Consider the following 125,715-nt stretch of genomic DNA (forward strand, 5'->3'; position numbering starts at 1 on the left):
CTGTATGTTTCAGGTTAAAGGCGGCAGGTCGGCTGCTGTTTGGTCATGTGACTCTCAATATGGTCGTATTACTTTGTTTCACATTCCACTGCTGCTTTTGAAGTACATCTCCATAACAGCCGTGGCATACGTTTTCTTGGAGCCGCGTCGGCATGTTGCCCCCCCCCCCCCCCCCCCCCCCCCCCTTCATGTAATGAAAGTCAACCCACCTTCATCAGTCAGTAACGACCGAAGCACAAGGCCAGGCTCACGTTGGGAGTCGGACCGACAGCAGAGGACGTCTACTTATTTACAACCGGCAGCCGTCTGCTTGAAACTCACAACAACAACAGGAAGTGTTTGGTAAAACTAGACCAATAGAAGAAATCCTATCCTAAAGTTTACTGGATAGGAATAAAAATAATAAAAATAATGAACCACAAGCTGTGTGTGTGTGTGTGTGTGTGTGTGTTTTACAAGCGAGTTCAAGTGTGTGATCAGGCTCAGTGAAAGGTCCAAATGAAGACGTATGGTGACCCGAGGGTGGGCCGTATGCAGAGGTGCATAATGGATTAGTGAAGAGCAGTCGGGCTGTTTCCTGTGAGGAAAAACAGAGCAGATTTATCTCCCGTCTTCGGCCCCTCGGCCACCCAGGGACCACTTAAAAGGGAAAGAGATGGAAGTGTAAATATCTTCAGAGGGGATTTTCTTTTTTTCTGAGAGGAAAAAAAAAATGGATGAACCATCACCAGTGGACCAGGACCGAACAAAGAGAAGAAGAGAGATCTGTTACTGGAGTTTCTGGAGTTTCAGGAGAAGAATTAAAAAATAAATTCTCATTTTTTGTTCTCCTTCTTACTCCTGTTACACTTTGGCTCTAATTTGGAAACGTAATTCCTCTCAAAATAAATCTTCAGGTAAAGAGAGGGGTCCGGGAACCAGTTGGCTCGGAGACACTGGAGCTTTGTGTCGATGCTCCTTCGTCTCCAGCTGGATGCTCAGCTGCAGCAACAGCAGATCGGCAGATTTTTGACTATATACTAATGAAGTGCTGAACCAAGGAGTGCATGCAGGTCTACATCCCGAAACCTGTTGGCCAGAAAAGTACATTCTGAACATATACGTTCTCATATCTGCAGTAGGTTTATTTAAGTATGACGATGCATCTCATAGTCAAATGAGATTAAACGGTGATGCTCGACGCAAAATCATCTGAGTATAAAACGCTCATCATTAAACCTAATTTATACTTCTGCAGAAATAACATGAATATATGAATGACGCGATGAGTGATGTTGCATCCGAGCGTCTATTCTCATCTTTGACTTTGTAAATAGCAGCTATTCACACATCATCAGGCTGGTGTGAACTTCAATATGCAATTAGTTGAACAACCTTCCCTAAATGATGAGGAATTATGACGGAATAAAGTTTTGCATTCGCTGACACGTTTACAAATTAATGTAATTATTGTTGTAATTGTTTGTCAAGACAAGCAGGTCGGCTCGTCTCACGTTGCAGGTTTTCTAATATTCCAGTCAAAAGTCTTTTATGGTTTTATTATTGGTTTTCACTTTGAATGCGTGTCTGCTCATACATAAACACTTCACTGTCAATGCAGTGTTGCATTCATGTTAATGCTTCAACCAGCAAAAGAATGGCATTTCAAGGATCTCAAAACGTTCTCCGGCACGAATGTAGAAGCACACAAACACACAACGCGCTCCATTCCTCCGTGTTGGATGAGCTCCAGGTTTAGGAGAGTGATCAGCTGCTCTCAGCTGCTCCCAGCGGGAGATGAAGACCTCCAATAAAGCCTCCACGGGGGACATTTCATCACCTGAAATCCAACCAGCGCACTCCTGGAATTAGACCCGAGCCCTGCAGGAACCAGAACCCGGTCCAGGACGGTTATCGCCGGCGTGTTCACGCATGCATTTTTAATTCTTCTACTTTTGGTACGACTTATTCTTGTTAATATCCAAAAATATAATGATTCGGGAAACAGAGACGTTGAAAATCAGCAATGTTTGTAATGCAATGAGATACATTGCATTAGTGTTTTCTCCTGATAGCAGCAACAATAAAGTCCTTTTCTCCTGGATGCTCACACTCTCCTCATTGCCTGTTTGTTTCACTTGTAGAAAGTTTTCTTTCTATTTTCCTTCTTCGTCTTTGTTCCCGTAAAACCACAGCTCCTCTCCAAAATAAACCGTAATCGGTCGTCGGTCCATTATCTCCTGCACACACAGCGACGCTCATTAACAGTGGATCAACACACACACACACACTCCCTCCCCTCCATGCTGACAGGTGGCCAGTCTGTAACAAGCAAACAGGTGTTGCTTTTTGGCTCCGCTAAGAGACAACAAGCTGAAAACAAACAACAACAAACGAGCAACAGCGTCCTCGTCGAGAGCTTTTCCGTTTCCCCCGTGACTTTCCTTCCCTCCAAACATCGGCCTTCTCATGTCTCAGAGCTGTCTTTCAGAGCGGCCCTTGAACTCTGACAGGAGGGCGCTTCGGGGAAACGCTTGTGAGGTCGTCGGGGCGTGGCGGGACCAACATGGCTGCCGGCAAGTGCTGGACGAAGCGGACGCCGCGGCGGTGGGAAGCGCTGACGGGGACGTAAGTGTTTGTGGATTTAGTGACACTCCTGTCCTAACGCTCCTTAGAGTCAACACTGGCAGGAGTTTGTTTGTGTGTGTGGATGAAAGCGGCCTCTCCACGCCGCCGGCCACGTCGCCATTCTTGTGCACAGCGTGAGCGTAAACACTGTAAATCACATATGACCACGGCTGATGAACATGACGGGAACTTGGCTGACCTCTGGAGCCGCGGAGGGAGACTCCGCCAAGCCGCCGCAGAAAAATCCCAACGAGCCATCTTAAAATATTGGGTGGCCGAGGAATATGTACACACAAACGGAGCAGAGTTGAGCAATCCGACTCCCGGGACAAAATAATATACAAGGATCCGAGGCACAGCTCATTAATTCTGACCCGCACAGGACAAGCAAATGCTAATTCATTTGTCCGCATCGCTGCAAGTACGAGGCCGAAAAGCTGCTCGTTGTCGAGCTTTGGGGGATTCTACTTTTCCTCGAGACGTTTCCATTTATGACCATGTGACCGTCTGGAGATCACGGGAAGGAGGAACAGCACAATGGCTGTGTGCAGAGTTACGCTCTTGATATTCTCTTTAAAGTAGCAAAGACACCCTGTTTTGCCTTTTTAACTTATCATTATGAAGTTAATGTTAACTGCTCAATGTAATGTCAGATCAAAGTGACAAATGACAGCATCCATTCACAGCCCAAATGAAGTGCGTCAACTGTTGCACAACCAAAAACAGGAGGATTAGCTTCTGTTCCCCTGCTAGCTGTCGGTATCTGCAGTTACCAAAGAGTATCGATGTAAGTTCTTTACAGGTGCTGTTGGAGTAATTTGTGTTGTAACACAAGGGGGAGAAAATGAAGAAACTCCACTGACGGAGGAAGCGAAGGCGGATTGGTGTTACAACAACTTCGGTTACCCATCGGATTCTGTTTTAAACAAACAAGTATGTTGTCGAAATCAACATGAAGAAGAGCTCTTGACCATTTATTTGGACCTTTTTGGATTATCTTTCTTCGGAATAGAGTTTTTTTGGATAATCTGGGTTATAAAGGTGTTCCACATTAGATTTTTATTGCTGTAAAAGAGATTTTTTTTTTGTAAACAGCGGAATATGTGGTCACAGAATTGGAAGGACGCAGAATTTGGTGTAACACTGGTACTTTGGGAATCCCTAAACCGACATTCAGTATCCCAACTTATTAAAACTAGGTTGTCTTTTCCTCCGCCGTTATCAAAGCAGTGTAGCTACGGCTCTGAGCGCTAAGCGATCCGGTTGTCTTTGCAACAGCTGCACCAACAATTAGCAGGCGAGGGGGGGGTTTCAGTTGCCTCTTTAATTTGATGATTTTTAGTCAAAAATGCTTTCAAGTCAACTATGTTGCTGGTGTTTCAATTACCAACCTTTTCTTTGGAGGGAAGGTATAGGAAGCTTTATTTTACATGAGATAAGAATGGATTCCATGGTAACGGCTCTTTAGAAGGAAACATCATTTATCTGTGTTTTTATGGTCTCATGCTGTGGTGAAACAGTAATCCTCCTTCATTAGGCCTCTGCAACAAAACTAACGTTACCTTTAAGAAATAATCCTACTTCATTACATTTAGGCAACAAAATGACTTTGTCAAGTTTAGGAAATAAAACTAGAGTTAGGTTTAGACAATAAAACTAATTTGTTAAATATAGGCAACAAAACTGACGGTTTCAGAAATGGAACGACACGACACAGACACCAGTCTCCTGAGTGAAAGTCTTGTGTTGGAGCCATCCTCCTCCCTACATGAAGTTTTGTAAAAAGTATTTCTGTTGTACCTTAATCACCTTCCATTGTTTCCATGGTAACGCCATGTGACGCACCACCGGTCATTTCATGTATTTCTGTGAGATCCTAAACTGAAATGAGATGTGAACTCTTACTAAACATTCAGCACTATTACTGGACATCAGAGGTCATAATGATGATGATTGAGGCCTCGGATGGTCAGATGCCCCCGAACGGCGCCCTCGACCCTCAGATTGATCACCGTCTTTGGGCTCAGACGTTCAGGGCCGCAGCAGAACCTGCTGTCTGCCGTTTGCTTAGACTAAAAAGCTGCTAAAAGCCGAGATCAATGGGGCGGGGGAATCAATCAGGATCATCCGTGTTTATACGACTCAGGAGGATTACCTCACTGTTACTGGAATGGCCTCACAGGAATGACTGGCCATTAGAACAGTGGGACTAAACACTGGCCCGCTGTTTACTTAAAAGGTAACGCGGGCCGGCCCCCCGGCTCCGTGTGCCAGAGACAATTAGGCCCCCGATGCGGGCTGCGATCCACCGCCGGGCGCGAGGTAATCACATTCAAACATAGCTGCGCCCCCGAAAACAATGAGGGACGGGATTACGACAAATGCATGTGATGATTGGAAACGAACGAGCTTAACGCTGAACATGTGTTCCAGTGACCGACACTCCAAGCACACAGCATCAGATGGATGTTTGGGTTGAGAGGGGCCTGCGTTTCGGCATCTTGGGTCGGTCAAGAAGTAAACTGAATGGAAACACTGCAGGGTGGGGTATGGGTGTTCATTATTTTATTTATGAAATCTTAGTAACTCTGATTTAAGCACCTGCTCTATCTGGAGGCAAATGTAGCTCACAGTAAAAATAAGTCATTATGTGTGAAATTAGATTTTTTTCTAACAGAGGAGTAACCAAAATGATTATATATTCAAGTTGACATTTTCCAGGACTTTCTGCAAACAATAAGTCCTCCTGCCCACACAGACCCAGTCGTCATGGGAAAATGTTGGCATTCTCACTAAATGTTTTTGCACAAACCAGTGTTATAGTATACAGTGGGGTTGTCAAACAAACACAGGACTTTCACTCAGGAGAATGCTGTTCTTGTCCCGCGTGAAACCAAAATTGAACGATTTACGAGACCGGGTCGGTTAAACTAAACACTTCACTGGTCATGTGACTGTTGCTGCGACCCTGGACCACCATCCTAAATAGTTAGTCAGATGAGAGGTTTGAGAGGATGTAAATCATCATCTGGTAGCAGGAGACAAAATGTTATGGGAGAAAGAAAATAAAATTACATACTAAAATGTGAATAATTGTGGTTTGATTTTTGCAATATTAATATCTGATCATGTCAGTGTCTCCTCTGCTGCTCAGAATACATCAGGCAGCTTGACAGCATGTGGACATATGATCACATATCAGATGATAAGGTGGACTAAAGCCTATAAATACGGCTGCCTGAGTGAGCCAGTGTTTAAACTCTGCTGCACCACCTGATGATCTCTGCGGTCTGAACCCCGCCGTCCTCCCTCCCGCGTCCACCGTCTCATCATGTCGCTCCAACTCGTCCTATATAGGAAGAAGCGTCGTCAGAAGACTCGTTAGTTTTTTCACGCTTTCTTCCCCCCACGTGCGAATGAATGATCGCGCCCCCAGATCGATTCAGAGCGATGTCTCCCCCGTGCGTAAAATGCCGCGGTCAGTGCGTCCTGGCGCGGACGAGTCCTCGGAACATGTGCGGTGTCAGTCGCTCTTCCTTCACGCCCCGCCGCTGTGGATCCGCGCTGAGCAGGAGTGGCATCTCGGCGACAAAATCCGGATGAAAGAGCGTCCTTTAGAGCTCAGGCATGCATCGAGTCGTGAGATCATTGGCGTTATAAATATCCCGGTGCCAGCAGAACAACTCCAGCTACTGCAGCCGGGGTAATGCCCAGGAGCGCTGCACGCGTGTGTGCGCGCACGGTTCGCGGTGCCCAGACCTCGGCGGCGACACCAACAATGCTGGAAGTGGCCTAGCAAGTGGCTCCTCTGTGGAACAATGAATGTTCCTCTCTGCCTTCTGACCGTCGCTCACTTGATCTGCGCCGCCGCCGGAGCACAGCGCGTCTCCTTGGAGCGCCAACTTCTGGAGGAGGGGATCCGCTCGGGACGCAGGACCTGCAGGCTCTACTGCAGGGTTGGCATCGGCTTCCACCTCCAGATCCATCCCGACGGCAGAGTCAACGGCAGCCATGAGCCCAACCAGAAAAGTAAGTCGCTCGCTCCGGTTCCGCGCCGCGCGGAGCGGCACACAACTACTAAATGATACGCGTCTGACGCGCACGCGATGCCCTGCGCGTCTCGCCGGGAATGCGCACTTGGATCCGCGTTCCTGCATTCGCTGTTAATTGCTCGTTTTTAGACGTCGTCCCTTCACGTTGTGCTGATTTACGCAGAGGGAGAGCGGAAGGAACGCGCTCCTAAACTTAGACCCGGACCCGGTGACAGGTCCGCTCGACGAGCCTCGTTTGTGTCGGCAGGTAGACTATTTGTGGAAGTAACAGGTGCAACACGACAACAGGAAGCGTTGCATTGGTGATCAGCGCGATTGTCAACACAACAACGCCACTCCGTACACTGCAAAAAATATCCACTTAAAAAAAGAAAAAAAACCTAACAAAAATATGTTATATGTAGCCTATATGTTTTTACATGCAAATGATTGATTTGGTGACTTTCAACACACAACAAGTGTGTTATTGTGCTCTGTGGGAACATCTTCTCAGCTAATTTAAGAGAAATTCAATTTGTATAACTATAAATCACTAATGTTGAGCAGCACGTGTTTCCAGGGTCCAATCATTTAAGCATCTGAGCCTTAAGGATACTGATGATACATGTTATCACGATTTGTTTTTGTGTTAACACAACATTTATTTAGGTATAATACACATAATAACAGTGTTTGTTGTTATTATAAGTGTTTATGTAGTTATTGTGTATTTTTGTGGTATGTTTTTCAGTTTCAGGAAACTGAAAAATAGGTCATAAATGCACACAAATTGTGGTTTCAGTTTTTAAGTTCTGCTAAAATAAAATAAAAAGTATTTTTAGCCCTTCGAGATCATATTGTACCTATAAATATTTCCCACAAATATCACAAAAAAATCTTTCAAAAGTTTGAATAACCTTTTCTTCCTGGAAAACAACATATGATGCATGCTAACATCAGCTAACCGATTTCAACCAATGATATCATGATCTCCATCACTCTATCTGCAACTTTTAGTGGCTAGAGAAGTTTGTGAGCTAATTTTTTCAACCATCAATTCAAATTCCTTTATTATAATTATAATAATAATAACAACAATAATTGGCCATCTCAGTGCTGCATGCTAATTTTGAGCATGTGCACTAGAGACCCGCTTACGTTGGGTTGACTTGATGCTAATTTGAATACGGATTAAAAAAAACAACTGTTTGGTTCCAAATTTTATCCGACCGGATTGATTGAATGCTGATTGTGAAATCAGTCTTTTTGCAGCGTTTCACCAGTTTACTGTAGCAACAGAGTACTGCACGTTAGGCTAGCATGGAGGCTTCCTATTGGCTGTTTGTCTAGTGGTTTTGCAGGAGAGGAACACTGATTAAAAAAAAACTTTATTGAAAATATATATATTTTTTAAAGATGATTTTTTAGGCTAGAGCGCCGTTCAAGCCTTTTATTATTTTATAGAGACAGTGTGGAAACAGGGAGAGACAGGGAGAAGACATGCGGGAAACTGATCAAATTCCTTTATCATTTCCCCTTGTATCAGATCCAAATAGTTTCTTACAAGTGACAATGTGTTTAAAAAAGTAAGACTGCTAGAAGATGATTTTACAAGCTGTTTGAATAGAAAATGATTTCCCTCCATTTAAGCACATTATTTATGAAGTCAAATATCGACATACAAAACCTCTCCACCTCAGATGAAGTGATTATTATTCAAGCATTCAGCTGCATGGAGAACAAGACATATGACATATCTTTGGGCCAGAAGACTGAAGTCGTGAATCCCATTTTCAGTTTTTTACTGCGCCATCAGATCCCTCGTCGCTCCTCCGCCTGACGAAATAGCCGAAGCGCACCGTGAAAGTGCACTTGTGCCTCCATTTCATGGTCCCCTTTAGAAGAGTTGTCAGGTTACATGGATTTCAACGCGACAGCCATGTGGTTTCGGATCCTGCATGACAGCGCTGGAGACGAGCAGGAGACTGCCGGGCGTCTCACATTTGTAATATGAAGATTCTTTTACCGTCACGTAGCATCTCATATCACTGAACGCTGACGCTGGTTAATGCACGTACATCGACTGCAGGGACAATATTCTTCTGAAGGGTTCTTTTATTTTGACGGGGTAGTTAGCTGACCAGGGTGCTGTGCAGTAACCAGACAGAGACACCAGTTTGTTGGCATCTGAACAATTGTATGTGATGGAGCCACCTGCTGCATTGTGGGTAGACTAACAGATGTAGTATAAAGAGGGAGATAGAATCCGCAGGGAGGTGGAGGGGTCAAACAGACATGGGACTTTAGTCCAGGAGACTGCTGCTGTGTCCCGTGTGGAACTTAAAAGTTAGTGTTAACATTTGTCATGTGACCCGTGAGTCAAGTTACCATCAACCACGCTCTTTTCCTAAACCTAACTAAGTGGTTTTGTTGCCTAAACCTTCAAAATAAACTTCCTGTGAAGACGGAAGTTTATTTTGAAAAGACACTATGCATGTAACAAGCATATATTTACATAACGGAAATATTAATGTGAAGCAAATTGTGAACGACAGTGGTTTGGTTAAAAGTTTGGAAAAAGAAGACGCATTTGTGTCCGTGGATATAAATCAATAGATTTCAATTCCAGTTCTCTGTCATGAACCACTGTGATTTTGTTGCACAGTCACATGAGCACGAGTAAACACAACAAGGCTTCGAAGGCGGACAAGTTGCCGTGACGATGTCCAGCGGTCTCATTTAGCGACTTATTAGCAACCGCTTTGTTTTAAGGATATGTAAACGCTTCAAAATTCACGAGAGGTGTATTTACTGACAACTTACCCACTGAGCTTGTGTCAACCCCAGACCTGATTTGAGGCATCACCAAAAGCCCATTAAAAAAAAAAAATGAAACATCAACTTTGAGACGGGGGGGAACCAAAAGTGAAAAATGCTGACATGTTAAGGTCTTGGTGTCCCAGGATCGTCTCAGAGACTACAATTAACCAATTTCTGCTGTTGAATCTCATCAGAACGTGTTGTTTGTACATTTAGGTGTCCTGGAGCTGTTCGCGGTTTCTCAGGGGGTCATCGGCATAAAAGGGGTCTACGGCAACAGATTCCTGGCCATGAATAAAAGAGGACGGCTCTACGCCGCTGTAAGTATCCCGGACGCTTCACAAACTGCTTCTGTTCATAACCTCGAACCCGTTAAACTCACACACGTCGACCCCGTCTCACGGCCGTCCGTGAATAAGTCACGAAACACGGCAACAACGCAGAGTTTCAACCACGAGACCGGTGTTGGACGCGCATTTATGACAGTATTCCAAAACCAAGTGGCTTTGGTGTCTGAACTTTTGTAGCATAATGTCGTTCTGACAGAAAAAACAATATGATGCAGCAAAATTTCAGCTTTAAGCCTATTAAGGCAACAAAACCTCTGAGTGAGGTTTAAGAAAACACCACAAATGCTTGTCGAATAATCAGACACATCCCTCCGATTATCCGACAAGCATACTTTAGTTTGAAGCATACTGATGCATCGATAAGCTTTTCTGAGCTTTCAGCTGCATCTCGTGGTCAGATTAGATACCAACCGGACCAGAATTTAATTTGGTGAATCTGCATCTCATTTGCTGCTCATATGATGCCCCCTCTCAGCCGCCCGACTCCTTTTTGGACTCAGTTTGATTTCTCCATCGAAACGTCACACAGTGCATCTATATTTGTCTTATTTATTAGTATAACAAAAAAAATCCTCAAATCTGACATCAGCGTGTCACGGCATACCGCTGTAATCTTCAGCCACAGTTTTGAAAACTTCCAAATCCCCCCAAACACACAGTAAGCCCAAATCCGCCCACAGCAGCTTGGCCTTTCGCTGCCGAGAAGCAGGCCGGCCGCGCTGCCGAGTCATCTGCGGGCGCCTTGGCAGGCGTGGAGACAGAAGCAACTCCCTATTAGCATGTGTTAATGGGAAGACCAGATTAAATCCTGTCTGGGACGGCTGATAATATACAGAGCAGAGAGCCATGAAGTGAGATCAATATGTTGAGTAAACAATCAGAAAGGGAGCGACAATCGTCTGTAAGCTCGCCATGCGAGAGACGGCGACTTGTGACCCCTCAGCTCCTGGTGTTGGTTCATGAAACCACGTCAACGGCACTAATGCCACTGTGAGCTTCTCACCAGCCCGTAGATATTCACTCATCATTCCAGCTTATAGAAGGAGAAGATTGCAAACTCTCTCGGCGGCGGAGCCCAAACAAGATTTGAATAGAAATCGAAACCGGGCAGAATTGGATAATCAGAGCAAATAATTGTGAAAAAAGCAAAACAGCAGGGGGGGATGACCGCCTCCAACTTCATCATCATTTTTTGTTCTGCTGGAAGTTTATGATGCATAAAGCCACAGTCTGACTCAGTGGGGTTTTTATTTCTCGTGGTCTGAAACGTCTGTGATCTGGTCTTATTTACGCCTTCGTTGTTCCAGACTGTTCCACATCTACTCTCCTTTTTAGCAGAAAGGTCGGCCGTCGTGCCTCTTTTTGCTGCATCAGCATATTCAGGCTGAAGTTGGTGCAGAGCTACTTCCAAGTTACAGCACTAAAGGCAGGACACAGCATTATAAATATTAAAATGAGCATCTCGGTCAAGAACAGAGAATAGGGAGGCTAAGTCAGGCACTTTCCCGTCGTCCTCCGTGGGTCCTGATTTCATAAAAAGCATGGCAATATGTTTTTATCCTGTTTGAATTGTACCATGGATTACACGTGTTAAATTTAGTCAATTTAAAAGATGATTCTGCATGTCGAGAACGTCTTGGGGAACTACGTCTCTCGTCTCACATCAAGTACGTCACCAACACGCTCGTTAGCTTGGCTTACTCAGTGCAATGCATAAATGTAACGCTATCTTACCTGATGAGCCGGTAAGCAAAAGAATGAGTCAGACCCGATGATGTTTGTACGGTGAGTCTGTGTACGAAGTTACCGTCTTTGACACAGAGAGGAGGAGTCGGCTTTTTTTATTTATTTTTTTTATGTCGGCAAATTCCCGACTCCGTCTCTTCTTGCCCTTGGTTTCCAACTCCGACATAATTGTTTCTGAGGTGATTTTTTCTTCCACAAATGGATTACAGCAACAAAAAACAATGCAATGTGTCCGTGAAGATTGCGACACCAATTTCATGCGACATACATATCAATGCTACCTTCGAACAGACGTAGCATATGAGTATAGGAGGAATGTTTTTTTTTTACATTTTATATTTATTGATTTTTTATTTATTGTCGTTATTTTAATCAGCTTGACTACTCACTGTCGCTACCTTGCACTCAGAGAGACCGACCGTTGCAGTCAGAGCTTATTTTTGCCTCCGGAGCAGCTCTGCCTCGGAGAAAATATTTGTACAACTAAAACTCCAATCTGTGTCTACAGCTGCACTGTGCTATTTAACCGCCTTGATGATTCGGGGTGGATGTAAACCACGGGGGCCACAGACGGGCTCGGGCCTCATGTCGGGGTGTCGGATGACACCCTGCCCCTTATCTCGTTGCATCGTCTGTCATATCTAATGTGTAGATGTTATCCCAGCGCCGATTTATTGGCTGAATTATGGACGAGGAGACAGATGCACATTGCTCGACATGACCTGCTCAGCAAGCCATCACAAACATAATCTTTGGCAAAGTGAAAGGGTCACCTGCATTTGTTGGAACAGGAACAGAGAGAGAGAGAAATGCAGACTTGATTGAACTTTTGTTTTTCTTCATTTTTTTATGTCTTAGCTTCAGATTGTTGTTGTTGTTGCATCTGTTATGTTTTTATACCTAAGACATAATTTATGTCTGATTATTAAGTCTTTGCATTTTCCAACCAATTCATTACAAACGCAGCTCTCTAACTGAGTTTGTATAAGAGAATAGTTGCTTTTGAGTGGCCATGAAATCTGGTCTGGTGAATCCATGGTCCCCAGAGGATGAACCCTAGTGACCTGTGCTCTATTGCCACCAGCAGGTCTAAGTTTCCTTTTAATTAGTAAAATATCATTGAGTACCACATGATTGGTAATGTACCCAAACATTACATCCTATGACAATTTAACCCTCCTGTGACTTTTACAACAGGTTGACGTTTTTGGTTTTGAGTGAAATGTCTCCAAATTTGTGGCTTTATGGTCTCCGAGAATATTGTAATAATAATAATATGTATAATCGTAAATTTGTGAGTATTTTCTTGCATTTTTCTTGAGCTTTTATACTTACGGTGGACTTAATATGCCATTGTAGCATTGAGTGTTTAGAAAGCAAAGCTGTTTTGTTCAGTTATGTTACAGTTAAAAAAGTATTAGACCGTTAAGTAGTGGGTAGTTGTAAGAAAGGACACATTTTTTAAGAAATGTTATTCTGGTAGAGGGAATCTGTAACTTTCCACCTCTGCCCTCAGTACGCTAACCCCGAGGATCATGGGAAAGGTCCCTTTAAGAGAGTGTGACCAATCCAGCAGGGCATGAGCCAGGTTAAACAGCTGTACAAGCATTATGATTTTAACAATAAGATCTCTGGAATCCCGCCGCAGCCATTAAATCCTATGAAACACAGCAGGAGCCAAAGCTTTTCCTGGTATGTGTGTGCGTGTGTGTGTGCGTGCGTTTATACATGCTCCAATGGATTTGTTTCCAGATGTGTAATTCCCTGACTGGTACCAGAGCCGGTTTGTTGCTGAAATGTAGCGTTCTATTAAATCATTGCAATCCTCCCATAGCAGTGACATCGGAGTTCTGTTCAACTTTCTAATCATCTTTAAAAAAAAAAAAAAACAACAGCCGAGAGGAACAGTCGGTCACTTTGAATAACTTAAAGCTTTCTGCGATTCCGCCGCAGCCACGCTCTCTTGTGACTGGCATGTTTACCGAACGCTGTAATGGCATCATTTTCTGCTATGCTGCACTCTTCAGCAAAGCAGAACAGTTTGTTTTATTTCAGAATGGCAGGAGGTTATACAAGGAAGTCGTACTGCAGCAGGAAAGCAGGCATCCCTGGGTACATGTCAGAGTTTCCCACCCGAGATATTTTTAGGCACAAAAACGGGAACATTCAATGAATTTTTGCATCTCTTTTCACTAAGAACGTTAAAGCAGGAACATTTTGGTAGAAAATGTATTTCTTTTTGCTGTTTTGTTCAACTTCATTATAGTTTAGACCACCAGAAGTAGTGTGGGGAGTATTTGGGGCCTTCAGATTATTAGTTTAGTCTACCCCTAGTGTTAAAATATAGCTAGCATCATCGGCATTGTCCACGTAAATAAGAATTTGTTTTTCCTGGCGACTGTAAATTGCCTCCGATATCGACATTAGAAAAAACAGAGCAGTGGGTCGGATGAAAACTGTTGTGTCAACATTGCTTAACCCAAACCATAACAATATGTCTCCAAAATATATTTATTCCATCTTATAACATCACCTACTTTTATCAATAAATGTCTTGAATGTCACATTTATCCAATCAATTGATACAGTTCTGTGCAATATATTTATCCTGTTGATCAGTCCACTGCCATTGTGATCAACAACATGATCGGGTTGTCTTCATTTAAAAGTTGATACACAGGCTGTGATGACTTTTGGACGCGTACAAAGGAGGTTCTGCATCTCTGTGATAAGCAAAGTCATTTAGACGCCTTAGACCTTCAGCCCAAGATGAAAGAGAAATATTACCCCATCAGATCACAATCAGCGACGAGCAATTACAGGTTGAGATAACAGAGTGTTTGAAGTTAATCCACTCTGAATTTGGTTGCATTTATGGTATTACTAAATATTATCCAGCTCTGTCTTGAGAAATTCAAGTACTTTGGTTTTTCCTTCGGTTTCGGTCGTTACATACAGGTCAGACATTCGCCTCGTTTCTGTTCTCATTTTGTTGCTCTCCCGGATCAGATAAACCACATAATTTGGCTTCATGTTTCAATTGAATTGAACTGTAAACACGTTCCATTGTCAAACAAAGGTGTTCCTTATGCAGATGCTTCACGGCTCGCTGCATATTTGACATGAGATTTTGGCACATGGTCTCTGATTTGTACAGTCGTACGCTTTATTATCCAATCACCTGCATCAATTCAACCCCGTCTCCTCCAAAAGTACATTCCCATACAACTTAACTGCACTCTCAATTATGATTCCATGGAAAGGATATATTTTCTGGACCGCACGTTTTCAAAGTTTTAAACAGTTTGAAACACATGGTTAAAGAACGCTACACAGTGCAAATTAAGCAGATGTTAAGATTCATTCACAGATATAATGTATATATATATATATATATATATATATATATATATATATTAATCATTGACTGATATAAATAATGAAAGGAAATAGGTGATTGATTAACACCTTATATTCCCTCTCTTTTGCAGGAAGGGTTCACAGACGACTGTAAGTTCAGGGAGCGTTTCCAGGAGAACAGCTACAACACGTACGCCTCAGTGATCCACAGGAACCACAGGACTGGCCGCGACTGGTTTGTGGCCCTCAACAAGAGAGGGAAAGCCAAAATGGGCTCCAGCCCGCGGGTCAAATCCCAGCACGTCTCCACTCACTTCCTGCCGAGGGTCAGCCTGCACGAGCAGAGCGAGCGAGGCTTCACCATCACAGACAGGAGCAAAGAGAGGAGGAAAAGCCCGCCGCCGCCGCCACCACCCAAACCTCCTGTGGCGAACGCCGTCCATGCAGGAACGGGGCCGAGACGGATGCAAGTCAAGTACTGGCCCAAGTACCGGTTTGGATAGGTGTCATTAGGTCTGGCTCTAGCCGGGTGATGCAAAGTTCATAGACAGTGGACTGATCAGGGACGGATGAACCCAAAAACACTGACGATGGTCGTTTATGACATTCAAAGCATTCCGGGTATTTAAGTGTGGGAAACCTCAAAGGGCTGCCAGGTACGACTGTTGAGCTTTTCTCTGCTGATGATCAGAGTTGGGAGTTTCTGTCCTGTTTCATGTCATCATTTTGTGTACATGGTGAACTTCGGCACCAAACCAGCTTGAGAAAATGTCCTTTAAAATCAGATGCTGTTCAAGCTGTGGCAAGCATGTTTTTGGTGTTGAAATTATGCACCAAAGTAGAATCTGACAATAGCAATGCCCTTTCCTACTGTGTGATTAAATTGTTAACTTTACTCATTTAGTCCGTCTCGCTATGCTTCCTAACATTACTACTCCACCGATAGTCGTTGCACATAAATATGGACGCCACTCTGACCATCCTGTTACGCTGATTTGAGTGTCCGTTTTATTCTTAATTTATTTCTATGGTAACAAGTCACGAGTCAAATAACACTCCATCACATAGATGCCAAAAATATGATAGTTAGGTTATGGATTTCAGCTTTAAACACACAAATAATTACTTTCAGGCAGGAAAAGCTCTCAACCTGGCTGGGAAAGTGCTTCCAACATGTCTACTGCCTGAACATACACAGCGACCAACTGTCCCTTAGCTGACGCCAGATCTGTGATAATCAACATGAAAATGAGGACCCCCCTCCCCCCCTCCTTCGTGGACAGCTGTGAGGGATCAAGGAGAAAACTGTCCGTCAAAACTATCATTTTAGCGACCGGCTGTCCCCACAAAAGATCCAGAGTCATGACCTCACGGCATTCCCCCCAGGAGGAGCGCACCGCCGTCACCACGGGGATAAAGATGCCGAGAAAGAGCGGTCACTTGTTTTGGGGAAGGTTCAAGTTGTAGGTGTATCGGATGGCAAACAGCCGTGGAATGGTGATGAAGGAACATATACGGACATCTCTGGGGCGGGAGGCAGGGTTCAGCCTCCCGAAAAGCCGGAACTATAAATTCTTGATTCACATCTGCCAAAAAACGTGCAAAACACAGACAATCTTGAGTCACCAGTACCATCCATTAAAGAGTGAAAAGTAAAAAAAAAAAAAAAAAACATCTACCTAAAAGACAGACTAAACAAAAGATTTTTCTTACACCAACAATGAAAACAATATATATATATATATATATATATATATATAGCTCCATGCGCTCTCTCTTATAACGTCTTTGTTTTAGTCTTTGATCATATGTGGTGTCATCATGTTGTGTGGTCCTCATTCACATCACAAAGAAATATTTTTTCTATGAGAATTTTTTTGATAAAAACTTATGTATGATGAAGAGTTTTATGTAATATGACTATTAAACATGAAATATATCTGTGGATTACATGTATTATGTTGCATGCTGGCAGTTTGATGATGCCAAATCGGTTGACTTTAGTATTCAGAGAGTTTTCGGTTGTAATTTATATCTTGGATGAGTTTCACGAGACTACCTTGTTTGAATTTAAAATAGACATTTTTTCTGAAAATGTGAGTATTGTTTTGTCACTGAAATGCCAAAGAACAAGAGAAGAAGAATAGTTGAGGATCACAGTGGCTGAGACAGACAGGTGTGTGTGTGCGTGTGTGTGCACGCATGCATGTTTATCACCGGTTATGTGGGGGCATGCTGTATATCTGACAACACACTCACATTGTGGGGACCCCCTTCACTTTTTCTGAGACCAAATGGGGACAACTGCATGTCCCCATGATGTACATCAATCCATTTTAGGGTGAACACTTGCTTTAAGGTTCAGAGATTTTGTTCTTTTTTCTGCTCTCGTGCATAACGAGGTCAGAGGTCAGGACTTGAATCCTCGACACTTAAATCAGAATATCTCAGCTCTGCTGCATGAATTTTGATTCCCTGTTAACCTTTATTAGATCACATCCCCGGTCATATTGTGCACCTATTTTTATATCAAAATCCAATATCTATTTCTTCCCGTAAAACTAAATATGACACATAGTTAGATCAGCTATACTAACCCATTTCAACTAATATTATCATCAATCAATCTGCAACTAAGCAAACACAGAGATAGCAACAGTTGTGAGCTAATCTTTTCAACCATCAAATCAAATTTCCTGTACAAAGTGATGTCGTCACGCCTGCGAATCCTGTTTCACTCAGAAAAAAGGAAATGACGTTTTAGGTGGACTTTAAAAATGGATCTATATCACTAATAGTTTCCCAGTCAGCCACCATGACCGACAGTGAACCTGCATGCTCGATACCAGCACCCTGAAACTAAAGCAGCTTAATGGAATCCAGCCATGTTATCACATACACATGTTGTATCTGGTGTTTATAGTAATACCCAGGCTGGCTGTCCAAAGTAGATTAAAAAAAAATAAGTATGCATTCTTCTGTTTACTACTCTCAAAGTGGGCTATTAATATATCTGTCTCGCTGGGATTGAGACAAAGAAACTGTGGAGGAGAATAAGCAGAAGTTCCTTATAAACAAGACCATAAACATGACCAAGGTCCTTTGATGAACGTTCATTAGAAAATCAGGTGACATGAGTCACAGACAAGAAGGGAAAGAGTAATCACCGTGAAAAAGATTGTTCCACAAGACTAACAACAACAGCAGTTTTGCGTTTATTATTCATACTGCTGTTAAATAATGAAGCGGGTCTTTATTTCTAGGTAGGAAAACAGGGGGTGACCTCAGAAACGCCAGGAAAGCGTGCGTGACAGTCTTTGTTTTAAGTTGGATCTTGAAGGAGCAGATTCCCTCGTTAACCCGCCTGCCATCTGCCTCCGCTTCCTTTTGACTTATTTGTACATCCGCGTGTACTCATATTGGCCACAAATTAAATGGTGTGAAAAGCAAAATTTCAAATTATTACCTCACTTTCAGAGGATGTCACTCTGTTAAAAGGCATGCTGAATGAGAAAATTAAACAAAATTGACAGTAAAAAGATGATTATGACAGCCAAGAGTCACAGTATGTCTGTAAATGGAGTTGGGAACGTTCCCAATGAACATTTTGTTCTGTGTTTTACAGTCAGTCAAGGGGCCAAATATAGGATGGACTGGCCAGGATTTAGGGAATGACATGGTGAGACCGGGTGTCATGTCCATTAGTCCAGGTTAGCCTCAATATGAAGTCTGTATTGAGTTCAGTGAAGTTTATCGGATATGAGAGGCAGACAGTAGGCCTACTCGAGAAGACATGATACTATTTACGTCTTCTCAGGCCCGAAGCCAACAGAAGCACCAGAAGGGAGCGTGACTTATATGTATGACACTCATGCAGAGGCAAATCATTTTCCAAATCATAAAAATCGTATTTTGTGGTCATAATATATATATATAAAACATTGGCTGGCTAGCTAGCTACGTAGCTTAGCTACGTTCCATCACAAATGTAATGTTATCTTACCTGATGTGTTTTATCCAGCGACTCCAGACACGTAGTTAGCGTGAGTACAGTGTGAAACACATGAGCATCGTAGCTTCAAAGAGACGTCACATATACGGTAGCTTTGGGTGTGTCCTATTGTCGTATTTCCGCAGACTTTTACTTAAGCAGTTATATGAGAAAATGTTGTTGGAATGACTGAAATAAGTAGAACGACTCGCTGGATAAACACATCAGGTAAGATAAAGGCCGTGTTGGTGACGCATGTTGTGTGAGACGAGAGATTTAATTCACTGATTGGTTGGTTTTCTTTCTCGACTTGACAAATTGTATTTTACATTGACAAATATCCTCTGTGTAATCCATGACACAATTCATCCAAAATATTTTTCTTTCGCCGGTGACTACCGTACATATTTACAAAATGACGAACACTAGGGGCAATAAAGTTACTGGGCAAAAAAACGACCACGTTCCCACGCAGTGAACCGTCCCTGAATGCCCCTCCACGCGGCCGTTAAATATGCTAATGTTGACAGGTAGCACGGTTGCTATAGCGTCCGTTCACAACACGGCTAGCGCGAAGATGGAGTCCAGCACGGCCGCTCGTTTCCTCGATTCTCTAACACCGTATAAAACCTACGAAGACTACCTCGACTCCAAAGTCACGCCAGTCGATGTATTTCACTTAAAAGTGAGTTGCTCTGGTACAAACTGTTGTCTTTAGCCATCTCTGTAACGTTAGCGTTCCTTCACACCGGTCTGTTTTATACAACACGTCAGAACTGCGTTCACAAAACTCTCAGTTTATGGTAATCTCCGCGATAACGCTCCGGGACACGTTACGGAAAACACAACTTTCGACTTTTTAAAGTCACCAACTCCATGTCTTCAAATCGGCATGATTCTTATCCCGCAAAGCGTTTTTTTTATATTAATTAACTACATCACTTGTTTCAGATGTGTTGCTGTCAAAACTGCTGCCGCAGCTTGCTGGCGTTGTTTAGATAATGGCGCAAGAAACCCGGATGTGTAGTCATGTTTAAGTACATACGAACGCGTTTATGAAATTATTCTACTTGTTTGTTTTGACAGTTATTGGTACGTATTTATTAACACGGTGTATCCGGGCTCAAGTAAATGCTGGCTTTGCCATGGAGACGATTGTATTTGGTGTAATGCATGTGCTCGCACGCTAGGTGGCGTTCATACACAGGTTTGGGGATGAAGGTTTAAACGTATTTCTTTACCAAGCAGCCACCACCAATCCTCATTCAAAGTTCACTTAGCTCAGTCATAAAAGTTAAAGCAGTAGAGACAACAAAAATGTTATAAAATGTGATGTTTTGTCTGTTGTTAAGCAAATTAAAAAGTCCCAGTTTAACAATATGGTCTCCACTCCAAACCATATCTAGTATGACCATTAGAATTATAATCCCCCAAATTATTAATCAAAAATTAACATGGGAGACCTGAAAATGCTTATAATAATTGAAATGTTGTATTTTCAGGGATTCTAAATTGCCACTCTTGTAAATGGGGTTCCTCCCTAAAATGTATCTACGAAATGTAAATAATGTTTTGCATTTTTAACAGGAGAAAGTTACATCTTGACATCAACAGAGGAGCTCTGAAGCTTCTGGGTTTTTTTGGGGGGGGGGGGTCTTGAACGTATAGTAAGCAAATAGTTCTTGGAATGGTCTTGAATTGAACATCCTCATCAGAGATGGGCAATCCTGCTTTTTCCCAGCAGATGGCACACTTGCTAATGACATGCACATGGACTGCTGCTGTAGTTGGGCCGCTTTGTTTGAACACCTGTGTCCACACAGAGAAGAGAACAACTCATATCTGACCTGATAATCAGCTGCAGTCAATCACTATGAAACTCCATCGGCCCCGTGTTGTGACACACCGCGCTCAGCCCAGGTCATCTAACCCGCGCTGTCATGCCGATAAGGAGCGTGTTCTGATAAATCAGCTAATTATAAACACGATGTTATTTGTCCCACTGTGACTAGGAACTAAAGAGATTTTTACTACAAAGGTCTGTGAGTAAGTCTGGGTCCTGTAAGAAGTAGCTCATTCAAACAGACTTATTCAATGAGCCTTGAAAATGAAGACAATGATTTTCAGGCCAATTTTAGGACCAGCAAATGCCTGAGACTCATTTTCTGGTGAGCCACATCAAAGTTGAGGGAAAATATAACTTTTCCTCTCGGGTGCGGACGCAGGCCGGGCCGCTGGGATTTCGGGGTAGGAGGACATGTGGCCGGAGCTTTGATCTGACAAGCCACAGGATTTGACAGCAAGATTTGGTTTTTATATGATGACTTTATGGCTTGGCTTTAATGACTGCGGGGTCTGCGATTGGAATAATGTAGCTAACAATCCCTGCAGAGGCACTGACACATGGACGCTCGCTCGCATGCACGGACACACAGACACACACTTAGGAAATAAATGGAGCTGTGCGTATGCATGAAATCACACTAAACTCGTAAAACTAAACTATATTACTTCCATATTTGGGGGGGAGAGAAGTGAAATAACATTTTCAAAGTGGTGAGTAAATCTGAAATCTTACTAGCTGACAACATTTTCAATTTCATTTATCAGTTCTCTTTGATTGCAGAACTGGACTAACTCGCTCCAACACAACGACAGTGCATTGGAAATTACATGTCGAGGGAAATGTTTATAACTGCTATTGCTTGTTAAAAAATTAAAAAAACACAGGGCTTTCAGCAGGAAACTGCTCTTCCATGTGAACCAAGTACGTTTGTAGGTTTTTTTGGTTTGATTCAATCTACAACCACGTTTAAAACTGCGACCATAATCTGTCAGAAAGTATGTTTTTCCTCCGGACCCTGTTGGGATTTGTATGGGATACAGTTAGATCCAGGATGTTGCAAAAACTGTATACATATGCGTCATTTTAAAAAGCCACTGATTCACCTGTTAGTGGATCTACAGAACATAAATTGTTTAAACCATTCGTCAAGCAATGCACCAAATATTCTCCAGTTCCAGCTTCTTCAATGTAAAGGTGTGCTGCCATTCTCTGTTTTATATCATTACAAATTGAATATCTGTAGGTTTCAGGCTTTTTGGCAGATGGAACCGGCAAAAGGACATCACCGTGAGCCCAGGGAAATCGTGATAGGCATTTTCACTACTTTTTGACATTTAATAGTAATAAAAAATAGCTCTGGCGTGCCAAAATCCAAGATCTGACAATCTCCAGCTCTGAGCACAGCTCTCCTCGACTGACTCCTCTCCTCTCCTTTCCCCTCGCAGAGACAGGAGTTGGCCCGTAAGCTGGTGGAGCACGGCCACAAGGGCTCAGTCCTGAGCAGGAAGGAATTTGAGGAGAAGAAAGCAGCTGCAGAGGCCGCAAAGAGCAACCTTTTCTACAGCAGGAGCCGGCCAATGTGAGTAAAGTTCTCACCCAAACCCCACCGTGCTGCACGACTAACACGGCCGGAGAATTCACACCAACCGCCCGGCTAATGCCAGAATATCAGGAGGCACCGTTATACTCTGGAAATTAAATGCGGCTGCTTTAATGTCTGAATGTGGTCAGGCGGATTTGGGAGTCAATCAGTCACTGCGGCGAGGAGATGAAAAGTTATGTTAGTGCTCTGTGGTTCCCTGTATCGACTCCTCATTCGGTGTGAAAGGATAATATTTTTAGATGAGTGATGCGCTGTCTTCTCCCCCAGATCTGGTTTGTTGTGGTGGAAGCTGGCATCGCTTTCAGTTCTGGTGCTGTGATGCCACTTTCTGTTCCAAACCAGATCTCATAACTCTAAGCTCTATTCGTAGCAAAGGATGGGACAGAAAATGTGGCACGCACATAAATTATTCGTTTTTTTTGCAGCTTCCAGAGTTGCTCTTGTGGCTCATCTGGACCTCTGGCTCGACCCTGTGGGGTCCGATTAAGTACGGGGTTATTGTTGTTATGTCGGGGTGTGTACAGTTAGTAGTCACGTCAGTAGACTGAAAATAACGTCATTGTTTTGATGATTGTGGGGCAAACGGTGGAATAATGTTCCTCTTGATCTACCAGGGGTTTTACATGTCTTTGATTGCCCTCTGACCTTTTTTTATCCTTCTTGATTGTACCATGAATTACACATACAACTTTTCTCAGTTTGAAAACATTTTTTTAAAGTAAAGAGACCCTCAGTTTTGTTGTATTATCCCTTATTTCTTGTGTGAAACTGCCAAGTGAACTACCTTAGCTAGCTAGCTAACTTTGTTCATATTATCGTCCCTGATGTGTTTGAGTCACGTGTCATCCTGGTACCACACACACAGGCTTTGTTATACGAGAAAATGCAACATTTTTCCTCGACGTTCAAAGAACCCTTTTAAATTGACAAATATCATATGTTTAATTCATATAACAATTCAAACTGGACCAAACAACCATCGTCTGAGGCTGTCTGAGGCTAACCTTCTGGTTTTCAGCATGGGGCCTTATTTCAGCATCCTCATGACCCGAAGCAACACAACGAACCAGCTCACTGAGTGTTGCTTCATGTTTAATAAATAGAATAGAGTTCGCAGCATGCTTTTCATCCTTCCTGTATCTGGAAAATGTAAAAGGCTGAAGTTCTGCTCTGCTAATCAAGGCACGACGGCTCATAAAATCTGAATCTTTTATAGCCGTGTCCGGTGCGGTAGCGGTTTGAACAGCTTGTATAATCCCTTTATGATTGCATTTTTACAAAAGACGGGATAGATGGGAATAATTCATCAGGTCCATGTACCCACACGATGAACAAGACCAAGCCCGTCTGTCCCAAATTCACATCAAAATGTTTGACATTTACAAGCTGAGTGACAAGACGACAAACCGGAGTCCCCTATAAACGTATAAACGGCCCCCTCCTGAGCAAAATGATCACACAGATAATATTCGCATTCTTGATAAAGCCATGTGGTTGTTGTTTCTCCTTTGATGACGAGCCAGAACAGACTGAGACCATTCATCACACACACACACACGCACACGCACGCACACACACACACACACACGCACACACACACACACACGCGCGCGCGCACACACACACACACACACACACACACACACACACACACACACACACACACACACACACACACACACACACGCACAGTGTTTCAGAGGTATCCAAACATTAACTTGCGAGGTGTTGAATTTGATTGAACCCTCAGATGCTTATCCAAACGTGCAGATGTCCCCCCTCCCCCCCCTCTGTGAACATCAGTGACACTGGTGAAATGGGAGCCTCCACACCTGCAGTTAGAGTCATATTAGGCCACAAAGCCTTTTATCTTGTCCCAACAGGATCTGGGGAAACGTTGGGATGTTATGCGCACAGTAGTCTATTCCGTCTCCAACATCCCCGTCCATGTAGAGGCCTTTTTAAGGGCGGTCTGTGAGGGTCCTAACTGTGTTTGGAGGATGGGATCAGAGACTCCACATTGAGATAGATTTTTAAAGGAATAGTCCTGCTATATTCTGAGTATCAAACACTAATCCCCACATCTGGCTCTGAACAGTTTGTAGCTCGCTCTGTTTCGCAGCCGTCTTTTAAGCAGACAAAAAATGTGTTATTAAAATAAAAACATATAATAAAATAAAAGGACCTTTAAAACACAAATCATTAAAACTGGATGGATATAGCCCTCGAAAAAAATGTGGTATAACATATATATATATATATATATATATACACCAGTATGTTGACTTTTGAACCAATTAACAGATTCCATGACATCATTTTCATGATATGTTGCATCCTGCAAAAGACCTTGACAAGACAGCTTAAAAAAAAGAAATAAATCTGAACCGCATCTGCAGATTTTTTCCATCAAAAGTGGCATATTTGAGCTGTATGTCCCCCCCTATCTGAATGCAGATCACTCTTTCCTCTGTGGTTTTTCTGATTGGACTTCCACCAAACTGACCCCCTGACCTCCTGTTATGGTCACATTGTGAAAACAGCGAGCCCCAGGATGCAACGTACCACCTGCAAAGTGGCCGAGCACAATCAGGACAGTGTTCTGTGGCCCGCTGAAACCGGCAGCTGTGCGGTAAACAAACTCCATGCAGTTGTTGTTTGGGCTAGCAAAGAAAAAAAAGTCATGTTAGGAATCATTTGGATTTGCATTTTATTTTGTGCCTCTTGTTAACAAATCAGAAAAAAAAGAAGTCTACTTCCCTAAAGACCTTTTGGCCCTGCATACTTCTCCTCTCATGGCACTGGGCAGCCATGCTGTTTTGGGAATGCATTTTGCCTTAACCTATGTCTCCCAAGGCATGTCTTTTTTCACTGTTCTGTCACTGCTCTGTGTTTTCCCCCCTTCCTTTCTCTTCTTTTCAACCTCCCCGTGCTCTCTTGGAGACCTTTAGTGCCTGCAGGTGTATAAATAGAGCTGTTTTCAATTAAGGACTAACCTCGCCTGTAGCGTGCATCTGATCAATGAATGCCCCTGCACCTGTGGTAATAAAATACCGGGGGGAGTGGAGATAGTGCTGTGAATGGTAATCAGATGTTGCCCCGTTGTTGCCCTGTCTCATTCTTAAGGACAACACGCTCCTCCTGACAGCTTGGCCGTGAAAGGGACAAAAACAGGCCAAACAAAAGGCCCGTTGCTCTCATCAGACATAAGTGAAATACAATACTTGAATGAATGGGATGATTAGTCAGTTGTGCGACTGTTTGGTTAGGGGGAAGCTGAACGGGGAGTCAGAATCAACACGTAGGAGGAGAGCAGGGTCGGGTTCTGATGACCGGCTTCAGTTTTGGATCCGATTTCAAGTTGGTGAAATACCGGGACTTGTTAAGCTGAGTCTTATCCAATCGTCTTCTCCGTGTGAAACATTTGGTGAGGATAAAAGGATAAAGGATAAAAAATGTGTATCTGCCAAAACTCAGCTTTTAGTTCTTTGATTACCAAACTTGTTTATTGGTAAAGCTTTATATTAAGTTCCTTATAATACATGCTATTTAATAGATATATAAATTAATGAATAATATAATAAATATATTAAGGCCTTATAAGATTCGTATTAACATTGGTATGTGTTAGACTATATAAGTGTTAATATTAGCATTATAAACACATTTATTTTATATTATAAGACAATAAGCACTTTCATACAAATCATAGTTTCTAATAGCATTACGAACACATTCACTGAAAGTATCAATCTTGCTTTAGATCCACCTGTAACATGCACATTAACAGTTAATACATGCATAGTTAACTGCTAATAAATGCATAATAAAGTGTGTTTTTAGCTTAATAAAGCAATACAAATGGTTAAATGTTGAACCATGAAAAAATGGGTAAAAAACTAGTGTCAAACTTGTTTGTAATGTTATTATTAAACCATACGTTTATAACACATAATGGCTAATATCGATTAACAAATATTTACTAGGACCTTTTAATATAAAGTGTTTTGAATTATTTGGTAATTTATGTTTGAAATTGAACCGAAGGGCCTAAAATAATCTGACAAGTGGATTTTATGGGAGAAGTTCAGGATTACGGGACTTTGTTTTTAGCAGAATTGAAATGTCCCGTTCTTCTTTCTTTCAACCTGCCAGATGTTGGAAATGTCATTCTGTTCCATGTAGACAAAAGACGTTCCCATTTTGGGAATCTTGATAGCGCCGTGTTTTATCTCAGGTGTGAGTAACATTTGATGTAAAGTCTGAGACAAAGAAGAGGAGCCCTGCTGGACCGACGCGAGGCCTCCGTTTCCTCTCAGCACCGGCTCTGGCTCGGACCCAGAAGTCCGTGTCAGCATATGTCCTGACCTCGCGTGCTCACGGTGGCCCGGCGAGGTTTCCATCAGGCTCCCCGCGATCTCCCCACAGTCCAAACCACAGCCATGCTCATTGTCCATTGTGCTGCCGCGTTTTTACAGTCCACCTCAAGAATTCTGCGCTCCCTAACTCTCTGCTCTATATTAAAAGTGAGCTATCACTCGCTGTGCCAAGTAAAACCAGTGCCACGAACACGCACAGTGAATACATTTCACTGCGGATCCAACCTCCAGATGCTCAGCGAAAATAAGATTGTGGATGTGACTGACATGAGAAGCCTCACAAAACCGATCCCAGGCTCATTTTTAGCGAGCCAAACCCCCGCCACTCTCCGCGACTGCTACTCTGGCGAGGGCCCTTGGGCGACGAGGTTTTGCAGTCTCTATTACATGTGCTGTCAAGCCAATTGCCTCCCTTGCTCTTTGTGATTTTGGACGGTTGTGTAACTTTTGCGAGCTCTGTCCAGAGACACACATCCTGCCAGGCTTAACTCGCCACCACATCCCACCAGGCAGCACATAGATCAACACACACACACACCAGTTTAGGACCAGCTGGTGCAGCAGATAATAAATAACAAGCTGTCGTTTGACCTGGATGTTTCCACATTTTGGAAGTCATTCCATATTTCATATTAATGACTTGATTCATGAGACTTCTCCTCACACTCACTGGCGAGATGTAATGCACCCACAAAAAAGTTATCCACATGTATCGCATGGTAACACCAGGTGAAAATGGGATCAACGCCCAACTTTATTTTTTAATCCTTTAATCTGCGAACCCAAGCGCTTTGTCCAAACTGATTGTTCAAGGAAAACACAGATTTTTTTTAAGCCAGCTAGTATTGGATACCATGAACTGGTTACAAATTGGGAACACTTACAAAAGAGAACATAACATATAATTGGAGAGAATGATTTCCAAGTACTGTGAGTTTAAATTCCATAGACAGCAGCAGAATTCAAACTTTTCTTTTCCTTAGCATCAGCTCAGGTCATCGCTATATTCACTATCTATTGAGTGACAGCTTTACAGTGAATGTTGAGGCCTAAAATTAAGTTTCCTTATATAGCATAGTATATGGTTTCATATATATAAAATTGAACTGAGAATGTTTTCACTTTCCCCTCTCACATCATCGCACTCTGCGGTCTTTTATCATATATGATAGAAACCGCCTTTGACCCACTATAGCTTAGCACCCCAATGAAAGGGAGGAAGTGGTTTCTACATCACATAGCTCTTCCCATCAGGCTACTGTCATCTTCTCCTTTGGGTTATGAATGGAGGATGTGTATGATCAAGTGGTCTGTAAGGTTCTCTATAATGCCAGATCTGGAAGACGAGGTCTCTTATCCGATCTGAAAACTGAATATTAAAAGTGACTATCAGGCTGGCAACCAGGCATCAGCCTTTTTTTCATTAAAAATGACTTTATTCTGTGTTGCACGTTTTGCTTCTGTTTCCCTCGTTTTAAATTTGGTTGCTAATGGCAACCTGGCAACCCTGACTTTCGAGCACTGCTTTATAGTTGAATTATTGTCACCTTGTTTTAATTGCATCCATAGATTAGGACAACAAAGTTGAGTTTCAACTCCCAGCAGTATATAATCAGAAATTCCTTTCTAATCAGCAGTTGAAATGAGTTGAGAAATACTTTTTAAATGTTTTCATATGTGTTGATTTGCATTACGATCCGAGCTAATAAACTGATGGGGAAGAAACAACACAAGCAACATGTGCAGGACAGACAGTCGTTCAGAGATGAGAGCCGGGTCTCTTCTTTTAGAACTCGGAGTAGAAGTTCTTTTCCTTTAGCGCTCTCCAAATCTTCACATCATGTTTCACTTCAAACAATCTTTCCCTCTCCGTTTGGACCACAGTGTCCATCACTGCATGTTCCCCAAACGATATGCGTCTAATTTTGCCTCAATAAGAGCTGGGTATGAAAAAAGATGACAAGGATCCCTTTGATCCATTCAAAAACATGCACTGCTCCGGCAGGCGACGTGCAACCTTCCAACCCCAGAAAGCCAAGGTGGCCACAATACACAAAGAAAGCTCAGGTAGAATATCATGCGTAGCACATGTGTAACTGATACATTTGGCTCATTGTAATCAGAGGTGACAGAGGATTTTAGAAAAAGCCCAAAATAAAGTAAATTGTCATGCTGTGTGGAATTTCCCTTGACGTCCACCAGCCCAAAATAATATTTTCCATAAGATTCTTTTTCCCAAGCACTCTGAGGAAAAATATTCTGGTACAGTATGTGTTGTTTCTCAAGAAATCACCGTATTATTGAAAGTTCCCATCTGCCATGCCGTTGAAAGGCTGCAGGCTAATGAAAGCTTCAATCTGTCTCCAGAATAAAAGAAGAAATTATTTCAAAGCACAACATCTGTTACGCGTCACAAAATGAAAATCTCTCAGAAAACACCATTTGTCCACTTGCTGAGTATTTATTTGCAAAACGACGGCTATGAATTAAGAAGGAATGCTCCGCTCCTCAAAGGACGGTTTGATGATACATTAATTATGCTGGAACCTATTTGCTGTTGCAAATTTTTGCGCGTGTGAAAGAGGATACAACTCGATACGTATCAAATTTGTTTGGCAAGAGTTATGTAATTGCTCAAAACGCGGGGCTTGGGGCAACGTGCTACAGTATATTGAATTTCCTTTCAATTCCCTGTAATAAGTGTAGTTCCTCCAGCAAAAAGATTAATCATGTTTGTAGGTCAATGACACTTAAATTAGTTAACACAAATTCAAAAGGTGACAGATGTGAATATATGCAGGAGGAAACGTGAACAGCAATCACTTATAAAAGCATCAGAGTGCGAGCAGAACAACGGTCACACGGGCCAACTTTGTCAAATTAGCACAGACCCAGAGTTTACGTTGGGGAAACAAGCTACGGCAAATGTAAATGTTACGTCCATTCACCACAAAAAGCATCATGTGATGATGCCATAAATTAGGAGGAATCAAAACCATGACGTGAACATACCACTTCTACATGAAATACCAACAACCTTGGTCAGATTAGTTATCAAAACTAGGGATGCTCCAGCATTTTTGGGAGCCGATCCGATCACTGATCACAGAATGGATGGGAGAATAATCATAATAATAATTCTCAATGTCCTGTATACAATCTAGCCTTGTGCACCACTTAAAGTGGTAAAACCATTTGTACTAAAATAAATAATAAATACAATCAAGATCTTTATGTACCACAATCAAATTTTTATTTGTGTAAACATTACATTCCCTGTTAAGAGCAATAGCGAGCTGAGCTGAGTGACGGGTGTCTTTGGGATATGTTTTACCCGGGCTTGTTTCTCGTACTCGGCGTATTCTGTTGTGTGGCGCGTTCTCAAATTTCGTTGCATGTCTTGCAAACAGCGAGTTTTACATCTTTTTCGGAAACTGTGAAAAAGTTCCAGACCGGAGAACTCATGCTGCCATCCTCATAAAACAGAGCGGCAAAACAGTCGCAGGTAATCTACGTCACATGCAGAAAACAAAATGGTCTCATATAATTTACATCAGGCGCAGAAAAACAGGTAAAAAAAAAATATATATATATATATAAATATGTGATCGGCTTTTCTGATCTGCACTTTGAGGGCCCACCGATCAACCTGTTCAGGGTCCATATCGGCCGACAATGATCTGCGGCCGATCGATCGGAGCATCCCTAATCAAAACCCAACTTCAAAGCTCATATGAGCCGAGCTGAAATGGGAAAATGCTGTTTAACCATTCAAGATCACATCCCTGATCATGTTTGCATATTTATATGTAACAATATATATATATATATACATAAAAAAATCCAAAAATGCATTTAAAAGTTGAGCACAACTCAAATGCAAAGTTATTTGTGGTGAAACAATGTTCTGTTCACTAAAGAAGCACTAACTAGACTCTAACCTTAATATCAGAGAAGATTCTCTTTTTTAACAGGTGGCTTATTGAATTGACAGGTTCTGATTCTTTAAGGTCTCATTTCACAATTTCAAGAAAAAGAGTGGCTCCCAGAATAAATGACACTTTTCAGTGGCTGCAATTAGACTGACTCATGTTTACACCTAAATCTGCACAATAGAAATTGAGGCTTAAAGATATTAGAAATAAGAAGTGAGCTCCAGCTCGTGTCTGATAGGGTTGGATAGATATTTCTGAGGATAAATAGTTTAAAACATCAGCTTGTGATCCAGGAAGATGGCCTCTGGGTTATTATGGCCGAGTACATTTCCCGTGAATCTGTTTATACGTGTGTAAACACGCTTGCAGGATAGTGTAGATAGTAACAGCTGTTCACCCCCAACAGAGGTGGACAAAGCATTACATAAACTCTGACTCATAACACAGCAAACAGGTGTTTCCTGACATCCGAGATGCACATTGATTGACTTTGAATCGTGTGACATTTTCATTGCATATTACGTGTGAAATAATTTTATTCAGCTGGTCGCAGCCTGCAGCCACGACGATAGATGCCACGACGATAGATGCCACCAAATCCAACACGCTGTCCCTTTAAGTAATAGAAGACATGCTGACACTCACAGAGCTTCTAAATTTAGGTCCCTGTTGTCTTGTGTGTGTTTCCCCCCCACACATATACGTTGTTAATGTAATCTCATATCTGTAAAGCAGGTTTTCTTAGAAGGAAGTGCTTTTCTCAGTAACCCAGATGTCGACTGTTCACATCGCTTCCTCCCTCTAATTCCAGGGCCCACCTGCCTCGACCACAATCCCAAAACAAGACACTCAAAACACACGGCGGGATAGCATAGCTAGCTTAATGCCTAGTCATTAGCCGCTAATAACCATCATTTAATAGCGAGATCCTTGTTATCCCTCCTAAATGAGGCTTGATAAGAAATTTGTTAATTGACGGGGGAAACTCAAAACTTGGAGCGGTCCGTGTGTTTTGCCGAAGTATTATTCACTCTCCGTGACTGCGTGTGTTGCTTTAGCTACTGGATGGGGTAACCCCAGTCATTTGCCTCCTCAACACCTGTGTTTACTTTGGGGCCTCGGCCCCCATGACCCAGCAGCAATCCTTCACTCACTCAGAAGATGGAGTGAGGTTCCAGCCTCCAAATATGTGCTGTCCGTGCACTTTTACCACTGTGTGATTCCTCTAAGACTTTCATTATGGGGCACGGGCCAAACGACTAGTATAAATTACAATCCGTTTCCAAATTCTAGTCAATTTAAACATTCAGATCCAGTTCTCTTTTACTGTAATGTTGAGCACGGCTAAGAGCAGACATTGGCTTTGGCGTTTTTGCCGTGCTTGTTGTGGCTCCTGAGGCTTTTTTAAAGTGCTTTGGGTATGGAAAGTGGATTTGAGGAGCCATTAATGTAGAGTGAACTTTCTTTGGATGGTGAACTGGATTCAGTAGTTTTTGAATATTCAGCATGAAAGATGCAGATTTACGGCTGGTTCAAATCAACAGGTGTTTTTCAGAGAAGTGGGATTATTGCTTCCTGTCACAACTTCTGTGAAGGGCTCAGTCTTCAACTTCAACACGTTTTTAGTGTACAAATGTGTGTAGCAGAAAGTATCGAAATTTGACTTAAAAAAAAAAGAAGAAAATCCTGATTCAGATCTCAACTTAGCAAATTTTAGACTTTTAGGTTCTTGTGCAGCTGTGCAAATTTCCTGTAAATTGTATTTGTTAAGTAAAATAGATATTTTTTGTTTTATTTGAATGAGTGTACGGTTGTGACGGCCTCAGAGGCCTGCTGCATTGGTCCTGCTGCCTCGGGACTCTGTTTGTGTGTGTTTGTGGTTTCTGTAGGTCCTCAGCTGGGTGAGGGGTCATCGACCTTACTGGGAACACCTGGCCAGTGTTTCCAGTTTATCTAATGCCACCTGCTCAAACACCAGTGTGTCATCAGCCCCTCTGCACCAAGCTGTCAGTTGTTTTTCGTTAAGTTGGCTTGCACCCTCCTACACGATTACGATTCTGACTTTCATACCTCATTGCACTTTTCGTTTTTGTAAACTTGCTTTTATAAATTGAAGTTTGTTATTGTGGAGTTTCCAATGAAACTAACTGAATAGAAAGATGAATCGTGGTGATTTTAAATGAGCTGAAAATGACGTCATTGTTCACAAAGGTCAGCTCTGATTCGTGGTTGAATTGCTTGAAAGCTTGAAGCATAAATTCACAGCACACACATGGAAAAAAAATGAATGTTAAAATAAAAAAATATGCAATGCAGATTATGGTTTCAGATAGCTGAAGTAAGTAGAAACAATTTCCTTTCATCCCCCCCCCCGTTGTGCTATAGCTTTGATTTAACGAATGGTCTTCCTCAACTGAACCACAACTGAGCGGCTCCCAATGACCTGTTTACTGCCTCTCAGATGTTAACAGTGTGGATCTGATGAATGTTTTGCAGTCAATTCTGGATGCAAGCCAGCTTTCTGTTGCTCGCACTGCAGCGTTAACTGTTCAAATATTAGTGCCAATGTTGTTTCAGGTGTGCATGCATTAGCGTGCGCCAAGACCACGTTTCCATGGAGACAGGCCAGCCTTAGTGTAAAAAGCTGCCACAGTATCGTATAAAGTCATTAAACTCAGATATCATCAATATTGCTCTGCGTACTGAAATAAGGGGAGGCAGATGTGACACTGGGACATTCTCCATGATCTTTGGACTTGCCAGATTTCTTTCCCAGTGAAAACATTGACTTTACAGCAATATTTATCATAATTTGTGTTCAGAAATGGTATTTGGAGTATTTGTGAGCGTCCTGGGGGCTTGGCAGCTTTGGTTGCATGTCACTTTCTGCCACTTCTTGCATAGTAGCACATTGCTTGACATTTTCTAAATGTGATATTAATCGTACATTTAAATTAAGTTCCAGTATGTCGTGTATTTTGCCTGCAAATAATCAAGTCATGTGAAGGAAATCTCTCTCATCTACAAAATGTGACTGGAACCCTGAAGCTACAACATGTTAAAGGGTGGAAAGCTTCCATAAAGAACCTTTAGGGCTGCATGTGACTTTTTCAGGTTAAGAGAAACATTTCAAACCGTTTGAGTGTTGTCTTTTCCAGGACACTGGCAAGTGCAGGAAAAGAACTCAAAGATAACTTCCCGAAAGCCCTGGCAGAGCGAGAGGAGGCCAACCGCAGTGGGAAAATGACTGTGAGTACATTATTACAGCACTCCAATTGCTACGTAATGGGATTCCCCTCAAATATTTCTGCAATTCCATTAGGATGGGAACAAAATCCATACTGTGTCAAGTTGAGTGGAAATGCCCCCATCCCCCAGCCCTGCCCCCCTCCTGTCCCTCTCCAAATACCCTGAGAGCCAGCTGCCCGCCCCTCTCCCATCCATAAAACCTCATCCACCAAACTCCAGCTACCTTGTTGTAGGTGAGCCTCCAGACACAGCCACCAAAATCTTTCCTTTCTAAATCGGGTCTCAAAACAAATTAGTATGAAGGCTTTGAAATGTCATTGTTTGTGGTTGTGGTTGTGATTCTTAGACTGGCTGATTAACTTGTATGAACACATATTCTCTTTTCATTCTGGGTTAGTATAAACCATGTAGCTAATCTATTTTATGGCCTAAAGTGTGATATAAATGTCATCATCCGTCCATATCTGTGAAGGTCCATGCAGACTGTATCCACGGCTTTCAAAGGGCAGCAGACATGCAAACACATCTGCGTTCACACTTTGGATGATATCTAAGCATTTATATTTGTAACTAGTGATGCACCTATACCATTTTTTTTCAGACCAAGTTAATAGTTCAACAGTCACATTTTAACATTCAATTGTGTTTTCCTGATGCAAACAGAGTAGAATTTGCATCAGGGAGGTTAATAATGAACCATTTAACTGTGCTGTCAGTTACACAGTTAAAATAAAAAAGATTAGTAAGTGTCCGAGGAGAGGCTGGAGAACAGCTGACCTGAAGAGGTCAGCCCACCTTAAGTGCACCTGAGCCGTAGCAGCCAGGTGTCGCTAACTTTAGTGCTAACCCACTTTAATTATCAGCTGGCTGACAAGCAAGACACAGGAACTTAGCATTCCCATTCACGGCTATAAAGTTACTGCTGACTTCATGCTCACTGTCACACACATGCTCTCTGGCTGTCTCGACCGGACGCTCGCTGATGTTACGCTGGGCTTGCAGTACATTGGTGGAAAAACCCTGACCGATTACAGCAGGCAGACAACAGCTGACAACTTCACAGCTAAATGAATTACTCGCCGTCTGTTTCGCACACCTACTGCAGCTGGCTTGTGCATCTGGTTATTGTTGCAGTTGGGCGGCTCGTTAGGTTCAATCGATGAGAGGTTAACATGGTCGCCTTCATGGTATCGGTGTGGTTTTCAGAGTAGGAGCGTACATGAGCACAGTATTGGACCCGGTACTGGTATCAAGAGCAAGAGGTGTAAGGGTCCAGCACAATCTCATGGCAGGTAGTAAAACAGTCTCGAAATGCAATTTATTGGTATGAGTTGTTCAGCACTTACTAGTCATGTGAGTTCTTTGTATGTTTAGTCACCCAATCACTAGTCAGGTGAGTTGTTAGGCACTTGCTAGTCTCATGAGTTCTCTCGTGAGTTGTTAGTCAGTCAAGTAAACATCATCCATGCTCTTTTACTAACCTTTTTAACTACGTTTTTTTTGCCTTCTTCTTCTAACTTCCTGTGGAGACCGAAGTTTATTTTGTAAAGACACTATGCATGTAAAGAGTGTTGACACGTCTGCATCATTTGAGGTCTAGAGCCACCGTCCGAGCCTCGGGATTAGACGAGTTGGGAGTGAGAATGTGTTGGAAGCAAGTCCTAAGTTGGTGCTGCTGGTAGAGCAGCACCAACTAGAAATAGTTGGGCTCACGTCCAACAACTGTGTGCTGCCAAACGTGAGCGGTGCTAAGTGCAATGCCCGCCGGAGTGCTGAGAGGCGAGGATCCCCTTGCCCCTCTCTCTGCCAGAGATCAGAGAGGTAACGCTGTCTGGTCCTCGTTTACCTGCAGTGGGGGCCGTGGCCACATTCTCCACAACTGAGCAATCGCAGCTCTGCAGAGGCCTCGTCACAGATCCTGCTCGTGATCTCCGTGGACAGGATCTCCAGGTGCAGCTGACGAGCAGAGCGAGTGTGGTCGGCTCCATCAGACCGTGACCTCCAGCACACTCTGGGGCAGCTTGCAACAGAGCGCAAAGTGGTCGGGATGAAAGTCCACGCTGCCAGAAAACAGTCAGAAAATGCCTCCGTTTGCTCGGGGAGTAAGTTGCTGCTATTTTTGTTCGAAAAAATGGCGCAGAATCGGCAGCAATACTTCAGAAGGAATTATGCAATGTTCACTGCATCCGGGAAGCGCAATCCAGGGACGGATTTTAACCCACTGCTTTGACTACAAACTAGTACTTCTAACACTCTGCTAACAGCATGTGATGAATGGGACGTGCATCATTCGGGGCGACTGTCTTCAGCATCGTTCTGCATGGAGTGTTCGCGATGATAGACTCCAAATGATTCACTTCACATGCTGGAGTTTTGTTTGACCTCCGTGTACCTGCCCCTGTGGGCTTTGCAATTACGAGCTCACGTGGAGCGCACGGAGCAGAGTTGAGGCAGTAACACCAGAAGTCTTCCCGCTGGATGTGCACTGTGTAAACAGTACCATGCGAAAGCCTCCCTCTCTTCCTTTCAGCCCTCCATAACTCAAACCCTTCCAGAGATGCGGCTTCTTTCCTTTTTTTTTTTGTCCTCTCGAAGAAACCTCCGCTGAGAAATTAAGTGATTTAAAGTATCTCTTACTGTATGTAGAAAAGAGAACCAGACTAAAAACAAGGATAATATCGTGTCGTGCGTTCCCGACATTGTTTCGCTGACATGATGTTTTCCCACCTTATTTTTCATCTCTTAAGAGCTTCCTTTGCTGAAAAATTGGATCAGGAAAGTGTTTATTTTCCTCCGAGCCCCACTGTTTAAAATTGAACCCACATTTGTGTGCTTAATGCCCCTCCTCTTTGAAACTGTTCAAGCAACAGGTAATCTTGACTTCACCGGTGTATTTACATTACACAGATGTAATCCAGACATACAGTAAACCACGTGTTGTATCTACATACTTTACATTCATTTTCTACCATACGTGCGTATTAATATTGTGATGTGCCGGTATCCGTGTGGTTTCCATACATATGTTACACCTGCTGTATTTTCATATTAACATCTGCCAAACAATCGAAGGAGTCGGACGCGGTTTAGATGTTTTCCCTCTGCTCTCTGTTGCACCTCATTATGAAAGTGTCAAATTACCCACCTTAATCTTCCGCGGGGTTCAATAATAAGACCACCCAGCGTCGCAAGGTATCTTTCACGCCGTTCATTGTGGGCTTTCTCATCAAACACACGACTAGCGGCTATCAGCCAGGCCCTCAGACCTGAGGATCAGTCCCGCTAACACATTCCAGGTCCTCATATCCACGGCTTTTTACTGCACTCTAATGCAAAGCAGTCCTTGTCCTACACATGTTTTTCACTTTTTTTCCCCCCATTATTTTTTATGTTTGCACATTATTGTTATTTTAAGGGGAGAAACCCCAGGTGAATAGGTTTTTAAAAATAAATAAATAAGATAACTTGTATATATTGCTCTGAAATTTTCCCAGTTGATTACTTACAATTATATGACAATTATATAATAGTATAGTAACACAATTTTGTTTTGGGATATGCAGAATATGCATTATTTTCTAAAATTTGAACATTGGATAAAGCCAGCTTCAAAAGTAAAAACTCATTTAGAGAAAATGGCTTTTAAAGATATGTTTTAAATATTCAAATGAGGCATGATCTAATGGTAACTTTTGGTGAATTTAAGAGAAATCTACCGACACAAATGGACAAAGTAGTGAAATAAACACCAGAATGTGTATTTTGTAGGGGTGGGAGTCACCAGAGACCCCACGATATCATATTATCACAAGACTTTTTGATTTCCTTTTTTTTATTCTCCTGCGTGAGTGTCAAAATGTTTTATCTAAAAAGTAGTGCTGCAGCAGTATTGTACTTTTTGATTAATTAACCTGATTCACCATAATAAATACATGCATTCTAAAATTAACCCCCAAAAAAATAATTTATTTATGTTTCATATTATAATGATTTTGCTTATCTAACATGTTTAACATGTTATTTTTTCAATTTTGCACATATTCTTGTTCTTGAGACGAAGCAAATTTGTCCACAAGTGTTTGCTTAATATATTTTGGAACAAGTGAAGAGAGCATGTTTCTACTTTTTATTTATTTTTTGCTTATTATATTTACATCCTGCAGGGACCTGTTACATTTCATATTCTATTTCTTGTTATCTCACACAGTGGAGATCCTTCCTTTTGTCTATCCTGGATAATCAGTTTTTATCAGTTAGAAGCTACATTTACGTGAATTTTAATACTTGCCAAGTATCATGGTTCCACCTAGTGGTCAAAAAGCACTCTTTTCTTTGCAGAATTGAAGCTTGATTTACTTTGTTTGAATAAGTAAAGCAGCCTACTCCCTATATATTTTTTCTTAATAACTAAATAATTTCATATTACCTTGTTCTTTCTATTAACAAATGAACCTGCAGGACCTTTACTGTAGAACTTCAGCCGGTTTCACGTTGAGTTGTGTGATAAGTGTTTCTTGTTTAAACTTGTTCAAAATCTAAATCAAAGACAAATTGCCTAATTTGTTTTATTTGACTTTAAATTTTTACTGCCTCTCGTAAACTCGACCAGTGTTTGCTGACGCCGCCCACTTCATTCATCACAAAGAGTTCCATCACTGTGCTGAAGGACTGTTGGGACTCTGAAAAGCATCCGTTTCAGGCGCATCAACGACGAGGAAAAGAAAATACTTAAAGCTGAGTTATTGGCTCTCCTTGAAATGGATGACATATTCATTGTCATCTTCCATGTCATTCATCAGAGGGGGGTCACTCTTTTGTCCTCCTTTCATGTCATGCTGAACCTTTCAAGTCAGGTTGAAATTACACCTGTCACTTAATACACTTGTCTGGTTATAACGTCTCCTCCGCTCGGGTCCAAATGGCATTTCAGAAGATTGATATAGACAAGACTCTTGATGAACAGAGCTCATCTTCCCTTTGTGTGCGGACCCTGCCTCCGCCCCCTCCTGTTTCCCTCTTTAGGATTCAGGCAAATGAGTCAGGAAGTGAACCCTTTCTTGCATTTGAAAGTATTGACTTTGATAGCGTTTGGTCTGTAGAAGGAGCCCTCTGCTATCTGCCTGATCAGCTGAACTGATCAGCGTTCGGTGCCTTTGCCCTCATGGTGCTTTGACTTCCCCGGCCCTGTTGCGAAAGCTGCTTGGCTGCCAAAAGTCACACACAAACAAAAGCCGCACCTGGGCAGCTTTGGCTTTATTTGCACTGGGTAAGAAGTTCAGTTTTTTATCAAATCCAGGTCACACCTGCGCAGGATGCCTGAGGGTGTCCATTGTTGGAAGGTTCACATCTGAAACGGAGGGTGTGCTGCCACCACCCACTCGGCTGCCTGTTTGTTTTCAGCTGTTTGCTGAGAGGCTCTGATGCCATCAATGCGAAATTGCGACACATCGGACTAATGAATGGGCACGACCAAGAGCAGTTACGCATGAAGCCCTAATGTCCTGACACAAACCGATTTATACACACATGGACGCAACAAGGACTCAAGTACATTAGATAAATCAAAACTTGTGTCAAATTCAAGTAAGTGCGGTAGTTTGTGGGAAAATAGCAGAAATGCCCCGTCTTCCACAATGGAATTACGTCTCTCCAGCCGAACCTTCCACCAAATTTCATTTCAACTGTTTGGAGCTATCCGAGATAAAGCAGAACATGATGGTGGCTGTAATTAACAGTGACTTCAGAATGCTTGAATTTAGTTTGATCAAGTTATTCTATGAAAAGATGAATTTGTCCAACTGGACTCAGTTGGTGCTGCTACTGTGAGATCGTATTCTTTACAGGAAGATTTGGGTTCTATTGAACTTTTTACATTTCATTGAGAAGTTGGACGTTTTGCCCGGCACATCATGTTGCGCTGCAAAGCAATAGACTGTTGTCCTAGATGTTATGCCCAATTTGAATTGAAAGCTGAGTTTCCGAAATCTCCAAAGTGAAGTCATTGCATCATAACCAAAACAACCAAAATATAACCAAAGTTGAAAATGTTTTTTCTTTAAATTATTCGAAAAATGTCTCCTTTGAATCAAACCTTGTTAATTTAACGCATGTTATGACTTACAGTTTATTAGATGTATAGCAGGAGATGGTAGATTTTCATTAACAGTGAATAACATGTTGGTTGCTCATGGTGCATTACAATGATATCACATGATGATTGATGATAATGTGTTTCACCTCCATCAAATGCTGTTGACCAGAGAACATAATGTACCCTGAAAGTAAACATTCACTGCCCCTAAGGAGCAAATAAATATGTTCCTTATCGTATCCGTGAAGCCATCACTCACTCGGCAACAAGAGGGGACTTCATTACAACAATGCAGCGGGCACCGAGCCTCGCTGCGGAGGGTGGACGAGCTCCCAGCTCATTCCCCAGCAGCACGGCTATCACACAAGTCACTTTGAACAGACTGATGGGAGTCGCATTCAAGCCATCAAACTTTGCGAGCGAGAAGAAATTGATAACAAAGATTTAATGCTTCATGATCTCTGAAAGGTTGAAACAGTGAAATTATACTCATACTTACTGACTAGAGCTTGAACGCATCATAATATAACTCAATGCAGCCTCCATTAATTAGCTGTTAGCTGTATTTTGCCAAGCAAGACTGTGTTGCCCACTGGCTGCTAACATTTCTTATTATATTATATTAATAGTTCACCAAGGGACAATGTACATCAACTGTAGACATTTAAAGTCAACTTACATATAAACCTGGAACTGTTGACGGCAATGGTGTTTCATAATCAGATTTCTACCTCACTAATAGTCAATAATTTTGTAATTTTATTCAATATAAATGCAGATTTTAAATCAAGACACCAGGAAAGCTCTGTGGAAGGTGCAGCTCTGTTTAATTGTATTACTTTGTGAGACTAATTTGATTGTTTGGACACGATTTTCAGTCTCCCACCCTTTCAGTTGTGGAATTTGGCTGGTTGGCCTGCACTGCGTGTCTCATGCCCAGAGGGGACATCCTGCATAAAGGAAGTGTTTGTCTTTGGTCTGTGGACCCAGCAAGTTCTGTATTGATAAGCTCCTGTCGCTATAGATAATAAGGTGGTCAGTCATGCAGCCCAGAGATCAAGTATAGCATTAAAATTAAAGAGGAATTCCCAGCCCTATTGCATTACAAGCCGTGTGTGTGTGTCCGCTGCCTGGTCCCTTTGTCCCTGTCATGGGCAGTAAAAATAACAATGGCAAGTTTGATTTCAAAGCGGCAGGACCAAGGTGGACGGCCTTTAGAAAGGAAAGAGTCCTGCAGGGCTATCATATGACCTTGACTTGAATGGTGTCACAGAGTTGCAGAGAGGTGGGGATAAGGCCCCAACGGTCTGCAACCATCTATCAAGTGGACAAAAAAGGACTTTTTGTCCAGAGAAGCGACATTGTGATATTTGAGAATCACCTGATCAGCATCTATTTTCTTCTTTTATTTTCAAGACTTATTTTCACCTAGACGAAGAAGAACCTACATGATGCACCGTAAAATAACGACCCGGTCTCACAGTGGATGTGTCCAACAACACAGGACTTTCAACCAGGAGACCAGTGTGACTGGTGGAAAAAAAAAAGTTTTTTATTTGTTTAAATTAACCAGTAGATTTCAATTTCTGAACTGTTGTTCTAATTATTATTTTGATTCATATGAGCACTTTGCTTCTGAGTGTCAAATACGTTGGCTGCACTTTCTCACAGTTGCAGGTCTTGAGGAAAACCATAACATTTAACTGTGAAGTATTACTTTTGGCTGATTACAAGACGTGGATTTCATGGCCAGTGTCTTAGTCTATAAAAAGAAAATGGATAGCCGAAGCGTTATGTGTTATGTTAGTCCACACGGCCAACATGGCAGCTGTGCCCCGTCTCTCAATGTGCCGTATCTGCCACTGGGGGATTTGAGGGGAATGAGGAAAAGAAAGATTAAACCGCCCCCACGTTATACAATTGTCTCCTCGAGGTTTTAATAAAGAGATAATAATAGACTGAGATTGATCACATTATACATATTTGACTGATTAAAACAAGGTTTCCGTGGAGAGATGCAGCTGCTGCCAATAGCTCTGACATGCGGCCGTTTCTTGAATGAAAGCATAATTAGTGTTTTAAGTTACAAAAGCCAAATCCAGTGAGAACGCTTGGAAGCCGTCTTGGGGCGGATGAAAGGTTTGTGTACGCATGAAATCAAACATCACATATCCCAGAATGCAAGTGGCACTACTCCACTCACTGTTTTGCCACTGAAAGCCTGGACGAGCCCCACTGTAATGATTTCTTCTGCCCTCCTCCCTCCTGTGAACAGCTGCTATTGTCCAGAGATATCGCCCAAAAAAATGTGGCCCCTGGACCGTTTTCAGAGCAAATGAAAACGGATACACTTAATCTAATCTCTCAGGATTTTTTTTTTTAACTCAATGCGTAGTTAGATTTTTCAAATATGTTGGGAACACATGTGGCCCGTCACTAGCAAAACATCCATCAGCTCGATTCGCACACTGGGAAGATGGGGAATCATATTAAGCTGTCAACTTGGTATCAAAGGAAGTCTTGCATTAAGTGGAGGCCATCTGGGGGTCTGGATGAACTATGATTGCTCTTCTACAGAAGTCCTTAAGAGCTCTCATTTCGGACACAGTTGGAGATTTATTGGGAAGCAGATTATTGAGGGGATTACTTTATTTTCTGTTGGTATTAAGGCAGCCTCTTGGGCTTTATCTTGTACTAATATCTCCTAAATCACAGGCAACAAAGACTGTAGACACAGGAACTCACATCCTTGTTGCTACAATTGCAGCAACAGTTGAACAGCCTGTTACTTGAGTCTCCCCATGTTTTAAAGAACTTTGATTTCCCAGTGTATTTTATATTTATTTTACTATAATATACAACTATTATACAGATAAACTTCGGACTGACTGACCGTCATTTCTTGTTTGTGTGGTAGCCCATTGTAGTTATTGCAGGCAACTCCACAAAGAGGTTTGATGTGAAGCCATTTCAGTTTGAGTGTTGTAGTTCAGCTTGGCCTTGTGGCTGTTTTCGTACCAAGGTCAGAGACTTCTCCCTGTCGGTCGTGTACTGTGAGCTTGAAATCGTCCATTGCTGCAATTTATCATTATTTACAGCCTTATTATCTTTTGCATTCCTTTCTTTTTCACTTTTCATGGACTCATGAACCTTTGCATATTTTCACTGCAACTCCCGACCCACGTAATGGGAAGACACTGGGTGCATGTGGTGGTTATTGGTTAGGGAGGACTGAACATCAGTGTTAAATACTACCTAAAGGTTTCTGGCTTGTCCCTGGAGGAATGTGCACCTGCCATGTGTAGGCGGTGTGTTTTTTTAAGACTCCTTAGGCTCAAAATCAACACTTTGTGTAGTAAACCTGCTACACTCTGAATTATAGTCACTAAAATACCTTTAAATCAACAGGAATAGATTAAAGTCAGTGCACAAAAAACATCTTAAAATACACCCTCTGGCTATTAATTGACTCTTCAAATGTATTTACAGCCTCACATTCTAAAATATAGGTGTATTGCAGCCATCCATTACTGCCTTTGTTTATTCTCCTGCATCCCATCTTTCTTCTATCGTGCCTTTGGACTTCCCTCCAAAACAGTGATTAGACTTTCCAGTTTGTGTCTGGACCCATCTTCTTCCTGGACTCCCGTCAGAGAGGGAAGCCAAAGGTGACTGAGACTCATCTGGTCTTTGAGGCTGCAGGTGCAGTGTGTGGGAGATTTATTTTGGAAGCCATTAGTAACTACTGTAACCGTTTTAAAGACAAGAAAAATACATAACACTTCCAAAGGAGGCGCAAGCACAAATCATCATGGGATCCCCACTCCCTAATGAGGTATGTTTATATCTGAACGGTCCAAATGATGCAGGTCTGGTTCACCACACATGCTTGTACTGGAAATAAGGAGTTGGTTGTGATCGAGTTGACATAGAAGTGAACTCAAACAGACCTTGGTATTGTAAGAACACTTTTCCCCATCGAGACGATCCATTTTCACTCTCATCGATTCAAAGAATCAAAATCCAGCTGACGGCTGGCATCACTTCACCACGCGGCAACTCATTTTTGGTGTCACATCCAGGTGACAACCTCCGGGTCTGGTAAGTGAAGCCAAGGCTGAAATGCCTTGACTTTCATTATTACTGATGGCCATCAGGCGGCGACTCCTCCCTGATTGTATAGAAGTCTTTTAGAAAATGACTGGAAATGCTGGGAAACCAAACGGCATCCTGTCTGAGTTCATAACATCACCCAGAGGTGCACGGTGAATTTCACCAAGCCGATTAGTTTAAAAAGTCTGACGGAATGCTTTGTTAGGTCTGTCTGCAAGACGACAAAGCAAACTACTGACGGACTGATGGCTGCTAGGCTATGCTAACACTGTAGCTTCTACATCAATAACGTCATCTAGACATAGGTTTATACGAGACTTATACACATAGTTTGTTCTGGTCTCTGTTCTAATATGAGGAACTATCGTAGAGCTCTGGGTGACCAAAGATGGATACAATCTACGCAGAAGCTACGGTATATTCTTTCAGCTCTACCCGGGCTCGCTAGTTAATCATTTCAACAAGGTAACCCCACGAGTGATGAAGGAATCCATTTATGGTCAAAACATTGATACCCAATCTGGGAATTCAGCTAATGCTTATCCGCTCTCAGCAACATATGGAGCACATTCTTCAGAATCTTCTTTGTTTTATCACTACACACCGGACTGCTTTGGCTGTGTATTATTCCACCTGAGTAAATACTGGACGGCATCTCTGCTGCTCAGAACGGTGCACATGTCTTCCAGAGGGGTCCGGGCTGCAGCCCCTGTGCCGTCTCTCCTCGTCTTTGGCCCAATAACAGTCTCATCTCTCCCTGCCATGAGAGCAAGTCCAGGACTTTTTGTGTTTTTGATTCATATCCTGAGAGACCAGCTGCTATTGATGGACAGTTTCTCATCAGGTCAATGTCAGTGTGTCTCCCCGTTTCCTACTCTCAATCCCAGCGAAATGCCAAAGATTTGAGCTCATGGTTCAACTTTCAAGCTTCTAAAATCGAGACAGGCCAAATTCTCAGCATATTTTCACGTCATTGTAATGCGTATTAACATGTGTATGAGGTCCTTGCCATGGAGGGCTGCAGATGGTTTGAATCTCATAACAAATACAAGGGATTTTAAATCGGTTACATTTTAACTACCTGCTATTTAACAAAGGACCTCCATTTTTGGGTCTGTTTTTATTATGTTAACTTAGTCATTGTTGTCATACTTTATGCAATAAAACACGTTTTATTAGACACTTAAAACCTCGAGGGCACCAAAATTAGGCAGAAACATGCCAATATAAAAAAAATATTGCAGCTGACATAGTTTTGTTTAATTAGTGTAATGAAGAGGTATATAATTAACTCCACACGTTATTTACACAGGGCCTTACTCAAAGATGTCGTAAAAATGAGGAAGAATAAACAAACTGTGTGTGGCTCATGTTGGATGAATCAAAACCAAGTATCATGTTGAGAGTTTATTTGACGTTTAAGGCTGATTTCTTTCATTATAGGTGTTGATTTTCCTTTAATGAGCTTCGTCGGAGGGCAAACAAGAGTGAAAATGTGCACGCCCATATTTGTCAGAAAGGCAATATGTAACCTATTTATCTCCTGTCAGATAGTGAGCGCCAAGTGATGTATTTTGAATGCTTCAGGGTGACTGTTTGTCAGTTAATGGTCACGTAGTCTCATATCGAGGCACATTTTTAAAACTTAATTATTGTAAGATTTTAGGAATTTAACTTTTTGATCTAGAACATGCAACATTTGTGGGCAACAACATTGCACATTACATTATCTAATGTGGTCATTAAAGTTAAAATAGTATCATGTTACACAGGACGTTCTGTCTGTGTTTTCCTGTTTTCTTAATTATTCAAATTGGTTTTATTTATATCAAGAAATCCCAACTTTGCCTTGTGACCATGGTAGTTGTTTTTTGCATATGTCATGTGTTTTTAGGAGTTGTATAGTGTTAACGAGATACGGTGTTACCAGTGTATTGCATTAGCCTGTATTCTGATGGTCAGTAGTGGATAAGAGGCAGGCTCAGGTCTGGGTTCAGGTCTCAGCTGGGTTCAGCCTGATTTTTCTTAAAGGAGTCTGTCTAAGATGTGACCGCCTGCTCCAAAGAAATAGAAAGCATTTTATTTTTACTACTGGGTCTTTCCAATTTAAATGTATAGTCATTGGTAATAAAAAATACCCTTTTCAAAGACTCCTTCAGACTAGACCACTTTAGACTACTTCTTCATCTTCTCATGTTGGACTGAGGACAGACTGGATGCTACAGTGACACACATTTTTTATTACAAGACAGGTCGGGTCGGGGCTAGCTGGTTAGCATGCTCACGTCATATCTTGAACACAAAACAAATATGTCTACACAACGCCAACACTGTAGACTCTTCACACTCTGTTGTAATGTTTAGATTTTGAATGTCTTAAACTAAAATATCAGCCAGATCTCAAACATTGCACCTTTCAGGACACGTCTATCGGCCGGGTCTGGGGTCCTGGGTCTGCGTCTCGCTCTAGCAGCCTTATTCCTTAAATGTGGTCCAGTTTCTCTCCGCGTTCCACTCCCATTATTTCTACCACGCTGTGTCTATAACACGGGATGCTTTTACATTTTGTTTACATGTCGTTCTAAACACTGCAAGAAGGATCCTTCCTGGGAAGAATCCTCAAACAGGAAGTGCTGCAGGGATGCTGGTTTGGTTGAAATAAATAGAGGAAGACCTTCGACATTAGCATGAGTATTTAGTCTGAATAAAAGAATATTTGCATTAAAGAAAGTCGCACATGTCATCAGAAAGAAATGCTCTCTTTTAGGGCCAGTACAGCAACCACTGGTCTCACAAACGGCAGTACGATGCTGTTTATTACAGGAGCTTACTACAGCACATGTTTTTGTCCCCGCTCCAAATCACACACACAAATCCAAACTAACATTTGGCCACAGTTACCACAGTGGCTGGCCAGAACTCACCTGCTGCTTTAACTATTTTCTTTAGTTACTTACCAAAGTGGCTGGTACAGTAGATAAACCTCCAAACCACAGCCAGAATTCCCCAGGATTTAGCTGAGGCCTGGTATTTAACTCCCATCCTGCCCTCCTGGTCTTTTTCAATTGTGTGCCCCTACACTGCTTCCACCTCGACTCTATTTATCAGCTACGTATTTCCAGCCACCATCTGGCCCAGCTGATATCACAGTAGTCGCCTGGTTGTAATATGGATATCCCCCTCATTTATCTTATCCCCTATGACAAAACAAACCAAAACAAAAATCTCCTCATCTTGTCTGAGCAGAAAATAGTCCGATATCAGCCAGCAGAAAGCAGGAAAAGGGTGAAAAAGACACACATGTTGGCACTACCAGACATGTTGCGTTTCTCTTATTGCTTTGGACAATGTTAGTGTTGTCTTTAACCACAGGTCCCCCTTTTTAAGTTATCCCAGAGCCACAGAAAGCAGGGATCAAACGGCATCACGGTCTCTATTATTCTTTTCCTCTTGCAGGGCTGAACTGAAGTGCATTTCATGGTTTGAAAAACACTGTAAATTCCTTGTTGCTGCAGTGTGACAGCCAGCGATTGCAGGAGTCTCAGGGCAAGCCCAAAGGGTGAGCATCTCAGCAGAGCTGCAGGCCAAGTAAAACAGAATCATGTTTGAACACCTATTTCCACTGGGAAAGGGGGGCGGGGGCGGGAGGTGCAGCTCCGCAAGCTTTAATCAGAATCTTAAAACAGGCAAGCCTTTGATAAAGACTCCGCTCTGTACATTTATCTTATTCCTCTGAAGGCTGCGCTGGCTTATGTCATCCACTTTGATCCAACTTTTTTGGAGCAGGGTGTTGGACGTATCTCTGCTGCCGATAACACGCTGGTCAAGTTGTGATGTAGAAAAAGAAGAAGAAGAAAAAACGAGAGCCTTGACCCCACCACCCCTCCCCCCCTCCCTTCACCACCACATCCGAAGTGCATATGTGTGTGTCTGTGTGGTATGCTGTACCTCCCATGTTTTTTTTTTCTCTGCATGGAAACGGTGCCATTAATTTTCCGAGCGCTGTCATAAACATCACCTCCTGGTTAAAGAGGAGCTGTGACGAGGTGCTGCCCCACAATGTGCGAGGGCAACAATATTTGACTTGGACGTGTTCCTGGTGATGAGGCCAAACCCCGCGGCAGGCCTCTTGGCAGATGTCATGCCTGAGTGCTTTGGAATAACGCTGATAGGAGCTGAGCTAGACTGGACTTTACCCACGACAGGCTTAAATCCGTGCATCAGCGTTCGCGGCACGCCAGCCGGTGGCACGACACTTCTCATGCACACAGTTACACATCCATCAGTAAACACACTGATTTCATTTCACACAATGGCGGTCCAAGTGTCAGATAATGAACGTCTCGTGTACTGGAAGTGATCTGATCACTCGGACCGCCAGGATTGCACAACCCAGTCTCTCGGCGGGTCGTGAAATAGTCACGGAATGCAATCTATTGATTCGTGCACAGGAACACGAATTGTCAGTTTTTTCTTCATGTTGCTCAGCATGAAAACAATGTAAATGGAAAAATTAATTAGGCTCCTTTTTCCATGGTGGACACACAAATTAAACGCAATCTAACTTAGTGGTTTTGTTGCCTCAACCTAAATTTTACAAGCATATTGTCTTCCCGACCAACAGGGGGGAAAATGGTGCATTGGTATTAACAAATAGAAATACATTTCTATTTGAAAGTCGTGCCAAGCAACACAAAAAAAATGACTATTTCGCAAACTGCCATTGATTGTGTTGGGTAGAGAGACACATTAACATGTTCAATTATTTTATCCATATCATGTCTAGCAGATACAGCATCTTAATGCAATGCATTTCAAAAGTTATATCCCCCTCCAGCAACAGACATGCACCATACGCCTGTGAACAGTCCAGACTGTGGGGAAATACACTGATGCATAAAATTATAAGGTATGATAGGACAAGAGGTCTGGCTTTTTCCCCCAAGCTGCCAACAGAGCCGAGTAAAGCAGGTTCAGAATAGACTGCTGCAATGCCCCAATTATGAAATACAAATTGAGGTTTTTCCCTTAAAACTCGGGGGGGAAATTATATTGTCTGAGACTCGCTTTCAGACACATGCATACTTCTCCTCTTTGTAAATTAGACCTGACAGCGTTTCAGCGACTATTTATACTGAAATGCCACACAACAATTAACATGTTTGAAATGCTTTCTTTTTGCCCAGAAGCTGACTGTTTTACTGTTTTGATGAGGGCTCCGTTATGATCGTATACTACTCAGACCCAATCAGGCTGGTTCTCGTGTTTAAGTGACAGCAGAATTGTTTTGCTTGTAATGAAAAAATGCAACAGCTGAAAAAGAAGCCCCCAAAAATCCGACTTAATTTGTGGAAAATCTAAAGACAAATCTCAAAGTGAACGCCACAGCAATGACGACTCATCACCTGCAACAGTGACTATGGATTGAAGAAATTCCCATTTCTGTCCCAGCTCTTCGTTCTTGAGCCAAACAATGCAGTGGAAGACTTGGAGGAAGTGCAGCCAGGAAGACAATGGGAATATTGAGAATTCCTCTGCGTCATTAGGGAAGACCAGGATTAGCAGAGACTTCCTGTTTGCGACTAGCATGGAGCCAGACCGGCCTGTGATGTTGGCATTAAAGAGAGAGACGATAACCTTTTGAAAGGATACCTTAAACAGGCCACAGCCACGGGGGGCATGTTTTCTTTCCCATGACACATTGAGCTGCCACTTAGCCCACATGGAGCAGGTTCGGCCCGCCTCCTTCTTCTTCCCCCTCAGGCCAACTGACGGATCATAAACTGATACTAAAAAAAAGGCTTGCATAGAGAAATTTACGATAATGGTTTGAGAAATAACTTTCAAATTACAAGGAGCGGAGGGGCTCTGTTTAGTGTCAAGGCGTTGTGGCGGCTGCAGCGCCGCCATCTTTGAAGGCACACAGGTGGGAGCTGTTTGGCAAAGAGCTCCGTGGCACTTGACCCCATTATCACCGAGCGTTAGCTGCGCCGGCTCCACACACTTGACCACGCTTTATTTATTTACGACTGCTGTTCGTTGCAATTAGTCACTCAAATCTGGAAGAATTTCACCTGTGATTGCTCCTTAATGTATTTGTGGTGTTTTTTATTCCCCCCTTCAGCAGACACACAGGTTTTCTTCTTCTTCCGTTCTATTTAACCTGAAACATATTGGTACATTTCTGACCCGGTTTTGAAAGCCTCAGCTGTCGGGCGTCGTGTGCATTGAATGTTTAGCTTTACAGCTTTCACCTCGGTGTTTACCGTTCACAACGTAAACAAGTCATCTGAATCTCTAAACACCGATTGGTCGACGTTCTGAGAGCCTGACAATGTTACGGAAATGTTTTTGCTGGAACGTAAGCCCGTGTTAAGAGTGAGTTCATCCAGGCATGTAACGTTTTAACCTTCGCCCAGAGTAAACACGACTAATAACCGCTTCTCTAAATAAACACAGACCTTGGCGTAAAAAGGTGCTGAGGAATCACACGCAGCGGTAGCCTAAAGGTTAGCGGCGTGCTTGTGACCGGGAGATCAACGGTTTTTAAACCCTGCGGAGATCTGAAAAAGATCTGTGTGGGGAAGTGAACCGCCGGGGCCTCAGGGCAGCTTTTTGATTAGTGACAAGGTACCCTTGAGCAATGTGCTTATCCCAGTGGAAGACTGGTCTGTACTGGGCAACTTTCAGTGGTTGACTGCAGATGACTATTTTGAGAATGAATGTAAAAACATGTACAAGTAGTCGAGTTGAAGGATATTGGATGGTATAGTTTTTATATTCTTATGATATTTGGTTTGTATACATGTTTGTGGTCCTAATTACAAGAGCTGTACCTAAACCACAGCTGTTTTGATTCAAATCACATTTGGCTGGTCAACACGAACATTCAACTATTTGTTCCCTTTTCCCCCCAATCCGTGGTCCCGCAACCAACTGTAGGTCTGCTTGGAAAGGCCCAGGGTGTAGGTGGCTCCAATTCTGTTTATCTATTAATATCTGTGTTTTGCGTTGGAATTGTTGCAGCGTGATTCGCTGGTTGTGATTCTACGGAGCAGAAGGTCAAATAAACGGAGCTGTTGCCTCTAATTGTTCCTCACAGTCCTGAGAACAGTTCCCTCGTCTCGACCACCAAACGGGAGGCTGCTGCCTCGTTGAGATGGTTTGCATTCTTGGTGCTTTCTCCGACATGTTTGGTCTGTAACGAACAGGCTTTGAAAGCTTCTGTCAACGGCAGAAATGCCTAATAACGTGGAAAGAGTTTGTCTCGGGTCAAAAGAATTAACCTCCAGTTGTGTGTGTGGCTAAAGTTGGATAAGAGTCAGACAAGGAGTATGATAGTCAGGCCTTTCAAGATTTATTTTGGGTCCCTCCCACTCTTAAAAACACACTTCAGTTAATTTTGCGCGGCCTGGTTGGTATGTGTAAAATGTCCTCCTCTTCCCACCACACACCCTTATTGTTCCCCACATGAGGACACTCAGCATACTTTCAGATTAGCTCAAACCGAGGCTTTGGGATATTGTGGCTGCACTAGCAGGACACGTTCGCCTCGGTAGCTTAGTGATGTTACTCGCTGGCTTAACATCGCTATTTTAAAGGGACAAGCTGCTTAAACGCCTTTGGCATATTTCAGAAGCATTCACTTATGTCTTGGTAAAAGCTGTATTATGCATGCTTTATCATTTGGGCTGAATCTTTGGTATTTGTTAGATTTTTGTTTGGGGAAACGGCAATAAAAATGATGAGGAAGTTATGCCCATTTGCAATGGTTTTGATCAGAAAAATCCAATGTGGTTCGTAGGATTTGTGGTCCACAGTGAAACCATTGGGTCTTTGTATTGAATCCCCTATGTATCTGCCATTCTGATGCACCATCTGCACATCCTTTTACAATTACAGCACTTGAGAGGACTGTGTGTTTGAGCTCAGGCACTCAAATTGTCTCGACTTTGATGTACAGTATTCCAGTGCTCTATAGGCATATCTCTTCTATTACCACATGCAGCTTTCCAAACATAGTTTTCTTTATCCTGAAGCCTATCTGCATCTTCAAAGACCTAATCATAACCTTCCTCTGCTGTGTTTATTTCTGTCCGCTCAACCTTTTAATTAGCAAACTGGAAATCAATCTCTCTCAGGTCTCTCATTTGTTAGTGTTTGACCATCTAAATTATTATCTGCACGTAGCCACCAATAAAATCTCACCACATTTTTTTCAGAAGGAACATAGATGTAGATATAATTGGGAGACCGAGCCGTCCAGAAAAGGGGTATTATAGGAACATATTAACGTCTGCAGCAAGTTGGATCATACTGTCACCTCGTTTGCTTCTTCAAATAGTTTGTCCAAAAAAGAAATTAGACTTAATTACAAGGCATGCCTGCAAATCTTCCCATTTGAAGTTTGCAAATGTTGCTCTATAGGAAAACCGACCCAGACCGCCACGTGTTGCCACACAGTGAATCAACTTGTGCATTGCTCTCATAGTCAACTTAATAACGCTCCGTAGGCATCTGCCTTTAACAAACATGCTCAATACCGACTGCGTGAACAAAAGTAATTGAATTTCGTGCAAACATTTCCCTGAAGCTCTGCCCAGCCCGTGCCCTGGCAGTCATTTGTCTGTCTTAAGATCTGATTGTGCTGTGTACACTTTCCCTTTCAAAGCCTTACACCTGTGGCTTTGTCTGCCTGGGAATGTGTCCGCAAATATCAGGCTCTGATAACGCTGCACCTGTTTAATAAGTTATTTTAAGCAGGGTAAACAATAATCACAGAACAACTCATCATTATGCCATGAGTAGGGCTATAGAGCGCTAAGTCTCAGTTCAAAGGGACATAATTCTTTATACAGCTGCAAAAGCTCAAAAAACAGTGTTTCTACTTGAAGTTGAACGGGAGGGTTTTTCATATTCATGAGTGTATAGTGGTGAAAAACCTTCGTATGGCTTTCAAAACAGGCAAAATACGATGCCGATCTTTTAGAAAGAGGGGCAGAGAGCAAAGTTCAGACAGTTTGGTCTCAATCAACCTCCCACAGCGCATTTTTATGTTAAAATACACCTGTGTAATCATGTTAAATCATAGCTCAGGGCTCCAACGGTCCTTTTCCCACTCGCTCAGATGCAATAGATTCAGCCTGTTGCCTCACAGAAAATGGCTACCTGCTGTAGTTGAAAACAATGCTGATGAGTAAACCAAACAGTTGCAGGCCCGGATACCAAAATAATGAGTTGGTAGACGTTGTAAAGTTTCCTGGGGCTGTTTTGTTTTTAATTGTCATTTTAAGTTAAACCATGATTTTTTTTTTACTAAACCTAAACAAGTAGCTTTGTAACACGTTTTGTTTTGTTCGTTTACCACATGTAAACACAATAAGTTTCCCTGGAAACGTAATTGAGAGTGCAGTTTAGTTGTATGTTAACGCAATTTTGTAAGGGACAGGGTTTGTGGTTTACATGGCTAACGGGGCTATAAATGGCAGTTGCCCATACTCAGTAATCACCATATACCAACATCACTCATGGTTGCTCTTGTGCTGGGAGAATACTCTGAAATGGGAGCTAAAACAGTCCCTCAAAACGCATTTAAGAATTACAATCGTTCCAAGTTCTTGCAGTGCGGACGCAATAAAAAAAAAGAGGGGTTCTTAGAACGATGCAAAAGTTGCCCCATGCCAAAACCTGTAACCTGTAAATACTGAAAATGGCAGCTTTCGTGTCAAGTTGTGAAATTTATAGTCTAGGCCCAAAACACAACCTGACCGTGCAGAAGGCATGCAATAATGTGTTGCAGACCTCAAAGGGATGGCTGTAAAATAAAGCGAGCTTCACTCACAATCAATTTCATATGCAATTTAGTGAAGAACAGAAGTACCAAAGGCTGAATCTTGAAGCTTCATATGTATTCTAAAGGCCGCAGCCAAGCCCCGGAGCATATCATTTGCACATTTGGTGTTCAGCTGACATTTAGAGCCTGTTACAGTGAATGAAAGGGTTTGGCTTCAATTTAATTTGATGGACATGTGGGCCATTGCAGGGATCACGCCTGTGACCTTTTAGTTACAAGGTGGTTGCTGTAACCATGAGGCCACCCGGCCGCCTTCAGCGCACCAGCGGTTCCTGGCTCGACTCGTTCTATTCGTAAATGTTAACAGACTTAATACAGTGGAACTCCATCATGTCAAATGCAGTGAGCGGTTAGAAAGGCTGGTTCTTATTAGCTCATGGACTGGAATCAATAGTGTTTGTGTGTGTGTGTGTGTGTGTGTGTGAGAGAGAGAGAGAGTGTGTGTTTGTGTGCAAATGCATGTACTGTATGGGTTTTTATTTACATGCATAGGCACATTTGGTTGTGTGTATTTGTGTGTGTCTGTGTGTGCGTGTGTGGTTCGTGTGAGATCAGCGGACAGGGACTTCCCCAGTAAATCCCTGGCTGCACAGCCCAGATTAATGTGCAGTGGGAGCGAGAGCTGACAATTAGAAAAGTGCGTGTTCACTTCAAACCCCTCGAAGAGAAGCACACCGTGACGGACGCGCAGCACACGAATGTTAAACATTTTTCAAACGAAGATCCCGGAGACGTGAAATGTCTCAGAAGACGATTTGTAATAATGCATGGCATACTCGCTTTGAACAGGAAGGTAATTGTATTATGTCTGCAAATTACGTTTTGGTAGATTTGCTAAGATCAGACTAATCTCCAGGCATTTTAGGAGGAAATTGTGCCCCACCCAGTAACTTTGAAGTCTGTTTTTTGTCAGAGGATTGACAGTTTAGGCCAAATAATGAGACGTGGGACACAGAGTAAGTTCATGGAGGGAGAATGTGTGTACTGGGGAAAAGTTGTCTTACTTCAGAAGTGGATTCATAATCTTTCTCAAGTAAAAAAGTAAAAACAATATTTTCTTAGATCCCATGTTGTCACTACACAGTGGCTGTAGCCTTTTCATGCACTGCTACAAATTTTATTTATCATTATTTTTTTATCTAAGGTGGTTAAACTTTTTAACATGCATGTTTGGGGAACGGATAACAGGTGGACAGCACTAAAGACAAGTGTATTTATGGTGTAAATAAGGCCAAAGCAACCTAATCTCATAGGCTGACATAAATATGCACCATAACTACTGGGTTAGGTTTAGGGAACTAAAACTACTTGATCAGGTTTAGGTAAAGATCCAGAAGCAATGCTGCTGCTAGAGCGCTATGGAGAGCAACAAGTGGTGTGAAGTTTGTTTTTAGGTCTTTTGCAGTTTTTCCATCCTTCCCAGTTCAAAGTCTTATCTTAAACCACAGTCCTGGTTCGTTGACTCCTTCTCTCGACCTGCAGAGTGTGTAGACAGCCATGTGCCTTTTGCTTCCGATATTAGATTTTTCCCACAAAATGGTTTGCCTCACACGTCATTCTCAATATAAGCATGGTGTTTGGATTGCGGTAAACAGAATCACGATGAACCTTCCTAAGCTTTTACTATGTGGCTTTTTGTATCAGAGGATGCAAGATGTTGAGGAAATGACTTTGAGATTCAGTCATTTTTACAGCTTCATGTGGTCAGTCATGGACTTTGGTAATGTGGCCTTTCAGCATCCTGCACCAGCAGCACTCGGACAAAAGAGCACTGGCGGTCCAGCAGGAATAAAGACTCTCCAATCCTCGAGTATTTCCTGTTTTGTTTCACACATACTTTAGTAGGTCTGTTGTTGTTTTGTTATCATGTTTACGTATCCAAATATCTCCCAAAAAGTGAAAACCCTGTAGTTAGGAGTCTTTCACATGTGACGCAATGAGCTGGCATACCTTGTTGTTTACTCCAAAGCAAAGCCACAGCATTTTTTGTTCTCTCCTTTTAGCTTTCACACCAGGAAAAGCCTGATAGTTAAATACTTCAAAGATATTAAAGAAGATGTTGCGTTCAACGTTCCCGCTAACGGCTGTTTCTGCAACCCAGCCCGTTTACTCGCTACTCAAAGCACGGAGAGGCAGAGTGAACACCGATGCCACGGTCGGATCCCAACACAGACAAAAACGTGAGAAATAAAGACACTAAATCCCCGACGTCTCACTTCATCGGACAAAACTGCACCGAACGTCGTCCAAGACAAAGAAAGGAAGGAAAATAATAAAGTCTCCGGGGTTTTCTGGTGAGTGTGTTTTCTCACAGAGGTAATTCAGAGGACAACTCCCTCTCAACACATCCTCGCTTTTTTTCTTCCCCGCACCACCTTGTGATTTCCACACCTGACCTGACCTGAAGTCAACACCTGTGTTGACTTCGGACTGAGCAGCAGATCACTTGTACATTTATTGAAGATTTCTTATAAACCCCCACCTTTTTTTCACACCCCTTCACAATGACGTCAGAGGTTACAAAGTGTAAGTGGACATTACCTCCCGTACTGACGGGATCAGACAGACTGGCAAACATGGCGAGGCATCTGTGTGCTTTCAGTGCTGCGGATCAAAGAAACTTTTGTTTGTTTTATACGAGTGAGGACTTTTAATTTGTGAAGGTTGAGTAGATTTGAGTCATTGAGGACCAGGAAATGGACGTCGGACAGGTCTGACACCTGCAAAGTTCTTGGAAATGTTGTTTGGGTGTTTTTGACACTATCAATGAACAGATCGCGAATGCAATTAAATCCTTAACCAACTGCAGAGCCCATGTGGTGACATGCTGTTTGACTGGGGTCATTGAGTTTTCACTTTCTCAAATCGTCTCAGAGCAAAACGTTTTATTTGTCACCTCAACTCAAAGTTTTCGTCTTTCTGATTCTGAAAAATCCTGCTTGAAACAAATGGTCAGACTTTTTTAAAGGGCAAATCGCGGAATCTATTAGCAATAATTGGAATTTAATAATCATAACTTTATTTTCATTCATGTATAATGACAAAACTAAGAACTGGTTTTCATGAGCATAGAATGAGCCCTTCATATCAGCCAGGTCTCCTCAAAATTAAGTTCCTACACAATGAAATTGCGAATTTGGTTTCATACAATTTCAAACTGCCACCATTCAGTCTGGAAAGAAATCAGCTTCTGCTATCTTGCACGGCCATGTTTCTACAGTAGCCCACAATGGACAAACCAAACACTCGCTCTAGAGTGACTTTCCCGTTTTTATGTTACCAGAAGGCCACTGTAGTTCTCCAACACCCTTGTGACACTGTGTTTCTTTGAATCTCATACATAAATGGAATTATCAGTATCAATAATCAGCTTATGTCAAAACTGAGAAAGAAAACTGTCATCGGTGTAATAGAGTCACAATGCACAGCTGCTTCTCCGTACTGCAGGAATTTGTTGTTGCTCCGGTGTAGCCTTGAAGACCACTGATTATGCAAACGTGTGTTTGAGAAGGTATAATACAAAACAGAAATGGTACCGTGACAGTTACACGCAGTTGATTCAACAAATACCTTTCCTATAGAGACCACAACCAGGCTCACGGCAGTTAGTGAAGTAGTAATCAAATACAATCTGTTGGTTCCGTGTACATGAACTGTCAGCTCAGCACTAAAACAATGCCAATGGAAAGTCAATTAGAAATTAGGATTTTTTCACAAATTAAACTCATTCATCTGACTTTGAAATGGCCAGAGCCATCGACGTAGTATTAAATATTGAGAAAGACCAAGTATTAAGAGAAACAAGGGGCTTTCCTGACTTGTGCAGGCACAAAAGATACTTCCGATTTAAATACTGTATATTATTTTGAAAAAAATAATCGGTAGATTTCAGTTTTGTGGAAGGTGCTTCTCACTGTTTTAATAAGAATCGGTTCGTGTTTATTATTGCAACATTGTCATGTGGTCCCTGTAGCCTAAAGCAGTGACCCTGTGAGCTCAGGACGCTGCGGTATATCTGTTGAGCTGCCGGTGCAGCTGACCAATGTAAAATGTATTTGCCTCCACTCAAAAATCTGTTAAAACATCCGCCTCAAATAACAGGAAGGGAGTGCACTCAAAAATAAAGCTGTTTGTGGCAGCCTTGTTCGTGCCCACTTTAGAACTATGAGTACTGTGTAATTTCTGCATAGCTGCACTGTGGGCAACTGTATGATAATTTGAACCACTTTATGATTTGTCTCCAAGGTGACAATGACAAGTATTCAGACCCACCAAGATGAATTTTGTTTCTGTTTCCAGTTGAATGACTTGCAGGATCTTAGTAACGTGCAGTTGAGCATCAGATGCTGCGCTGTGTTCAATCAGTTGCACATGCAGGGGCTGAAGCTCCACAACAAACACACACTTGAGCTGCACACGGCTCACTGATTTTGAGTTTGCAGTAGTCACACTGAAGACGTCTCTCAGGTCTTTAGCAAAGCTACTATAACACTTCAGTTTTGAGTTTGCTGTTGATGGGCTGTTGGGTTGATCACTGGATGCACCAGGAACTCCTCAAATAATAAACAATAATAATTACAAAGAACTTTGGAAAAGTTTCAATTGTTAAAATGTTTAAATCCTGATACCTACAACATACGTTTGTATTTGAGGAAATGCAACATTCAAGGAAACTCTTTTTTTCCCAATCTAGGAAGTGTGACGTGAAGTGTATAAGGATACAGCATTGTACAAGAAGGGTTTTAGGGACCGATATAAAAAGAACTGGACTTTAACACTGAAGATGGGTTCCCATTCCCATGTTGTTGGGTTAAATCCACCTGTTTAAGGTTAGAGAAAGATCACAGAGTCATAAAATGTTAAAAGCTACTACCACTGAAAAGTGCAGCCAATGGGGAAGTGCTTAAACCTTGCATTCTTCCTAATGGCCATCAGGGGGCGACTCCTCACAAATGTATAAAGAGCTCATATAATTGATCTGCAAAATCTTCCCATCAACCCATCAACTCAAAATCCTAAACTGCTCTTTTGATATTCCGTTGCACATATGAGAGAAACTATATGCGTGTTGGAAATGATTTTCCAGACAACCCAGTAAAATGATGACTGACAGTTTTAATTTTATCGTGTTGATTTTGGAGCACGTCAGTTTCGGCCGATGCGACCTTTACACACTGTTGAATCAGTTGTCAGAGTCGATCCGCCGTCCACCACAGGTGGGAGCAGTGTTTGCATGCAGTCTTCTCACACAGATGTCTGATGAATAAAATCCTTGACACAGCTACGATTACCTCAAGGTCACGCCTTTATTCCCCCATGAAAACACAGTAGCTCGGATTCTGAGCAGCTCCCCGCTGAAAAACAAGAGAACCTCCAGACTTTTGTGTCAGGCATCCGTGGACAAATTCTCAAGGAATTGGATCTTCGTACACGCTTGCTGTACAAGTCACACAAACTGTTACCAGCTTCACGCACCTGCACAAGCAGATCTCTGTGTAAGCAGTTTAGTGTTTCCTGTTCATCCTTTGTGCTCTGATTTCAGTCAAGAAAATACACGTTTCATATGCTGACAGCAGTTTTGTTGCCTAATCCTATAGTTAGTTTTGTAGCATGATGTCGTTCCATCACAAAAAACTGAAAAATGATACTTCCAGTTGAAGAACATTATTCTTAAATTGTGCTGAGCGACATGATAAAAAATGAAAAAATTCATGTCCATGTACACGAATCAGTAGATTTCAATTTCAGGGACTATTTCAAAAACTGATGTGAGACTGTTGGATAAGTCTGTAATTATAAAGGACATGTTGAATCAGAGTCCAGGCCTGAAATGACCTCCATAAAGGAAGGAACAAGGTCACAATTCCCATTTCTTTTTTGCATTCATACATCTGTCTGGCACTATGAAATCTCAGAATTGTTCTTTATTTCTTGATCTTGCAGTCTTTGTCACACAAGTAAATGTGAGTGATATTTGCAAAGAGCCCATGTGCTAACATGTGGACAGCTGCTGCAGCGTGCCAGCCTCAGACGTGCACATTAAAATAAAAAGACTTGGTCCCTGCACAGGACAGGAAATGCAACAGAAAGGATTAAAGTGCCCACAAAGTTAATGACACTGTTTTTTTTGTGTGTGTGTGTGTTTTTTTCCTTCTTCATTCTATTGTAGACACGCTTACGCAAACTCACCAGTGGACCAGCGCTGCTTTCACATGTATTTTAGGCTAAACTTGTATTCTTCTTCCCACTGGTAATTTAAAAGCCAGTGGAATGTGGGAAATGATTGTAGGAGTGAAGGGGAGGGAAAAGATATGCCTCGCTTGGTCACTTTTGTGTCTGAAATCCGTAGCTGAGATGGCGTTTGACTGATTCCTGTTTTGACCACATGTGCCAGACCCGCCTGCTATTCTCAACCCGTAATTCCTCCCTGAATTCAGGCATGCGACTAATTTACTGTAGGGGCAGACTTTTTTTCTCTCTCTTCCAGGGAGCAGAAACTTTACCCCATTTTTCTGTTGCAGGGCTCAGTACCAAGCTCTGTAAGTGATGCCACCTGTCAGGCTGACAGCTCATTCTCCATACGGGGAAGGCCTTTATCAGCTGCACTTGTAGGAAGCAGGGAAATGTGTGCCACCTGCCGAGGATTCCAAACCTTTTACTCGTCTTTAACAAAGAGCGACGGCGTTACTTTGTGCCCGGTAATTGAGCGGTGAAATTGTGAGTTAGTGGTTGTGGTCGTGAAAGGCAAGTGTGACTTCCTAAAATGTTGAATGTTGAACCGTACAGCAGATGGGCAACCGGTGCAAATCCTGTATAATAAGTTGCATCATTGCAAATATCATCACGGGTGACTTGAATAAGATGTCAAGCTCGCTATCATAGTTAAAAAATGGGAAAAATAAAGCCTGAAATCCAATATTATCATGTAACAAAGATCATACTCTTTTTTTTTTATATATTCATTCATCTTTTATGTATGAAGGGGGACCATGTGATTTATGATTACCTTAGTTCAAATTGTTTGCTTGTTTTTCACTGGAAAACATGGGAGGCAATAAAGCAATTAGTTTCTTAAGAAAACATAAGATAAAGTGATTTAAATGTCAGTGACATTTTTAATGGCTCTGTTATTGCAAGTCTGTGTTTATTGCACGTTGACTTTTCCTTCTGCTTTCCTGCCTTCAAGGTTTGAGTAAAAATATGTGGAAATTAAAATAACACGAAGGAGCCTTTGACTCTTTGTTCCGAATCCTTGTGACAAAAATCAACATTAAAATCGGTCGGACAAAGAGTGAGTCTCTGTTAATCTACTTGAAGTGTTGATTTTTGAGGAAAGTGGTCCAGCTCGTAGTTTGGTGTTCCCATCAGTGCTTTTTGCTGCAGCAGGAAGTTGCTTTGGCACGGCTACAGTGAGAGCACGATGTGACTGTGTTACTCTTTCCCAGTGAGCGCTACACTTTAATAGGCACGTCCAACATGGCTTCCAAAGACAACCATGACTTCCAGATCTGAGGCCGTGCTGCCGCTTTTTCTGTCGGACTTAAAAGTTTTCACGCCGTTGTGTCTCCTCCGCGGTACGTCGGCCATGTCCTCGCAGTGCATCATTTATGAGGACAATGAAAATCCTCCAGACGCTGCTCGATCCCTCCAACCGGTGTGAACCGTTTGCAGTCGGGGGGGGACCAATGCTGCACCGTGGGCCAAACTAAGGAGGTTTTAATAGAATTTCTAAAACACCAATTGCGAAAAGCAGGATAGCATTTTCTGATTCCAAGTGCCCTGTAATTTGAAGTGTGTGGGTGCAAGCCACTTATTTTGTGGTGATGGCTTTACTGGCGAGTTCTCCAAAAAGACAGAGGCCAACACAGCCGAGGGTTGAGCTCGCTGCCTTGCCTTCCTTACTGATTGACCGAGCCGCTTCCCCTTTGGTATCTGGCCACAGTTGTTCTGCCCTCATGGCTAACCTCACTGGGCGTCGCCGTCCACCATTGGGTGTTTAGAAAGCCCAATAGGAGGATGCTTCCTGCTTCTGGATTTATTTATTCCGTCTCTTGCACAAACACCCACGCTGCCTGTTTATGGATGCAGATGGAGAGTGCTCGGGGTAAACAAATGCACAAATCTGCCTTTTTCCTAAACTGATGTCTAAACAACGACCCAAACATCCCCAATTCTTAGTGTATGCTGTTACATTATTACCTAATCAGGGCTTTATGTCACATATCCTCCAAGCACCATTTGTTTGTGTCCTGTTCATAATTCATCTTCCCAGAATTTCATAAATTGGAGGACAAATGCATTTTATATGAGCAGAACCACACAAACTAGTGCACAGTTACAAGGAAGAAGGGAAACAACACAAAGATGCTGGACATTTGACAATAAATGAGTTTATTGTAGTTTATTATTAACAAATTTAACAGAATGAAATAAAATATCATATATAAGGAATGAAAGGAAGTGAGCTACGAGGGGAAAATCATTGAACAAAAAGAGAAAATCCTCCATTGCGTAGAATAAAAAAAAAGATTTCTCTGCACCATCGTGTCTGGCCTGGCCAGCCTTTGTGCAGGCTTTAAGAGAATACAGATATAACATTAAACCACCATGGAGGGCAAGAAGCCCTTTTGAAATGTTAACTTGTGCATTTTTGTATCCGGTGCCAAGACATCTGTCTAGTGACACACCCTGTAATTATAAACGAAAGGAAAAGAAATGTCTTTTGATTATTTCCATCCTCATTGCATGCACACACAATAAGGCCTGTTCTAGTGCTCATAACCGAACGCTTTAGAAATGTTTTTTCTTTGACACGATGGCGAGAAAACGCGACGGCACGGTCGGATCAGCAGTGAGGCTTGCATTGCATTCGCTCAAAGTCACAGTGACCACTGAATCTGTGGGTCAAAGCCGAAATGTGTTCTTCTCTCTCCGGGATGGAAACAATGAAAGCCCGAGTCTTTTATTTATTTTCGTAGATATAGACTTGTTTCAGGTTTTTTTTAGTGGATGGAAAAGCTGCAGCATTCGCCAGGAGAGAGTGTAGGGAAGTCTGGGACGGGTGGCTGCAGTCTATCAGCGGCCCATGTGGAGGGTTGTGATGAGAGGGTATGTTAGAGGGCCCTCAAACAGACTATGGTGACTCACAGCTCGGTGCACACAACGCACAACCAGCCGCTTCTTTCTAAAAGGGTCACTCACACACGTTTTACAAAGAGTGATGGTGCAGGCTGTTCTCGTACACTGTTAGTAGCTATACAGATCAAAAGTAATGCACTAAAATTCATATATAACCAAATACACAATTTGTATGTGATCCACGTAATCATGAGCCGGGACAGGTGACGTAATACGAAAAGCGACGGGTCAACTTAATTTAGGCTACAGACTGTTTTGCCATTGTGATATCTTTTAGGGTTTTGGTGAAAAAATAGATTTTGCGTGGCAATATTATATCGATACATGGACGCCAAGTATCAATCTTTTATTAAAGAAACTGTTAACGTTGCAAATACAAGTTACATTGGGAAATAATAAAGTAAGTAAGTGCAGGTTGCCGACTACTCCGTTGCCTACAAACTCTTCAGTGAGGGTGCTCCGACTCTGGATGACTTTTCCTGCAGGATGTGTAACTCGGGTCGATCCCCACGGACACAAATCACCTCAACACACACGGTTTCTTTGGTTGCATCTATTACACGAGCCAGCCGTATGAAGTCGCTTCCAAGTAAAATAAGTAATCGTCCTGAAATACACAGACTCACACGTCAACGCCAACACCTTCTTACTCCAATCCATGAAATAACACGGCTTGGTCACAGCTCCAAAGCTTCGAACTATGACGCTCGACGTGCACTTCGAGTGTCACTTTCGGCTTGTCTCTCTCACAACATGAATGGTGTCTTTTCAAAACAAACTCCAGCCTTCACAGGAAGTTTGCTTTCAGGAAAAAAACCACATAGTTTAGAAAAAGAGCACGGTTGATGCTGACTCACGTGATTTGCGAGTGACAAACGAGTCATGTGACCATCACCGCGGGTTGACCGGTCATATAGAACCACACTTCCCTGTCTGTGGGTCGTAGCAGCTAACGGAGGGAGATGGTGTTAGGGTTAGTGTGCGATTCGATATCACGTAGAAAAACTGTGTTTTCATTTCCAAAACAATGTGCCATATGACGCAAACGATGCAAAAACAACCAGCGAGGAGACAACCAGCGAGGAGATCCAGGAGCTGGTGGTATGGAGGTTGGCCGTCCATCTTCATGTATATTTCCCTCGTCCTCCTGGACTAATCACTGGTGAGGCACGTGTGTATGTGACAACTACAGCCCGCCCACTTTTAAGCGCTCCAATCAAAAGTAAAATATTTGATTTAAATCTTCTCTTGTAACTGCACACCGCTAAAATATTCCGTTTCACTGTGGAATGTGTCACCGCGCTGAAGATAAAGACGCTCTAGCTTCCGTTTCTTTGGGAAAATAACATTGTTTTCTCATTGGAGTATTGTAAATACACGATGTGGATCTCAGGAAGTGTAGCCACCGATCGCTAATAAGAATCCAAATAAACAAACAAGGAGATGCACTCACACGCAGCACAAGGTCTTTCCAGAAAGGGGGACGAGAGTAAAGCCTGCCGGAAAACAGGGCTCCCACCTAAAAACATTCCTGTAGTACAGGCCATGTTTTCCTTACCCCAACAAATTTACACAGTTGTTAGTGATGGCCCGGGATTCCTCCTAAAGCGCTGCCCACCAATAATAAACAGTATGGCAGCTGACACCGCAAGACACCTGCACAGCTCCCTGACACTGCAGGATTGTTCCCAGGGACGGGGGGTTGGTGTGGGCAGAGGTGGGCTGGAGAATGGAGGGAGGAGGGGGTTCCACAGGGGCCAGCAGATAGGGTGTGTGTGTGTGTGTTGGGGGATAGCTCTTTTAAAACAAAAAGTCACCACGGTTCTCAAATGTTAAGTATTGTCTAACCTTGAGTAACTGTTCAAGAACTTATATATTCTAAAATCCAAATGAAGAACGATTGGATCAGAGAATACAAGTACGGATTTGACCAGACATTTGATTTGACATTTTACTTGCTGTTACTAAACAGTCTTTTTGCAGGTCCTGAAATAGTCACAAAATGCAGTCTATTAGTTTCCTGTACAGAGACACTAATTTCCGTACTAAAATAACGACAATGGAAAGTTAATTAGGATCCTTTTGTTGTAATGGAAACGTAAATGAAATGCCACCAGTAGTACCATAGTATTAAATAGTGAAAAAGACTACTCATAGTGGGGGGTGGATGTATACATCAACACAGGACCATGCCGTATGTGCCGTTGAAATATTTCACCTCATTTTGCTGTATTTATGCAGAGAGAGTTATTTTAAGTGTTTCAGTAGCAGCTACAGTGTTAGCATGGCTTAGCTCTGATAGAGCCGAACTCCATTCAGAAAACAAGCATTTTTAAAGTGATTTGCTTATCGTCCTGCGGACAGACTTAACCAAGCATGACTTCTGACTTTTTACTAATCGTCATGATGTCATTACCTCTGCATCATTTTTATCGTTTGATTGCAATTAGCATTAGCGTCCAGCCCCCGGTTGTTGTAAATATACACAAATTATCCTGCAAATAAATACTACTGATCCTGAGGCCAAACTCACGCGGGTAGCGTGATGTACATTTTTAATTCCATTTTGAATTCATGTCATATCAACTGCTATGAGACCGCGTCGTACCAAACCAGCATTGAGGTTCAGTATCCAGCTTTGGTGGAAGCTAGCTCTGGTCAGCTCTCTTTAGTCACCGCACACTCTTTCTGTGTCACACACACCACACAAACAAACACCTACAGTCACACACACACACACAACCACACACGTATTCAGTCCTCATGCCACAGGATGTCAGGTGGTCCGGCCATTGTGTCCCCACCTGTAGGACATTGTCAAAGCACAAAGGAGGGGCACAGTACGTGTCAGCCTGCTGTCAGCTCCTGTTTGACTTGAATTTGTAAATCCCTCTCTTTCAGCCGCGGGGCTTTGAAAGATTAGCCAAAGGTTTGTGGAGTAATTCACATCTGTGTGGGTTTTACTTATTGTCAAGAGGCAGGGGATCCCTCCGCCGTTTTCACAGGCCACAATAATTAGGTTTGTCAACACTGTTCAAGTTTCACTGTTTGTATCCGAGCACACAAACATGTTCACAGTGGGGTTTTTTTGGGGAGGGCGGGGCACCCAGGAGGATTTGAGGCGCTTTGTTGTGTTTATTAACTGCACGGATTGTGGATTTATCTCCTGTTCTTAGCCAGTGTATGTAACCTTCATCTTAAGGTCACTGGTGTTTTCCTTCCAGCCAGCTGAAATTTCAACTGTGTCCACATAAAAGAAAAAAAGAAAAGGCGTTTCAAAGAGGAGCAAAGTGAATATTGAGTATCACAACGATCCAGAGTGTGTAACTGGGACGAGTGCAGCGCTCAGCTTCTCAGGCACCGACCCGACTGATGTTTGCCATAAAGCAGGGCCTCTCACTCGCTGCCCTGTGAGGTCACAGCACCTGTTCTTGGTAATTGCTGGCAGGTGACGTAAGACCTCCACTTGTTTTCCATGTTGTAAGGTGGAGGTCCCCCGACTCCCTCCGGCACCGAGGCTGGAAAATCATGTTGGTTGTTTGCAGCACATAAGCGAGTCTGACTCTCTCTCTCCGGTTCCCCCGAGAGTGAAATGAACTTTGGCTTACCTGTGAAAGACCATTCTGGTAAAAACAAAAAAGTAATTTTGTGTTTTTATTTAGGTTTTTGGAGGTTTTTTCACCCTGAATATAAACTCCTGTTGTTTCCTGACAAAAAACAGCTCAGAAATCTTCCAGAAACATGGAGCAAGAATGTGTTTGTAGCGAGTCGAACTTTTGTTTTCACTGGTCATCTCATAAGATTGCACTTTTTCAGGATGATATACACTTACACTTTTTGGAAACATAACAATTTAAATCTGTGTAATCTGTTAATTTGTGCAGTATTTTCCTAAAATCCTGGCAGATTGAATGTCAATTCGGATCCTTTTTCATGGTGGACACATGGTTTGAACGCATCCATGTGACTGCAGCGGTGGAGTAGTGACGTAGTGTTAAATATTGAGAAAGACGTAGAATTAAACCACAGGTTGTTGCCTAAACTGTACATATTTTTTTGTGATGAAGCCATCATTTTATCTTTATATAATTCCCTGTAAAAAATATCTATTTAAGACGTTGTTGTATCGGCTCATTTAGCAAATGCATCTTCTGTGGGTGAATTTAACTGATATTTTTATTGCCACTGCCCAAACGTTAGTGGCCTCCCCTGCCTTTGCTGGGTCCACCTGATGATGTCTTTTCAAGGCTGGCTGCAGGAGGACAGAAGCCAGTAGATAGGGTATCTGGCCCAGGCCTCCAGCCAGCTGTGAACCTGATAGCATCTGTTTTAAGCGTTTGAGAGACGGAGAGAAAGGAGCCCTCTTTTCGTCTGAGCTCTGGAGCGCTAGTTATCTCACGCCTTTCTAGTGAAGGGATCCACAGATGGCCCGTGTCCTGACAGTTATACAAATGCGATATCGCGAGCTGAGCTATTCCGCTCGGATCTTCTTACTGTGTTACTGTCAGCCCACAAGTGGGACTCATTCACTTTGGGAGTAAACAAGACGAGTCGGAGACAAAGAGAGTCCTCCGTCTCTCAAGAAATAAAGAAGAGCTTCTCTTTTATCTTTGTGACGGCAGACAAAACAACCTCTTCACACCTGAGTGTGTCCTCTGTTTGGAGTTCTTCCCAACCATTGTCATCGCGTGTTATCTAAACCATCAAATCGAACATGAAAAGATCATTTCATGTCCTGCCTGTCGCCTCAGGGGGAATAGCTCCGTCTGAATCCGGTGACGAACCATTTGTCATCCTTTTTCTTCTTTCAGGTTGTGTCTGGGTTTGGGCTCACTTCAAAGACCCGGTCTCTGGTGAGCAAGTGGGAAGCTGTCTTTAGATTTATGTGTTTTGTTTGTGTTGGAGAATCTGAGCTTTTCTTTTTCTTCTTACTCATAGAGCTCTAATCAGAAGTCAGTGTTTGCTTTAAAGCCTTCGTCCTCACATCCAGAAGTCGTTGTACTGTTAGATCTTAATCCCTAAACCACAAGGCTCCTTTTAATTGTCTTTCTGAGAAGATCAGATGGCTGTTTCAACCAGATTCTAGTGTTGTACTGGTCCATTTTTAGAACATATTTCTATTAAAAGAAACCATCTCTGCATGTAAGAGTTTGGATACGGATCTGTTTCAGATTTGGTCCAAAGACCTGTTTTTCCATTTTTGTGTGGTTTTATTACAAAAAGGGGAAATTGGTTCACTTCTCTTACAGCAACCCAGTCTCCAGAATAAAATGTTGGCATTATTAATTACCTGTTGGTGTAAGCAGCTACTTGGTTAGGTCTAATAAAAAGATCATGTTTTAGGTTAGTATAATTATCTTACTTTTGGTTTTACATGGGATATAAACACCTGTCTCCTTGATTGACTTCCTTCCTGCACCGATTTAATGAAATGTGTTTCGGATATAATCTGTCAAAAAAACTTTCCCTCAAAAGATAATTGTGTAGTTTTGTTGTATGGGAGCATACTTCTTTTGGAGTTTACAGCCACTTTTGTGGGATTGATTGGTCTCTGAAACTGGTGATAATTGAATTTATCTGACTGACTCTCGTTCATTTATTTACATCAACCAAAATCACACCATTTATCATGTTTTTAGGTTTTCCTTTCCTGCCTTATTTCCCCCCCAAAGGTCTTAAACTATTCACAGACGTTGCAGTTTAACCTTTGAGCTCAGGACTCCACATTTCATGTCATCTCGAGCTCCATTGTTTCCCGGACCGTAGGTGTACTGGAACGGAACTGAGACTCTGGTTACTGTAAGTCGGAGGATTCAGCCCGGGTCCCACGCACTTATCTGAGCAGGATATTCTGCAGACGGCCCACCTCGGCGAGCCCGTGCCCTCGCAGGACGGCATCAGCTGGTTTCTGATTCGAGCCGTGCATTATGAGCCTTTGTAGTTCATTGTGGGAGGATTTGTAACGGATCCCCTCTATCTGTCCACTTTTAACAAGTGACATTGGCCTTGCTTGCTTTTACTCATGAGAGGCTTGATGGCCATGATTATTTACACAGAGGGTTTCCTTCTTTTTCTCTCTCTTTTTTCTTTTACAGTCGGTCATTTTCATAAGGGATCATAATCCTCTTGGACAGGAAGTATCTGGCTATATAGACTACGCCCACAGACTCAAGACCCAAGATTTTGAACCATATTTCAGTGGAAAGAAGAGGCTGATGCCAGGACGCTCGGATTTATGGTAAGTCTCCTTCCATTGTAACATGTCCACCTTGGTTGGGGAGGCCTCGACTCGAGTGGGATTTGACAAGATTTGAAGGGTAAGGAAATCTTATTATGCAGGATTAAAGAGTCAGGTTGACGTGAGAGACCAATATAGGCTCAGAAGGAGCCATGCAATGGGCCAGTATGGTTGAATGTGCAGCACCAGCCCTCGTGTTCTCATTATAGATATGGAATAAATATACACTTCTAAAGGAAAGCTGTGTAGAGCTGCCAAAGGTCTGAACCTGTCTAGGAAACAGACATGAGTTGGATTCAGGGTTAAAGTGCTCTTAAATCATTCCATTGTGATCGTCTTTTAATATGCAGTAAATTTGTCATCACAGGTTAACGTAAGAGATTTTATGATCATGCAAATTAGATACACTGATGGGTAAATAGATTAACTATTATTGTATATGCCAAAGGGTTAATCGAGAAAGCCATTGATAACGGAAATGATTATGAGTTGCAGCAATCGTTGGTGTGAAGCCACTACAATAACAACATTCTTGAATGTTTCAGTGTCTTAATGGATAAAGGTAATATTGGAATATTGTTTTAAAAAAATGCTGATATCCCATTTTTCTAAAATAAGTTTTCAGGTGCTTTAAACCTGCCACTTTTAGCCAGGATGCATCACGTACTCAACTATGATGAACAACTACACGCACCGGTGCCAGTCGCACTATTCCAGGCCAAGCCACAAGTGAACTGCTGACCTCACAGGTGTGAGCTAAAAATCTAGACTTTCTTTGTAATTCGTTGTCTATCAGCAGAGCTGTGTACATAGAGAGCTGTCAGCAAATTACCAGAGCCAAAACCATTCCCACATTCCACACGCTTGTGCATAGTAACATATTACCAACATTTCAGATACGTGCGAAAAATCCCATGAAGACAAACGCGACTCGACAAGTGGAGTGATGAGAGTGTGTGTTACATGGTTACTTTCAGAGTTCAGCCAGATGACATGACCGTATAACCTCACTGGGAAGAACATTGTCTCTAATGGATTTTTTTTCTTTCTGAGTCTTGACCGTCATACCTGGTGGGTAGGATTTGAACTTTTGCTCTCCAGCTTAAAGGAGTTCGATTTAACAACTCAGACCATGAGGGCAGAGCTTACCTGAAGCTTTATTCATTTTCTAAATTAATGATGTGCACACAGTGTTTCGCAGCGATGGCTCATAGCTAACAGTGCTAATGCCGCTAACAGTAGAAACTACAGCAAACATACTGACAGAGCAACAGTGTCTCACAGCAGGCTGTCATTTCAGTGATTTCTTTACATGGACATGAATTTTCAGCTTTTTTCATGTCGCTCAGCACAACTTTAGAGTCCTATTATTGCAAAGCGGGAGCCCTGCCTCTGATAACAACACACACAGAGGGAGAGCGACTTCATTTTCAGGTAGACATTACTCCACTATATCTTTATATAGACAATCGCTGTTGCTTTGGATGTCATATATCGCTACCTTAAAATAATCCATATTTCACTAATAATTGCCAATATTTTGAGAATATATCAGCATTATTTTTATGAAGAACACAATATCCCTGTTTGTATTAAAAGTGTGATATATTTGCTTTGCAGAGAAGAGTCTTTGCGACAGCAGTTACGGGACAACCAGAATGACGGTCTGTTTTAGTTTTGGAAGTGGTTTTCCCTTTCTCTGAAACCAAAGTGTCGGACATTGTTGTTTTATTTATCCATTGCGCACCATGTGCTCTGACACACAACGCCGCTCGTGGCCTTGAACTCGACCTCTTGCTGCCGAGTGGAAGCCTTAACAAGCTGTAGGTGTGAGTCATTGGACGAGCATGCCTGGAGGTACAGCCTACTCCCTAATGATGCTTTTACGAGGCGTCTCCCCCTACACGGGTCTCCCTGCACTCCCTCCATCCGACTCCAAACTCCCTCTCTCTCTGGCTCCGTACTCACTCTAAACTCAATCAGATTCGCACATCGCTGTCTTTATGTTCAACTCTTCTAACCTCGCGTTCCACGCTTTGCTACCTCTCCCCTTCTCTCCCCTCCTCTGTCACCCCCCCACCCTTCCCTCTTTCTTTTTTTTTCATCTCTGTCGGGAACAATAACACCCAGTGTGGTTGCCGCTAAGAGGGAGCAGATGCTGGAGCTGCTGCCCACTCAGTGCACTAAACCTCCCACCGCAGGACTCTGAATCCTGTCCCTCCTCCTCCTCCACAGCCACAAAGAACACAGAGCAGCGACACCAGCGCCAGCTCTGGCCTCCACCTCCCACCTCCAGCAAGGAAGGGTTGATAGGTTCACGTACACAGTCTGCAGTGTCCCGGGGGGGGCAGTAGCAGAGTATCTCTGGAGCAAAGTATGTGAATTTAATGACCGGAAGGGGAAAAAAATGAATCTGTTGGATGGAAATATCGCTTATGTGAAATCTGAAGCATGTCTCTGCTCCAGCGGTGTCTTTACTTCCCACCTTTTCTATAATTGTAGCGTAAACCCTTTGGGAGATAACGGGAACACACACAAACTGCTTTCTAAACATTTAATGCATCAAGCCTTTTTCCTTTGACATTAACCTTTCAACTCATCCCCTTTTTAGGTTCCACATTTTGGAACAGCACAGGATTATGTGCAGATTTTCCAACGTTTTAAACATCTTTCCTCCATTATTTCATACATCCACCTCTTGCTCCGACCTAAAATAAAATACATGTACTTATTGACTGTATCAAAAATGCAATTTGTTGCAATTTCACACATTTCTTGAGTCTTTTGACATTAATGGGCCTCTGTGTTCAGTCCACCAGGTTGAGTCCGACACATTTTCACTCTTATACTTTGAATTCTCTGTCACTTCCAGGATCTTTGCATCGACTATATCGGAATGGCACGGAGCAGAAATCAGTTGACCACTGAGCTTGATTTACTATAGTATTCACGCTGGGTGGGTGAGACGTATAAACATAATTTGTAAAGTTATACACTCCAAGACTCTGACTTCCTGTGAAACCTGGTTTATCTAGATCAAGTGCAGAATTTGTCTTTGTTAGCTGCTAATCCGCTCGTAGACAAGTGTTACGTGTCGATTCAAATCCAATCATTATCGGCGAGTAATGAATCTTGGGATACGTTGGGCCGTGAATGAACCATCATGGATGCTTTGAATCTGGGAAAACAAGCCCACATTTCTCGGCTGCTTTTGAAGTTGTCTACGAAATGGGACGATCTTGTCGCAGCTGCTGTGATGCATTCGGTCTTCAAAAGGATGCGGCTGCGGAATTAACACGGAAAAAAAGTTGATAGTTTGTGTCTGGAACCCATAGTTTATATTGTGACTACAACATGACCTGCCGTGAGACTGGGCTGAAATATCTAACGTTTAAACGGTTAAATCTTTATTATGTTTTTGTCTCCCCCTTTTACTCTGAGCTTCCAACACACACACACACACACACACACACACACATTAATTTAAACACACTTAAGTCCTGACCCTCATCTAATTATCCCACAGATCTGCAGCCCCATGCACGCAGCTTCCTGCCACTCCAGATGTGCCTACAGCATCTATGATGTCTATTTAATGTTCCCCCAGCAAAGTGACCATCTGTTTATACACTCTGGCTGTCCCCCTCCTTCCTCCCTCTATCTCTCTCTCCCTCTGTGTTTGGCAGACTTTTAAGAGGCTGGGCGATAGATGGTCGTCCTAATCAATCCTTTACTCCTTCAATTGTTTGTGTTCATTTTATTTTCTGTCCACTTTTAACTACATAATAGAAACACATCTCATGAAGTCAGAAGAACCACATATTAGTCATCATAATTAAAGGATATATAAGCATATAAAGTTTTCCCATAATGCTCTACCCCACGTGCAGTCGGCGACTGACTGAGGGATTGAACTTGACGGATCGGCTCGGCTGAAACACGGCGCATGCCTCCTCCGAAGCCAAAACCATATTGCCTCCGCGCTCGGCCTCTGCAATGCACCTGTGTGTCTGGCTTCATTTTCCGCTGTGAAAATATTTGCACTGCCGTCCTATTTTTATTAACTTTTAATACAAAAGAGAAACTGTTCCAGCTCTGAAGGTGATTCGACGGCTCGGCCCAAAGCATTGTGTCCGGGGCTTTATTGGCGATATTCCATGGCGGCGGAGTTCGCCAGCGTGATAAATATTTGCTGGTAAGCCGGAACATTCCGTGTCATGCGTGTTGATCTTCACACATGGCACACACATACTTCATTGGCTGAATCCTCGGGTTCAGATCCAGCCGGGCTGTTTGTTCTCAGCGCTGATACTGTTTGACTGTGTTTGATGGATTAACTCGGTGTTCCACCAGCAGTGTGATCATCAGAGACCTCCTGCCAAGTGTGGTGGGCCGATCGCTCCACGTCTGGCTCGTGGGATTAGGATTGAACGTGTGAATGAATGATGTCTGGATGTCGCACATTTAAAGTAGGACCCAAACTCTTATCAGTGACCATAGCTATTGTTGGTTCAGGTGTGATCATGCCGGAACTCATAGGTTGTCATTAGTGAGCATTCTTTGAATATGAGTGAAGGTGTTGGGCCGGTTCCTTTTACAAATAGAGGTTGACCCCTGACCTCCCTCAGTCCAGGCGCTATAAGCCTCTTGTGCTCCAGTCAAATGGAATATGTGATAACGCCCAGTATGTAATGGCTCTGACTGTGTGTGTGTGTGTGTGTGTGTGTGTGTGTGTGTGTGTGTGTGTGTGTGTGTGTGTGTGTGTGTGTGTGTGTGTGTGTGCGCGCATTTCATAGAGATAAATAATATGCTTATACATTACAAAATATTTGGTTATGTTTTTGATTGCTCGATTAGTCTATAAAAAATGTTGAATACAAGGTCCTAGAGGCCGAGGTGACACTCTTCAAGACTTCAAGGATCATTCATCTTGTTTATTCTACACAGGGTTGACTAATTGTTTGGGCTTTATTAGTTATGATATTTGACAGCTTGGAAAATGTACCCATTGAAGCTCCTGATCAAGGATCAGTTATTCTAAGGAAAAAGTAAACACACTAGTGTTTGTGCTGCAAACGTTGTTTCTACAGTCTGATTTTTGTATTATTTCTTTAATGTTTTAATTAACTTTAATATTCAATCAAATGTATCATTTTGTACTTGAATGTTCTTCTCTCTTTTTTGTTAAATCACAAAAAGGACAACATCATAAACATAAGTACAACGTGAACTCAAAGGCACCCAAGGACTCATTTTTCACAACCCGTAAAATAAACATTAACAAATTCCCAGATGAAACCAAAAATAATGAGAGCACTAATGTGTGTGTCGGTGGGTGGTTGGATACGGGTTTGGAAATGCCAACTGGACGCGGCCCATCTGTGATTTGTCACTGAATCAGACCCGCGACACCCCCAGGAGGCTGAGCAGTAAATTCAACTTGTTACACTCCTGCCTCTCAACGCTAAGGAGACCTTTTGTGATTTACACCGAAAACATTAACTTCAAATAGTTCCTCTCAGCCGCTACAGAAAAAAAACAGCTGAACGAATACACATTTTCTCTTTTATGATATATATCATCCAGTGCGGAGAGTCGAGCTCCTCCGAGTCCTATAATGAGACTGTTGACATTAGCCTGGAAAATGACTGCCTGGAGATAACAATAGAGCCGAGCGCGGTAACTATGGAAAGTCGGAGGACACGGTGCACGTGTCAAACAGCCGTGGTGAATGCATAGGGAACCAGGAACCGGTGCTGCGAGCACCGTCATTGTTTCCACCAAATCCACAGGTTCTCACACTTTTACTGGTCCATGTGTCTGGGTGTGGTGCCATCCAGCTGCTGGAGTGCTCTTTGTGACCAAATGTGCGTGGACCGTGCAGTTAGTTGCCCCGGTGACAGCTCATATGGGACAGTGAGGGAGTCGGGTCCAATAAACACGTCCCAGCAACGTACGAACCAAATTCTCTGCATTGCTTCAAAACTCTTTTTTCTCCGTACACATCCGTCAGTCTTTTTCATGTTCAGTGTTAAAATATCTCACATCTGTCCCGTTTCTCTTGCAAAAGTAAGCGGTTCACCATTGAATAAAAGTGGTGGACCAAAAAAATGTTAATTGTTGTGTGGCATCTCGGTATAAATAGTCGCTGAAACGCTGTCAGGTCTAATTTACAAAGAGGAGAAGTATGCATGTGTCTGAAAGCGAGTCTCAGACAATATAATTTCCCCCTGAGTTTTAAGGGAAAAACCTCAATTTGTATTTCATAATTGGGGCATTGCAGCAGTCTATTCTGAACCTGCTTTACTCGGCTCTGTTGGCAGCTTGGGGGAAAAAATGCCAGACCTCTTGTCCTATCATACCTTATAATTTTATGCATCAGTGTATTTCCCCACAGTCTGGACTGTTCACAGGCGTACAGTGTTTTGCTGGAGCGGAATGTTTCTCCAAAAGCAGGAGACAGTTGACATCTCAGACATCCGACGGTATCCGGTATCACATGTTCTGAAATTCATTGCATCTTGTAGTAGCATCGTAAAAAATAGTCCCCCAGACACGATATGGAAAAAATCTTCTAACACGGTTAATGTATGTCTCCACACAACACAGTCTCGTGGTTGCAAAAATTTAGACTCCTGATTCCTGTACATAAACACGATTTAAAAAAAATATGTTTCTTGTTGCTCAGCATGACTTTCAAACGAATGTTTTTAATTTGAAGTATCTATCGTGCCACGTCGGCAACAAAAACACTGGTCTGGAACACCAGTCTAATGGTTGAGAGTCCTGTATAGGTGCTTTGACGCAAAATAAATGAACAATTCGTGTCCGTATAGACGCATCAAGTCCCAGTCCATCCCCAAGTTAAAATCCATCGAGACGAGTCTCCCTCACAAGCCTGTCAGAGCAAGTATGAAGTATCTCATGTCTCAAAAGCTTGAAGGCGAGTCGAGTCCCAGGAAGCAAGTTTATGTGAGTTGCCAGAGGGTTTTGGAAAGGCCTCATACGTTTTTTATATTGCTTGTACTATATGTTTTCTTGTAATGTGTTGCGAGCATCCTTTATATGTTGCAGTCAGAAGTTGAACCCACATTTAAGGCTCGAATTCAAATGGCTATTTGCAAATCAGTTTTATGTGCCACTAGAGGTTACCACGGAAACAGATCCCGCAGAAAACATCTTGACACCGGCCAAACAGCCCAAAATATTTCAAAGATCGTAGAGGTCCCCCAATCTAAATGTAAACATTTAGAGATGTATTTTAGCTGGTGTGGGTCATTAATTCTTTATACCTGCCGTTCATCATGTACTGGCTCCGGTGAAGTATCACAGCGAGGGAAATATAACCTGCAGCATGCTGGCACCGCTCCACTCTGCTACGGTCCCATATTTACAACCTGCTGCCGCAGCTTTGGCTAAACTCAGCCTCCCCACGAAACGGCCCTCTTCCCCAGATTTACACTGAGCTTCCTCCCCGAGGCCCCGCTGCGCTGTTGGACCACAAACTGCTGCTGGGGGGAGCAGCAGTCTGTCCAGCGGCTCCGAGCGTGACATGTGGCGTCCTCTATCATAGTGCATAACACATTCCAGTATAACAATAACAACTTGGACAATACAAAGAAAAAGTAATATGATACATAAAGATGTCCTGAATGAATAATCTGACGGATTAAAAACAGATGCGTTTAACCTGGCCTCATTACCAGCAGCAACAGCGCGTTGTTTTCACCCCCGTGAGTCATCGTGGCACAATTGTGGTCCTGGAGACACCTTCTGTAGAACGACCACGGAGGCGGTTTAGACTATTTTTACAGGTGTTTGTAATTATCTTTCTGTCTGTCCGTGGACAGATTGGGTCCGTGCGATGGTGTCCGAGCCGTGCAAGATGCAGTCACGAAACTCTACAGGTGTGTAGTTGAGATGGAGATGAAGGTCTGTGTGGTCCGAGCAAGGGTGCCCGGAAGGAGCTCAATCTGGCGTTGCTGCTGGCAGGATCCCATCGCAAGGAGGTCACTAGTTTAAAATGATTTAGCTAGATTTAGATTCTTTTTAAACCAAAGACTTGTGTCCTTGGCTTCCAAAGCTCCTCTCGGATGAAAGGTTGTGCTGACTCCAAAGTTAACACGGGAACAATGCTTTATTCAACACCACCTTAATGAGGTGTTTCAACCTCCAACCAGCCTCATATTTCACATCAGCAAAGAGACGATCTGCCAATTTTTTTGGCTAAAACAAATGTGAAGCAGCAGTGGATGTTTTTCTTTTCCTCAGCTTACATGATGCCTCCATCAAACTGCTGGAGAAGCTTTAGTCTTTCCATGATTCGAGTCATGTATCGCATGTTAATAAATCACATCCTCAAATCAATGCACATGCTAAATGTTTTAATGTAACCTGAAGGTCCAATATTTTCTTTGTCCCTTTCACTCGGTCACACACCGCTGGTCTGCTGTATCAAAAATAACAGAAACCCTAAAAGCAGAGTATGATCCAATCGGATGCTGTAAATTAATCGGTCATTTATTTTGGAATTCAACCCTTTCTTTGGTTTCAATTGCTTATTAGCCACAGCTTTACTTTAATGCCTGACTTGGCGATCTCCAACGCAGCACCCTTACGATCAAATGGAAAACAGATTTTCACCTTCTGCCGCTCTCGCACAAGATACTCCACTCTGCGGGTTGCTTTCCTTTTCTTTCTCTGCAAAGCAAAGGTCTTCCATAACCTGCTTGTGATATTATTGATACGATAACAATGGCTGTGTAATGCCCTGTAATCCGTGAAGATTTCTTTCCTCTGTGAGACATGCAAAGTCACATGCAAAGTCGTGACCTCAATACGGTGTTGTTGTTGTAAAGCCTCCTGCTGTGTGGGCCCAAAAAGGAAACCATTGCAAAGACAGCAGAATGCCAAATAGTCAGGTAGCATTAAGCCTTCTTCTCTTCCTCATAAAGTCCTTCAATGTCAGGCAAAACATACAGAATGTGCTTTATTACCATCATCCAAACGGTGATAAATACCAAACATTTGGGGCTAAAACACTGCAGACTGAGCGCCAACCAAACCAGAGAACAGAGGGCCGTCTCCTATCTTTCCAGTCTGTGTTGTGTTGCAGCGATGCAACCAGCCGAAAAAGAAAACTCCTGAATGTTTTTTCAAATTCAATACTGTGTTTGGAGTGTTTTTTGTTTTGTTTTGTTTTGTCTGCAAGTAGGTTTATTGTGTATTTCTTCCAATTCTACATCCACGCTGCATACTGTACCGTTGACGCCCTGTCTAGACGGTGAAACCCAAGGCACACTGACGACGCTAGGTCCGTCGCAGCAGAGGGCAAGAGGATAGAGAGAACTTCCTGGTTCACGTAGCGTCACATCCAAAGATGACCTGTTTTCAACTTAAAAAAAAGCAGAAATGTGTCGCCGCCCTGCCTGAATGGCTGACTGGGTGGATTCCTTTCATTGAAATACTTCATCATTGATACTTTTCTCCACAGCTACTACAACTGGACGACACAGGCGTCCACATCAAGCTCCAGCCCCAACTTTGAGGTGATTTACGACGACCCTAACGGCCTTCTCTTCAAGAACAAGAGGGACAAGAAGATTCTCAATGTGGATCCCTCGGTAGGTTTCTGTTGTTGTTGTTGTTGTCCTGTCCTGCTCCCAGGGAGACAAATGGCACGGCTCATTAGATCAGTTCACCTGTTCCACGGTTGTATAAATGTCCCAGCAAAGCAAAAGCTACAGGACTAAAAGCCTTTTCAAAGACCAGGAGACTTACTACCAGTGTCTCATATGAACCAAGCACTTTTGATGTACTCACACTAACAACACGTCTCCCTCATTCTTATCCTTCCTGGCTGGAAGTAGCTAAGTTAGCTAGCTAGCAAGTCAAGCTAATGGCTGTGTGTAAATGTGTAAGATGGTACAATTCAAATGGGATCAAACATTATGTTTCTCTCACATCTTTTCCCTGAAAGAAGGTCTTGTTGGGAACACCAGAAGGGGGCGTGACTCTCCAGTGACCTCAGATATCAGACAGTAATAAGAGAGAGAGAGAGATTTGCTTTCCACCTGCACAAAGAATGGAGGATCAAGGGGTCGAGACAGGTGCTTCCTCCACACTCAGAGTCTGACAGGAGCCCTGGAAGAATAACGACTCACCCACTGTGTTTTTTCTCTTCTCTCTCCAGTTCCCCTCTTTGCTGGGGGGGGTAGGGAAGTAGTTGTGTGGGGCTGAACTATTTTGAAATTGCAGACAGAGCTGTGGGGACTGCGTTTTTGAGGCTGAGCGCCAAAATGGCAGCACAGTGTTCGAGCTGCGGTGGAGCACCACCCCGACCAGGCCGTCTATTAAAAACACAAGAGAAGGCATCGGAAGCCAGACACAGCAAACCGCCCGAGTGCCCAGAACCCAGAACTGAGCTCAGCCCAGATTGTCTCGGCACAGAGCAGCACGGCAGCGTCCAGCTTTTAACCCACCATGAGCTCACTAGCTGCTCATGTGGCCACAGATCAGCAGCGGAAGTTTCCAAACTCGAGGCTCACATCGACTCATTTTGGGTAGTTCGATTGTTTTTCTGCCTTTGTCACACCGTGACCACTTATTTGTTAGCCGGGGGGGCTGTCATATATCAGGTGTGATGATGGCTTGATTTAAAAGTAGCATTTAGTTTACCCAGCACTTCCCAATTACTCTTAATGCGTCTATGAAGTAGTTTTTTTTATTGGCCTGTTTTTATTGAGGCTCTTTTGAACTTGCGAAGGAAGACCTCCTCACTTATTAGGACACCCACAAGTGTGTCTGAGGTAAAAGTGTAAATTGAGTGTAATGGTTGGCTATGGATCCACTCCCACTGGAAGCTTTTGACTTACTTATCCCTGAATAAATGTTCCCAGCTGGTCGTGGCTTCACATCTTAGTGGTGGGGCCGTGTCACATTAGACATTCAAAGTAACACGAAACATCTTGGAGGATGAACAATTACAGTCACTGTTGAGTTATTCTGCACTGGGTTCCTCCTGGTGCAGTGGGTCCTGGGTTCCTCCTGGTGCAGTGGGTCCTGGGTTCCTCCTGGTGCAGTGGGTCCTGGGTTCTTTCTGGTACAGTGGGTCCAGGGTTCCTCCTGGTGCAGTGGGTCCTGGGTTCCTCCTGGTGCAGTGGGTCCTGGCCCATTGGCTGGCCCTCACGTTCCCCTGACATAGTGATATATCCCCTTATAGTGGATTAAGTTTTAACAAATGAAAACTCTGCCGCTCTGTGCAGCTGGTAGCTCATAGTTTTGGTTCTCCAGTTAAACATACACTGCGTGTTTGAGTCCCATGGTTCTCATTAACACCCTATATAAAACCACAGGCAGCTCTTTTCAGTAAACAATCTCAGATGTACACTACCTGCTGTTCACTAAATGCCAAACGAGAGAAGTTAGCAACTATGATGTGGAATCAAATCAAATCAAACTTTATTTATATGGCACTTTTCATACTTTAAAGTAGCACAAAGTGCCTCACAGAAAATAAAAGCGAACAAAACAAAAACGAAAAAAGGTATGAACAACAAAGAACACCATGAAACCCAAGCCTCCCACCCCCACAAATATACACACAGAGATACACAGAGACATACACACTCAAGCACACACATAGCCATATGCACAGACATACACACCCACACACACAAACATACACATACCCACGCACACCCACACACATACACTAGCTGTTGCTGAGGAGACATGGCTGGGCACCGAGATCTGAGGCGAGGAATAAGCTACCTTTGGGGGCCGTGCACACCGAGGGGAATCATGGTCCATGACTGCAGGGGGCGCCGCCCCAGGGACCACCCCAGCCTAGGCAGACAGGAGGCTCCACACCACGGTGTAGAGCTCTCCAGCCACCCGGGCCAGGGCTGTCCACGGGACAGCACCCCCAACGGTGAACCAGAAACAACTCCCGGTGTGGTAGCCCCCCAGGAGGAAACACTGGAAAACCGAGGGGCTAAAACAGTAAAATAATATACAAGGTAGAAGCTAAAAACTGAGGGAATAAAAACAATAAAAACAGTAAAATGTATCAAAATGTATAGAATAAAATTGACCCAATAAATAAAACAATAAAAATAAATAAAATGTATAAAACAGTAAAACAGGATAAGCTAAAATAAATAATATAAAATAGAATAATAATAAAAAATGTAAGAAGCATAAAAGAAATTAGATGTAAATATCATGTAAATATCTTTGTAAACCAACGTAGAGAAGGGTATTATGGGTAATGGTAGGAGAGTAGTCGATGTGCACACCTCCCAAATCAAAGATTCAAAACCAAGTAGAAAAAATAAAATGCAAATTTGACATCCGTACAAAAGACAGAGCCAGAGAAATGCCTCCGGATCACCAACAGGGACGTTCATCTTCATTCAGCCGAAACATGCTTCAGTTTTATTGGGTATCTCCTAACATGTTGGACAACTTGAAATGCCAGCGGTTTATTAGCTCTCTGCCCCACCCCCCCAAAAAAGAGGGCAGAAATCGCTCAATGCCAATTTAAAAAAACGTCACCTCATGACGGGTTTAGAGTGAACGTGAAGCAAATTTTAGAGGTTTAAAGTTATAGATAATCAATGGAAATGCAAAAGAGCAGCTTTTTTTTTTTTTAAATAGGAAGGAAACATAAGAGAACATGACTTCTTGTTAAGTTTTGAGATCAGTCCAAGTCCAAGACATCTTTTCTAACTGCTCTAACTCTGTGTTGGGTTGCAGTCCCGTCCCGGTGAGGACTCCAACAGGACCTTCCTACAGTCGGACCTCTACATCCATGTCGTCATCTACGACCACAACATCAGGACTGTCTAAGCTTCAGAGGCCGCTGCCAACACATTCGTACATATGGCACATATTGGAGAGTACTGGAAGCCTCTAATTTGACCGGGTTGCTGTAGTTGCACCGTCATTTACAATCTGTTGCCCTCACATCATCGTACGCCATCTGGGTGGAGGTGCTGCAGTGGAAAATACTGACTTGATGCCCAGAGGAAGACGTTTCCTTACAAATAACTGGGATCAGATTCTGTGACATCACCCTCCTAAGAAGTTATTAAATAATTTAATTGTAATTGTTTCGACACTGATTTGTCCTCTAATCGGGGGAGGGCTGTCTGGGTCTGCCAGGCCCTTCTCACTACCTGGATCAGTCACACCTGAGTGCCTGGTGACACCTGGGCCTTCAACAATGTGTGGACCTTGTCCACACTCACACCAAGACTCACAGACTTTGAGGTGAGTTCAGGCAAAGTCCATGAGGGTTTAGGACTGACACTCAAATCATCGAGTGCTACGCACTTTCTGTAAATTCCAAATTCTGCAGACTTTGCTTGAGGGAATTACCCACAAATCATAGCGTTACGAGGGAAGCCCGGAGGAATTTAAAAAAGAGAGAGGGCGGAACATGGGTGTTTAGACTGGCATCTTATATTTACACAGAAACATCAAAGATTTAAGATGGAGCATAAAACATTTCCCTTCTTTCCCCTTGAGCTGTCTGTTGTGTGGAAGCTGATTGGTGCAACTCTACATCTCCTGTGACACAGTTCTGCTGCAGCCTTGATATTTTGTTCTGATCGTCATGGAGACTTGGAGCAATGAGGCTCATTTCTTTTCTGACCAATTTTTTAACTAGGGTATTTTGTATTGTCTTTTTTTCAGTAGGCTAATAGATGTATTTTCTAATAAGTGTGGGCCTTATTCTGTTATTTTCGGCTTCGGTTGACTTATTCTTACCGTATTAGTCCCTTTAAGGTTGGGTGAACTTTTATGTTTTTCCTTGTTTTGTCCTCGACCCCAAGTTACGGTCGTAACCGTAGTGTTTTTTTAATTATTCTTTATTCCATTGAGTGTAGTCAGTTTGGCTCAATTTGTTTGACATTCTCCAGAGGATTGGAACCTGCTCCCGGACCCTCAGGTTGTCCCATCATTTGGCCCGGCATGTTTTTGGACTGTTTGTGTAAACAAAGTAAAGGCGTAAGAGCTTTGAAAGATGACAGGGGTTGCTTTTATGTCCTGCCCCAGGCTGCGGTAGCTCCAATTGGACTGCAGAATGGGTAATGGGCTTAAAGCGTTCCGCATGTTCCCAGATGGAAGGCACACTTTACAGGACATCAAAGTTCTCTATTATTTACATATTAGTCATTCACTGTGGCATTTTTTAATGGAAGACAACTCCGCAAATAACCTGCTTTCAGGGTAATTTAGGAGGTACGGAAGACTTTTAGCAACTTTGCTCTCTTTTCATTTTTTGGATTTATTTGTTTTGCATTTTTTGTGAAACAAGCCACAAGTAACATTATATATAAGAGGGTCTCTGTCATGCCACATAAATTAGTTTTCTGTAAAACAGCATTTATGTACAGTCCTATCTCTGGAGTACCCACTTCATACATCAACTTTTAACTCAGCAATGCACTTTCCCCCCATTCTGTTAATTGCTTCCCAAAATGCTGTTGAATGAAAATCGAACTGAAAATGCAAAATATAGGCATTCAACAATATCCTGCATGGCTATGCAGTATCAAAAAAATAGGTTTATTCTTCAACAGGCCTCACTTATTCTTTCTCTTCCCAGCCGATAAAAAGTTGTTGATTGAACCTAGCTAAGTTAGCTAGCTAGCAAGAGAAGCTAAGAGCTGTGTTGGTACGTTGCCTGACACAAGAGATGTAGTTCACTGAGCGGTGGCAAAAGTTGTGTAGAGCGTCATAGTTTAAAGCTTTGGAGCTGTGTTACTCGACGCTTGGAGTGAGAATGTGTTGGACCCGCGATGGACCCGGAAATTGTAATTCCACACTGTAATTCCACTTTTCTTTTCCTGAAGGCTTGCTCTCCCAGCCAAGGAATTTTTTTTTTTTCTTTTTTAGCTTTGGACAGAGCCAGGCTATCTGTTCCACTGATTCCTGTCTTCCCATTAGGCTAAGACAACAGTCTACTGACTGCGGCTTCATACATGAAGAGAAAGAGATTATGTTTTCATCTAACTCCCTGCAAAAAAAGGACATTTCCCAACACGTCGAAATATTCCTTTAAACTGAAGGAAGCCAGACTTCAAGTGCTGCTGTGCTAATTTCCACTGCGTCCGTTTAAACTGACATTCATTACGAGGTTCCAACAAATGAGTTAATTCTAACACAAACCTCTAATGTCCCTCCGCCGCCCGTTCACCAGAGCAGCCCTCTACCGGCGGCATCTGTTTGTCTGCCTTGGACCGTGTTGCCCTCATTGAAACAATGTGTGTGGTGACATGGGGATGTGGGTTCTGGTTCTGTAAAAGCAGGAGTTTTTGGGAATGAGGGTCTGGTTTTGGGTTTTTCTTCGTCAGTGGGTTTCTATTTATTTTTTTTAATAAGATGTGAGTTCTGTGACTGTTTTGGGGCGAGGATAAACAAAAAATTGTGAAAGTCTTCAGGAGTTATACAAACCATTGTGATTAACTGGGTGAAACGGAGGCATCTTTTTAACATTCTTTATTTCTTCCTAGTGTGTTTTTGTATGTTGTTAAATATCTATTTTCTTTTAAATGTCAAAACGGCTCTAAAGTAACGCCTTAGTCTTTGCTGTTGTCACAACAAAACAAACTGGATTAACAAGGATGAGAAGCAGATACAGATCTGGCAGAATTAATGTGATTTTCTTCTAAAAGATTTAACCTCAAGGCGAGGGATGTTTATCTCACTATCTGCTCTGCTTTGAGTTCTTGCTCCAAACACATTAGAAGACAAACTGGCTGGGTGGCAAATGCACGTTTCACCCTCATTTACAACTGATTAAGTCGTCAGGCCACAGCTCACCCATGTGTGACGGTGACGAAACGCCGCTCTGCTCTTCCTCCATGAAAGTGCCGTCAGTCGTTCCAAACACCTACTGATGACAGCGACAGACATGCGTATGAAATATAGGTGCTTTAAAACGCTGTCGGAGTGACAAACAAGCAAGTGTCGCACATGAAATACAACTTTTTACGTGAAAGACCAAAACTTGGAGCTGGAACTCACTCAGACAGATCATGTGTCTGTAAATAGTAATGATCTCACAATAAACTCTAACTTAAATGGTTACATCCCTCTTCATTTCTTTTATTGGGCTTTTAAGCTGTGGGGGTTTTAACTGAAGCGGGTTTTTATTAGTTTGAGGCCAGACTTGCCCCTAATACACACAACATGAGGTAAAGCGGTGGATTCGTACTAAACTGGGCCCTCAATAGGAGAGCAAATAAAGTATTTAGTTGTATTTAGTTGTGTCTTCACCTTCAAGGAGTACGTTAGCCCCACTTCTTGACCAAAACTGTGTGTTTCTCTCATGGCTCCACTGATAAGAAGAATGTAAAAACTGAGTTTTGATGACTTGAGGTAAGGGGGGGGGGGTAAACTTGAGGTTAAACTATTTAAAATCCTCCCTTTACAAACTGTCGCACAACTCTTGCAAAAATAATCCAAGTCTGTGTCTGAAATCATTCATTCACTATCCACGGTTTCTGCTATATAAAGGACTATATAGAGGACTATGTAGAGAACTATATAGAGGACTATATAAAGGACTATATAGAGGAGTATATAAAGGACTATGTAGAGGACTATATAGAGGACTATATAAAGGACTATATAGAGGACTATATAGAGGACTATGTAGAGGACTATATAAAGGACTATAGAGGACTATATAAAGGAGTAGAGGGCTATTGTCCAACAGACTGCTGTTCGTGTCCCACATCCACTTAAAAAAAACAAGTAGTCTGTCTCTTCTACAGGTCTCAAAGATGCACTGATTGATTGATTGATTGATTGATTGATTGATTGATTGATTGATTGATTGATTGATTGATTGATTGATTGATTGATTGATTGATTGATTGTTCTAAGTTGATCCAGTCAGGTTCTTGCAGCCACTTACTTCCCTCTGCCGCTGCGTTGCTGTTGTTTAACTGGTCCTCTGCTGCCCATCTTCTCCCAGTTAAAAGGAGTTAAACATGTCCAGTGCTGCTGTGAAGGACATGGCATGCTAATATTATTGCCATCAGATGTCCAAGGGCGGGGAAATGCCCTAATCATTTCCTCCCGAATGCCCCTGAAAGAGAAGCCCAGTGTCGGGGGTGTGGGGGGCGGCTGGGTGTTTAAACCCCGCCTGGATGGGCTGTTTTGGGGGGACGGTGGAGGAGGAGGGGTGGGCACAGTACAGCATCCGGATCGGACCGTGATGGTACAGGATGTGTGTGCTTAACTCCATTGAACTAAACTAAATAGGAGAGAGAGCCTTTAATGCCGACAATAAGCCGCTTCATTCAGCAGCGCGGCCCAGACGCACAGCTCTGCGGAGTAGAAATTACGCACCGGGTAGGGTGAGGTGGGGCTAAGGGGGGGGGGCTCTAATGTGGCAGCAGTTTAGATATTCAAATCACCGCACTAAATTAAATGTCCTTCAATAAAATATATGTAAGATCAACTTAAAACAGCGTCTTTCAGTACTAGATATCATTGGATAATGTGTCCCCAGGCTGAATGTGCGTAAAAGTAACTTGAACAGGAAACTCTCTCTCGCTCCCCCCCCCCCCCCCCCCCCCCCCCCTACACACACATACACAGAGAGAGAGAGAGAGAGAGAGAGAGAGAGAGAGAGAGAGAGAGAGAGAGAGAGGAATACCCAGCTGGTCCCACAAGTCCTTTAATACCAAGCACAACATGCTTTACCTTCAATGAAAGCTGAGACGGGGGGACGGTTGGCTGCTGGTCCTGAAACCAGCTCACAGCTCGGATACAAAAACCAGGAGCCGCTGTTTTAGCAGCTTAGTTCTCCCGCATCTGATCCTTTACACCTTGCGTGCTGCGCGCCGGAACTTTAATCATTTACCGACTGCAGCACGTTTAGACCTGCAACGTCCCCAAAAAACCAGAGAGACAACTTGGATGACGCTCTTGTTTTCCTTCCTGTCTCGCTGCGGCCGGTGTCAAAGGTGACTGTATCACTTTTCTAAGAGGGGACTCCTCATGTGATGATATGTCTTTTTGGAGATAGGGACCACTTTTGGAAACGTGCTCGGTTTTTCCACCACTTGTTACTTTCCCCCGCTGCTACACCTTCACGTTGGCCCGAGCATGGCTCTCTACTCCCGGGTTTTGGTCGTGCTGCTTTACGGATGGAGTTATGTGTGCGTTGGATACTGCGCGATGCTGAAAACAGACAGTCTCAGCGACAGGCGAAAGGTGGATTTTACGCACTCGGAGGATAAAAAGCATCCCGCGAAAGACGACCAGGACCTGGTTTTACAGGATACAATGACGGAACACATGCAGATGCTTTACACCAAATACAACCGGGCTGGATTTCCCTACAAGGACGGCAACACTGTCCGCAGTTTCAAGGCGCATTGGGGTAGGTGTCCAACGTTTTTACGCATGTTAACAATAGTCTAGAGTCTAGTTGTTATAATAATAATAATAATAATTATTATTATTATTATTATTATTATTATTATTATTATTATTATTATGTTAATATAAACTGGATCTTGTTACGTCTCCTGCCTCGCTCAGCTGGAACTATTCGCACATTACAAGTGCATCGATGAGGTCACATAATCTGTGCGCAATTTAGGTGAAATAAACCAACATTTCAAGTAGAAACTTGTTTATTATCCTGCTTTCGGTTTTAAACCCGAAAAGCAAACAGTTCCCCTTAACATTCCCGCGCCGGTTTGCAGATCCACCTGTTGATCCAGTCGTGGGAATGTGATCAACCTGTTACCATCTCCCCGCGCCAGGAAAACGAGATCTCTGCGCCTGATCTCCGCACGCACGATCGTCTCCCTGCACATTTGTTTTCTCACCTTTAAGATTTTGGAGTCCGATAGTCCATATTTTCTTTTCCCTGGAGCCAACATCTGACAGCTGCCCAACATGACTGTAATGTGGCAGAATTTGAGAGTTTTCCCCGCAATGAGTCTGCTTTATGAGTCTGATTTAAATGAGTGTTTTAGTTCCTTTTAATCTAATAAATTGCGCTGTGTTATTATCACTATTAAAGACGACCCGTTTCAGCATCAGGGTCGAAGTTTCTTAGATTCGACTGCCTCCTATCGCCTGGTAGCGGTATGACATAGCATTAAAGGGTCAGTTGACCCAAATCCTTTTCTATCTCCACAGTGATCTCTACTCATGCAGATGGGGTTTTGTTTTAGATAGTTTGGGATACTTCCACCTCACACCAGCTGAGATGAGATTCAGTTGTGTAGTTTAAAGAGACGGTTACTCTGGATGATTCACAGATCCCACTGTGGAAATGAGAAAATGCTGGATAAGGGAAATTCGATTCTGATCTTATTGTGTATTTAATGAACACAGTTGGTTCGTGTGTGTATTTGTGCTGCGTTGTGTTAATACCGTGCTTCGTTATCCACACAGGGACGATAAACAAGAAGCAGCTGCAGATTTTCAACCTCACCTCCCTCACCAGGTCAGAAGACGTTCTGTCCGCCACTCTGCATTATTACATCGGAGACCTTCAGAACAGCACCCGGGGCTGCCCCGGGTCCAAGGGTTGCATCCGCCACGGCCCCCGGAGGCACAACCACATCCACATGGTCATCTGGAGCTTCGCCTCCTTGGACAACAAGATCAGGACTCTTGGGCACTTTCGGATCAACGTGTCCACCCTCTACAGGGACTTCATATCTTGGCAGTGGAAAGACGTGACTCGCGTGGTCGACCAGGCCAAACAGCACGACGAGCTGCTCATTGGGATCGAGGTGGCTTCGCAAGGGCCCCAGCCGTGGAAGAAGCTCCTGTCCGACCGCTCGCCCTACATCCTTGTCTACGCCAACGACTCTGCCATTTCGGAGCCCGAGAGCGTGGTGGCGACCCTCCAGAGACACCACCCGGTGGCGGGGGAGGGCTCCGTCTCACACAGCTTCCAGAAACTGGGCCTGCGCGAGCAGAACGACACCGAACAAGAGCCGCCGAGGCCCCGACACAGGCGCTCGGTGAACGTCCTGCTCCCGCTGCAGAACAACGAGCTCCCCGGGCCCGAGTACCCGTACGAGACGACCACGTGGGACGAGACGAGCCCCTATGAGCCCTTCGAAAACAAGCAGACTCGTCGGCCGCGCAAAAAGCCACGCAAGAACCAGCGGCACAAGATGCCCCTGTTGCAGTTCGACGAGCAGACCATCAAAAAGGCGCGAAAGAAGCAGTGGAACGAGCCCAGGAACTGCGCTCGCAGATACCTGAAGGTGGACTTTGCTGACATCGGATGGAGCGAATGGATTATATCGCCCAAGTCGTTCAATGCCTACTACTGCTCAGGGTCCTGCCAGTTCCCCATGCCAAAGGTGAGACCCCTTGTAGTTCTGCAATGGTTGCCAACCTGAGGGTCAGTAATGGGGAACAGATGGATTACTCCAGATGTTCCACCAATACTGGTTGGGAATTAGTGTTTTATTTCTTTAGGCCCCAACATTTTATTCAAATAAAACAGGAGAAAATAGACAAGTAGAGTGACTCAATAAGTCAAACGGGTCACACTTCTAACACTGTCAACACTATCTTGTGGTCCAACATATCAGGGTTTTTCTTTCGCCAGCTCCTTAACCTTAAAGTAAATTCCTATCAATGTGCAGTCACGTCAGTCTGTATATTGAACGTTCAAAAGCTGCTTTTTTTCAGTGTGGTGTACATTAATATCAGGGATCCCTGAAGCCCATCTGTCTTGTATTATAGATGATAATGCCAAAGAAACAGATGTAAATGTTTCCCATCTGCTTTAATCTTCAGCTGCCATGGTAAACCAGTTACCGTGGCAGCTGATTGTATCTTCTATAGTTTATCTTAATGTCATTAGGTCTTTGAAGATGTGCATCAGAGCTCAATTTATGAAATTAAGTAAAGTAGAAATAGTCCAAAGTGAAGTCTCTTTGCTAAACATGCAGTGAAAGTGGTGAAACCACAGATGATGTCACCTAAATGGCTTTTTAAGAACAAAAAGAATCGTCCCGCTCAGACACACATACTTCCTGAGGAGCAGGTGGCCGACCTCGACATGGAAAAATCAATAAAACCTTGTGCTTGAGGAAAAAAATACGTCGAGAAGCTTTCAGGGAGCGACTCAGTTTCATGAACATACAAAGATAGAAATAAAGACGGTGATATTAATCACGGGCTCTTCTCGTAGCTCGTGGCCAAAGATAAGATCACAGGTATTTTAAACATGGCCGGAATGCACGAGATCCATCCACTTAATTCATTACCTGGAGTCGCCGGCCTTTGTAGTCGGACGTAATTAGTCCCAGAAGTAGAGCCCCAGGCGGCCCCCGCCCTCTGCTGCCTGTGATCCTGTGATGTTGTTCCTCTTCTGTCAGGCCAAAGTTTTAGAAGCTGCTAAATAGCTGCGATTAAAAGGTGCCCTGTCACTGATTGGATCCTGTTAAGACCTGAAGCAGCTGATCGGGCGTGTGAACTGCTGCTGGACAGAGTCGGCCCTCAGATTTTCATCCACCCGCAAACGCCGAACAAGATTACGTTAAGTGTTTTTTTCTGTGAGGGAACATCGTTTCTTAGAAGGCTAAATATTGATTGGTTGGATGATAGTTAAACTTACGTAAGCTTACTTAAACAATAGCTAAGAACGGTGAAAAAACACTGGAGGTTCAGTTTTAAACCATGATTTAACTTTAAAGATTAGAAGATTTAATTTAAACCTCTCTTGAAACTCTATGTTTTTGCTCTTAACCTAGATTAAATCTAAATTCTGTGACACCAACATCTTTGATTCCAACTTATTTATCTATATTTGGGTAAGCAAGCATCATATCAGTTAAAACTTTTTTTATTTTCAACAGAGCTCTGCTTAATTTTGAATATGGATTTGCTCGTTTTACACCCAGTTTAGCTTAACTCTGATTAGAACTGCTCTTGTTGGTGCAATTTGGGTCTTATTTCCATAGATTTGGCCATCTTTCTGTTGGTTATGATAATAACACTGATGGCTTCTCACAAAGGTTAACTCAGATTATCTAGACCACTTTATTTTTAGGTGAAACACCCAGAATTTCACAACAATAGCAAGAACCATAGTTCATAATTGACAATCTTGGCTAATTATAAGACTGCTCACTTTCTTTTACTCTTCCAAATACATTTGGCAAATATCTGCCCACTCTTTGATTTTCCCCACTCAGATGTTATTTGGTGATGTTGCTTCCTGTGATCTCAGTGAAAGGAACAAAAACTGTGGAAATAACATCCACGTTGTTAGAAACCTTCTCTTTAAGTGCATTTAAAAAGATAGTTATGAAACAAGATGCATAACATTCACACGCTTCTATAGAAGAAGAACCAAAATAAATTGTGTTACTCTAAGGTTGCAGTTCTTTGACTCGTAATCATAGAGGAACCGTTTTTTGGGTGCTATATGGAACTCATGTTTCAAAGTGCTACACAGTACCTTTGTCAGATGGTTCCACATGGTACAATCTTAGGTGACTCTGCACTTTGGTGTAGTTTAGATTACAGGGGAAAGAACCAGTAGAGAACCTCTTAAGTGCCCTTTAAGTCCTCTATGTGCTATATAGCAGCTCTATCAGGAATTAAAGTGCATCACTGAATACTATCAAAGGAAAACGTTTGGTTTTAAAGTGATTGATTTTGCTGATGGAATTCTGTAAAAATGATCATCTTCTTCTTTGGATACATGAAACCCTTTTAAATCCTCTTGATCCCTCTGCTTTAGACTCTGAAGCCGTCGAACCACGCCACCATCCAGAGCATCGTGCGGGCGGTGGGCGTTGTCCCGGGCATCCCCGAGCCGTGCTGCGTCCCGGAGAAGATGTCCTCCCTCAGCATCCTCTTCTTCGACGAGGACAAGAACGTGGTGCTGAAAGTCTACCCCAACATGACCGTCGAGTCGTGCGCCTGTCGATAGATTGTCTTTGTCCCTCGATGCCTGTTCACATAAAAACTCACGTCAGAAAAAAAAGGAAAAGGAATAAAAATTAAAAAAAGAAATGTCACACGCAGCCAAACCGACACTCTCTCCTCCGGTTCCTTTTTTACTCTCATTCACTTCCAAACGCCCGTTGAACGCAACTTCCCTTTTTGCACTGGAGGAGAGCACTGCCTTGTTGTTCCAGGCGAAGAGGAGGCGGGTCTGTTCGTGGGATGGGACGGGCCGTGTTAGTGGTCCTCGTGGAAGATAACTGGAATGGAAAGTCAAAATCTCCACACTTCCAATTTCTCCACGCTTCCGATTTCTCCACACCGTTTATCTCTACGTCTTCGCTGTGAATGAATCTCACTAGCAAACATCAACACAAATACGAGGCAGAACAGACAAGAACTGAAGGAAACGTCACTTTTCAGGAAAAATGATCTCAGTTTGAACTGATGCCTCGTCTCTCTCTCTTTCTCTTATCTCTCTCCTTCACGGCTTGAAGTTGTCTTTGGTCATCACCACCAAGTCATCTGTGCTCGCACTTGCATGGTTTTTTGTTACTATTTGTATGTATTTATGTCTGTACTATCACTGTGTTATTCACTATATGAGAAGTTATTGTATAATTATTGGCTTGGCTGCTATAGAGAGATATATTAGATTCCAAAGCCAGACTTGTGTCGCAGACGGTACAGTAGACAGCCGTGCATATTTGTGTTTTTAGATCACCGCTCACCTTTTAAGGGTTTATCATGTGCAGGAGTGTAAGCTACTTTTCATTTGTGGTCTTGGTTAAGAGTTGGATTGGGGAGTGTTGGAGCAGGAAATTATTTCAGATTTCATTTTTAACGATAAAGGGATATGGCATATCAACAGGAGAGAGTATTACATTGTCGCTGTGTGTTTATTCCAAGTGTGAAACCACAGGACTGGAAAAAGCCACTTGATGCTTTTGTGGAATTCATGAAACATTTACAAGCTCAAAAAGAACGAAGTCGTGGGACTTAGCAGGTATAAAGGATTTATCCTGATAGTTTCAGAGGCTCTCATCAGGCTGAACCTATTACTTTCTGGTGTTGTTAGAGTCCGGAACATGTTGCCATTACATTCTGTTCAAAATGATATACCGTATTTGCAGCAAAATATTACATTTATGAAGACAATCTATTATAAACTGCCAGAGTGCTTCTAGAAAGAGTCAGTATCAAGTCAATATACTGGTCTGGAATCAGTTTTTGCTTTACATATTGTTGAAGTGCATCCTTTTCTTTTCTTTTTTTTTTTGCCAATTTCATTGAAAAATACTGAAATAGATCGAAGATCTGTGTTTTCAGCTCCAAGGGGGAAAACGGGGTTGTCGGGGGCAGCAACAGTCTAATATCTCTGCTCATATAAAAGTAGAGGAAACAAAGATGAGCTGTGCATTATGCGCCACTGTCCCTCAAAGTAATCAAAAATTCTGCTCCTGGGATTTTATCACCATGTTCAAATTCCCATTTCTTTTCAAAATAAAAACAAAAATGTTGAGCAACACGTATTGAAAGATCGAGGAGGGCTGATCTTTTTCCTGGGTCGCATCAGCCTTTTAATATTACTTTGTAGCGTTGTTTTTACATAAATCATGGGGGGGATTTGATCACATGTGCGTTGCGTCAGGTGACAGATGTCAGCGACATTGAACAACGTTCCCAACAGGAAGAGCAGTTCACATGTTGTCATGTTGCCTCGAGTTGTGCATTATTTTCTGGAGTTCATGAAACCAAATATTTATTCAGAGCAAATAGAACGAAATATAGCAGCAACCATTTCTTTTGTATTTGTACATGTTTTTTGTATATAGCTCAGTATGCTGATGACACTCTGGTGTCTGTTTGAGATAGAAGTGCCTTTTGAATGGGTGGATTTCTGCTGTTCAAACGCTTTGATTTGGTGCAGAGAACTGAGCTGCAGTCAGAGCGAGCAGCTTGGAAGAGTCTCTCGTTGGTACAAATTAGCCTACAGTGAGTGAACATAGTGCATATTATTTTGATAAGTATGATTGCCAGTGGAATTTATTCTTAAAATGTATTTCAAATAATTCACTATTTTGATATTTAAGAGACATTTATTTTGTGTCGATAGCGAAGGGCAGATTTTTTAAATACTTTATATGTTTTGTACTGACACTTTTTTCCAGTCTTTGTGCTTCCTCATCTTGTGCCAATACATATTTTTTTTCAGTAGAATGGAGTGTCTTCCTTGTGTTAGTACGACATCGCAGACATGATGGCCGCTGATCGAGTCGTTTTTTGGGGGGCCTTTTTCTTTTGCTGCATTTGAGACTCGACTGCGTTTCTAAAATTGATTTGTGTGTGCAAACACCAAAAACACTTATATACAGTACAGTATACAGTTTACTCTACTTCACTGTTCGATCCTATCTTGTAAATGTTATGATGTAGCTAAAAAAAAAAAGAAGAAAAAAAGAAAATGCTTGTACAATAAGCTTCATAAAATATATTTGTATATGGAAATGACCTTTTAACATGCATCTATTTATTTTCTGTATGTTGCATATCTTGTACAGGTTGTGGTCCGGGGATGGGGGGCCAAAGCTCTCGCATGTCGATGGTCTTTATATCTGTGATGGACATTTGTCACCACTGACGTGAAAGAGTTTTAAGGTTCCCCTCCTCCCTCTGAGCTTGGACCATCCTTACGAAGCATTCAAAGTCATGAATAAAAGTATGCAAGACTCACATCTATCAATCTTCTTTCTCTTTTTTTAGGATTTGGTACGATTTGCTACATTGCTAAATGTTGTGACTATTTCACGAAGACCGGGTTGAAATATTCAGTTTTTTGAAGCTTAGTACAGTTTGGATACATTTCGGTTTTTGTAAAACTTTATTTCGAGGTACAGTTCAGCCATGAATCCACACACATTGAGCAATGGGCCGTTCTGGTGGCAGACATTTTGACTCGTCATTGCAGTAAAGCAGATGCAATGATCACAAAGTTTCATTTTGGGTCCCCGTAAGTCACCATTGCCAATAACAGAGTCTTTGCCAGCTTTGATGCAGACCTTTAAATTGCTGCCCACAATTTCTGCCGTTGCTCAATAGCGGCCGTTTCCCTGGTTGGAGAAACAATCGGCCAATCAGAGCTTTGTTGGCAGGTTCAAACATGTGGACATCATCATTTCTACAGCTAGCTAAATAGCAGCAAAAAAATGGAAAGAAGAAACATAGCATGAATGGCATTGAAACAGTTATATTGGTTGTTGTATGTCTACTTGGAGAATTATTGTCTTAAACTTGTATTTTTTAGTGAAAGCTGGTTATTACATCACTTGCTGCCGTTTGGTTACGGTGAAACAAAACACCTCATGCCAAACAGAAGTTGACATGCAGGTATTTTTAATGTCATTACACACCGATGTTTTTAACAGGTCAAAATGTCCACCATGAGAAAAATCTGCACATTGATAGTAAAATTAAATAAATAATATTCGCATAAAATAACATTTAAAATGACCAATCTAAGAAAACTATTTGATTCAATTACCAATAAAAAAAAAACGCAAACTTTATCTAAAAAATGTCATCAATCACAGCTGTATCCTGAAATCAGTAGTCATTTTCTTAAGGCCACAGCTTCTCTGAGGATTTCAGGTGCTTCCATACACAGACATTAAACACACAGTCCATACTGTACACACACATTCACCACTCAGTGTTTACACACACATGTGAGATTTACAAAATTCACTCACCCAGTTTTTAAGGTTTACACAGAGGAACAAGTATCTGGGATAGTATAAATTGTCTATTTTTGATGCTTGTGCTTTACATTATACAGTATATACATAGACGGTCGATGTACTATAAACCCCAACATGTTTAAAGCTGGAAAATACACATATAAGCTCCTGAAAAACAGGTTTTCTGCTCAGTTTGTCCTCCTCGCCTCCTCACATCATCGGTGTCTTGGGTCGAGCAGAACTTCCCTCCTGCTGGGAACCACAGACTCGACTCAGCTTTAAAAAGGTAAATATTCCTGCTGCTCACACTCGATAACTTACAGTAAGTGGGGAAGGGGTTTCTATTGGGCAGTGGAGGGATTGTGAGGATAACACTGTTGGCACAAGGAACTCTGGGATAGCGGCGTGTTGTGGTTAGATAACGTCAGGCGAGTGAAATCTCTTCTCCCCAGTCTGTTTGTTCTCAAGTTGCTTGCCTTTTTCTTTTTTTTTTTCTTTTTGCAGTGTCATCTCCACACATATCTCCACCCCACAACTTCATTCCTCAAACAGCCGTAAAAAAAAAAAAAACTGCACATGTAAACACAAATTCCCTCAGCTGTAAGACATAAAGACTTTGCAGCTGCATCGCAAATTTCCCGAGCAGCCACATCTGGAGCCGTCATGACGAGGGCCCCGAGAAAAGTGTCTGAAAACAATATTTTAGAGGTATCTGTAAGAGATTATTATGGGGGCGTAGATTGATTAAGGAATGTAAAAACATAATACTGTTTCAAAATGTACTCCCTCCAAACTAGAAATGAATCCTGAGTGAACATTTTGCCTCATTATTGTTCGCGCAAGTTGAAATATTTCAACTGAAGCAAGACATTTGCGTGACACAAAGTCTAACAGCATTGAAAATAAACGCCAATTATCCCACTAATAAAAACAAATCCTGCATTCAAACTCGTGAGTAACGTGAAAATAATCCACTTCACGTTTGGCGTGAACAGAAGATTAGCCTGCAGGCTAGCTTAGCAAAGCTAAACACTGAACTTTTAAACAACAAGTCTCTACTACTGCACCACTATGAGCACTACAGTTAAACTGACTGCCAGTCAGATATATCAACCAGAAGGATAGTGATGTAAAATAACACGCCGTTTAACTTTACACTCTTCTCCTGTGACTGTTCATTCGCGTTGACGCAGCCAATCGTCAGTTCATAAAGTAACCAGCTAATTGCAGCTACCGTTGGCCAGAACCCGTTGTGAGATCACCCAAAAAACCCACTTTGCCCATGACGTTTTGGTGGTGACGGTGACAAAAGTAAGGACAGTAATGGACAGATGGAGCAGGACGTCTCAGAAGTCCATGTCCCAACCAGACAGCTCGTCAGGAGGACTGTCCTCATCCGGAGGGTAGACGTCAAAGTAGCTGTGATCCGTCGGTCCTGTAAGCTACAAGGGAAGACGATGAAGAGTAAAGGTGAGAGACGGATTCATCACTCGCAGTTTTTTTCTCATAAGGTGGTTTATGTTTAACTGATATCCTCTTCTGAGAGACCTTGAGGAACTCATCTGCTAAGCAAAGCAAAGTTAGCTTTAGCATAAATGTTTTTATCCAACAATATGTGAATACGTAAAAAAGGAAACGTGTAGAGTGAATGAGTCCAGTGTTTTGGTTAGATGCTTGAAATAAGGTCTGAAGTTAACAAACGCTTCAGAGGTTTTTAGATCTACGATATAAAATTCAAGAGTAAATGCACCACTTGTGAATGTCTAACAAAAGGCGGTTGCTAACGAGCGGCAAAATACACGTCAACACGCCAACTAGTCCACCTCTACAGCTTCTGTGTGTGAACTCTTGTGTGACCATGGTGTGTCGTTAGTTTCCGTGATGTTAGCTTTTTACTTAATGTTTGAATTCATGCTTCGGAAAAGATCATAAAAGTGGTCTTTGGATAATTATCTACTTACTTCTCTTTTCAGTGGTGATGGTAAAGTCCTCGCCTTCAGTCCCTCCCAATTGAAGCCATTAAACCACCTTCAGACACATAGAGCACATAAAAACCAACCCGGTCTCATTCCCACATCATCAAATACCGACAGGGGTCTGTAAGCTCAAGCGTGTCATCATTACATGGTCTGAGCAACTGCATAGTATAGAGAAAGGTCAAATAAACACAGGACTTTCACCCAGGAGGCCGCTGTTCATGTCCCGAACCAAAATTAAAGTGTTTGTCGCTCGCTAGTCATGTGAGTCGTTGATCAACAACACTCTTTATATGACTAAGTGGTTTTGTTGCCTAAATCCAACTTCTTTTGACGACAGAAGTTTATTTTGAAAAGCCACTGTGCATGTACGAGTGGAAACTGAAACGGCGTCTCTGCCACGTCCAAAACCAACACAAGGAGGGTATCTAGAGGGTTACAGTCTGAGGCTCAGGACCACTGACCGAGTGTCGGTATTTGACATGTTGGGAGTGAGAATGTGTTGCAAAAACATGTCGGTAAGTAAACTGGCTCTGCCAGCATAAACACATAGTTGACAAATGTTAAAATCAAAGCTTGACACCTCTACTTTCCCCGACTGATCTGCCCCAAGGTTGTTACGGTCTTACTGAGGGACCTTTATGAACGCTGGTCTAGAACTTGACCCTCTTGCTTGAAAGCAGGCTGAAGAGGAAAAGTCTTTAAATGTTCAAAGAGCTGAGGTCAGCGACACATTTAAAAATAACATACGCTTAACCCTTACAAGCTGTAGTTTATGGCTCTACTGTATCCTGTACCTCTCTTAGCCTTCATATTCTGTCAACAAAGCAAGTTAAGAGGAAAAAATCTTGTACAGTGTGTCCAGATAGCATCTAGTTGCCGAGGTCGTAAACCGGTGGTGCTCATTCATAATGTTCAATCAGTGCTAATTGCTCAGATCATCTTCCCACTGAGATCAGCAGTGAAATGAGTCAGTCCCTTCTTACCTGTGCTTCTTGATATCAGTTATTCCATTTTTGAGGTTTCCCAGTCGCTCTGCAGGATTTCGCCTGTAAAATAGATTAGAGAATTGACTGTTGACTTAGAGCAAGAACTGAGATACTTGAAAGCACCGCTTCCCCTTGATGTCATCATCACTCAAGGACTCAACATCTTATTTAAATCATTACAGGTGAGGGTTAAGAGAGCCGGAAAGAGAGCAGGCAGGAGTTCTGGAGACTATCTAGCTTAGACAGCTGTGGAGGTGGACAAGCTAACTAGCTAACTAGCCAGCGTTCCTCTCCCGAGCTCCAGTCTGCTCTCCTCTCGCCGAAGCATCCAGCAGCCTCCCAACCCTTCAGGTCATCAATAATAATCTGATTTTGTCTGATTTTGAAATGTAGTGGCTGAGAAAAGTAATAAAGTGGTGTATCGGAGGATTTTTCTAGCTTTGCCCATGTGCTCCCGTACCTGCACAGCTTGCGTATGAGGTCCTCGGGTCTCTTGCTGATCTTCTTGGGGATGTCCATCTTCTCGATTCCCTTCAAGATGAAAGTGTACGTCATCATCTGGTCACTCCCTGAGAACGGAGGGCTGTGGAGTGGAGAGGGGGGGGAGGCAGATTTAATTTCTTTGATTTAACTGTTGGTCTGTGAAACAATAATGACTGCAGATCAGGAAGGAGATGGAGGTGATAACTAGAGGAAGGATGATTACATGGGGCTTTGCTCCAACAGAGCCTTGCTGCAGCCTGGAAGCGTGGACCACTGACCTGCCGGTGAGGAGCTCAAACACCAGGATGCCCAGAGACCAGAAGTCCACACTGAAGTTATGGCCCTTGTTGAGGATTATCTCGGGGGCCACATACTCCGGAGTCCCACAGAAGGTCCAGGTCTTTTGGCCGCATCTGATCTTCTTGGCAAAACCAAAGTCAACCTGGGAAGGAAGAGACTCCAATTTAAACTTCAGTGTGCAAGAAAAAAACTTTATAGATTTGACTCCTCAGAAGTTCTAGACACAGTCAAGCTCTTTACAATGAAGATCTATTTGCGAGGAACACAAGCAGTAACAGAACCCGTGATCTCACCAGTTTGATGTATCCCTCGGTGTCCAGCATGAGATTCTCCGGCTTCAGGTCTCTGTACAGGACACCTTTGCGATGGAGGTAATCAAAAGCCTCTGTGACGCAGCCAACACAGAATTTGGCAGTCGGCTCATCAAAACTCCCCCTAGAGACAAAAAAGTCACATTTGAAACTTTGTGCAGAAACAACCCAGTTTATAAGTGAAGAACAATTTTCCATTTTGTTCGTGTTGCTCAGCACAAAAATAATTCCAATGGAAAGTCAATTAAGATTCATGGTGGACACATGAATTAATACATGTGACCATGTAACGTCCAGAGGAGTGACATAGTGTGAATAATTGAGAATTTTCATGTCCGTGACTATTTCACAAACTACTGTGTTCAGCCGGACCGTTTGCTCTTCTGGAGGCAGAGAAGCAGGAGAAGTGATCTCGTTTAATAAATGGGCCTTATTCAGTGATTCAGGATGACTGGACCAGTGATTCCAGGAGAAGTCAGCCAAGCCAGTATGAAGGAAGATGGTGCTTTAGAGACATGGTCATTGTGTTAGGTCTCCAACATCAGGGAGTGTCCGGTCTCCCCCACCTGTCTCTGAGCAGACTCCAGATCTCTCCACCCAGACAGGCCTCCAGCAGCATGTACACGTATTTCTTATCCTTAAAGGTGCGATACAGTCTGGAGAAAGAGAAGCACATGGGAGTTAAGCTGCAACTGAACAACACATTTGTCCTCTTACTATTATAATAGTAATAATCGCTCACATCTGGCCAAACGTAACGCAATTTCCCTGGTTGTAAATATTTAGGGTGGAGGTTTTCTAATCTCCTTATGTGTAATTATGACTGAGTGCAATAGTTCACATTCGCTTCATGTGGTTAAAAAACAACATTATACCCCGGCTTGTTTTCCTTCTATCAAAGAGTAAACTGGTTAAGTACATACAGTATAAAAATCAGCAGGGAGAGAAATAATCATGCGACATGCGGCCCCAGTGGTAATTATAGCAATGTACTATAATATATTTCAAGACATTACAGCTCACATTATCGCTTCATTTGTGAACTAATGTGATTTTAATTGACCCTCGTGGTGATATTTTCAAAGTAAATTGCTAATAGCAACCCAGGATTCAATATCAGCAGAGCAGATGTGAACCGCTGCAGCACGCTGTCACCCTGCATCCTGTTAAATCACCTAACATCGGTTTTTAAACGCAGATTGGAAAGATGAGGAGATAATAGTTTAAACATGTGAAAGAGGTCAAATAACTACATGGAGCGTTTGAAGAGGAGGTCAACAGGACAAACGTGAAGGATGGCTTTAATATCGGAGCCTGTTCTCACCGCCGACACTGAAATTGGATCATCATTACCTCACAAAAAAAAAAGCTACTGCTGCAATATTTCATAGCAAATAAGTACATTTTCATCGCGGACATCTTAATATCCCCTGCCTTTCTACCCCATTGAGAAGATGTGATCTGCCCGAGGCCTCGACTATGATCTCATCAAAAACTAATAAGCCGTGTACTGTTTCCCAGAGTAATGGAGCCGAGCTTCGTCATGCAGGAGGAGGAATGGAAAGGAGGAGGACCCACTTGACGACGAACGGCGAGCGAGCCTCGGCGAGGATCTTCCTCTCCGAGTGGATGTGCTCCTCCTGCCTGTTGTCCACCACGTGCTTCTTCTTGATGACCTTGAGTGCGAAGGTGATGTCCTTGCCCTGAACCTTCACCTGCAGGTGGAGGCGACAGGGCGACTTCTCTTAGAATTCTTTTAATATTATTTACAGATTAGACGAGTGATCAGTGGGAACTCGTGGATTCAGGTCTGACCAGTTCTACTCGTCCGAAGCCGCCGACCCCGAGAGTGGAGATGACCTCCAGGTGGTCGAAGGGCGTGGCGGGAGGAAACACCGACACCATGGCCTTCAGCTGGATGACGTCTGCCGACAGCGGCTGGCTCTGGTGGCGCGACACGGACCTCCTGGATGGAGGCAGAAGAGGGGCCTCATCTTAACGTGAGTATGGATCTCCAAATATGCTATCTTTATATTTTCACTAATGATTTTGGTTTAGCTGGGTCCCGTGTATCTTTTAGTCGGACGTTTAAAGCATCTTTTCAGTGACTATGCTGTCCTGAGCATGCGGCGCCACACCGACCTGGCGTGTCTCTTCTTGTCGTCCCGATCGAGCGTCGCCACGTAGCCTTGCAGGTGCTTCTGCAGCTCGTTGAACGTGCCCACCGTCTGATCAAATGTCCTGCAAACACAACAATGCGCAGACTTGGATTTAACTAAAAGATGCATTTTAGAGGAAATCAGCAGTTGATTGAGACAGAGAATATTATGTTTTATGTTTCCTAAAGGAAGCTCTGATTACGTTAATCACATTAGACTGCGGGGTAATGGGAGGAAATATCAGAACTGGCACTTTCAGATAGTCATCACACATTTCTCAAAGCTGATTATGGAAAAAAGCTCGCTCAGTATTTGCTTCATAATGATCATTGTGACTAAAAAATCACCACATCCAGCCCTCGTAAGTCTCCACTCAAAACATTTCTAGCATTTTATTGTTCTTTGTTGCTCTAACGTGGGATGGGAAGGCAATGTCAGGAAGGTAAGCTGTTTCAAAGGTGAAAACAAGACAAATGGTCCTTGGTTTTTCACATATTTAAAAATGACAGAACTTAATTTACCTTAAGAAAGATTATCCTGCCAAAAACCTTATCTTTAACCTGTTCTAAGCCTCAAGAGAAAACCATTTAGATTTATAAAATGGATCTTCCATAACCTTCAGCTCCAGAGGGAACAGTCTTCTGTTGGTGTCCATAAAACTACACTCCAAATGTATATAGATAGTACTCACTCTCTATCAATGACGAGGCACTCCACGCCGTTCTCATCGGCGATGATATTAGCTGACCTGACGTCATCGCTGAAAGAGACACACACACACACACATCTCTGACTTTTGTATTTAATGTGTAAATCACAGCAGTGAATCAATATTTGAAACATATTGTATCCAAGAAGATTGAAAATTAAATTAATGAATTAATTAAACAAAAATAAAATTGAACTGTGATTAACAGGAAAGGCAGACGATTACATGTATGTTAAATGCTCAGCTTCAGGTGCACTTATATTTTGGACTTTTGGACAGTTTATGAAGTGTCGTGTGGAGGTTTTCCAAACTAAGAGGTTTTGTTGTCTTAACCGATTTCTTGTTTTGTCAACTAATCTGCCGTGAGACTGTGTTGGTTGTTCGGGTCGTAAATGTGTGATTTTGGGGCGGTATAAATAAACATGACTTTGCTATTAAATCAGCGTTTCCATAAGCAGAGTAAAGTGACAACCTGTGGTGTTTGTTTTCACCTTATAAGTGCTTTCTCTCCAAAGTAGTCCCCCTTCTGCAGCGTGTTGATGATCTGTGGCAGCTTGTGGGCCTCGGTGGTCTGGGTCACCTTCACCTGCACAACAGTCAGCCGGGTCTTTAAAGCACCTTCACTTCACGCTGCTGCTTTTAAACGTGCTTTCAGTTTTTTCTCCTGATATGTTTGCATGCATTGTAAAAAGTATAAGAATAATGGCATATCCAATGGTACGTATTGGATCGTGATGTCTACGGCTTTAAATCAGCTTCTGTGTTGTGCGGCTGGTCGTTGTGTTTCCCAGACAGCAGCAGGTTTCACTCGTGCAGCCTGGATGTTGTGAAACTTCTCCTTAATTTGTGAGGCTTTAAAAAAACACAGTGGCCCACCCCGGTCGAGGTCAATCATTCCACTTGTGGCACCATCTTGCCGCGATGACATCACAGCCTAACGACCGGGGTTGTGTTTTAGCTAAGTGTCCCGTTTGACCTCAGTGACCTTCACTTCCCGTGTTTTTCCTGGTGGCAGGCGCTCCCTGGTTGGGGGGTACGGTGGGTGGAGGTGGGGGTGGAGCCGTTTCCTGTATTAGTCCCCTTTCTTCCAAACAACATGTGTTCCTCTCTGGTTTGGTTAGCTTAGCGCTGAGGAGCTGCTGTCTCACATCAGCTCATAATGGCATTTTGAAAGTCCCCTGTGGACCCCCCCACCCTGGCTCCCCGGTGTCAGGTTGCCGACTTATCAGACAGACGGGCGGGTGAGTCATCGTCCCACAACTCCCAGTCTCACATGCAGTTTGACCAACATATTGTTTTTTTGGAGTATTCGCCAAAACTGCTCTGTTATTAAAGGAAAATACACACATTTTATCCCACGTCACTTTCTTGTGAATTTAAAGCAGCAGTCAGCTTTTCAGCATCCAGTTTTCAACGTAAAATCTTCAGAAATTGCTTTTCTAATTGTCTTTAGCAGTTTTGTTTCCACGCATGGAAACCAAGGGGACAGAGGACGAATGACAGCAGGAGCATACTAGTGGTGTCTCTGTAGCATCCTTATCAGTGCAATAGAGACGTGGTACGGTATTGTCTAACCGAGGCGTTGGATTATTTTATCGTAGTAAAGACAGGATTACGGCTCCGGCCCTAATGAGTCTCATTGTTACGTCTCAAAACGTCCCAGAAACCTCTGCAGTGCAGCAATCTCTAACATGTTATAATAACCAGTGAGGATAATGGCAAAAATATTTAAAGCTTCCTTACTGCAGTTATTTATATTCACTTAATTGTACAATTATAGTTTTTAAGCCATACAACCAGCTCTTCAGAGCCTCTCTCTGAAAAGCTTGGTTTGAGCTCCTGCCCCTCCCTCCCAAAAGTCCCAGTCTGCTCTGATTGGTCAACCACTTAGTGTGTTTATCAGAAATGTCACATCCCTTACCAGAACCAGATAATGGGACTTGTGCTGCTGGAGAATAGTGATAAGAATGCATTTTAGCCACTTCAACTCTTCCTCCTTTCTAAGTCCATACGAAGGACATTTCTGTTTACACAGCAGAATACGCCTCCATGCTCAGCTCAGCATACGAGCTTTGTGGCTGGGCAGATATTATGCAAATGAGTTACTTGGTGACATCACCACAATATTTCAGTCCAGGCGTTTCAAGCAGAGTTTCTGAGGAGGAGAGTAACTAATTTTGGACATAGATTTTAGTCTTTGACACTCTGGAGAGCTTTTTCATGCACACAAAAACAATATAAAACTAAAGGGGAGAGACGGGGAAATGCAGAAAAACATATTTGGCCCTCTTTAATGAGCTGCTAACCTCAAAAGCAGATTTAGTAGAGAACCTGTTTTCCTGGAGGACGACTGAGATGACCAAAGCAGATTTTGCAAAAAATAAATAAATAAATCGCAACAAACATTTTTCTCTCTGTGCAAACTGTTACACAAAGGTGGTAATTTGTATGTCTTTTTGAGAGACGGATGAAGTTTTAGGCTTTTTGCTCAGTTATGCCTGTTTCAGCCCGATTCTTGCCGGACAGCCGTGTCGGATCAGATCAGATAATTGGTGTTAAGGGTGACACCCCAACAGACAGTCTAGCATGTTTCACACATGTGAGTGACACGGATGACCAGCGTTGATTGGCCGGGGGCCGGCGTGTAGTCTGTCACATCATCACAACAAGACTTTATGACTCTATAATCACCTGACCTGATGGACCATCGTACCAACGCTAACATCATGTCGTCTGCAGGCATCAGGTTTGAGTTAAAGTCAGGGTCCTGACATTAATGCTAAACTACCTGCTTGTTCATGTTGTCAGCGTATGAAACACGTTACCTTTCCCTGCGCAATGATGTAGAAGGTGCTGCCCTCTTCGCCCTCCCGGATGACGAGCTCTCCCTTGTCATAGTATTCCTAATGGGAGAAAGAGAGAGGGAGGGGTGGGGGGGGGGAGGAGGGAGGACAACAGTCAGAGCTGAAGCATTACATTGATTTAACCAGTGAACCGGCTGGTCTGATTCCTGGTAGCTGGTCCCCTGCGGGATGAGAGCTGGAGTTCAGCCATTAATGATGCCCTGTCTTTCAGAGCTTCTCAGCCAGCTGATCAGGACGGATATTTAGGGGCTCGTGGGATTCATGAAACATGAATACAGGTCAATAGTACACGTCGATTATGATGTTTTTAATGTCTGTCATGAGGGCTTTTCATGATCATGGACAGCGGTTAATATTTGTGTTTGACGCCACAGTCATGTATTCAAGTATGAGTGTGCATTAAAGCAATTATTACCTCCTTCATCACTTTTCATTGTACATTCAAGCTTCATTTAACTACTCGATTTATCTTATTATTGATCAGTGCTGGTAATGTAGGTGATGAAGCACAAACATGACCAGCCGTACGTTCCTGATAGAAGAGGCAGAACAAACTCTCAACAAATTCTCAATGTTTAATCATGTTTAACAGGTTTTTGACCGTTTTTGTGATCAGATATATACTTTTTGTGCATTGACATACAGCATGTAGTCTGGATAAAGAGCACGTTGAAAAGCAGAAAATGCTTCCTAGGGGTTTTAATATTCAGACCATTTACATGGTCAACAACACAGTGACACGTTTTGATGGCTTTCCTAAACTAAACAAAGAGGTTTTGTTGCCTAAACTTAATTCTTTGTAGTGATTTTAAGCCCAACCATGATATTTTTCCGAAACCTTTTTAGTGGTGTGTTGCCAACACCATAAACTTTGTTTTGTTGCATAACATAAACGTACGTTTTTTCTCATAGACTTCTTTATAATCTGACTTATTTTAGCAACCAGAGGAGTCGCCTCCTGATGGCCAGTGGAGAGCATGCAAGTTTAAGGCACTTCCGCTTTGGCTTCACTTTTCAGAACCAGAGGTTGCCACCTGGGTTGTAGTATGAAATGAGTTATACTGATATATATCAAGTCCCGCTAAGTTGCAAAGTCATATTAAGTCCCGTGTTTTTTTTAAACCAGGAGAGCGTTATCATCCTTATCCCACAGGTAAAAACAAAATCTGTATTCCAATCATCATCCATTATTTTGGTAGTTATTTTCACCAGTAAGAGTAGAAAGTTGTTGCTATGGTTAATTGCATATTAAAATGACCCTTGGCATTTTAACCTGGAAGGATCTTGATATGATTTTGAGTGACGCCTGTCAGCCAATCAGAGAGAAGTAGTCCCTGTGGCTTCGGTGGAGCTCACAGACTCAGACATCTGCACACTCCAGTTGGCTCGGCTCACACTCGACTGAGATAGTTTAGGTTCAGTCTCACTAGCATCATAAAACTGAGTGACACTTTAAAAATACCCTCGAATCAAACACTGAGGTACAGTGTGTTCTCTCAGCCTCCACTTCATGCTGTCAGCCGCCGGCGAACCCAACACACCGTCCCAACCACAGCGCTAAAAGCCAGCCTGCTGAATCAGCGAGCCGCCGGATCGCCTTCCATTTTCAAACCTTTTAGGTAAAGACAGGGGGGGAAAGTTGCAAAGGAGGCAGGTGTCCAGCATGAAATGTTTCCTGGGAATGATGCCAAATCCCTGCAGCTGAGACCGCGGCCCATGGCTGGGATCCGTTGGACTATGGAGGACTTTGGTGGAAATCAGAGCAACTACGCGTAAACATTCCCTGGTGTTTACTGTCAAACCTCTTGACACAAGTGGCGTTTTCCCCGAGCGTCCAGGCTTGTTTACGTCATGTTTACGCTTCAAGAGAGCCCGCTTTAACACCCGTCCGTAACCGCGGAGACGACTGGCCAGGGCTTTGTTTAGAAAGATGTCTGGGTGATGCAGCGATTGTGCAGGTTGGAGCGACACCATTTCAATTGTGTCTCAGGGTCGTCGTACCAGGCTGCAACATTCACCTTTTCAGGAACTAAAGAGGAAATCTTCCCTCAGAATGCTTCAATGCTCCAGCGATCACATGCATCTCACTCCTGTCTCATCTTTACCATCACGGCTCTGATTTGGTAGAAAGACACTCGTGCTCTGCTGTGGCTGCACTGGATTTGGCTGCAGTCGATCTATTTTCGGCGCCTGTCAATCGACCAGTCAGAACCGATACTCAACCGTACGTCTCTTTCCGCTTCCAGGGACACAAACACGAAAACAACAGGAACAAAAGCTATTTTTAAGACCACCGCAGTCTCCAGCAGCCCCCCCAGGTGGGCTGGTTGTCCTTTGCGGCTCCTTGAAAGCATCTTGCTGCCTTCAAGGAGTTGTTGAAATATCAGTCATGACATGAGCACACATGAATGCTTTAAAGAGGGGACAATGATGTTGTTTCTTTCAGTCATCCCCAATTCGCAGAAGTGATATTTATACGTTTATGTAACGAGTGGAGACACCTCGTTGAAAAAAAGAGTTAAAATCGATTTAATAAAATGTTCAATTACTAGTTTTTGTAGGTCACAGGGTCTATATTCCATTTGAGGCTGACAGAATCCCGCCCACAGCGGAGAGGAAACACTCTCCCATGACTTTGTATTGTGTGAAGGTGTCTCCTTGTCAATCAATCTGCTAGCAAACAACAGAAAAATGCCTTAAAGCTGCTGTGCGGTGGGATTCGCTACCAACAGGGTAAAGAACCCGAACTTTTAAAGCCGTTGAACAAAACACCGAGCCTTAAAGGAGACAAAAGTGAGACATAAACTGATACCTGACACACGCCTTCCATACCTAACATTTCATTTGTGTAACAATTGCCATTTGTTTTTGTTTGATTTCCAAATGAATATAATTCAATCTGAAGTATCATTTTTCTATAATCTACAATAATATGCAAAACAACGAAAGTTATGTTGAGGACAACGCTCATGCAACAACGTTAAGTTAAGGAAAACCATAACAAACCTGCTCTCAATAAAGACGCTTGTTAGCTTAGCTAAGCTCCCAAGTTAAGACCACCACTGCTAAGCTGTTATTAGTTTGTGTCACTTCATTACAACATTTCATGCCAAAGCAAAAGTGAATGAAAAAGGAAGTCATTTCTATTTTTTGTTTTTACTTTCCACAGAGCTCATGGTCAAAAAACAGAAAACGAGGTACCCCCCCTCACACACACACACACACACACACACACACACACACACACACACACACACACACACACACACACACACACACAGAACACACTAAATTCCATTCCCCCACTGTTTGACAAGAAGCTTCAATATTATCTGGCAGGTTCTCGACGAACATCTGCACCACTATAAGGTTACAGCCCCCCCCCCCCCCCCCCTCAGAAATGACTGAATAAGGAAATTCTGCCGTCGTGGGGAGCAGCGAGTCGCCCGACAATCGCAGGGAACGTCCTTGAAGTTTCATCGTTAATAGACGCTGAGAATGGCTGTTATTGACCCGAAGCTGACGAGCTGCGCTCCGTTTTCTCTTTCGCCGCTGAAATCCAACCCTGGCGGAGGAGAACGGGGGTCGAGCAGCGTGTTTCAACACATACACATTCACCTCCGCACACTTGTATGTTCTCCCACCGAACGCCTGTCACTCGCACATCTTTAAGAAATCACTCGTCCCCCATTTGGATAAACACTTTCTGGGGCCTTGGTCAAATAATTATGGTAACAATATACAGCGCCCGGCGATGACAGGAATAATATCGGCTCCGTTCATCAACAAGGTAATTTGTGAGGTCTTGCCGACTGGAGGTGGAGGGAATATGCTGACACGTAGTAATGGTATACCGCCAAATGGTAATGATATTTTGACAGCAGCTATCTGCGACGCCGGCGCTCCCACGAGCTGCCGGGAATCGAGCAAAAGCCAAGGCGATACAACGAAAAAGTCAAACTGTCCCTGCAGCAGAAATCTAGATAGTTTGAGAGAATAACTTACCACCTCGAGGCAGTCCACTATTTTGCTGAGCTTGTCTTCTGGCAGATTAGCCAACAGTGAAACACTAACAATAAAGACAAAACACAGGGGCTGAACATTCAATTCTGCACGTACGTTATAATACAAATGACTGGTTAAGTGATGCCTTTCAGAACTGTACTACTATGTCACGACCTAGACATGATGACAGTTTATAAAGTGTTGGTACACTGTAGAAATAAAATCACAGCATTCAAAGCAGCGTAGCAGGATGATCAGAGCGGTGGCCATTTTTATGCGTCGCTGGTCACTTCCATGTGAAGTAAACCCTCTTACAGCAAGTGGTGGAGGTTTTGCAGACTATCAGTGGATTAGTAATGTTACAAAGCAAGATAGACGGACTAAATGAGTCAAATGTTGCATGCATTGGCATTATTAATTTGTCATATGTATTCATTGTCGAGAACCCTCACAGTAAGTCGATGCATGCTCAGTGAAGACAGCTCGGCGCTAACCTTCGGAGGAAGTTGCGGTACTGTTCGTGTCGCGTCTCAGCCGTCCTCCTCATGATGTTCTGAAACACCTCACGGTCCAAAGCCCACGTCCTCACTCTGTTCACCGCTGCAAACAACAACATCACATCCATCAGAGAGCGGGGCGCGGCCCAGGATCTGACCCCTCACACTAAAAACCGGTTAACCTGTGCCCCCGATTAGTAAATGCTAAAGGATCCACAGCTGTTTTCAATAACACAGTGCACATTCCCAGTCTTTCTTCATTTTTGAGTTTAATTAAAGCCCTTATCACAGGAAATACATGAAGTTGTTTTATTATAAAGGAGGCGAGAGAAACACTGATCTGTCCTTTATCTCAGTGGTGAGTCATGTCAAATCTACAGAAACTCGCTGGCTTCTGTTGGTCCAAGGAGGAAGTCTTTGTGAAAGTTTGACAAGAACTGGTAGCAAAGAAAGAGGCTCCCTGTGTCCACTTCATCTGTTATCATGTGAAACCCACTCAGAGAGGCTCGGCAAGCTGTCACGCTTTTTCCAGTTCACCCCGACTATCGAGGTCAGCACCGTGTCCCTTCCCCCGAGGGCCACCAGTCAATTACCTGGTTAAATATACAAAGCCGGACAAAGAGCACTCACATAGTACTCGGTATGCACTTTCCCGATGCCGAGGATGTGAAAACCAATCAGAATGCAAAGCCGAGGATATCATGTAAAGCCTTAGTCAACACGGCCGATGCAAAGGCTTGTTTACTCGGGTCTAATGGCCGATCTGATTCTCATGCTCTTACCATCAGGTGATTCCTGAGATGAAAGTCAGATGAAGTGTCAGATTACATGGAGTCAGGAGTGTGTTTGGGGGAGAAAAGAGAATATCATGTTTAAAGGGCCTGGACAGGATGGAAAACAAAGTCTCATTGTCCAGCAGCTTTATGAAGGCTGTCGTCCCCAGCTATGCATTATGTTCCTCTCTGTGATAAAATATTTTTCGTTTTTTGCTTCCTGTTTTCCCTCCAGAAGGAGGCGCTAGTGCAGCAGCTTGGACGGGAACCCTTCACTGGCTTCCCACCACCAGTTACAACATATTGTTTGTTGCACAAGCAGGTCAGAGCCGTTTTAATCATTAATTATAGCCTCCAGCTGTATCCTAGCATAGCCTAGCTTAGCTTAGCATAAATACTGAAGAAAGGGGAAAGAAGCTAGCCTGGTTTGGTCCAAAGTTTGAACATAAAACACCTTAAAAATAAGGGTTCTTCATGGGCTGAGGTTCGAGCCAGAACCATTTGTAACGGAGGAACCCTTTTCTGAGGAAGGTTTCTGTGTCCACATAGCATCTTTTTTTTCTGGCAGAAAAGCGGCCTTAGGGTGCCGAGAAGCCCTTCATCCCCGCATTTCATTGCAAAAGCACTCATAGTGGGTTTTTTCTGTTTCTATAACATTAACAATTGACAACAATATCTTGCCAACATATCACCACTCTGAGCACTGTTATACGTTAAACTAGCATCGCCCCTTGGCTTTTATTTTGCTTTTTTCTTCAGGAACCTTCCAAGCCAAAGAACCCTATATGGTTCTAGTAAGCCGCCTTCTTTCCTAATAGTGTAAGAAAGTACTTATTTGTGTGTTTTGAGAGTTATGTAAGTGTTTCTTGACAAACAACAGTTTATCCGTCCGCCCAGCAGCGCTGTTCAGTCTCTGCTGGTTGCCTTATGAGTCCGGCAGGCATGAGCCCTAAAACCGGGATGTGAGTCAGCATTTTTTCACTTCTGGTTTCCTTGTCTCGAAGTCGATGGTTTTTTATGTGTTTTTAGTTAGATGTCTGAAATAAGGTCTGTGGTTAAGACAGGCCAAAACTTTAGAAGCTTTTACATGTCTTTGCTATCAAGAGGCTAAATGAGACGTCATCACGCCGACTCGTCCTCGTGGTGTGACCTCATGCTTGTATGATCGCGGTGTAGCTACTTTATGGCCAAACATTAGCTTTTTACTTTTTAGCGATTGCATTCCCACTTCTGAAATCATAAAAGTGTTCATTTGTGAAGATTATAAACTTGTGTTCGCCACAGAGTTTATTTTCTTCATTTCAATAAATCCAAAATCCAATGGAAAGATTTGGCTTTTGTGTTGAGGGTCCTCCCTGTAGCTCTCTATGACGACGATAAACTTCAGAAAGTCACTTCTCCTGTCTTTTGTATGAGAATACATAATTGACTTTATTTTGCCTTTTGTATCTCCCAGCACTTTCCTGCTACCTGGTGACATAACGCTTTGTAACGCAGAGTCTAACTTCATGGAGCAGAGATTTGAATAGGTAGGCCGCTCTGCTTCATGTGAATGCACAATCTGAGAAGAGAAAGGGAAGTAATGGGACATTAAACTGTTGCTACTTGAAATTTGATCCTCCACAAGGTCACAGATTCAGTCAGTCCGTCGCCCCTCGGCCGTCATGGATTCACTGACCGAATTCAGTCTGATGCTCAACATTTAAAAGTCCGATGAGGAGAAGCTGACACCTGAGGTAGTTTTCCTCTTTACTGCATGAATGTAAAAGCATCGTCACCTCGCACCGACGCCGTCCGTGTGCAGTTGTACAGAATGGCCAGCTCTCCAAACGTGGTCCACACCGTTATCGACGCCAGCAGCTTGTTGTGTTGAAACACATCCAGCTTCCCGTCTGTAAATATCAAACAAGGACAATCAATAGTATTTTAAAATCCACATTTAGGACACAGGAGAGACAGACACGGGCTGCAGGCACAACCTAATGGTATTTAAATTTCATTCAAATTGCAACCACAAGAATTCTTCTTTCTGATTTCACCAGCTGGCAGATGTGGGCGGAGCCTGGAAGGAAGTCTGCTAACAAGCAGGTGTGTGTATCTGTTACTGAGACTCTGGGGAGATGAGCACAGACGGACCTGCATTTCCTGTGATTTTTTTACAATTTTTAGTTTTTAATCAAAGGGAAACATTTCTCTTTGATTTGATTGGCTCATGGTCAGAGAGGCTGTACAGTAGCCAGAACATGCCAAGACCAAACAAGGTCATAAATCTATCTGCAACAGCAACGTGCCGGTGAGCCAAGTGACTCATTTTATTTCTGCTAGATTCCCTCTGCAGTCAGCACTATTCTATTTCTATTAATGATTGGTCACTTAGAATTAAATGTAGGATAATACACAGGAGACGTATGTGAGAGACAGGAACAAAAGTGTGGTTTCCAGAATACGTGGTGTTGACAGCAGATCTGTTCATCAAAATCACTTTCTGGTGTTTAAAAAGAAGAAACTGGAGCCAATAATTCATTGAGGCTGTTTACGTCCTTCTCTGTATCTGGCTGGTCATTTACATCAACTACTAGATTGTCACATCACACACAATAATATTCTCCCTCTCCTGCAGCTCGGATACAATAATGAATCTGTGTGACCACAGGAGGTGGGATGTGGGTTTGTAAACTCGTACTTTGATTCAAGAAGAAAGACACCGTGACTGTAGACATCATACATGTTGTTTTAGCTACAGCAGGGAACCCAAACCATGTCTGTCTTTACTTTCATCATGTGTGAACAAATGTTCTCTGTGATATTCACATGAAAAGGAAACAGAACTGCTGACAGTCGGGTGACTTCCTGTCTGCCCTCTGATTAAAGGGAGAGCTCGTCAGTGAAATCACCTGCTGAGGGTGCCGGCTTCCCCAGCGCGTCACATGGTGCTGCTGCTGCTGCCTATTGGCTGTCATAGATGTCATGTGACGTTTGTATTTAAGTGCAGTGGACAGGAGAAAGTGTGATTTCCTGAGTAAGATGGTGAAGCAGGAGTGGAGGTTACCTGCCAGGACAAACAGATGGTTCCCAGGCTCGCCCTGCTTGATGACGTACTCTCCCTGCTGGTAGGTGCGCTCGTACATGCACTCCACCATGTCTTTGATCTGCTGCAGCTCCAGCCTCTTCAGGTACTGGTTCTTGTTCAGGCTGTCTGTCAGCAGCTTCTTTACACTGTCACAGACCACAACAGGGGAGCAGTGAGACCCTCTGGGGCTGTTAGCTGTTTCATATGTATGAGCCTTTTACAGGGAAACATTTTGTTTTTCCCAACAGTAGTTGGTGAAATAGTCAGGGAATTTGAATACATTGATTCGTGTACATGGACACAAATGTTGTGCACGACTTTCAAACTAATGTAGAAAAACATCACAAAAGCATCAATCTATAACAACACTTTGGGACATGTGGTCTCCCTCAGTATTTAATACTACGTCACTAGTTCTGGTTGTTGCATCGTGGATGTGATTCATTGGTTGTGTCCACCATGAAAAAGGATCCTAATTGACTTTCTACTGATATTGTTTTTGTGCCGAGTGACACGAGAAAACTGTGTCCACATATGAAACCAATAGATTAGATGGATTTGTGACTATTTCACTTCTATTGTTTCTCTTTTCTGTCTTTTTTACATTTTCTCCTGTCGTTGTCTGCCTTCCTTCTTCCAGTCGTTGACTTTCATTCTTTCCATTTCACCCTTTATTCTCTTGATTAATCCTTTCTTTCTGCTCCCTTTCACCCTCTTTATATATTTCTTTCTTTCCTTTATCCTCTGTATACTTCTTCAACTGATCTAAACATTAAAAAAATAATCTGGAGATGTTATATTTTGCATAAAAGAGGAGCATTTTTTCACTATAAATACTTCTGTATGATTTTCTTACTGCACTTTTTTGTGTAACTTTAAAAGCAGGACATGTATTGATAATAGAGTATGTTTCCACTTGTTTCTATGACATAAAGGACACTTTACATTACTAGCTATGTGCCGCGTGTCCGAGCTGCCAGCTCGCCCACATCCACGTTACTCGCCACGTTTTTGGCTCTGCGTGATAAATATTTTGTCCCCCGTGAAAAGACGACTGAGCTCCTTTCCGACAATGAATCAAGTAAAGTAGTGAAAACATAAAATCATCGTGAGCTGTCAAAGTTGTGCATTTTAACAGCTGCAGCGAGAGGCCGCTAGAAGAAGACATCACTTCCTTCAGGGAGTTGTAAACCTGAAAAGGTTAAGAGCCATGGTTGAATGCAAACCGATAGATCATGAGACCCGGCGGCTGCTCGGAGAGGTGAGCGGTGCAGAAGGTGGGTGGTCTGTTTACCCGCCTTATCTTGTCTAATAAATTTCCATGTTGGGCTTCACAAAACCAGAGCAGATGACACTCAGCCTTTATTCCCCAACCTCGTTACGCTGCAGCGTGTTGCATTGTCATTTGTGGTTTTCAAAGGGCCGGTCCACACGAGGCGACCAGACTGCCTCATTTACATCAGTCTGGGTTATATAATACACGCCAGCCTTATTAGCGACACATGCTTTAAACATGAGCATCAGGTTGAGAGAGGGAGACTCATGGTCTTCATGTTGAACGATAGGAACCGACGGTAGTTTGTGAAATCGTCACCCAATTGTAATCTGCTCATTAGGTATACATGGGCATGAATTTCTAATTGTTTTTTGAGTCGCTCAGCAAAAAAGTAATTCAGTTGGACGTATATTTCATGCCTGTATGACGTTTTTTCTGTTAATCGGGACGGCATTACGTCACGTAACGAACGTTGGGTTGGGTGAAAAAGCTTCATGGTTGGGCTTTAAAGTAACTACGTACAGTTAGTTTTGTGTCCTACGAGTATAAATAAAGGTTGATTGATTGATAGATTTAGGCAACACAACTGTAAAAAAAAAAAAGGGCACCTTTGTCTTAATGAGACAAACGGAGAGAAACTGAATATTTTGACATTCTAAGAAATGTTCGCTTTCTAGGAGACCGTTAATGAGCAGATTGATGCGGCTCGTGTTTGCTTGTTCAATATGAAGCTACTGTTAGCTGGCTGTTAGCTTAGCACAAAAACTGGAAACGGGAAACTCTCCAAAATCCTCCTCCCAGCACCTCTAATGCTCTCTAATTTACTCGTTATGTTTTATTTTATCTGAGATATAAAAAACGAGGTGTTATAAATTACACCATTTTACAGCGTGTTATGTGTTGCATTATTTCTTGGCTGCAACCAGAAACACCTCGGACTTACCGCTGGTTGCCTGGCAACTGCTGAGCTAATAAATACACGGATACGAGTGGTATCAATTGCAGAGAATCTCAAAATGTAGTGTAATTAACTGAGTCTCAAGTTTCAACTGTCACTCAACTCTTTTCCAACATACCATCATTTATAGCCCAAACCTTAGATATCCGTTCTATTTACTTTTCATAGAGTAAGACTATGAACAGACTGACTGAAGGCAAGATGGCCGTTGATGTTTGGAGAGTATGGTGTACTTGGGGAGAGCTGTGTTCATTTTGACGATTTAAGAGAAGGGTTGCCATAACAACGTCCTCACTTCTGTTTTAACAGGATTTTGGACTTTGGCTGCAGGGCTTTACTCCCATTCAGCCACGACAGCATGAATGAGGTCCAGTACTGACGGTAAGTGGTCTGGACGGCTCCAGCTCATCCCAAAGGTGTCGGATGAGGTTGAGATCAGAGCTCTGTGCAGGTTCTTCCACTCCGACCATTTCTTTATGGAGCATTGTCATGTTGAAACGGGATGGAAACGAGCTGTTGCCACAAATTGGAAGGTGTAATAATGTCGAAAGATTTCCCTTTATTGGAACTTAAGAGCCGTAAAACCGTAAAGAAGGGCTTCGTCCACATACTTATTGGAGACGGTAAACTATTTAAATGGAAAGCTTAATAGATTAACTCTGAACATAACGTTGATTATCAGGGGTGGGGGAAACTAAAAGACTTAATCTTAGGTAAACCGGATATAAAATAGTAAATCATCGCAAAAGCCAACGTATCGCTAAATGTTTAAGATCATATTGACTATGGTTATAATATCATCCCACACTATTTCTCCTCCATCAGTCCAGGCTTTAAATCACCTACTGCGTAATGTAGACTGACTATTGTTGAACAAATTTCTTCCGCGTCATGGCACTAGAATCTGTGCTTCTTGCCTGCCTCCCCACTTCCTCCCACTACTGCTTCCATCTTTAACACCCCTCCACCCGGCTGACGTGGACCAACCCGAGGGCGCCACAAACCTTTCAAAACGCCGTCCATCTCACCACATTGACATTTGAACCCTTTTTTCTCTGAACACAAGCATCTCACCTGGCATCCTTCGGTACCCGGGCCTTCTCAAAGGAGAACTTCGGCAGCCCGCTGGAGTCATAGGTCCTGGACGTGGGCTCGGCCGAGACCCCGGCTTTGGCCCCTTTCCTCCTATTGAGGGTTTCCTTGATGCGAACGCTGAGGTTGGGGCTGCCCTTGCAGCCGACCTTGATGGACGAGGGCCTCGATGACCTCAGGCCTGCCGGCGAGGCCCCGCTCTGCCCCTTCATCACGTCCTGCAGCTTGTTGAGCTGGATGCACTTGTTGTGCAGCTCCTCGCTCAGCTCGGCCAGAGCTCGCGTCTGTCTGGCGAGCTGCTCCTGGAGGCCTTTGATGTGCTGCTCTTTGGCACCCAGCTCCTCGTCCCTCCGCTTGCCCTCCCGCTCCAGCTCGTCCACTCGGGCCCTCAGGGAGTCCAGGGACGAGTGTTTGACCCCGGGGTCTTTGGGGGCTCTGCTGTTGGAGCCATCCGAGTGTTTGTAACGCTTTGATTTCATGGAACCGTTTCCCATCTTGTCACCTGAAGACACCAACGACCAAAAAAGACAATCTTTGCTGAAAAGCTTTTCGGAAAGTACGCTGACATTTTTGCAGGAAAAATCTGTTTGAGGAAGTGGGGAGTGAGGTTTCACACAAAAGAGCTGACGCGGCAAAGAGAGAAAACTGGAGAAAGAGCAAATCAGTATATAATGAGTGTGTCCTCTCCATTTATTATTCAGGAGGCAGGAAGTATTACATTACATCCACAGTCACTCCCTATCTGCTCAGACACGAGCAGGGAGGGAGATGCTGTTCAGGGGGGCGGGGGAGTTATCAAAATAACAACTTTTCTATCTATAATTGCATTTTAAAAGTGGTGTTTGAAGCACGTTTCTGTCCACATATTAAAGAGTGAATCTGGGGCTGAAAATGTCAGAGGAAACAATCCTGTTTTTGTTGCATGCGACTGTCGCCCACTCACACATACAGTACACTTCATTCAGGACATTCCTGTTTCTGATACAGCGGGTGGACGTCGGATCATGTTGTTCTCAAACACTATTCCCAAAATCAAATCTTTTTCTAAACTTATTTAGAAAAATGTATTCATATTTTGTTTTTTGTTTTAAATTGCAACTCTTTGACTCTTTGTCACATTTAATGACGTTTGACATTTTGATAATATTCCCAAACAATTTGGGGTTTTTTTGCCTCCAGGTAATTAAAAACGAATTTACCAATTAAACCCTGAGAGGATGGTGCACCTGCAACTTCCGACGCCTCGTCATTGTTCCCCTAAAGAAGATGAATGAGTCCGCGTTGCGTTCAGGGGATATCGGCTCTTACCCGGTGTAGTTTGAAGCCTTCAAGAAGACGATTTAAAATGAGAAATGATGAATTCGTACATCCGAGCATCCGCAGAGAGACGGTCCGTCCGCTACAACACCGGTCGCATCCTCGCCTCCCTCTAGCTCGCTCTCTGTCGCGCGCTCTCTTTCCTCCGAGGCTGTGCGCGTTCCCGCGTGCGCGACAACCGGTATGATTGGCAGAGGTCGGGTGTTAATTTAAGAATGATGTAATTGCGTATATATATATATATATATATATATATATATATATATATATATATATATATATATATATATATATATATATATATATATATATATATATATAAATCAAAAAATGATTTTGATATATATATATATATATATATATATATATATATCAAAATCATTTTTTCTTCTCATTCATCCATCAATCTGTAACTTCAGCTCTGCACAATTAGAGAAGGTTGTGAGCTAAACTTTTCAGTTATCTGATCTAATTCCTCCCAATTCCTGTCCAGCCAATCCTGTTTCACTCACAAATATACGTCACCGTACAGGAAACCCCAAATCGTCATTAAAAAGAAATAGAAACCATGAATAAGACCAGCCATGTAGAATATTTCACCATGAACAGGCTAGCCATGAATAACCTGGACAAATCCCCAAAAAATAATTGTATATATTTTTGTGAAGCAGGTGACATAAAACAGACATGTGTCACAAACCGGTAATGCATCACAAATGAATTATCAAATAAAACACAAGTTTATCCTCAAGTCAATATGCTCAGTATATTTGTTGCTACATGTAATCTAATGTATGCTCTGTAAGCTAACGCTAACGCTAGGCAGTTTGATGGCGTGATAACGCTTCTCTCGTGTGGACTTGTGGCTCTAGGTACTTTTTTTTAGCATTATCCTGTAATTTCAGTTTGTAGGCACAATTCTAAGTTTACCTTATTTATTTATTTAAATGAAACAGATGAAACCTCTGACATGTTATAACCTGTACAGTAACACATTCAGCCGACACAGTAATATATGACTGAGAGGGCCGAGACCAAGTTGTCCTCGGAAGATCAGCAGTTCAATCCCAGCTCCCCCAGTCTGCATGATGAAGTGTCCTTGGGCAAAATAGTAATGACTGGTGGCGACCTCCAGTTCTGAAAAGTAAAGCCAACCCTGAAGTGCCTTAAACTTGCATTCTCTACTGGCCATCAGGCGGCAGAAAGAAGTCTGATTGCATGAAGTGGAAAGGAAAATGATCCTACTTCTCACTTAATTTGGCAAAGTGGGTTTATACGAGTGGGTTAACATCACTGTGGGGGAATCTTTGTTCATATATTCATAACATGGTTAAGGTGTCTTTGAATCTGATAATTGTCCTCTCTTTGTCTCCATGTTTTCATACGAGGCATCTCACTTCTTTTGGACAAGCTAATGTCTAGACCCAAAGCAGCAGTCCAGAGATTGTTAATTGTTTTTCCCAGTGCGTTCGTCTGAGCAGCCTGGCCTGCAGCAGCTTTTATTGACAGCCACAGAACAATGATGGCTGCTGGCCAAAGTTGATTCATCCGCAGCACTCGCAACACAACAAAGTAATAATCCAGGTCAGCGACACCCAACCTGAACCTGAAAGCAATCTGAGAGGCTGGCAGCTGATCTGAGGACACATTCTGAATGAGCAAACGCCTTAACAGCCGGATCGTCTCCAAGTGGCTGAGTCGGGCTGCGTTAATTTGCTCAAGGGCACTCTGACAAAGCAAAGCACATGTTCATGTTGCAGGAATTGACTCCTTTGGCCAAACGTCTGTGTTTTTAAACCTGCCAGGCAGCTGGATTTGTGTTTACATGTGTTTCCTCTTTTTGTTTGAAGTGTTTATGATCTCACATTGCCGGTTAATTTATTTGCAAGATGACATTACCTACACCCCAAATGAGTCTTAGATTTATGGTGAGACATTGATGATTTGGGAATCCATGAAATTGTTCAAGTGCAGTCTGCTGCCTAATAGTTTTGGACCTCCAGTTGCCTCAGGAGATATTGAAGCTGCAGTTTCCATATTTGAAAAAGCCTCTAAATATCATAGTGTCATTTAAAGATCATATCTTGGTGCAGCGGCTCATAACCAGTTTGGCTTTTGACCCCCTGAAACAAATCAATGTCTTCTTGTGACACATTATGGTGTCTGTGGGTTATGACCAGGTCAACCAATTATAGACCTTATTGGGTGTGAGCTACTGGTTTCCTGTGATTAGTTGGTGTTTAACAGCCTTGTAGTTATTTTAGGTATGAATGTGCTACACATGTTAATAACACATTTTCCTACGAACAGTGAGAGGAGTATTCCTTTCTTTGATATAATATAAGTTGTGTTTTGTAAAATGTAACTGTATTTAAGTAATTTGAGTTTTTGAATGGGGCTGCACGGTGGTGTAGTGGGTAGCACTGTCGCCTCACAACAAGAGGGTCCCGGGTCGGTTCCTTGTGTGGAGTTTGCATGTTCTCCCTGTGTAAGCGTGGGTTCTCTCCGGGTTCTCCGGCTTCCTCCCACAGTCCAAAGACATGCAGGATGGGGATAGGTTCATTGATGACTCTAAATTGCCCGTAGGTGTGAATGTGAGCGTGAATGGTTGTTTGTCTCTACATGTCGGCCCTGTGATAGACTGGCGACCTGTCAGCCAATGACAGCTGGGATCAGCCCCCCCGAATACAGGATAAGTGGTAGACAATGGATGGATGGATGGATGGATGGAGTTTTTGAATGTTTGTTGGCACTATTTCCTTCACATGTCACATTATTGTTGTTGACCAATAGCCTTTATGAGGACGTTGCTAAAAACTTCATGAGGTATGTTTGTCATTTTCTGCACAGTTCACCTTCAGAAAGCTCCCGAGCTTTAGGCATCAAACCTACATAGTAATGTTTAGGAAAATATCATGGTCTGTGTGAATTAAACCCTTTCCAAAAATAAATCCCTGAAGGAAAACTTCTCCATAGAAAAGTATGACATATTTCATACTGTTGCACCACAGCAGCCAATATAGTTTTTTTCTTGAATAAAACACTGTCGGTTGCATTGACTTAATATGGTCACTAGATGGAGCCAAATATACACTTTTACTTCCAGAAAACTCAGCTCCAACAGGAAATTGACGCAGCATTTAAAAATGTTGTCCCTCCGCATATTTTTCATTTACCTTCAAGAAAGTTGTTCGATTTCCCGAGTGATTAAAAAAAGTTTTCTGGAGTAAGAATTTTAAGAGAAATGTAAGTGCCTTTTTGTTGCTTTCCAATATATTTCGTATAGGGGGATATACTGTAACTTACTGGATTTGTTTTCAAGGTCCCCGATGAATATTTAATTGATGTCTGTATTACACATTGTGTTCGATTATAGGTTATGCTATTTAAGATTTGGTTGAATATGTTTATAAAAAGTGAGGGCTCAACCTCTGCTTCAGGCTTCTTACAACTCTGTAAACTATCACTTCATCAGGTTCTGTTATGCTTTTTCTCGTTTCATGACGTATGTTCCTGGGTTATGTAGACTGCCACAGCCAATCTGGGATGCTTCATACCAAAGGGACCAAAGAGGCAACGCATTTTGGTGAGTGAGTCCACTTTTCTCTGCATGTAGCAAATAGTACAATGTGTCAACAAAAAATGATTAAAAGTTGGTAAAAGAAAGTGATTTAAAAAGTTATATTACAGTATTTCACAAATTGCAATTAAAAACCCCATAGTGTAGTATGTCTAAAAAACATCATAGTATAGTATTTTGACAAAAGTCATATTATAGTATGTTGAATAAAGTCATAGTATAATATGTCGAAGAAATCATAAAAAGTCATAGTATAGTATGTCGGAAAAAAAACATAAAAAAGTCATGGTAAAGTATGCAAAATAATCAGAAAAAGTCATAGTATAGTATGTTGAAAAAAACCCCCAAAAGTCATAGTATAGTATGTTGAAAATAATCATAAAAAGTCGAAGTATAGTATGTTGAATAAAGTCATAGTGTAGTATGCTGAAAAACTCATAAAAAAAAGTCATAGTATAGTGTATTGAAAAAAATCATTAAAAAAAAGTCATAGTATAGTATGTTGGGAAAAAAACCCAAAAGTCATAGTATAGTATGTTGAAAATAATCATAAAAAGTAAAAGTATACTATGTTGAATAAAGTCAGTGTAGTAGCCTATGCTGAAAAAATCATAAAAAAAAGTCATAGTATAGTATGTTGAAAAAAATCATAAAAAAAAGTCATAGTATAGTATGTTGGGAAAAAAACCCAAAAGTCATAGTATAGTATGTTGAAAATAATCATAAAAAGTAAAAGTATACTATGTTGAATAAAGTCAGTGTAGTAGCCTATGCTGAAAAAAATCATAAAAAAAAGTCATAGTATAGTGTATTGAGAAAAAATCATAAAAAAGTCATAGTATAGTATGTTGACAAAACCCCCCAAAAGTCATAGTATAGTATGTTGAAAATAATCATAAAAAGTCAAAGTATAGTATGTTGAATAAAGTCATAGTGTAGTATGTCGAAAAAATCATAAAAAGTCATAGTATAGTATGTCGAAAAAAAACATAAAAAAGTCATGGTAAAGTATGCAAAATAATCAGAAAAAGTCATAGTATAGTATGCCGAAAAAATCATAAAAAGTCGTATGTTATGTTGGAAAAAAAATCATAAAAAAGTCATAGTATAGTATGTCAGAAAAAAATCATAAAAAAGTCATAGTATAGTATGTTGGGAAAAAAACAGAAAAAGTCATAGTATAGTGTAATGAAAAAAAATCATAAAAAAGTCATAGTATAGTATGTTGGGGGGGGGGGGAAAGTCATAGTATAGTGTGTTGAAAAAAAATCAGAGAATGTCATAATATAGTATGTTGAAAAAAATCATAAAAAAGTCATAGTATATAGTATGTTGAAAAAAACCCCCAAAAGTCATAGTATAGTATGTTGAAAATAATCATAAAAAGTCAAAGTATAGTATGTTGAATAAAGTCATAGTGTAGTATGCTGAAAAAATCATTAAAAAAAGTCATAGTATAGTGTATTGAAAAAAAATCATAAAAAAAGTCATAGTATAGTATGTTGGGAAAAAAAACAGAGTCATAGTATAGTATGTTGAATAAAGTCATAAAAAAGTCATAGTATAGTATGTTGGGGAAAAAAAACAAAAAGTCATAGTATAGTGTGTTGAAAAAAAATCAGAAAATGTCATAGTATAGTATGTCGAAATAGTACAGTGTGTCAACAAAAAATGATTAAAAGTTGGTAAAAGAAAGTGATTTAAAAAGTTATATTACAGTATTTCACAAATTGCAATTAAAAATCCCATAGTGTCTAAAAAACATCATAGTATAGTATTTTGACAAAAGTCATATTATAGTATGTTGAATAAAGTCATAGTATATTATGTCGAAAAAATCATAAAAAGTCATAGTATAGTATGTCGAAAAAAACCCATAAAAAAGTCATGGTAAAGTATGCAAAATAATCAGAAAGTCATAGTATAGTATGTTGAAAAAAAACCCCAAAAGTCATAGTATAGTATGTTGAAAATAATCATAAAAAGTCATAGTATAGTATGTCGAAAAAAACCCATAAAAAAGTCATGGTAAAGTATGCAAAATAATCAGAAAAAGTCATAGTATAGTATGTTGAAAAAAACCCCCAAAAGTCATAGTATAGTATGTTGAAAATAATCATAAAAAGTCAAAGTATAGTATGTTGAATAAAGTCATAGTGTAGTATGCTGAAAAACTCATAAAAAAAAGTCATAGTATAGTGTATTGAAAAAAATCATAAAAAAAGTCATAGTATAGTATGTTGGGGAAAAAAAACAGAAAGTCATAGTATAGTGTGTTGAAAAAAATCAGAAAATGTCATAGTATAGTATGTTGAAAAAAGTCATAAAAAAGTCATAGTATGTTGAAAAAACCCCCCAAAAGTTATAGTATAGTATGTTGAAAAAAATCATAAAAAGTAAAAGTATAGTATGTTGAATAAAGTCATAAAAAAGTCATAGTATAGTATGTTGGGAAAAAAAAAAGTCATAGTATAGTATGTTGAAAATAATCATAAAAAGTCAAAGTATAGTATGTTGAATAAAGTCATAGTGTAGTATGCTGAAAAAATCATAAAAAAAGTCATAGTATAGTATGTCGAAAAAAAACATAAAAAGTCATAGTATAGTATGTTGAAAAAAATCATAAAAAAGTCATAGTATAGTATGTTGGGAAAAAAAAAGTCATAGTATAGTATGTCGAAATAGTACAGTGTGTCAACAAAAAATGATTACAAGTTGGTAAAAGAAAGTGATTTAAAAAGTTATATTACAGTATTTCACAAATTGCAATTTAAAAACCCCATAGTGTAGTATGTCTAAAAAACATCATAGTATAGTATTTTGACAAAAGTCATATTATAGTATGTTGAATAAAGTCATAGTATAATATGTCGAAAAAATCATAAAAAGTCATAGTATAGTATGTCGGAAAAAAAACCCCAAAAGTCATAGTATAGTATGTTGAAAATAATCATAAAAAAGTCATAGTATAGTATGTTGGGGAAAAAAACAGAGTCATAGTATAGTGTGTTGAAAAAAATCATAAAAAAAGTCATAGTATAGTATGTTGACAAAAACCCCCAAAAGTCATAGTATAGTATGTTGAAAATAATCATAAAAAGTCAAAGTATAGTATGTTGAATAAAGTCATAGTGTAGTATGTCGAAAAAATCATAAAAAGTCATAGTATAGTATGTTGAATAAAGTCATAAAAAAGTCATAGTATAGTATGTTGGGGAAAAAAACAAAAAGTCATAGTATAGTGTGTTGAAAAAAGTCATAAAAAAGTCATAGTATAGTATGTTGAAACCCCCCCCCCCAAAAG

At 42.3% G+C, this 125,715-nt stretch overlaps 4 protein-coding genes across 5 annotated transcripts; 3 read left to right on the forward strand and 1 right to left on the reverse strand.

The window, feature by feature from the left end:
- Window positions 1–6,425: 6,425 nt before the first annotated feature.
- On the forward strand, window positions 6,426–15,417 carry fgf5 (fibroblast growth factor 5; the record flags this gene model as incomplete). The annotated part of the gene is made up of 3 exons (XM_084024406.1): window positions 6,426–6,636; window positions 9,675–9,778; window positions 15,046–15,417. 3 exons carry the CDS (start codon window positions 6,426–6,428, stop codon window positions 15,415–15,417), a joined length of 687 nt encoding a protein of 228 aa, XP_083880532.1.
- A 4,047-nt stretch (window positions 15,418–19,464) lies between these two features.
- Window positions 19,465–87,101, forward strand: cfap299 (cilia and flagella associated protein 299). Of its 2 annotated transcripts, XM_084025843.1 has the most exons (7): window positions 19,465–19,590; window positions 22,197–22,330; window positions 33,827–33,917; window positions 69,208–69,350; window positions 78,844–78,973; window positions 82,110–82,229; window positions 87,015–87,101. In XM_084025843.1, exons 1-6 carry the CDS (start codon window positions 19,483–19,485, stop codon window positions 82,200–82,202), a joined length of 699 nt encoding a protein of 232 aa, XP_083881969.1. In that variant the 5' UTR covers window positions 19,465–19,482; the 3' UTR covers window positions 82,203–82,229; window positions 87,015–87,101. The 2 variants fall into 2 exon arrangements, with proteins under 2 accessions (XP_083881969.1, XP_083881968.1); XM_084025842.1 differs by lacking the exon at window positions 87,015–87,101 and having other exon boundaries at window positions 82,110–82,462.
- A 251-nt stretch (window positions 87,102–87,352) lies between these two features.
- On the forward strand, window positions 87,353–94,677 carry bmp3 (bone morphogenetic protein 3). The gene is made up of 3 exons (XM_084025841.1): window positions 87,353–87,759; window positions 88,788–89,713; window positions 92,110–94,677. The coding sequence occupies exons 1-3, from the start codon at window positions 87,483–87,485 to the stop codon at window positions 92,299–92,301; spliced, it is 1,395 nt and encodes a 464-aa protein (XP_083881967.1). The 5' UTR covers window positions 87,353–87,482; the 3' UTR covers window positions 92,302–94,677.
- A 717-nt stretch (window positions 94,678–95,394) lies between these two features.
- prkg2 (protein kinase cGMP-dependent 2) lies at window positions 95,395–118,937 on the reverse strand. Its single transcript, XM_084025590.1, has 19 exons — window positions 118,823–118,937; window positions 117,497–118,016; window positions 114,168–114,334; window positions 112,897–113,010; window positions 110,343–110,448; window positions 109,849–109,912; window positions 105,805–105,882; window positions 103,471–103,565; window positions 102,962–103,030; window positions 102,254–102,352; window positions 101,927–102,077; window positions 101,690–101,826; window positions 100,678–100,767; window positions 100,094–100,235; window positions 99,779–99,942; window positions 99,478–99,600; window positions 99,015–99,077; window positions 98,014–98,080; window positions 95,395–97,494 (listed from the first exon to the last, which is right to left on the reverse strand). The coding sequence occupies exons 2-19, from the start codon at window positions 118,006–118,008 to the stop codon at window positions 97,399–97,401; spliced, it is 2,337 nt and encodes a 778-aa protein (XP_083881716.1). The 5' UTR covers window positions 118,009–118,016; window positions 118,823–118,937; the 3' UTR covers window positions 95,395–97,398.
- Between the last annotated feature and the right edge of the window lie 6,778 nt (window positions 118,938–125,715).

This window comes from Eutrigla gurnardus (genome assembly GCF_963514095.1).
Source record: "Eutrigla gurnardus genome assembly, chromosome: 13".
NCBI classification, from domain to species: domain Eukaryota; kingdom Metazoa; phylum Chordata; class Actinopteri; order Perciformes; family Triglidae; genus Eutrigla; species Eutrigla gurnardus.

Coding starts and splice junctions, on each gene's coding strand:
- cfap299 (XM_084025843.1), top strand. CDS start 19,483: ATGGAGTCCAGCACGGCCGCTCGTTTCCTCGATTCTCTAACACCGTAT. Junction 22,331..33,826: donor TACAGCAGGAGCCGGCCAAT/GTGAGTAAAGTT, acceptor TGTCTTTTCCAG/GACACTGGCAAGTGCAGGAA. Junction 69,351..78,843: donor CCAGGACGCTCGGATTTATG/GTAAGTCTCCTT, acceptor TTTTCTCCACAG/CTACTACAACTGGACGACAC.
- bmp3 (XM_084025841.1), top strand. CDS start 87,483: ATGGCTCTCTACTCCCGGGTTTTGGTCGTGCTGCTTTACGGATGGAGT. Junction 87,760..88,787: donor CAGTTTCAAGGCGCATTGGG/GTAGGTGTCCAA, acceptor TTATCCACACAG/GGACGATAAACAAGAAGCAG. Junction 89,714..92,109: donor GCCAGTTCCCCATGCCAAAG/GTGAGACCCCTT, acceptor CCTCTGCTTTAG/ACTCTGAAGCCGTCGAACCA.
- prkg2 (XM_084025590.1), bottom strand. CDS start 118,008: ATGGGAAACGGTTCCATGAAATCAAAGCGTTACAAACACTCGGATGGC. Junction 113,011..114,167: donor CCATCTGTTTGTCCTGGCAG/GTAACCTCCACT, acceptor TGATATTTACAG/ACGGGAAGCTGGATGTGTTT. Junction 105,883..109,848: donor TAGTGGACTGCCTCGAGGTG/GTAAGTTATTCT, acceptor TTCTCCCATTAG/GAATACTATGACAAGGGAGA.